This window comes from Molossus molossus, unplaced genomic scaffold, assembly GCF_014108415.1.
Source record: "Molossus molossus isolate mMolMol1 unplaced genomic scaffold, mMolMol1.p scaffold_m16_p_1, whole genome shotgun sequence".
NCBI classification, from domain to species: Eukaryota; Metazoa; Chordata; class Mammalia; order Chiroptera; family Molossidae; genus Molossus; species Molossus molossus.
This window is the reverse complement of record NW_023425344.1, coordinates 100936356-101069883: the sequence shown is the minus strand read 5'-3', so window position 1 is coordinate 101069883 and position 133528 is coordinate 100936356. Positions and strand designations below refer to the sequence as shown.

At 38.8% G+C, this 133528-nt stretch overlaps 1 protein-coding gene across 1 annotated transcript; it reads left to right on the top strand.

Moving 5' to 3' along the window:
- Nucleotides 1-52165: 52165 nt before the first annotated feature.
- On the top strand, nt 52166-116631 carry LOC118634031 (cyclin-Y-like protein 1). The gene is made up of 11 exons (XM_036268372.1): nt 52166-52343; nt 62600-62674; nt 68804-68907; nt 69254-69304; nt 77598-77695; nt 81349-81384; nt 87167-87218; nt 88032-88151; nt 92302-92468; nt 114954-115116; nt 116521-116631. The coding sequence occupies exons 1-11, from the start codon at nt 52166-52168 to the stop codon at nt 116629-116631; spliced, it is 1155 nt and encodes a 384-aa protein (XP_036124265.1).
- Nucleotides 116632-133528: the final 16897 nt, after the last annotated feature.

Below are 133528 nucleotides of genomic sequence, written 5' to 3'. Positions count from 1 at the left end.
CCCCACTGGGTTTCAGGCCCACAGCCTGGGCATGGGCTCTGACTGGGAATCAAACCAGCAACCTCTTGGTGCATGAGCTGATGCTCAATCATTGAGCCACACTAGCTGGACTAGAGGGAGGAGGGCATTTTAAAGGGAAGGAGCGCCCAGTGACTGAATAGGGCTGAGAAGAAAGGGGCTATTTTTTATTTACTTTCTATTTCATATGTCTAAGTTCAGAGGATCTTTTATAAGTTTTAAAATTCAGTTTGGATATGTGTAATTTTATAAATCAAAAATTGTTTTTGCTGCTTTACAGGATGGGCTCACACCACTTTCACTTGCTCAACGTGAAAACAAAAAGCAAATGGTGTCACTATTACTTAATAGTGGAGCAGCTCTACCTACAGTCAATGAGATGGAGAGGTACAGTTCACTTTTTGTAAGCTTTAGTGCTGTTGTAGAGTTGTAACAACCACTCAAGTCAGAAGGATGAAATTAATAAGAAGAGAATTAACTTAAAATTATATAGTAAAAAACATCAATGCATATTAAGTAGGAAAGTAATTATTCTGACAGGGCAACTGGAACAGTATCCTGCAGGATTCATATTCATTTATAATATTGACTGATGTCATTTGCAATATGATCTTTTCCATCACATGATTTTATACTATCTAGGAGGGTTTCATAGTAGTTTTATATTGTATGAACTCTGTTAGTTTATTTTATGATACAATAATGGACTTTCTTAGTTTTTTAAACCTTTACTTTGTATATAGATTTTCTTTAAATATGTATGTTAAGCACAAATAGAAATTGATTTTGTCTTTTGGATGCTTCTTTGCTTTAGATGGCTTTCTTTTATGATGACTGATGTTGTTAGGTCATTTATCAGTGACTATGAATAACTGCCACCAGATAGAGTGGGCTTGTCAGCTTTTTTTTTTTTTTTTAATTCTATTTTATCCTCAACCAAGGACATTTTACTATTTTTTGTTAAGATAGAATGGGAGGGAGAGAGAGAGAGAGAGAGAGAGAAACATTGATGTGAAAGAGACACATTGAGTGGCTGCCACCCCCACAACCAACCAGGGCCAGGGCCAAATTGTAACCAAGGTATGTGTTCTCAGCGGGAACTGAACCCAGGTCTCTCTGGACTGCAGGCTGACTCTCTAACCATTGAGCCAAACCAGCCAGAGCTATTTCTAGTATACTTTGATGTTTTTATTTCTTATTGGTATGGGTAGAAGGAAGAAAGGTAACTTTAATTGAATAAACATTTCCTTTAATGAAGACAAGTCACAGGTGAATCATAAAGAAAAAAGAGAGGGGCTTTTAATTCACACATGACTGGGTTTAATGCCTAGCTTTTCTGCTTGCCCAGTGTGTGACCTTAGGAACATTACTTATTATTTCCAAATATGTTTTCTGATATGAAAATAAAGATAATAATATATCCTTCAAGGGTCATTGTTTGTAAAATTATCTAGCATTTAATTTAGTGCCCAGCACATGCTTATCTGCATCAAAACACTATGACTCTTATTATTACAATTATTATTAATATTATTGTTTTAAGCTGGCCACATATCTTTTACTTACTTGACTTCTGACTTTGAAATATAATATTTCAGACTAAGAATGAAACAGAATTTATTTAATCTTTACCTCTTTTAGATTGGTGACTTTAGCATAGTTTCTTATTTGTTAGATGACTTTAAATTAGCAGCTACTATTATGCAATACCCAAGAGGGACAAGAGGCTTCCTTTTTGTCTCTTCATATAAACCTCGGAGTTAATTTACAAAGATGAACACTTCAGCCTGTATATTGTCAGTTCTACACAAACAGAGTATTAACTTGGTAAGGAGATCAAATTAACTTTATATAAGTAATGTAACTGAAGTTCCTGAGGGTGAAGTTCTGTCTGTGTCATATATACAGCCCTCATGCTTGCTGTAAATGATGAGTCCACAATACAGTCAGGCTGCTTCTTCAGCAAGGTACTGATGTCTTTTCTCAAGATAACTATGGGTGGACTGCAGAAGAATATGTTTTTGTTAGTGTTGTTGTTGTTTTCTTTTTAATCCTCACCTGAGGATACTTTTCCATTTATCTTTAGATGAAGTGAGAGGAAAGAGAAAGAGAGAAATTCCAGTGTGAGAGAGACAGATCTATTAATTTGCCCCCCACAGAACCCCAAACAGGGCCAAGGACTAAATGGCAACTATGGTACATGTTCTTGACCAGAATCAAATTGAGATTCTTAGGTCTGTGAGCTGACACTCTAACCACTGAGCAAAACCAGCCAGAGTTGTTAGTGGTTTTAAGAAAATGTTGGTTATCACTAAACAGGCTTAAAATAATTCACTTAAAATACTTTTCATGTAATGGGGATATTTTATATTTAGGTTCAGGCAGTTTGGGAATGGCAGTGAGTTAGTCTATGTCATCAGTCAAACCAAGAAAAGGCTAAACTAGTTAGAAGTAGCAATGCACCAGATTCTTTATCTTTAAACTTTTAAGATCTTTATTTATTGTTAGTGGTCATAACATTATGTATTTCATTCAACTAGAATCCCTATGCATGAGGTTATGAATAAAGTCACATCTCTGATTTTTCTAACTAGTTATTTAGGGCCATTCAGTGTTCACTTTAGCAGAAAAAAATCTGTATTTTCCAGGGGCTATCTCCTGTACTCTCTGCCCTGAATTTTTCAAGAACCTGAAGAATTTCCTAAGGCCAAGGGAGACAATCTTTTTTCATAAGTCAGATGGAGAGGATTAAAAAAACACATTTTAACCTTTCTGTTGTTTTCATTGATTCTGTTGCTCCAGAGTTGCTGTTGAAACTGGTCATGATTAATCTTTGCTCCCAGGTTGCCTGTGCTGATCCAGGTTCCTGAGTCTTTATGTTGATTCACATTTGGACTTGAAAGTTAAAGCTTTTTTTACTTTACATACCTATGCTTGGAAGCTCAGCCACTATTCCAATGACCAGCACCCTGTTCTGGCAGCGGGGCCTCCTAGCTTTAGCCACCCACAGCCTTCTCCCCTCACTGGCATCTGAGCCCAGACCTTCGAGGATGAGTTTCATTTGAGCATCTGTTCATTTCACTCTGCTAGCGGGTGTCAGTTGGAACCATTCTAAGCTGATGAAGGGGTTCAAATAATACTGTAGGAAAAGATCAGACTTTTCTTTTTTCTTACCATATCTGTACCCCAAGGTCACTTTATATCCTGTAGAGCATCTTGGTTTGGGTACAGAAAGGTCCCATATTGCCTTTCCCAGAGGAGAAGACACCAACTTGCCAGAGTTTCCATAATTAAGGTTGGCCCAAGTGATCTCTTTGCCAAAGTAATGAAACTTTCCCAAATGACTTGAATTTACCTCAGGTTTCAAAATATTTTAAACTATGGCTCACAAGGAGGTCAGTCAACAGAAAGTTTTGAATCAAAAGTAGGTTATTGGACATTAGACTTGCTAAGGCCCTTCCATGACTCATCAGTATCCATGTGTGACAAGTATATCTTTAAGCCTGTTAGGAGTGGACAGAGAGATGAAGCATCATCCTCATAAAGATCTGCAGGTTCACAGTTTGAGTAGGTAGAGAAGGGATAGCAGTAGTCCAGGCCAGGTCCTGACATGTTAGTTTTCTGCCATTGGTATGATTAGCTTCAAAAATCTGGGAGCATTTTGTTATCTAACTTCATGTGGTAATATATTTATAAATACATTTAGTTGCAAGTTATATAATAGCTAAGATACATTGAGTTACAAATCACAAAGAAAGAACAGCTTCTAACCAAAATCAGTAACATGTCCTGAAACCTGCAACATTTGAACATTAGGACCTGTGAGAAACCCACATTGGGGTTTATTTGGGGTTCCAAAATAGTTTCAACAAATAAAGTTTATGAACACAATTTTCTTTTGTCTTACTGTTTCTCTGAGTATCTCTTTTTGCTATATTACCTCATTTAATTGTCCTAAGAACCTTTTCAAATAAGGCAATAAGATTCTTATTTTGTATTTGTTGTTACTCTTCACCCAAGAGTATTTTTCAATTGATTTTTTAGATAGAGTGGAAGAGAGAGCGAGAGAAAAGGACTTGAGAGAAACATATTGATTGGTTGCCTAGGGCATGACCCTGACCTGGGCCAGGGATTGAATACCTAACCCTGGTACATTTTCTTGGCCAGTAATCTACCCCTGACCCTTTTGTCTGTAGCCAACACTCTAATTCTGAGCCTAACTGGCCACCAGCACAAGGTCTTATTTTGTAGAGGCAGACTTTGAACCAAAGACAAGTGACTTGTTAGAGAAGAAATAGCTGTTGGTTATAGAACTAGGATGTCTGAGTTTAAGACACTTGCCATTATGCCAACCTAACTCCAATTATTTCACTTAACTATACTGCCCCCAATTCATGACTGTTTCACTACTTGAGTTTATTTATTTATTTTTTTAATTCCTCCCCAGAGGATATTTTTAAATTTATCATTAGATGGAGTGGGAGGGAGGAAGAGAGAGAGAGAGACAAAAACATCAATGTAATAAAGCTACATGGACTGGTTGCCTCCTGCATGACCCAACCAGAGCCGAGGATAAATTGCAACCAAGGTACATGCCCTTGACTGAAATCAAACCCAAGACTTATTGGTTCATGGGCCAATGCTCTAACCACTGAGCTAAATCATCCAGGGCATGTTACTTGATTTTAAATTACATGCTTAATAAAAAGTCTGTAGAACTTATAAATTTGAAGTGTATGGTATAATTATAGTTTTAATATTAGCTCTAATAGTATCTGAAATATTTAATAATTTAATATATTAAAAATATTTTTATATTAATATTGATATAGTAATATTATGTATCAACATTTTTTATATACAGCAATCAACAACAAACTTCTGAAAATGAAGAAGAAAGAAGACCTAAAACATCTTCTGAAAGGAGAAATCTTGGTAAGAGTTCTGATAGTGAATTACTCTTGATGGCTCTACTGTAGATAAAGTCAGAGGTTTTGGTAATGAAAGAGCAATGAAAACAAACAAACAAACAAAATGTGTAAGTTGTATGTATAGTTTTCTTAATTTCTTTCTTGATAGAATAGTAGTCAGTCTTATTTAAATAGTTAATTGTAGTTCATTTAAAATCTGGGGCCATTGCTGGGATTTGAAGGCTTGGGCCTGGCACGTGCAGGCTGGGTGCCGTGGGCCACTGGGCCTCCATGTGAGCGCTCAGTGATTGCAGCAGCTTTGCTCCGTTACTGTGACTCTGGGCAGGGAGATTCTAAACCACCAACCGCCAACCTGCCAAACTGCCAACCTGCCAACTGCCAACTGCCAGCCTGCCAATTGTCAAACTGCCAAGTAATATGATAATAGAATATGGAACTGATTTTAGTTGCATCATCCATAATTAATTGCAGTGCTGGTTACCTTTGTGACTATTAGTGCCTATTTAACAGCTATTTGTACATAAATTACTAGAGCAACATTAGATAATTATTAAAAAAAGACGAAATAGAGTTTTAACCTTGAAGGTGCTTATAATATCAAGCTGTTCTTGGTTTATTTCTGTAGTTTTTGAAACAGAATTTTCAAAGAAAATTTCAAAATTCAGTTATTCATTTGTCTGCCTAATTGTTTGCTATTGAACTCTCAAGTGTCTTTTAGGGTCTAAGTGTTATTCTGATGTTGCAGATTTCAAACATTTTTTAAACACCATCCTTACCCTCTAAGACCTTGTTATTATCATTGTCGTTTTTATTATTTACTCTACTTTATGCAGTGCTTGCTAGGTGCCAGAGCACAATAGGCTTTATAATTATAATTATTTATTCTTTTTATTGATGTGTAGTATGTTGCAGACACTTTAGGTCCATGATGAGAATTAGAGTTTTAAAATTGTGGATGAGACCTTGGCTGGGCAGCTCAGTTGGTTGACCAGGTAGCTCAGTTATTAAAGCCTTGTTCCAGTATTGCCCAGGTAGTGGGTTTGATCCTGGTCAGGAAAGTTCAGTTTTGATGGTGCAAAATGTGTGCTGTGGGAATCAGGTGACTTCCCAGCTAAGGCAAGCTTATGAAAGTCTTTAGAACTACAGAAGAAATAGATCAGACAGAATGTTTTCAGCGGCAGATAATAAGTGACCTAATTAACAATGATCAAAACAATAAGAACCAGAATTGTTTTGGTGTTTCAGTGATGGCACCAGGATCCCATGTATTCCTTTTTTCAGTATGAAGTTGTCACATTTAGGTTTCCTTTTAGGGTCAGCTGATTATTGATGGCTCCAAAGCATTATGTTCTCACCTGACAATATGTAAAGGAAGAAAGGACTGTTTTTTCTTGTGGGTTTTTTTAAAAATTATTTTTTAAGTATAGTTGGCACACAATATATTACTTTCATGTGTACAAATAGTGATTTAATGTTTATATACCTTATGATGTGATCACCATGATAAGTGTAGTAACCGTTTGTCACTGTGCAAAATTATTATGATGTTGACACACTCCCTGTGCTGTACATTACATCCTTGTGGTTTATTTGTTTTATACCTGGACGTTGGCACTTCTTATTCACGTCCTATCTCATCCATCTCAACTCACTATTCTCTCGCAAACAAGTTTGTTCTCTGTAGATATGGGATCTGTTTCTGTTTTATTGTTGTTGTTGTTCAGTTATTTTAGATTCCATGTATAAGTGAGATCATATGTATTTGTCTCTGTCTCATTTCCCATAGCATAACAAACTCTTGGTACATCCATGTTGCTGTAAGTAGCAAGATTTCATTTTTGTTTGTCTGAGTAATATTTCATTCTGTATATACAGAGTGTCCCCAAAAATTGTGTACACACTTTACAGCTAATAGCTCAACTGACATTTCTTTACGTTCAGATTTAACTCATTGAGATTTATAATTATTCAAAGTGTGTATACATATGTTTGAAACCCCCTATAAAAACATGCCCTATCTCATTTATTCATTTATCAACTGAAGGACACCTACATTACTTTCATATCTTGGCTATTGCAAATAATGACACAATGAACAGAGAGGTACAGATATATTTTTGAATTCTGGTTTATGTTTTTGTTAGATAAATACCTAGAAGTAGAATGGCAGTTGTAGTTTTAATTTTTTGAGGACTCTCCTTGCTGTGTTACATAGAGACTGTACCCATTTGCCATCATATGAACAGTGCATGGGACTTCCTCTTTTCTCCACAACCTCACCAACGGTGGTTGTTTATTTATATTGATGATAGCCAGTCTGAGAGGAGTAGGTGGTACTTCATTATGGTTTCTATTTGCATTTCCCTGACTAGTGATGTTGAGCTTTGTGTTTCTTTCAAGTAGAAGGAAAACTGCGAGGCTTGTACTAGACTTCCCCTGACATTTCAGGGGCTTCAGCTACATCATATGCTCAATCCTAAATCAGTTAGGGGTAAACTACACTGTGATTAGCTTAGTATAATCATTTCTCTTTTTGAAGCTGGGGAGATACCACCTTCTTTGTGTATGAGACAGGAACTGTCCAAATACAGTTGTGGTTCTCCAGTAGGAATGAAGACTAAGGTGGGGAATCAGCAATATTTATTGCAGGGATTTGTTGGAGAATTTTGAGAAAAGTAACAAGCTTAGATTTAATGAGGTTTCACTGGTTGTGGTACGAAGCAGGGATCAGAAAGCGTTTTCTGTAAAGGGCCTGATTTTAGGCCATGTGGTCTGTCGTGTCTACCCGAGCCTGCCTTGTGGTATGAAAGCAGTCACAGATAATATGGAAGTGAACAGGCTCGACTTAGTGCCAATGAGACTAGATTTACACAACCAGATGGCAGGTTGGTTTGACCTGTGGGCCCTAGTTTGCTGCCCCCTCATGTAGAGGATAGATAGAAGGAAACCACATAAAAAGACTGGGAGACAAAGGAAGCTTTTCCTTCTTGGACTAGCATCAGTCCATTATGAAGTTTTCACCGAAAAGCTGAATTTATTCAATTTAAATGTTGGGTTTTTTCCTAGGCCTATGTCTCTCATTAGTTTTGCTTTAAAAATCTTATTAATTTAGCCCTGGCCAGTTTTCTCAATGGTTAGAGCATCAGCCTGTGGTCCAGAGAGACGTGGGTTCAGTTCCTGCTAAGGGCAACTGTTGCGTACCTCGGTTGCAGTTTGTCCCTGGCCCTAGTTGGGTAGTGCAGATGGCAACCACTTGATGTGTCCCTTTCACATTGATGTTTCTCTCTCTCTCTCTCTCTCTCTCTCTCTCTCTCTCTCCCCCTTCCACTCTATCTGAACAAAAAATAAAAAAATGTCCTAGGGTGAAGATAAAAAAAAAATCTTATTAATTTAAGAGAGAAAAGTAATAGTTGTTGGTATTTTTCCCCTTGTGAAAGACATCTGTTAAGAGCCATGTTTGATGAGGGCAGTTGACAATAGCAAAATAAAGCAGAGACAGAGCAGAGGTCTAGGTGATATGGTTTAGTGTGATGATTGGATGTAAAAAGTTAGCAGGGAGAGAGGAATCTAAGATGGCACATAGGTTTCCAGGTTGTGCACTGGCACTTAAACTGGTCAGGAAGAATAGGACTTCATCGGATGAACAGGGAAGAGCCACAGTTGACAGGGAAGACCAGTTTCCTTCCATACATGTTGAGTTTGGTGGAATATCCATGGATAACTCATCTACATTTTAGATACAATTTCTTCGACTCTTTGACTTGTCCTGTCAACAACTGACTTTAATAGGTGAGTCATGGTTTTAGCTTAATAAGAAATTAAGAAAAAAGATTAGGAACACATTAAAAAAACTCTGTAGTCACTAGGACACTTACTTTATATGGTAATCACCATTTTTTTGGTAGCTATCACAGTTACTTGATTGATTGTTGAATATTGTAAAAAGGCAATAAACCCTGCTTAGTTGCAGAAAATTGTCAGTGCGATGTCTTTATTTTCTTTAGAAAAACTTCCTTACACTAGTACATATTGTCAATCATTAGGATTCTGTATTTTTTACTCTGGGTAAATGGCATTGTTGCTTGTTTCACATTATATTCTGATATAATTTTTTCATTTATTTCTTGACCTTTGTTCAATTAGATAAAGATCTACAGGAATCTCCAAAAACAGCATCAGGAAAAGCAAATTCCAGAACAGGTATTCTATGAAATTACTTTCTGACTAATCATGTATAGCACAATAACCAAAATAATAAAAATTTCCCATGATGCAATTTTGTTAGAGGATCCTAAACCCACATCTAGGTTTCCTTGTTCACTAGAAGAATGTACAGGACTCAGCATATAGTTTTACTCACAGCTGTGATTTATTACAGTGAAAGGACCAAAGCACAATCAGCAGAGAAGAGGTGTGTGTGACAAAGTGTGGAGGAAACCAGGCTCAAGCTTCCAAGAGTCCTCTCCCTGTGGAGTTACCAGGATGTGCTTAATTATTAGTGTGAAATTCTGACAACACACCTGAAATGTCATCTACCAGTACCAGAGTCTCCTTATAGTCAGTGCCAAGGATTTTATGGGATGCTAGTCCCATAGGCACCTTCCCCATAATGTGTACCAAAACTCTAGACTCCCAGAAGGATGGAAGTGTTCATCATGAACCCCATTGGCTGTACAAACTGCTTAGGCACAGCGAGCCACTCTTATCAGCCAGGGCACCGTGGAAACCCTGCCCCGATTTAGGTTTTCAGACACCAACCAAGGGCTAGCCATTCAAAGCAGGCTTTTCTGAGGATAGCAGTTTTAGGCCTGTTGTATGAAATTTTCTACATGGTAATTAATGCCCTGAGTAAATTTTTGGCATTGGCATAAAAATTTATTTTAAAAGCAAGTAATATAATATAGAATATGGTATTGATTTTAGTTGCATCATTCATAATTAATTGCAATGCTGGTTACCTTTGTGACGATCAGTGACTATTTAACAGGTTTTTGGCCCTGAGACCTGGGTTTGGTTTTTGCTAAGGGCACGTACCTCGATTGCAGTTTGTCCCCGGCCCCAGTTGGGGGTCATGTGAGTGGCAACTGTGTTTCTCTTTCTCTTCCTCCCTCTCTCCCTCCTGCTTTATCTGAAGAGAAATGCAAAAATGTCCTTGGTGAGGATAAAAAAAAATTAACAGGCATTTGTACATAAATTGCTAGGGCAATATTAGGTAATTATAATCTTTCCTTTTTATCCAATGAATGTTTCAAGATAATTTTTAGATAAACATCAGAGCATGATGATTTCAAAATTAAAATAAAAATGTCCTTTTAATTGTATGGATTATTCAGTTTTGATTTACATTGCACTAATCCCTGTTTATAATTCTAAAGCAAGATGTTCAATTATATCTATCAGTTATTTTCTTGCCCTGGTATATAATAAAAATGATTTGCTTCATTGATGTTTTTTCCATGCTTCATTCAGTTGCAGAAATAATACCTACATTCTGATACTTGGATCTTTATCTTAATTTTCAAGGTGGCTGTGTCTTGAAAATAACATTAATATGTTAATATGAAGTAATAGCAGGTTCAGTGGATACCTTTTTTTTTTTCATGTTCCTTCAACTTTATTTTTTAAAATTTTTATTTAATTTTTAATTTTATTTTTGTTACAGATGTTTCTCCTTTTTTCCTTATTGACATCCTCCTCCCAGTCTCCCGCTCACCCCACCTTGTTCCTGGCTTTGTTGTCCATGTCCATACATGCATATAAGTTTTGTGGTTTATCTCTTTCCTCCCCCACCACCCCCTTTTCTGAGGATTGTCAGTCTGTACCCTACTTCCACGTCTCTGGGTTTATCCTATTTCTCAGACTGTTATGTTCATTATATCCCATAAATAAGTGAGATCATGTGGTATTTGTCTTTTTCTGCTTGGCTTGTTTCACTTAGGATAATACTTTCCAGGTCCCTCCATGTCGTCTCAAAGGATAAGAGATCTTTCTTTCTTACAGCTGCATAGTACTCCATTGTGTACATGTACCACTGCTTTTTTATCCATTTGTGTACTGATGGACACTTGGGCTGTTTCCAGATCTTAGCTATTGTAAATAGTGCTGCTACAAACGAGGGGGTAGATATATTATTTCTGATTGGTGTTGCAGGCTTCTTAGGGTATATTGCTAGAAGTGGGTTCACTGGGTCAAGTGAGGATTCAATTTTTAATTTTTTGAGGTACCACCGTATTGTTTTCCATAGTGGCTGCATCAGTATGCATTCTGACCAGCGGTGTACTAGAGTTCCCTTTTCTCCACATCCTCCTCAACACTTGTTGTTTAATGATTTGTTGATGGCGGCCATTCTGACAGGTGTGAGGTGATATGTCATTGTTATTTTAATTTGCATCTCTGATGATTAATGATGTTGATCATTTCTTCATATGTCTTTTGGCCATTTGTATGTCCTGTTGGGAGAGTGTCTATTTAGTTTCTCTGCCCATTTTTTAATTGGGTTCTTTGTCTTCCTTTTGTTGAGTTGTATGAGCACTCTATATATATTGGAAATTAACCCCGTATTTGATATATCATTGGGAATGATGCTCTCCCATACAGTGGGTTGCCTTTCCATTTGATGGTTGTATCTTTCGCTGTGCAGAAGCTTTTGAGTTTGATGTAGTCCCATATGTTCATTTTTTCCTTATGTTGCCTTAGGTGATGTATCAGTGGGATCACTGGGAGGAAACCTTTTTTAAAAAAATTAATAAGCCTCATTTTTTTATAGCAGTTTTACTTTTCAGGCAAAACTGAGTGGAATTACAGAGAATTCCCTTCAACTTCACATCACATACACACACCGCTTCCTTCATTTGTCTCATTATGCACCAGAGAGGTACATTTATTACAATGGATGGTCCTGCATTGTCTCATCATTATCACCTGGAGTCCACAGTTTACATTAAAGTTCACTCTTGATGTTGTACCTTCTATGGGTGTTGACAAATGTGTGATGACCCGTATCCATCATTACAGTACCATATAGAATCATTTCACTGCCCTAAAAATCCTCTGTGCTCTGCTCATTCATCCCTCCCTCTCCCTAACCCCTGGAAACCACTGATCTGTTTAATGTTTTCATAGTTTCACCTTTTCCTGAATGTTGTATAGTTGCAATCATGCAGTGGGTATCTTTTTGAATGTTGAAAAAAATTAAAATTCCAAGGTAATTGAATGTAGTTATCCAATAAGTTCTTTGTACTTTGTGGTTTGTTGTTGTCTGTCAGCAGCATAGATCTGATGTCATATGCTCTACAAGCTTACAAAGGATGATTTCTACAGGCATTTGCCACATGACGGGGAGGGATGAGGAAAATGACCTCACACACTGCTGCAGAGCACTAACTGCTTGGACCATCCTGCTCTATGCGGTGGGTCCAGAAAGGCTCCAGCAATGGAAGGAGACAGTCTCAAGGGTTACACTTGATACAACTGGAGTCACAAAGTCTTTCATACTTATCTTGCAGTTGGAAATAGGGCCAGAAAGAGTCTGTTTCCTAAGTTTTGCTGTGCCTATCAACCAACCTTCCTTGTGATAGAGCATCTCCTAACCTGGCTGTTCTTCACTGAAGAGCTGGAGAAGTTGTGTTGTGTTACAGCACAAGAAGTATACTGTTCTAACTGCTGTTAATGGAAGGAGTCCAAAACACTCATGCTATTTAAGTTTGGCATTGTTAGTTTACCATACTGCTTCTACTAATGATACCATTTTCTGTCTGTCTGATGGTGTTCGGTTAGGGTTATGATCATCGTAAATAGCAGTTTTATTGTAGGTATCAAATTTTGATAAATCCCATTCTTCTTTTGACTTGACATTTGATATATTTAAAATGAGAAAGTAGATGTCCGTAAGGCATTAATGGCCTACCAATAATATCATTAATATTCACTGTAGTATAGTCTTCAGGTGTGGTCCAAAGGAATACTTTCTAACAAAGCTTTAGTCTGGCACTTTTTAAGTTCTGTATAGTTCCATTGTTGATTTAAATGTATTTTACTTTTTTCTTTCATAGTGGTTAAGAGCTCTGAAGAAGACACTTTAAGGAGGTAGGATTTTATGGATGTTTAAAAATTATGTTAACTAAGAAAATGCAGAGAAAAGAAACTAGCATTTTTAGTGTTCTTCTGTGTGCTAGACCCTATATTATGTAGTTAACGTGTTCTGTAGTCATCACAATAGTTTTGCAAAGTAGCTGTGCTATTATAGCCTACATTTTATTAATTAGGCAACTGTGGTTCAGGAAGGTAGATTGAACCATGATTCCATCTGACCTTTAATTAGACTATCTACCTGCTTGGCTCCCATATCTATTCTGTTGCCCTCAACATACACAGATAAAGTTCCCATGTAGCACTGGCATTGAGATACAGATGCAAGTCAGACCAACTCAGAAAGTCAAATCTAAGAGTGTGTTAACTCAGTCTTAGAGTTTTCCTGAGAAGCCCAGTTAGTGTAAGCATATGTCTCTTATACTTGACAATTGCAGTGGTAAATAGTACCTTGTTTTTAGCTAGGGCCACAGAACCCAGTTTTTACCTAAGCAAAACCTAATCAAGCATGTGTTCTTAAGTAATGATATAAATTCTTCCTGAAATGAATTATGTATTTGTAAGTAAAGAATATCTATGTACAGACCCTGTTATTTTAAAGTCAGCATCTATTTAGAGGATATTTTAATCATTTTCTCTATTTACTGACTTTTCAGTCTGGTTTTCCCTTCAGGCAAGCACCTTTGCCTGGTTGTATCAGATTTTGTTTTTGTTCTTTTTTTTCTTCCATGACTTTTTATTGATTTTTTAAAATGTTTTTCTCTGCATTTTTTGGTGTTTCTTCCACTGTTTCATTTTATTTCACTTCTGCCAGCTACTTGTTCTCCATTTTTCTATAGACAGTATCAAAGGCACACAGCATTTTAGGAGTTTAAAGAATCCTAGCAATTAACCAATCAAAATACCCTTCAGTACTTCAAGCTGTGTTTCACATGCTGGCCAAGTGGTTGTTCTCCTGGAGAATCTGAAACTCAGAGAGATGAAAGTGACTCATTGGGATATAAGTGGTAGAGAGGAGATGTAAATTCAGATTTCTAAGTGTGATACTCTCCTTTCATTACCATCCTGTAGCTGAGTCTTTTCATAATAGAAATATGGGGAGTAGGTGTAATGAACACAGTGGAAAGAGGATAAGAGTGAAATTAGCAGGAGAATTCAAGTCTTAACAATGGGTTTGAGGCAGGAATTAGAGTTTTAGAACAGAGATATTATTGGGGCTTATGACAAGTTAAAGATAAGTTATAATAAAGAAGGCCACAGGATGTTGGGAGTTGTCTAGAAAGGCAGATTAAAATAAGGGCCTCGAGGGAGTCGTGAAGAGGTTGATCTTTTGATTGTTTAATTGGAAGAACTAGCAAAATTCAAGGTTTCCATAAAAAGATGTTAAAATAATTTGAGCCACTGGAAAGATTTATTTGTTCAATCTCAGAGAGGACTGTGGTATCATCTACTTGATCTCTGATTTACAGAGTGGGGTTTAGGTCCCCTTGAGTCCTAGGGGACAGGAAATTGCTGAACTACATAGATCTAGGGCACAAGACAGGTGTCTTCTCGCCTCTACCTCTTTTCCCCATTGGCTGATGTCCTTCCCATGTGCATGGAGGGTGTGCAGGGGCAGGACTGGATGTCAAATCAGTGATGGAGTTGGGTAGTTGGTAGCACCCCTAAGTTATGGGTGCATCACCAAGACTCCATTTAGTTTGTTTTTCAGGAGCAGGGAAATAGAGCCCATTTCTGTTTACAGGAGTCTGTGTCTTTATAGGCTGGAGATTTCAGGGTTGGTGCCTGTCATGGAGCCTGCAGAAGGGTGATCTCAGTTTGGGAAGACTAACAACATAAATTTGTTTTTCAACATTTGAACACTTAACTGTGAATCATTTCAGGGAACTTTCTGTACAGTTTTAGGGTAAAAGAAAGAATGGGTTCTCCTTAATAAGTGGTTTTCATGCTAAAAACCAAGACTGCCACTTTTTACCTAAATTAGTCTTTGAACCAGGAAAACACAATGGGGAAGTGACAGTGTATCTTTCTACCTTAATTGAGGTAATCAGATTTATTTAAGTTTAGGTAACAAAAGTTATACCAGCCATTAATTGTGGAAAACAAATTAATATCAGGCAGAGGGTGTTCTCATTAAATAGTTTATAATTTGGGAGAGGTGGTGGCAGAAATAGACACCTGAAAGTGTTTTTTAAACAGATGTCCAATATGAATTATAACAAGAATCTTCATTTCTTTTTTTTTCCCATTTATTTATTTATTTAAATTTTATTTTTGTTACAGATGTTTCTCCCTTTTTTACCCCATTGACACCCTCCTCCCCATCCCCCTCACCCCATCCCCGGTTTTGTTGTCCATGTCCATTGGTTATGCATACATGCATATAAGTTCTGTGGTTTATCTCTTCCCTTCCCCCACCAACCTCTCTTCTGAGGGTTTTCAGTCTGTACCCTACTTTCATGTTTCTGGGTTTACCCTATTCCTCAGACTGTTATGTTCATTATATTCCACAAATAAGTGAGATCATGTGGTATTTGTCTTTTTCTGCTTGGCTTGTTTCACTTAAGATAATACTTTCCAGGTCCCTCTATGTCGTCTCAAAGGATAAGAGATCTTTCTTTCTTACAGCTGCATAGTACTCCATTGTGTATATGTACCACTGCTTTTTTATCCATTTGTGTACTGATGGACACTTGGGCTGTTTCCAGATCTTAGCTATTGTAAATAGTGCTGCTACAAACATGGGGGTAGATATATTCTTTCTGATTGGTGTTTCAGGATTTTTAGGGTATATTCCTAGAAGTGGTATCACTGGGTCAAATGGAAGTTCAATTTTTAATTTTTTGAGGTACCACCATATTGTTTTTTATAGTGGCTGCACCAATATGCATTCTGACCAGCGGTGTACTAGAGTCCCCTTTTCTCCACATCCTCGTCAACACTTGTTGTTCGATGATTTGTTGATGGCAGCCATTCTGACAGGCGTGAGGTGATATGTCATTGTTGTTTTAATTTGCATCTCTCTGATGATTAATGATGTTGAGCATTTTTTCATATGTCTATTGGCCATTTGTATATTCTGTTTGGAGAGGTTTTTATTCAGCTCCTCTGCCCATTTTTTAATTGGGTTCTTTGTCTTTCTTTTGTTGAGTTGTATGAGTACTCTATATATATATATTGGAAATTAACTCCTTATCTGATATATCATTGGCAATGATGCTCTCCCATACAGTGGGTTGCCTTTACATTTTGATGGTTGTTTCTTTTGCTGTGCAGAAGCTTTTTAGTTTGATGTAGTCCCATGTGTTCATTTTCTCCTTTGTTTTTGTGGCCTTAGGTGATGTATGAGTTAAAATTCTGCTGTATGATGTCCAAAATTTTGTTGCTTATATTTTCTTCTAGAATTTTTATAAATTAATGGGTCACATTTAAGTCTTTTATCCATTTTGAGTTAATTTTTGTGTATGGTGTAAGTTGATGGTCTAGTTTCATTTTTTTTGCACGTAGCTGTTCAATTTTCCCAACACCATTTGTTAAAGAGGCAAGAGTAAACTCCACTGTATGCTCTTGTCAGCTTTGTCAAATATTAATCAAGCATATTGCCTTGGGCCCATTTCTGGGTTCTCTATTCTGTTCCACTGGTCTATATGCCTGTTCTTGTGCCAGTACCAGGCTGTTTTGATTACAGTCACTTAGTAATATAACCTGATATCTGGTATTGTGATTCCACCTACTTTGCTCTTCTTTTCCAAGGTTGCTGTGGCTATTCAAGGTCTTTTTTGGTTCCATATGAACTTTTGAAGTATTTGTTCTAGTTCTGTGAAATATGTCATTGGTATTTTGATGGGGATCATATTGAATCTATAAATTGCTTTGGGTAATATGGACATTTTTTTTTTTTTTTTATCCTCACCCGAGGACATTTTTCGATATTTTGTTCAGATAGAGGGAGAGGGAGAGAGAGAGAGAGAAACATCGACGTGAAAGATACACATCGAGTGGTTGCCACCCACATGACCCAACCAGGGCTGGGGAAAAACTGCAACCAAGGTACGTGCCCTTAGCGGGAACCGAACCCGGGTCTCTCTGGACCGCAGGCCGACGCTCTAATCGCTGAGCCAAACCGGCCAGGGCTAATATGGACATTTTAATGATGTTAATTCTTCTAATCCATAAACTAGGTATGTACTTCCACTTTTTTATATCTTCCTCTATTTCTTATTTCAATGTCTTGTCCTTCTTTGGTTAAGTTTATTCCTAGGTATCTTAATTTTTTTGCCACGATGGTAAATGGGATTGTTTTTTTCAGTTTCTTTTTCTGTGAGTTCATCATTGGTGTATAAGAATGCCATCAATTTCTTGATGTTAATTTTGTATCCTGGTACTTTGCGAAATTCATTTATTAAGTTCAGTAGATTTTTGATGAAGTCTTTAGAGTTTTCTACGTGTAGTATTGTGTCATCTGCAAATAATGACAGTTTCACTTCCTCTTTTCCACTTTGGCTTCCTTGTACTTTTTTTTTTTTCATGTCTGATTGCTGTGGCTAAGATTTCCAGTACTATGTTAAATAAGAGTGGAAAAAATGGGCATCCCTGTTTTGTTCCTGTTCTTAAGGAAAATGCTTTTAATTTCTGCCCATTGAGTATGATGTTAGCTGTAGGTCTTTCATATATGACCTTTATTATGTTGAGATATGATACCTCTATTCCCACATTGCTGAGTGTTTTTATCAGAAATGGATGCTAGATTTTGTCAAATGCTTATTCAGCAACTATTAATATGATCATGTGGTTTTTATTCTTCATTTTGTTTATGTGGGGTATCACATTTATTGATTGGTGAATATTGTACCAGTCTTGCATTTCTGGGATGAATCCCACTTGGTCATGGTGAATAATTTTTTTGATGTATTGCTGGGTCCGATTTGCTAGTATTTTGTTTAAGATTTTGGCAACTATGTTCATTAGGGATATTGGCCTGTAGTTTTCTTTCTTTGTAGTGTCTTTTTCTGGTTCTGGAATTAGAATTATGCTGGCCTCATAAAACAAGTTTGGAAGTCTTTCTTATTCTTGAATTTTATGCAATAATTTGAGGAGAATGGGTATTAGTTCTTTTTTGAATGTTCAGTAACCCCCCCCCCCCCCCCCCCCCCCCCCCCCGGGGAGCCATCCAGGCCTGGGCTTTTGTTTGCTGGGAGAGTCTTGATTACCTCTTTAATTTTCTTAGTTGTTATTGGTCTGTTCAAGTTTTCTATCTCTTCCTGGTCCTGTTATAAGAGACTGTGTGTTTCTAGAAATTTGTCCATTTCACTTAGATTGTCGAATTTGTTGCCATATATTTGTTCATAGTAGCTGTTATGAAGGTTTTTTGTATTTCTGTGGTGTTTGTTGTTACTTCACCTCTTTCATTTTTTATTTTGTGTATTTGGGTTCATTCTCTTTGTTTCTTGGTCAGTCTAGCTAAGGGTCCATCAATCTTGTTTATCTTTTTGAAAAACCAGCTCTTTGTTTCATTGATCCTTTGATTTGTTTTTTTGATCTCTATGTCATTTATTTCTGCTCTGATTTTTACTATTTTTCTTCTTTTACTTGCTCTGGGGTTTTCTTTTTGTTTGCTTTCTAATTCTTTAAGTTGTGAGGTTAGACAGTCAATTAGAAATATTTCTTGTTTCTTAAGGTAGGCTTGTAGTGCTATGAACTTCCCTCTCCGAACTGCTTTTGTTGTATCCCATAGATTTTGTGTTGTTTCGTGTTCATTTTCATTGGTTTCCAGAAAGTTTTTAATTTCTTTTTTGATCTTCTCGGTAACCCATTCATTGTTTAATAACATGCTATTTAGCCTCCATATGTTCAAATGTCTTTGCATGTTTTTGTTGCAATTGATTTCTAGTTTCATGCCATTGTGATCTGAGAAGATGCTTGATATGATTTCAATCTTCTTGAACTTGTAAAGACTTAGTTTGTGCCCTAACATGTGATCTATCTTTGAGAATGTCCCATGTGCACTTGAGAAGAATGTGAATTATATAGTTTTGGGGTTTAATTCTCTGTAGGCATCTATTAAATCCATTTGGTCTAGTGCTTCATTTAGAGTCTCTGTTTCCTTGCTAATTTTTTTTTTTTTAATCCTCATCCGAGGACATTTTTCCATTTTTTGTACAGACAGAGTGGGAGGGAGAGAGAGGAAGAGAGAGAGAGGGAAACATCGATGTGAAAGGGACACATCGAGTGGCTGCCACCCGCACGACCAACCAGGGCCGGGGACAAACTGCAACCGAGGTATATGCCCTTAGCGGGAACCGAACCCGGGTCTCTCCGGACCGCAGGCGGACGCTCTAACCACTGAGCCAAACCGGCCAGGGCTCCTTGCTAATTTTTTTTCTAGAGGATCTGTCCAGTGGTGTCAATGGGGTGTTGAAGTCCCCTGCTATGATTGTATTGCTATCGATTTCACCTTTGAAGTCTTCCAGAAGATTTTTAATATATTTTGGTGCTTTTATATTGGGTGCATATATGTTTATCAAGGTTATATCTTTCTGTTGGATAGATCCTTTCAATATTATGTAGTGGCCTTCTTTGTCTCTAGTTATGGCCTTCATTTTGAAATCTATTTTATCAGATCTGAGTATTGCTATCCCAGCTTTTTTTCCTTTCCGTTTGCTTGGAAGGTTATTTTCCATTCCTTCACTTTCAACCTATGTGAGTCTTTTGTTGGGAGGTGGGTCTCTTGTAAACAACATATAGATGAGTCATGTTTTCTTATCCAATCAGCTACTCTGTGTCTTTTTATTGGAGCATTTAGTCCATTTACATTTAAGGTGATTATTGCTATGTACTTATTGATTGCCATTTTTGTTTAGTTTGGTTATATTTTTCTTCTGATTTCCTCTACTAATTACCACAGTTCTTTTACCATTTCTTGCAGTGCTCATTTGGTGCTAATGTATTCCCTTAGCCTTTTTTTTTTTTCTGGGAAGCTTTTTATTTGACCTTCTATTTTGAATGATAGTTTTGCTGAATAGAGTAGTTTTGGATTCAGATCCTTGTTATTAATTACCTTGATTACTTCATGCCATTCCCTTCTGGCCTGTAGTGTTTTGTTTTTTTTTTTCTTGAGAAGTCAGCTTATAGCCTTATGGGGGTTCCTTTGTAGGTAACCTGTTTCTTATCTCTTGCTGCCTTTAGTATTCTCTCTTTGTGTTTAATTTTTGTCATTTTAATGACTATGTGTCTTGGTCTGGACCTGTTTGGATTCTTCTTACTTAAGGCTCTCTGTGCTTCTTGAACTTGAATGCCTTCTTTCTTCACCAAATTAGGAAAGTTTTATGTCACTATTTTTTAAAATATATTCTCTAATCCTTGCTCATTTTCTTCTTATTCGGGGACTCCTGTGATGCAAATATTATTACGTTTCCAGTTGTCCCACAGTTCTCTTAAACTATCTTTCTGTTTTTTAATTGTTTTTGTTTTGTTTTGTTTTCTGATTGTTGATTTTTTCTACCCTGTCTTCTCATTTGCTGATCTGGTCCTCAGCTTCCTCTACTCTGCTATTTAGACCTTTCAATGTGTTTTTTATTTCTGATATGTCATTCTTGATTTCTTCTTGGTGGTTTTTAATTTTCAACATCTTCATGTCCTTACTTATGCTGTTGAGCTTCCTCAAAATCATAGCTCTGAGTTCTAGCTCTGTTAACTTGCCTAACTGCTCCACATTAATCTCATCTTTGGTAGAGGTCTCTTGTTCTTCCTTTTGGCTTTTGTTTCTTTGTTTCACCATTCTGGCTATGACAGTGGGCTTTGGAGCCTGCCAAATTATCCCTGTGGGTGTTGGTGTTCTGCTGTTTGTAGCTCCCTCTCCTGGGTTTCGATGAGCCAGGGAGGAACCACGTTAAACACCACTGTCAGGACTTACTTTTCTGGTTAGAGTTGTTAGCCCAGGAATGGTATAGTTATCCTCTAGCTTTTAGCCTGGAGGCTATCATTAGCAGTTACTTGAAGAGTTTTGGGTTGTCAGTTGAATGAAAAACTCCCTCAGGTGCTTAGAGTAAGGGGATTTCTTGATGGTGGGGCAGATGCTGGTTGTTAATGAGTCTCAATTAGCATTTCAATGGCCCACCTGGGTGGCATTGAATCTCTGAGGTAGGGGCCACTGCCTCTTTCCAGAGCTCTGGGAAGGAGCAAGATGGCCACCATCCTGTGTGGCTGTACCTCAGCAAAAACTCTGAGCCCCCTACAAATCCCAAGTGTCTTCACACAGTTCCAGTCTAGTCCTTTATTCCTGTGCTGGAGCCCAAGTAGAGTGGCTGTTGCTATTTTAGCGTCTGTCCCAGCTCTACGCTGTGGAGCCACTTGGAAGTTTAACTTGAGGGTGCTGCTCACAGCTAAGGCTGCTGCTGATTGTGAGCTCCCAGCACTTCTCTCACACCTTTACAATTCTACCAGGATTGAGTTAGTGTCCCTGGTTACATGATTCCCCCAAGCTGCCTTTCTGTTGCTTTTTCCCATCAATTTTTCTGTGTTTTTGTTGTAATTCCAGTTTGGGAGATGGTCTGTGTAGTTTCCATTCACTCTGCCGCCATTTTGGAATCCTCCAAAAATCTTCTCTTGCATTGCTTCTGCATCTACACACTTTCTTTTTTATTTTTATTTATAGGGTGGGAAGGAGAGAAAGGAAAAGAGAGAGAAAGAAACATCTACATGAAAGAGACATGTCCAGTGGCTGCCTTCTGCATGACCCAACCAGAACCAGGGACAAACTTCAACCAATGTGCGTGCCCTAGCAGAAACCAAACCTGGGTCTCTATGGACCACAGGCCAATGCTCTAACTGCTGGGCCAAACTGACCAGGGCTCTTACACTTTCATCTTCATCTTGTAAAAGGGGACAGTATTCGACTTTTCTGGTGAGACCTATCAAGAATATTTTAGGTTTGCATCTTGCTTAACAATTCCCAGAAGTATTTGACATTCATTTTTTTGTACCCAGTAGTCTAGATTTACAACTTTGAAGCAATTAGACCTTCTTTCGCCAAAATGCTGAATAAATATTTTTAGCTATGATGTGTTGTAATAAAGCCAAGTGAAAAAACAAGGTTGAAGCCTCATTAAGCAGAGGCCTATGCTCTTTTTCTCTGCATTAAGAAGACCATAAAAGCACCATCAAAACCATCAACCAATGTGCACTGACTGTAATGGGTATTTCAGTGAGTGACATCAGCATCAGGGTGTAGTGAGACACCCCTTTGTATCTGCCCTGAAATCTACAACCTGTCAGACATCCAGAACCCAACAAAGGCTCCTCTGCTTGGCACACTAAGAGGTCCACACCCCGGTGCCCTGGAAGCTGGGCCTACTGGACTGTGCAGGAGAGGCAGGATGGGGGTAGCACAGGAACAGGCCCATCCCTGCAGCAAGGCTGGACCTACAGCTCCAGCAAACACTAGTGGTGGAGGAGCCAGGATGAAGGCTAACCTTGGCCACTGTTTGCCCCTTTATTGATTTTAGAGAGAGAGAAAGGGAGAAGGAGAGACAGATAGCAACATTGATGAGAGAAGAACATCAATTGGTTGCCTCCTACATGCCCTCCAATGGGGATTCGACCCACAATTTGGGCATGTGCCCTGACTGGGAATCAAACTAGCGACCGCTTGGTGCACACATTGAAACTCAACTACTGAGACACACTGGCCAGGCATTGGCCACTTGATTCCATTTAGTGGCATAGTTACTACGTATCTGCTTTGCTAATTTTTACCTTTAGTTTTCACATTCTAGTTTAATTTTGGGATGCTTATCCTATACAAAGAAGTAATTTCAGCACTGGCCAGTTTGGCATTGTGGTTAGAGCATCAGCCCATGGACCAATGACTCACATGTTCGATTCCAGTCAAGGGCATGTACCTCAGTTGTGGGTTGTCCCTGGACCTGTTTGGGGTCAAGTGGGAGGAAATCAGTTGATGTGTCTTTGTCACATTGATGTTTCTCTCTCTCCCACTCTGTCTCTCTCTCTCTCTCTCCCTCCCACTGTTTCTGAAGATAAATAGAAAAATATCCTCAGGTGAGGATTGAAAATAATAATAAAACATAAAAATAATAAAAAGTAATTTCACAGTTTTACTCATGTTATTTATGTGATATTATTATAAAATACAAAAGTTAAAATTAATTTGAACAGCTGTATCACTACTTAGATTTTTTTTTATTTGTTGTTAATTCTGAGGATATTTTTTTATTTTGGGGGGGGTATTGTGGAAGTGAGGGAGGGGGATGGAGAGGAAAAGAAACATCAATGTGAAAAAGACACATCAGTTGGTTTTTCCATGCACAATGCAGACCAAGGCCAGGAATCAAATCTGCAACCCAGGTACATGCCCTCTACCAGGAATCAAACCTGAGACACTTCATTCTGTGGGATGATAATCTAACTGCTGTGCCAAACTGGCCAGGGCATTTGTCTCTTTCTTTTTTAACCCTCACCTGAGGATGTGTTTTTTAAATAAATTTTTAGAGAGAGAAAATGGGAGAGAGAGAGAGGAACATTGATGTGGGAGAGAAACATTCTTTGGTTGTCTCTTAATTGGGGATGAAACCAGCACCTTCTTGGTACACAGAATGACACTCCAACCAACTGAGTCATATGGCCAGAGACTAGTTAGATTTTCTTGCACATAGAATTTTTTCCTAAGAACTGAAAACTTAAAAATTGATTCCAGATAATTTTATAACAGATGACATTTTTTTGGTTTCAAAATTTTTTATGTTTAAGTATTTTTTCAGTGTTTGTGTTTCTAACATAAACCATGGCATGATAGTTCCTCAATCATGGTTGCTTAAATTTGTGTTGGGGAGAAAGGCTCAATTTTATATTGATTGATTTTGGACTTTTGATCTAGTTCTGGCACTTGCAGAAAATATTAGAATTATAATAATTTATTTAAGAAAATCTTTTCTATATTTCTCAAAGGTGTATTCAGTTTAGCACCTCTTTGTATACAAACACATGAAAGCTAAAACTGTTGATGTTCCCATGACTTTAACCTTGCATGTGGCAGACCGAGCATATGTCTTAGCAGAATGTTGTCACATTGCTCCTGACTGAAAACAGGGTGTTTGCATCTCCAAGGCGGTGGTTCTACTCTGCATTTCACCTCTAATCAAACCATCACAGCAGTTATGCTAGTTTCTCATAAGGCAGAGGTGAGTTTAATAAATGTGTTTATTGTGTCAGTTATATGCTTTAATTGCTCATGTCCCTACTTCACTGTGCCCACTTAGACAGTTTTCCATAGTCATTTTATCTTTTGAAGTATATAGATAATTGCTCAACTTCTTCCTATTCTTTTTTTATCCATATTCTTTGTACTGAACATTTCAGCTCCTTGATCAACACATTTTTCCTCATGTCTTTGCAGCAAAATGCATGTTTCTAATATTTACAAACTGACCAGTGTATTTCCTTCACACATTAACCTCTTTACATCTGAATAATGAATTGCAGTGCTTTAAATGGGCAAATGTACTTGACTTTATTGCATTTTATATTTCATTTATTTATGTAACATTTAAAATCAGAACATCAAATTTTAACTGCAAAGTAGCAATAGTTACTGAAAATATATTAAATTTGAAAACATATGGGTGTGTGTGTGTGTGGTTTGTATGTATTTATGCAATGAGTATCAAAAAGAGAATGCAACATTATTTTTTATCCTGTAATTTCTAACATAATTTAATGGTAGCCTTTCAATCAGTAATGTTGAATGAATGAACATATACTTGTATTTGCTGTGCTTTGCTGTTGGTATTGACTTCACTATAATTCTCTTTAAAATGTAACTTTACCCCTCTTCAAAGTGGGTGTTGTTGTTTTGGACAATGTTCTTTAAGTATAAAGTCAAAGAAGAAGAAAACATTTGCATAAGTGTTGTGTGGTCATCTTTCTTGTTGGAGTTGTGGTGGGGTCGGAGTCAAATGACACCCTCCTCCTCTGCATTCTGAGACTGGAACACAGGTTCAGGCAGATGGAGATAAAGTTCCTAGCCTGGTTACTAACACATTATAAGGAACTGAGGATGAGGTTTAGATGCCCGGCCACATTGGCCTTTGGAAATACCACAAATTAGCACTTTTCCCCATAGTCATATGTGGAGGAAACACATGCTTGGCCCCTGTCCCTGGGCAGGCTGCTTCCTGCAGAGATGCAGGAGACCCAAACTCATGTCACTGTGGGCAGACTCATCTTTTCCAAGAAGAGGTCTGGAACCTTCTCAAATCCACCCATCAGGCAAATCTTCTCTCCTTTCATGAGGAAGGTCGAATCTAAGTCCACAGGTCAAGACTGGCAGACAGAGGAATAAAGGTCCTTCTGCAATTTCTGATGAGGTTTAAATTAAAATTAAATTCATGTCTTGTTTTCAAGTAATGATTAAAGAGGTTAGACAGAAGTATGCTAGATGGTTAAAAGAAATCTGTTTTGTGTTTTAACTTTTGCTATAGATAACTCATAACATGGACAATTTATTTTTTGATTGCTTTGTTAAATTAAGCTTTATTTGGGGGAAACAAATTGTTTTTTAAATTTTCTCAATTTTAGCTTGCTTGGCTTAACTAAAGATTTCTTCAATTTTCTTGTCCTGTGGATAAAAAATTGCACTTTATAAATTGAGTGTGTTGACTGCTACTAATAGGAGTTATGATATTAATATCTGTCCCTTGATATTTATTCATAACTTTAAAACACAATTTAGTTATAAAGTTACTATTTTCTATCTTATGCTAAACATAATTAAGCTGCATGACAAAGTTTTACATATTCATTTTCTCTGAGCAATGGTTAAGAATTTTGTGTATCTTTCCTGAATATGAGGAAGTAGCTGGCATAGAACCCTAGGCTCAGTGAGAAGGCCGAATGCCCATTTGTGGCCTCAGGACATCTATAATCTCCTTGAGCCTTTGTTGCCTCTTATGTAACATTAGGGACTTGAACAAAATCAGTGATTTTTGTTACAAAATTTTTTCAAAGACTAGAAGTTAAATTTTTTTTTGCATAAAATTGTATTATATAAAACAGAGACAAGTAGAGCCATCTAGCTGAAGGAGGGGTGGAGACTGAAGCTCTGCAACCCTACAGGTGTCCCCAGGGGAGACTGTGATTTCTATGGGACATAGTTTGAGAACTACCAGTTATAAGAAAAATCCTTCTAATTATAAATCCTTTGAATTTAATGTTGCTGATGTATTTTATGTGCATAATTTTCTCACCTTTCTATATTTTTGATAAATAGAAAAATAGAAATAAAATTGCAGATCTGTTCTCCTTATTAATGTTGGACTTCAAGCTCCATCCACCATCTGAACGTGATTCTCACCTAGAAATGAACACAAACAACACAGAAGTAAACATTTAAGAAAATAATTTTTTTTGGGGGGGAAAGATACTGTTACATTGGTAGTTTCTTAATTCAGATCATGTACAAATGTGCTTTACATTATATATATATATATTGTTTGTTAATTATAACATAAAATTGACTCATTCAATAAAAGCCTCTATCTTTATCTGGTATCATTATTGATTTTACAAGGCCCATGTAATAATCTTGTCACATTCTCCATTTCATAAGGCCTATCGTGGTATTGTTAAAGTGTGATGGAGAACCGCCTCTGAAAATACTGGGGAACATTCTAGCCAACAAATTGGTCTTCAGACCTAAAATTTGTAAAGGCATTGGGTATTATATTATCATTATCACTATAGTGTTTTATAAAGATCAGCATAGTGTTTTAAACCCTGTTTCTTTATAGTTTTTTTTAGAGAGAGAGAAGAGAGGGAGAGAGAGGTAGAAACATTGATTATAGAGAACATCTATTGGCCACCTCCTGCATGCCTCCAACTGGGGGATCAGGCCCACAACCTGAAACTGAACTAGCAAACTCTTGGTGCATGAGTCAGTGCTCAACCACTGAGCCACACCAGCTGGGCAAACCCTGTTTTAAGCATTTAGAAATAGGATACCTTTTAAGAGAAAGGTTTAAGTAAAAACACTAGATTGGGACACATAATACAATTTGAAATATTCCCACTCATTTCACAATGAAGACAAGAATTATAATTAAATGTTTTCAAATTTAGCCCTAACTTCTAGAAAGAAATGTTTCAGTCATAATACAGACAGCAAAATAGTTACACATTTTTTTTGCCAGCAAAATTTTTACAGCACCTTATGACAGTACCGTTTTCATCACTTTAAAATAAAAATTCAATAACATAGAACATCTCTTGATATTTTAACTTTCTAAAAGTATAAGAAAACTCATTTAAAAAAATTTATTTAAGTGAATGAAACCCTAAACTTTTATAAAGAACAGTTTTTCTAAATTGCAAAGTAATGCATTCAGTGTAAAATATGACCTGTTTGAGCTTTGAAACCAAAGGGATCAAACAGGAAACTTCTGAAGTTATGTTTATCCAATACACCAGTATTAATTATACCTTTCAACAGATTAAGCTAAATAGCATTACATACATGTTTTCTATTATCTAAAATTAAAATAGTAGAAATTGATTTATAATATTAATGTGATTATTTTTCTATTTACACAATCCCCAAGTTAGGTCTAGTCTCTAAAATATTATTTAAAGGATACATTTTATAAGCTATTTTTCATTCTCATAATAATTTTCTTGTGTAACTGAAACAGTATATATATAATTTGCCATTTCAGATGTGGTAGGAATTTGAAAAAAAAAAACAAAACTCTGGAGAACTAAAAAAAGATATGTAGCCAAAATGTGTTAATTAAATTTTGATGGCATTGATTTCTGAAATACACTGTAAACAGTAATTGGCACTTATTTCCATGTTTGGATAACAGACACTACATTATATATTTTCTTATACATAGCAAATGAAAAATGTAAAGGCTTAAACATAGGAAGAATATACTTATTCTTCATCTATTCCTCATGTTCCACAGCTTTGAAAAAACCTCGAAAGTCCATGTCTTTGACTTTTTTTGTTTTTAATTCTCACCCAAGTATATGTATTTACTGATTTAGAGAGAGGAAGGGGAAGAAAAAGAGGGAGAAAGAAATCAATTGGAAAGAGAAACTTCAATTGGTTGCTTTCTGTTTGTGTCCCCATCAGGGTTAGAACCAGATACTCAGGTATGTGCCTCCACCGGGAATCAAACTCAAAACCTTTAGTTGCCTGGAGGATGCTCCAACTGAGTCACCCAGCCAGGGCTCATGTAACTCTTATCTTCTGGCTATCCCCCTCCTTTCCTCTGCCACCCCCATGGGACTGTCAACCTGTACACTGAGAGTTGTGAAAACCTGGGCTTCAATCATGTCTCATGTTTTTGCTAATGATGTACTTGGTGAAGCAGTTACAGCTCATACAGCTATCACCCAGGGGTGACATTAAGATGTCCAGGCATTGACTTTATCACTGGTTTACCTTTTACCCTCAGGAAAAACTCCAGATTTCTTTACATGTAGTAAAAATACCCAAATTCATTTAGTTCTTGCCAAATAATTCAGCCTTATCTCTAGGTGCTACTTCCCCTGCTCTGCCCCTTTGCTGTGGCCTCTGGGCAAACTAGACTGCTTCTCACTGCACAAGAGTTCTTCCTCACCTCTAGCCCTGGCCTCTGCTGCATTTCTCTCTGGCACACATTTTCCTTGTCTATCAGGTGTCATCATGCTCATCACCTCCACCGACACCCAACAACATTGACACAAACCTGGGATGTCCCTTCCATGTGCTCCAGTAGTGCCCTGATTTATTTTTGTCATGGTCCCCAAGACTCTGAGTGGAAACTGCCCATTTATGTCTTTTCAGTGTATAGTGTATGGTTGTTGAGGGCTGGGTTGTGTCATCTTTATCTTGTAACTCCAGTGCTTGTCTTATCCCCTGAGCTCATGGTTGTTGAACAGATGAATGAACTTCCAGAAAACCAGAAGCTCTGATACTGAGCCACAGTAGCAATAATTCAGTGAGCCACCATGGGCTAATTGTACTTCACAGCAATCTTGTGTTGTGTGTTGTGGTCCTATATAGATGGTTTCATTCTTCTTCTTTAATTTATTTTTTGGTACGTGCCCCTAGTGGAATCGAACTCGGGAATTTCTAGTCCTCAGGCCAATGCTCCGAATGCTAAGCCAAACCAACCAGGGCTGTTTTTATTCTTCTTAATACTTATATTTAGTTATAGTTTAGATGAAGATTATAATTCTTTTTCTTTGCAGATGCTGCTGAATTTGAATCTGAATCCTAGAGAGCTTATCCTGTAGGATCAGTTGATTAGTAAAATTCATATCAAGGTCTACTTTTGAAAACATCACAAGAATATGCACATATTTTGAAGAATAAATATATGATCTCAGACATAAATAGTAAACATTTACTGGACTGTTGACAACATTTTAATAATTGTTTTCCATTTCACATATGACATGTGAGATCTTTATTAAAGAAAAATATTTTTGGATCATATGTGTGTGATGAAAATTTATATAGTATTTTAAACTATGTTTCGTGGCATCTAAGTTATAAGCAGATTTTATAAATGAAAGACAGCACTGTTGAGTTTTGCACGATCAAAGTGCCCAAATACCACTCATTGAAACCATCTCCAAACAGCCAAATTGTTATTCATACTTTAGTGGTGTTAATTAATATATTCCAATTTTATCAGAATATTTGGTCCTAAAGATTTAACATCATTTTGTATCTGCTGCTATGACTATCATCACTATTTGGGTATCTTAAAATTGGTATAGTGCCATAGACATCACATGTAATTTTAGACACTGATTAAAAAAATCTTTTTAAGTTTGCTTATAGCTTTTCCTCTTTCCTATTGTTTCATTCATTTTTTATAAATAGTCTTAAAATTAGAGAAAGTTCCAAGTCTTAGTACAAAGAACTCTTTCCCCTGAGCCATTTGAGAGTAAATTGCTGACATTGTGCCACCATCCTGACTCCACATTAGTGTGGATTCCCTCCCACTCAGTAGGTTCACTTGCCCACCACACCACCTTCACAATCAGAAATTAACACTAGTACATTTTGTTCCTTCATCCTTGTATTCTTTTTTCTTGTTTGCCCTTGCAACAAGTGTCTAGTGTCTGTTAGAGCAAAGAGATTCTGTTCAGATCCATGGATTACATTTAGTTCTCGTGTCTATTTGTCTCCTTCAGTCTGGAACAGGTCCTTAGTCATTTCTTGACTTTAATGACTTTAAGTCTTTTGAAGAGTAAGTTCCAGTAATGTAGCGTGTCCTTCAGTGTGGACTTTTCTGGTGTTTCCTTAGGATAAGGTTCAGTTCATACATTTTTAGCAAAAGCTTCACAGACGCAGTCCTGTGTTCCTCTAACTGCATCCTGTGGTGTGACCTACAGTTTATTTTATTTATTTATTTATTTTTAAATTTATTTTTATCACATATATTTCTCTTCCCCCCCCCATCAAACCCTTCTCCCCATTCCCCCACTCTATCCCCAGCTTTGTTGTTCATGTCCATCCGTTATGCATACCTGCACATAAGTTCTGTGGTTTATCTCTTTACTCCCCCATCCCTTCAATGAGGGTTGTCAGTCTGTACTTTACTTCCATGACTTTGGTTCTACTCTGTTCCTCAGATTTTATGTTCATTATATTCCAAAAATAAGTGACATCATGTGATATTTGTCTTTCTCATCTTGGCTTGTTTTGCTTAGAAATTACTCTCCAGGTCCCTCCATGTTGTCTCAAAGGATAAGAGATCTTTATTTTTTACAGCTGCATAGTACTCCACTGTGTATATGTACCGCTGCTTTTTTTTATCCATTTGTCTACTGATAGAAAGTTGGGCTGTTTCCATATCTTAGCTATTGTATATAGTGCAGCTACAAATATGGGGGTACATATATTCTTTCTGATTGGTGTTTCAGGTTTCTTAGGATATATTCCTAGAAGTGGGTTCACTGGGTCAAATGGCAATTCAATTTTTAATATTTTGAGGTAACACCATATTGTTTTCCATAGTGGCTGTACCAGTCTGCATTCCCACCAGTGGTGTACTAGAATCCTCTTTTCTCCACACCCTTGCCAGCACTCGAGTGATGATTTGTTGATGGTGACCAGGTGAGGTGAGACTCTAATTTAACATTTTATACATACAGCAGTTAAGATGGGCATGTACCTCTCATAATAGACTGGTATAGAATTATTTGTTTCCTGGCTGACTGACTTGCACATTTTTGTTTCTACGAGGTATGTACTATTTAGATGCACACACATATCTATGTTCTGTCATCTGGTTATTGAAACTTACTTGAGCCACATTTTATGAGGAACTATTTGAATATTTATGCTCAAAACTCCATCTAACCTCTGATTGCACTGTCTTTCCATCCTCTCCTTCCTGTGGTAGTGCTGCTTAACTTGACCATCAGCATAGTGAGCTAATTTTCCTGTTCTCTGTGTATTCTCTCTTTAGCACCTGAATTCACCCAGTTGTTTTGACATTCAGGTTGCAGTTCCAAGGCCAGATGCAAAAAAAGATAAAACAGAAATCTTGAAATGATATCTCAATAAAATAAAGTTTGATCAGTGTAAGTCTAATTTCATTATACAAACATTTTTATTTTCATAACATGGTAATATATCAATCTACTCTGATTGTGTCTTTTACTTGGGAAATTTCTTAAAAGATGAGTTCCTTTATATGTCCTCTTTTCTTCTATTTATATATCCTTTTTTAATAAGTCCATTTTATAATTAATGTACATGCAAGAGATTTTATCATTTTGAATTCTGATTCTTTTTTGTTTGTTTTTTTAATTAATTAATTTTTGTTACAGATGTTTCTCCTTTTTCTACCACTGATTCCCCCCTCCCCCTCCCTCCCTGCCCTGTCCCCAGCTGTGTTGTCTATGTCCATTGTTCATGCACACATGCATATAAGTTCTGTGGCTTATCTCTCCCCCACCACCCCCTTTTCTGGGAATTGTCAGTCTGTACCCCACTTTCATGTCTCTGGGACTACCCCATTCCTCAGACTGTTATGTTCATTATATTCCACAAATAAGTGAGATCATATGATACTTGTCTTTCTCTGTTTGGCTTGTTTCACTTAGGATAATACTTTCCAGGTCCCTCCATGTCATCTCGAAGGATAAGAGATCTTTCTTTCTTACAGCCACATAGTACTCCATTGTGTACATGTACCACTGCTTTTTTATCCATTCGTCTACTGATGGACACTTGGGCTGTTTCCAGATCTTAGCTATTGTAAATAGTGCTGCTACAAACATGAGGGTACATATATTCTTTCTGATTAGTGTTTTAGGCTTCTTAGGGTATATTTCTAGGAGTGGGATCACTGGGTCAAACGGAAGTTCAATTTTTAATTTTTTGAGGTACCACCATATTGTTTTCCATAGTGGCTGCACCAGTCTGCATTCCCACCAACAGTGTACTAGAGTCCCCTTTTCTCCACATCCTCGCCAACACTTGTTGTTTGATGATTTGTTGATGGTGGCCATTCTGACAGGTGTGAGATGATACATCATTGTTGTTTTAATTTGCATCTCTCTGATGATTAGTGATCTTGAGCATTTTTTCATATGTCTTTTGGACATTTGTATGTCCTGTTGGGAGAGTGTCTATTTAGTTCCTCTGCCCATTTTTTAATTGAGTTCTTTGTCTTCCTTTTGCTGAGTTGTATGAGCACTCTCTATATATTAAATATTAACCCCTTATCTGATATATCATTGGCAATGATATTCTCCCATACAGTGGATTTCCTTCCATTTTGATGGTTGTATCTTTTGCTGTGCAGAAGCTTTTGAGTTTGATGTAGTCCCATGTGTTCATTTTTTTCCTTTGTTTTTGTGGCCTTAGGTGATGTATCAGTGAAAATTCTGCTGTGTACGATGTTCAAAATTTTGCTGTGTACATTTTCTTCTAGAATTTTTATGGATTCGAAAGTCACATTTAAGTCTTTTATCCATTTTGAGTTTATTTTTGTGTATGGTGTAAGTTGATGGTCTAGTTTATTTTTTGCATGTAGCTGTCCAATTTTCCCAACACCATTTTATTAAAGAGGCTGTTCTTACTCCACTGTATGCTCTTGCCACCTTTGTCAAATATTAATTGAGCATATTGCCTTGGGTCCATTTCTGGGTTCTCTGTTCTGTTTCACTGGTCTATATGCCTGTTCTTGTGCCAGTACCAGTCTGTTTTGATTACAGTGGCTTTGTAGTATAACCTGATATCTGGTAATGTGATCCCTCCTACTTTGTCCTTCTTTTTCAAGATTGCTGTGGCTATTCAAGGTCTTTTTTGGTTCCATATGAACTTTTGAAGTATTTATTCTAATTCTGTGAAGTATGCCATTGGTATTTTGATGGGGATTGCATTGAATCTATAGATTGCTTTGGGTAGTATGGACATTTTAATGATTTTAATTCTTCTAATCCATGAACTAGGTATGTGCTTCCACTTTTTCATATCTTCCTCTATTTCTTTTCAATGACCTGCAGTTTTCTGTATATAGGTTTTTTATTTTTTTGGTTAAGTTTATTCCTAGGTATCTTAATTTTTTTGTCATGATGGTAAATGGGATTGTTTTTTTAGTTTCTCTTTCTATGAGTTCATCATTGGTGTATAAGAATGCCATCAATTTCTTGACATTAATTTTGTATCCTGCTACTTTGCCAAATTTATTTATTAAGTCTAGTAAATTTTTGATAGAGTCTTTGGGGTTTTCTATGTATTGTATCGTGTCATCTGCAAATAAAGACAGTTTTACTTTGTCCTTTCCAACTTGGATCCCTTTCATTTTTTCTTCCTGTCTGATTGTTGTGGCTAAGACTTCCAGTACTGTATTAAATAACAGTGGCAAAAGTGGGCATCCTTGTCTTTCTCCTGTTCTTAAGGGAAATGCTTTTAGTTTTTGTCTATTGAGTGTGATGTTGGCTATAGGTATTTCATATATAACCTTTATTATGTCGAGATATGATCCCTCTATTACCAGATTATTGAACGTTTTTTTTATCAGAAATGGGTGCTGGATTTTGTCAAATGCTTTTTCAGCATCTATTGATATGATCATATAATATTTATCTTTCATTTTGTTTATGTGGTGTATCGCATTTATTGATTTGCGAATATTGTACCAGCCTTGCATCCCTGGGATGAATCCCACTTAGTCATGGTGAATAATTTTTTTTGATGTATTGCTGGATTTGATTTGCTAGTATTTTGTTCAGTATTTTGGCATCTATGTTCATCAGGGATATTGGCCTGTAGTTTTCTTTGTTTGTAGTGTCTATTTCTGGTTTTGGAATTAGAATTATGCTGGCCTCATAAAACAAGTTTGAAAGTCTTCCTTCTTCTTGAATTTTTTGAAATAGTTCGAAGAGAATGGGTATTAATTCTTCTTTGAATGTTTGGTAAAATGCCCTCATGAAGACGTCCGGGCCTGGGCTTTGGTTTGTTGAGGAAGTTTTGATTACATCTTCAATTTCTTTTGTTGTTACTGGTCAGTTTAAGTTTTCTATCTCTTCCCAGTTCAGTTTTGGGAGACTATGTGTTTCTAGAAATTTGTCCATTTCACTTAGATTGTCAAATCTGTTGCCATATAATTGTTCATAATATTTGTTAACAATTTTTTGTATTTCTCTGGTGTCAGTTATTATTTCTCCTCTTTCATTTTTGATTTGGTGTATTTGGATTCTCTCTCTGTGTTTTTTGGTGAGTCTAACTAAGGGTCCATCAATTTTGTTTTCTTTTCAAAGAACCAGTTCTTTGTCTCATTGATTTTTTGAATTGTTATTTTGTTCTCCATGTCTTTTATTTCTGCTCTGATCTTTACTATTTTTTTTTTTTCTACTTGCTCTGGGGTTTTCTTTTTGTTTGCTTTCTAGTTCTTTAAGTTGTGAGGTTAGATAGCCTATTAGAAATTTTTCTTGCTTCTTGAGGTAGGCTTATAGTACTATGAATCCTCTCAGAACTGCTTTTGCTGCATCCCATAGATTTTGTGTTGTTGTATGTTCATTTTCATTGGTTTTCAGAAAGTTTTTAATTTCGTTTTTGATCTCCATGGTAACCCATTTATTGTTCAATAACATGCTATTTAGCCTTTATGTTTATAAATGTCATTGCATGTTCTTGTTGAAATTGATTTCTAGTTTCATGCCATTATGATCTGAGAAGATGCTTGATATGATTTCAATCTTCTTGAACTTGTAGAGACTTAGTTTGTGCCCTAACATATGGTCTATCTTTGAGAATGTTTCATGTGCACTTGAGAAGAATGTGAATTCTGCAGTTTTGTGGTGTAATACTTTGTAGATATCTATTAAATCTATTTGATCTAGCACTTCATTTAGAGTCTGTGTTTCCTTGTTAATTTTTTTGTTTAGAGGATCTATCCAGTGATGTCAGTGGGGTATTGAAGTCCTCTGCTATGATTGTATTGCTGTTGATTTCTCCTTTGAAGCCCTCCAGAAGATTTTTAATATATGTTGGTGCTCCTATATTGGGTGCATATATGTTTACCAAGGTTATATATTCCTGTTGGATAGATCCTTTCAATATTATGTAGTGGCCTTTTTTTTTGTCTCTAGTTATGGCCTTCATTTTGAAATCTACTTTATCAGATATAAGTATTGCTACCCCAGCTTTTTTTTTTTTTTTGCTTTCCATTTGCTTGAAAGATTTTTTTCTGTCCCTTCACTTTCAACTTATGTGAGTCTTTTGTTGTGACGTGGGTCTCTTGTAAACAACATATATGTGAGTCATGCTTTCTTATCCAGTCAGCTACTTTGTCTCTTTTTATTGGAGCATTCAAACCATTCACATTTAAGGTGATAATTGATATGTATTTATTTATTGCCATTTTTGTTTAGTGTGGTTAAATTTTTCTTCCTATTTCTTCTACGAATTACAGCAGTCTTTTTAGCATATTTTGCAGTGCTGGTTTGGTGTTAATATATTTCCTTAGCCTATTTTTGTCTGGGAAGCTCTTCATTTGACCTTCTATTTTGAATGATAGTTTTGCTGGTAGAGTAGTTTTGGATTCAGATCCTTGTTTTTCATGACCTTGATTACTTCATGCCATTCTCTTCTGGCCTGTAGTGTTTCTGTTGAGAAGTCAGCTGATAGCCTTATGGAATTTTCTTTGTAGGTAACCTGTTGCTTATCTCTTGCTGTTTTTAGGATTCTTTCTATGTCTTTAATTTTTGACATTTTAATTACTATGTGGCTTGGTGTGGGCCTGTTTGGGTTCTTCTTCCTTGGGGCCCTCTGTGCTTCTTATACTTGAATGCCTTCTTCCTTCACCAAGTTAGAAAAGTTTCTGTCACTATTTCTTCAAATATATTCTCTAACCCTTGCCCATTTTTTTTTTTTTTTTTAATCTTTGGAGACTCCTATTATGTTTCCAGTTGTCCCACAGTTCTTTTAAACTGTCTTCCTGTTTTTTAATTGTTTTTTTTTTTTTTTTTCTTTTGGTTTTCTGATTGGTTGATTTTTTCTACCTTGTATCCAATTCTCTGATCTGGTTCTCAGCTTCCTCTACTCTGCTGGTTAGTCCTTCCAATGTGTTCTTAATTTCTGCTATGTCATTCTTCATTTTCACTTGGTTGGTTTTCAATGTTTCTTTATCTTTACTCATGATGCTAATATCCTTACTCATGCTGTTGAGCTTCCTCAAGATAATGGCTCTGAACTCTACCTCTGATAATTTGTTTACCTTTATTTCATTTATCTCTTCTTTGATAGAGTTCTGTTCTTTCATTTGCGATTTGTTTCTTTGTTTCACCATTTTGGCTATCTCAGCAGGTTTTGGAGCCTGCCAAATTTTCCCTGTGGGTGTTGATGTTCTGCTGTTTGTGGCTCCCTCTACTGGGTTTGGATGAGCCTGGGTGGGCCCACATTAAACACCACTGTCAAGTCTTACTTTCAGTTATCCTGTAGCTTTTTCCTGGTGACTAGTAGTCTCAGTTACTTAGTGCCTTGGAATGTAGCCCTAGTGTTCTGCATAAGAGGATTTCCAGAGGGTGGGATAGCTGCTGGTTGTTAATAAGCCTCAATTTGCATTTCTCCAAGGGGGTGGGGCTGCTGCTTTTCCTCACAGCTCGAGGAAGGAGCACATTGGCCACTGTCCTTTCTGGCTGCAACTCAGCAAACACTCTGAGTGCCCTCCAAGTCCAGGGTTTCCCCACGGAGTTCCAACCCAGTCTGCCCTCCCTCTGCTGTAGCCCCCAGGTGAGTGGTTGTGGTTATTTTAGTGCTCTGTCCTGGCTTTCTGGACTGTGGAGTGGGCTTTGTCTTTATTCCCCAAAAGCACTGCTCACAGCTAAAACTGTTGCTGTCCTTGGGCTCCCAGCCTGCCACCCTCTCATGCCTCTGCAGATCCTACCAGTGTCCCTGGTTATATGGTTCTGTTCTGCTGCTTTGCTGTTGCTTTTTTCTGAGGATTTGTCTTTTTCTTAGTTGTAATTCCCATTTTTCCTGGGAGATCCGCTGCATAGCTTCTATTCACTCTACCTCCATATTCACCTCCTCTAAGCCTATCTTGTGCACAGCTGGGTCACACAGACCTTTCCGGTGCCCCCACACCCTGCAGGTCCTGTGGGTAACGGCATAGCACAGTCACTTTGGGGACCTGGCTTTATGCCTATGTTATGGGTTGCTGGGTTGCACAGGCCTTTCTGGTGCTTCAGCACCCCTCAGATCCCATGGGTAAGTGAATGGCACAGTCCCTGCTGGGTCACGCAGGCCTCTCTAGTGCTTCAGCACCCCATAGGCCCTGTGGGTAACTAGATCATGTAGTCCCTGCTGGGTCACACAGTCCTCTCTGGTGTCCCTGTACCCTGCAGTTCCCATGAGTGGGAAGCTGGATTGCACCAGTCTCTCTCGGGCTCTGGCTTCTCACTGCTCATGTGAGCTGCTGGATTGTACAGGCCTCTGTGAAGCCCCAGATCCAGCTGCTGGTGGCTGGGGAGTGCTGCTGCCCCATGGGGCTCAACTCCTACTCAGCTTTTGCTGTAGTTTTTGGGGATGGGTCTCAGTTGCTGGTCTGTGTTTCTGTTGTCTGAAATGAATGTTTGCTCCCCAGACTCTTGAATAAGGTTTTTAAAATGTATCTTGTGAAGCCTCTTCATTGTTTTGCTAATTTGGATTTTATGGTGATTTAGAGAATGGCCTCTAAAGTATTTCCTTAGGTCAGCTGAAAACAAGATTTGTTACACAAATTAGTAGTGCAAACCAGCAGTTCTCAGATAGGACTTTTTGTGACCTAAGCAGAAATGTTTTGATATCAAAAATAAAATATTTGGGGACTTTCCCTAATTTGTACTACAAAATATCATAGTTTAAAATTTTCCCTTCAATAAACTTGTCTAGTCCATACATGCTACTTGTCTCTATTAGGATTTTTTATAAGATGAATTCTGTCTTTCCCCCAGCCTGTAAACTTATTTTAAGCTTGACACACCCAGACCTCAGTACAATATCACCAGCACTTGTAGGTGTTCTGCCACCTGAAAAATTTGCAACCTACTGGCATAAGCAAAATTGCACATTGAAAAGCATTGGACTTTTAAAAAAATATTTATTTATTTATTCATTTATTAATTTATTTATGTTAATCTTTGCTAGAGGATATAGTGTCCATTGATTTTTAGAGTGTAAAGGGGGAAGGGAGGGCAGAGGGAAGGAGAGATACAGAGAGAGACAGACAGATAGACATCAATGTGAGAGAGACACATTGATTGGCTGCCTCCTGAATGCACCCTGACTGGGGCCTGGGATCAAACCTGCAACCCAGATATGTGCCCTTGACTGGAAATCAAACCCGTGACCCTTTGTTGTGCAGAGCTAATGCTCTAATTAAAAAGCACACTGACTAGGGCAGACTTTATTTTTGAGGGACTTTATTTAATCTGAAAATATTGGTATGGCTATGAATTCGACTTCACCCTACTTCTCATCTTACAGCCTTTCATTGTTATTCTAGCCCCATTCTCAACTGCCACCACCTCTGAATGGCATCTTCTGTGGGCTCACTTAGCACTTGGTACAAACCTCCATTATGTTACCTCCATGTTTAACAGGTACATGTTCCTTGCTGCTCAGTTTTTACTGTCCAGATATACTCATTGCCAAGACTATGGAAATGTTTATTTTAAGTTCACTGTCCAGACTGAGAGCCTATGTATTGCATACACCACCAAGTACACAGTCTGTGTGAGAGGCTGCCAAGTCGGCTGCCAGTCCTAGCCATTCCTGATGGGATATTGACTCAGGGTGTTTGCGCCAGTCACCTGGGTGATTTGCTGGTTGCTTGCATGTAGGGGTGAGGATGAGGCCAAGGATGGGCACTAACATGGGCATCAGGCCTTTGGCATGGTAGGCTTAGTATTTGCAGTTCAGTTGCTCAGACTGAGCCCAAATTTCTGCTACTAATAGTACTTTATAATGTTATTGCGGCAGCAAGTTCAGTATTGTGGGCCATGTGCTTGGTGTGCGAGGGAAATCTTCATAGTTACAAGGGAGGCCAGTGACTCTCCTGTGGCCCCGTCAGCATCCTCTGTCCTCTGTGGCCTTTGCATGTGCACAAGCAGCAACACAATTCCTTCCTGCCTCTTCCTAAAAATTAGCTCTGCGAATCCAGAGGTGGTACTGATACCAATGAATGAGTGCGTGAGTGCATGGAGAGGAGGAGACAAATCTCCTACACAGAAGAGTTCCAAATAACTGATGTCAACACTATGCCTTATTTATTTATTTATTTATTTATTTATTTATTTATTGTTTATCCTCACCTGAAGACATTTTTGCATTTATCTTCAGATAGAGTGGGAAGGAGAGAGGGAGGGAGAGAGAGAGAAACATCGACATGAGAGAGACACATCGAGTGGTTGCCACCCACATGACCCCAACCGAGGCCAGGGACAGACTGCAACCAAGGTATGTGCTCTTAGCAGGAACCAAACCTGGGTCTCTCTGGTCCACAGGCCGACGCTCTAACCACTGAGCCAAACTGGCCAGGGCAACACTCTGCCCTCTCGGAGGGGTAACAGAGTCCCCCACCCCTGAAGTGTGTGCCTTGCGTAGGGAACTTCTTTTCAAAGAGGACAGTGTGGGAAGTGGGCAAAGTAACTACAGCAGAGAAACTTGACAAACAGGTAGGTGCCCAAGGTCAACACCAGCAGTAAAAGCCATGCTGAAAGTGTGTACCCTTGTTATGACGTGATGAGAATGGCACTCTCCATTTGAGGTCTTCCTCCCCAAACCCATGACCTAGTCTAACCATGAGGAAAATATCAGAAAATACCTGACCAGTACTCTTCAAATCTGTTGAAGTCACCAAGAAGGGAAGTCTGAGAAACCCTCCCAGCCAAGAGGAGACTGTGGAAACATGGCAGTGAAATGTGATATGGTGCCCTGGAGGGGATTCTTGGACAGGAAAAGGACATCAGGGAAAAACTAAGGAAATCTGAATAAATATGGGCTTTAGTTAATAGTAATGCATTAATATTGGTTTATTAATTGAAATAAATGTACAGTTCTATAAGATATTAATAATAGGAAAACTGGGTGAGAGGTATATGGGAACTCCTGATACTACCTTTAGTTTTTCAGTAAATCTGCCTAGACTGGACAGAGTTCTCCCAGAACGGGGTTCTGGAACTGTAAAGAGAGCAGCAGAGGACTGCTGGAGAAGATTCATTTCTTTATTTTTAGTTTCCATTTTATTTATTTATTTATTTATTTATTTATTTATTTATTTATTTATTTTTAAAAAACATATTTATTGTTGAATGTATTACAGATACCTCCCATTTTTACCCCCATTACCCCCTCCTACCTGCTTCCACCCTGCTCCTTCTCTCCCCACACCATTGTCTGTGTCCATCGGTTATGCATATATGCATATAAGTTCTTTGGTTTATTTCTTCCTGCCCCCTTCCCCCCTTCCCTTTGAGGTTCATCAGTCTAACAACCAATTTGCACTTCCTTTTTTAAAAAACATTTTTAAAGATCCCCAACCAAAGATATTGTTCCATTTATCTTCAGATAGAGTGCTAGTGAGGGAGTGAGAGAGAGAGAAAAACGTTGACACAAGAGAGACACATCAGTTGGTTGCCCCCCAACTGGCCCTGGCAACGGAGGTACGTGCCCTTGACCAGAACTAAACCTGAGACTCTTTGGCCCAAGGGCTGACACAATAACCACTGCTCAGGAAACTGGCCAGGGTCAATTTGTACTTCTTATCTTTTCACCTTTTTCAGCCATGCCCCCAACCCCACCTCCCATTTGGCAACCCACAAAAAGTTCTCTGTATCATTCATCTGTTTCTGTTCTGCTTATTCATTTTGTTTGTAGATTTAATTGGTGATAGATGTGTATTTATTGCCATTTTATTGTTCATATTTTAGCGTTTCATGTAATACTGAACTCCTTTAGGTTTTTCTTATCTGGGAAACTCTTGATATGTTCCTCTATTCTAAATGATAGCTTTACAGGATAGAGTAATATTGGTTGTAGGCCGTTGCTTTTCATCACCTTGAATATCTCTTGCCACTCCTTTCTGGCCTGCAAAGTTTCTTTTGAGAAATCAGCTGACAGCCTTATGGGAGCTCCATTATAGGTAACTAACTGCTTTTCTCTTGCTGTTTTTGATTCTCTCTTTGCCCGGCTGGTGTGGCTCAGTGGTTGAGCATCAACCCATGCACCAGGAGGTTGCTGGTTCAATACCCGGTCAGGGCACATGCCCAGATTGTGGGCCAAATCCCCAGTGGAGGGCATGCAGGAGATGGCCGATCAATGTTCTCTCTTATCGATGTTTCTATCTCTCCCTCTCCACTCCTCTCTCCAAAAATCCATAAAGAGAAGAAAAAATTTTTTTTAAAAAGATTCTCTCTTTGTTTTTAATCTTTGGTATTTTGATGATGTTTCTTGGTGTGGACCTCTTTGGGTTTATCTTGTTTGGGACTCTCTGCTTCCTGGACTTGTATGTCTGTTTTCTTCATCAAGTTAGGGAAATTTTCTGTCATTATTTTTTCAAATAAGTTTTCAATTTTTCGCTCTCTCTCTTTTCCTCCTGGAACCCATATGATGCAAATGTTGGCATGCTTGAAGTTGTCCCAGAAGCTCCTTACACTATCCTCATTTTTTAAATTCTTTCTTCTTTTTGCTGTTCTGATTGGGTGTTTTCTGCTTCCTTATATTCCAAATTGATGGTTTGCTTCTTAGCGTTACCTGCCCTAATATTGATTCACTGTAAATTATTCTTTATTTCAGTTAGTGCATCCTTCATTTCTGACCAGTCCTGTTTTATATTGTTGATGTTCTCACTAAGTTCCTTGGAAGTCTCCTTAAGTTCCTTGAAGGTCTCACTAAGTTCCTTGAGTGTATCACCAAGTTTCTTGAGCAACCTTATAATCTGTGTTTTGAACTCTGCATCTGACTGATTGCTTATCTCCATTTTGTTTAGTTCTTTTCCTTGAGTTTTGTTCTTTTTTTTCATTTGGGACATGTTTCTTTGTCTCCTCATTCTGGCTCTTGCTACATTTGTCAAATATTAATTAAATATAATGTCTTGGGTCAATATCTGGGTTCTTTGTTCTGTTCCATTGGTCAATATGCCTGTTCCTGTGCCAATACCAGGCTGTTTTGATTATAGTGGCTTTGTAGTATAACCTGATATCTGGTATTGTGATCCCTCTTACTTTGTTCCAGTCATGGAAAAGGGAAGAAAGACAGAGTAAAAGAGGGAGTAGAAGAGATGAAAGTACAACTATTGGAAATTAAAAGGGGCCAATTGATTTAGAGGCTGAACAATGCAGCATACATCAGACCTCCTCCTTCTCTCACGGGCTTGGATGGATGCTACCACTGCTAGCAGTCATGTCATTTAAGAACAGATTTGTATCATGAAACATAAAGAAAAGAACCTCACTGAGTGCAACTTCTGTGGATGTCTTATTTTCTGATTCATTATTACTCTTTCTGCTATGGTTCTGTTTTATATCTTTTTCATAGACTTCTGAGTGTTCTCATTCTTTGGCTTTGAGATCCACAAAAAACTAGAAGTATGAGTTCTCTATTAAATGTTAAGGGCTTAAATTCTCTCAGAGTAGACTATTAAACTATTTAGCTGCATTAGTATATTTTTATAGATTACATGAATCACAACTGAGTTACATGGTAAATACTCAGTGACTGCTGGGTCTGTAAATACAAAGAGTGCACCAGCCATCTCCTACCCTTCACTAATCAATACTCTATCAGCATTCTTTGTCATAGAACCTTAGAAACCTCAGCACTAGTACTAACATCAAGCAGAGCTGACTCACAGATGCAGACCTACTATCAACCCTGGGCTTCTTTTATACTACTAGTCTGGGGCATGCAGGAACCATAGTGATCTAATTTTAGAGGCAGCTTTTAATTTTAATATATTTAGAAATAATTAGGATGGAAAAGATAGAGTGTACCCACTCTTTCAAGAAAAAAATGTTAACTGGAAAAATAAAATTGCATTTCCAAGTATTTGGTATTTTGTTTATGCAAACTTGTAAATGGAATACGTTTTCTAATTTCTAGGCTCCAGTGTCCTGGTGTCTGGGCAGTTCCTAGAGAGCTAAGTGATGTCTGAAGCTCTTTTTAGGACAGGAAGTTGAACATATCCAAACGTATTGACTTTTAGGTATTTTATTCCTGTGACCTAATGGAAAAATTGTGACGCTCTGGAAAATGGACTCATAGGCCTGTTCTGATCACCTTTAATCAAAAAATGGCAGGCAGGGTTGGATGGACACTATACATAAGATGGTCAGAATGTAAAAATAATTGTTTTTAGATAACCAGAGAAAGTTCAATGCTGGCTATGTGAGATGCTATAAAGAGGTAGTTATATGTATTGGGTGTGATAATGTCATTTTAGGTATGTTTTTAAAAAGTCTTTATCTGTTGTAAACTGAAATATTTATGGAGAAATGATGTGACTAAATAGAATATCTAGGGTTTTCTTCAAAATGGTCTAGCAAAACAAAAAAAGTGGGAGGGGGCAGGAGGGAGGATGATGGAGTAGGGAGGGGAATGGATAAACAGAAATGGCGGAGAGTTGGTATTTGGAACCTGTTTATTGGTGCAGGGGGTTTTCTCATTCTATTCTCCCTGCTTTTAGCTGGGTTCTAACATTTCCATCATAGTTTAAGACATGAGCTAGTGGTCAGTGTGGGCCTCGCTCAGGAGGTGACATTCAAGCAGCGACTGAGGGAGGTGAGGGAGCAGCATAGACGGTGTCTGGGGGTGGGGTGGGGACAGTGTGCCAAGCAAGGACATAGTCCTTTTAATGCCCTGGAAGGGAAGGACTAGGCATTGAGGGCAGGGGGGTGTTTATTGTGGGGTAGAGATCATCTAGAGCTTTTAAAGTCACTTCAAGGACTTCAAATGAAGGTCAGATTATTGAGGGCTCGGAGTCATGCTCAGACCCTTGGGAGTTCTTTGAACTGTTCCGATCCTTGGGGTTTCTTTACTCAGAGTCTGAGCTAAGACTCTGTAACCCATGATCATGCTGTGCAGGAGAACTTCCTGCGATGATGGAATCTTGGTCTGTTCTGTACAGTCTGGAGCCACTGCCACATGTGGCCGCTGAGCACGTGAAATGTGTGCGTGTGGCTGAGGAGCTCCACTTCTACTGTAATTACTGTAATTAATTTAAATGTAACTTTACATGCCCACATGTGGCCTCTGTTTTTCATATGGACAGTGCAATATTAGGAGACAATTATTGTCACTCCGGCACTTATGCATTTGACTCATTTTTATTGATACCTGCTGGCTCTAGGTACCAGGTGAGGCCTTAAAGGTTATAAAAATTAAATTTAAAAAATGAGAACCTGTACTCCTGAGGGACCCACAGAGCACACCAGCTACTTTGAGGCAGTGTGTGTGTGTGGTGTGGACCCCCCTCTGCAGGCATGAGGGCCTCCACACTGAGCTCCTCCTCCCTGGCTTCTTGCCAGGTCATTCTGACTCAGCATTGGCAGCTCTACCGGTGCCTGTGTGTGGCTGGTCCTGTGTGTCCTCAGGCCTGAGCTTCAGTGACAGCTCCTCAGAGGGCCTTCCCTGACCACCCCATTGAATGCCCCTCCATTGTGCTGTCCTGTGGCATTCTGTTTTCCTTTGAGAGCCTGCTCTCATTTTGTAATTACACTTGGTGTTCATTTAATATCTACAGCTGAAAGTTCCCAGGGCCAGGGTCTGATCCCCACTGTCTGCCCACAGGGTTGGCCTCAGTGAGTGTGACTGAGATGGGGACAGGGAAGGAGCAGTGTCCATGTAGGCAGTCAGGGGCTGGAGGGGTCTCAAAGCTAGTTGGGGAGGGTTAGGTGAGTCCAGAGCAGTTTCTCAAATATACCTTAAGTAGGACTTTTAAAGGATGAAGAGGAATTAGCAACATGAGAGTGAAGCTGTAGAAAGGCATTTCCTGCAGATGGAACATGGGAGGGAGGGAAGGAAAGTGTGGGACAGTGACTGGGGCCTGTGGGCAGTATGTGGGGATCAGGTGGGGCCTGCCTGGGGTATCTTGAAATGTATCCCATAGGTCAGGGGTTGGCAGATATTTTCTTTAAGGGGATGACAGTAAATAGTTCAGGCTTTGCCGGCTATGTGGTCTATATCAAAACTTCTGAGTACACCACTACAATGTGAAAACAGCCTCACAGTGTGCAAATGACTAGGGGTGGGTGTGTTTCAATAAAACTTTATTTATAGACACTTGAATATGAATTTCAAAGAATTCTTATTTAAATATAAAAAACATTCTTACCTCATGGACCTTATAAAAATAGACAGCGGCCACATCTGGCCCTTGGCCATATTTGGTGGGGCACTAAAGGTTTAAAGTAGGTCAGGAAGTGGTCAGATCAGTATTTCAGATAGATCCCTCTGGCTTCAGTAGGATTTCAAGGGTCAGGTCTGTGAAGAGGCTGAGTGACAGTCTGGGTGACTGATGGCATAGACCTGAAATAAGGCATTGTTAACAAGGATGGGAGAGAGAGGCCTGCTCCGAGACATATATTTTGGAATTAAAATCAGCAGAACTTGGTGATGAATGTGCAGGGCAAGGAGTAAAGAATGATGTTCCAGCCCAGCTGGTGTGGCTCAGTGGATTGAATGTCGTCCCGTAGACTGAGAGGTCCTGGTTTGATTCCGGTCAGGGCAGGTGCCTTAGTTGTGGGCTTGATCCCCAGTAGGGGCCTTCCAGAAGACAGCTGATGGATGTTTCTCTCTCACATCAATGTTTCTCTCTCTCTCTCTCCCCCTCTCTCTAAAAATATCAATAAAAACATATATAAAATAAATGATATTCCAGCTTCAATTATGTAAGCAGGTGCCCCAGCTCAGTAGGTTCCCTAAGCTCTCACTGGCCAACAGAGGGACATAGGACATCTTCATGCATACTTAGGCCTGGGGCCACTCATAGGGTCTCCCTTTCATCTGAAAAATGAGAGTAGTTTCAGTAAATAGTGACTCACTCACCTAGTCATGAGATTATTCCTGTGGTACAAATAATTTTGCTTGTTTTTGAATGGATAATTTAATTCTAAGTGTTACTCTAGAAAAATGATACCCCAATGGAACATTAATTAATTTAATTTTATTAATTAATTTAATTTTATTTTTTATCCTCACCGGAGGACATTTTTTCATTTATCTTTAGATAGAGCAGGAGGGAGAGAGGGAGAAAGAGAAGAAGAGAGAATCATCGATATGAGAGAGACACATCGAGTGGATTGCCACCCACATAACCCCAACTGGGGCTGGGGACAAACTGCAACCAAGGTATGTGCTTTATGCGGGAACCAAAACTGGGCCTCCAATGCTCTAACCGATGAGCCAAACCGGCCAGGGCCCCAATGGGACATTTCTATAACTTCTGCTCAGTATTGCTGTGAACTTAAAACTTCTCTGGAAAAATAAAATCTATTTTAAAAAAATGAACTAGATCCAGCAGTATTGACCTAGAGAACTGTTCATGATATATTATCATAGGAATAAAGCAAATGGAAAAAATGAAAAAATCATACCCCAGTCACTAATTCCTAGTTATATTGACAAATTTTATCTGCTGTCACACCAAAGGAAGTAGCTAAATCATCTCTTTCTTTTGGTGGTGGTGAAGGTTTTAGACCGCTGGAGTCAGACCAGACCTCAGTATTTGAGTTCTGGCTAAGAAAGCATACAGAGTCTAGACTCAAACTATAAGTCAAAGTTTATGAAGTCACAGAGGTAGAAGAAGTGAGCTGTAGAAGAAATAGGTTCAGGAAATGAGTTACAAGGCAAAAGAAGGACACTTGGAGCTTAGGAAAAAGAAAGCAGGGAGAATGAGCCTGGGGGAAGGACAGAGGGAAGGGCCCAGGCATGCTCAAGAGACAGAGAGAGCTCATTGGATTATCCACTTGACATTTGATGTTATGTGAATTATACCTCAGGAAAGCTGTTAAAAGAACCTTCTGACAACTTATATATCACAAAAACTTTTTTGAGTGGAGAGCAACCCAAGTATGTGCCCTTGTCAGGTAATTGAACCTGTGACCCTTTGGTGTGTGGGCAGATGTTCCAGCCACTGAGCCACACTGGCCAGGGCAGAGAGCATTTTTTTTTCAAATAAAATTTATTATTGTTTTAAGTTTTTGTTGATTTTGTTATAGAAGTTATTCATATTTTCATCTGACTTAATAGTTTTTCTTTGCCTGAAATTCCAGTTTAACATTCTATACTTAACAGCAGTTAAGGTGGGCATGTAGCTCTCATAACAGACTGGTATAAAATTATTTGTTCACTGACTGACTTGCACATAATTGTTTCTGAAAGATGTGCACTATCTATATGCACACATATATCTGTGTATACCTTTGCTCTGTCTTCTGGTTGTTGAAACTCCAGTTTCTGTTGTAGGCTTAGGAAATACAGCCAAACCATGACAAATAGTCAACTTTGCAGTCCATGTTGACCTGAGGCAGATTATTTCTTTTTGAAAGGATATATGAAAGCCAGCTAGCTTGATCCCATTAAATATGTGATGCACATACAGCTCACTGAACTCACCAGAGAGAAAGGGCATTTTTCCTACTGAGCTTAATTAATAAGCTTACTGAATTCCTAAAAAGAAAAGAAAGGAAAGGAAAAAAACCCACTATTCTCAACACTGCAGGCCCTTCTTAGAACTTGTCTCATAAAATGCCCCAGGTTTGGGACTGTAATCACAGTGGACCTTTGGGGACCAAACTGACCTGTCCAGTAAGTATTAACTTCCCTGATGGTATGGCAAACTAACACCTTATAATTATTCTCAGAGCATCATATCAAATCATTTAGCCTTTTTATCTCAACTGATTCACTTGGCAGAAAGAAACCTACATGATGTGAGAAGAGAGAAGATGGGAGAAATGTTCAGAAGGTGTGGAAAGAGACTGGTGGAAGAGGCACCGGACAGTTTACATAAATGTGAATATCGGCACCATGGAATGCCCATCTTTCTACAATAATTCTAGCTTGTAATTTTCTGAAATTGGGAATGAGAATTGTTCTACATTAAATCAAGTATAGTAATTCTTAGCAATTTTGCTTATGTGCATCTTAGAGAATATGATGATAATAATAAACTCAGCCCAGGGAAAATGTACATGTTACTTACACACAAACTCCTGTTCTGGAAGAACCACTGGTCATAATACTCAAGCTGGAACCTGTTAGTCACAATACGCATGTGCTCTGTGATCCCGATCACTGACCGCCAGCAAGTCTTTCTTGCTTCTAATCTGGTTTCATCCTAGAGGTTAAGCCTCGCTCCACTGTTTCTGTCCTGTTTGTTTAAGAAAAGATTATTACAGACCCGCTTGTATAAATTTTTCATATATGCTTGCCAAGGAATATATGAAATTTTATCATGATTATTCCTGACGTTGAAACTTTTCTTATAGATTGTGGCATAGAGTGCTAGTTACTTTTCAATATCCAGTTCTCCCTTCTGTGTTAGTTACTCAGCTACATGATGACATTTTTTGAGTGTCTCTTGCAGCTATGTGTGGCCATATGACTAAGCTTTAAGCCAGTAATATGTAAGCACTGAAAAAGTCTCCCTTATCTTATTTCACCCTTCTGTTTAGAAAAAAGATAAAACAGCTAGAGATCAATAGCCATTCTGAGTGTAGGCTTGAGTTTCAGGTGTGAAGGGCAACATTGTGTGTTGACCCTTCTACTAGAAATAAATTTCATGAGAATAGGCACTTTGTTTATCTTGGTCAAAGCAACATCCCCAGCACCTAAAAACATGTGTGGCATGTGGTAAAGGCTTGGGAGTTGAATGAATATTGAATGAATGAATGAACAAATGAACAAACAAATGAATGAATGAGTTTACACCAGACCATGTAAAACACTGACCTTAAAGTCTTCCCAGGGGATATTCACCCATCAGTTGCAAAGGCAAGGTGTCCGTTTTTATCATAAAATCAAACTCTTCCATACTTCAAATCGTATTTCTCCCAATAGCTGCCCTTTTCACTCCTAGACTTGCTACTCTTTTAGAAGGAGAGGGGTTTTCTTACTGTTTTCTGGGGTTCTCTTCAAACAAAATATTTTATAATTTTTTTTCTTAATAATTCTTTGTGTTATTTATTTTGCTTAGCAAGTTTTAAATTATTTAATAATCAGGGTCATACATTTTTCTTTATCGTTGACTGTATCACAGATGTCTTCCATTTGCTCCCTTTGGGAGCTCCAGTGTCGCAATTGGTAAGCACACAGTACTTATATGACTGCCATTTTCTTCCTTGGTGCTGATTTAGCTCAGTGGTTAGAGTGTCGGCCTGAGGACCAGAGGATTTCAGGTTTGATTCCTGGTCAAGGGCACGTACTTGGGTTGCAGGTTTGATCCCTGGCCCTGGTGGTGGTTATGGAAGCAGCCAATTGATGTGTCTTTCTGACATCAGTGTTTTTGTCTCTCTTTCCTCCTCCTCCCAAGCCCCCTCCTCCTCTCCTTAAAATTCAATGGGAAAATATCCCCTGGTGAGGATTAACAAGAAAATAATAAAAAGGGTTATGCATTTTTGTTTGTGTGTGTTATCTGTTGTTAAATGCAGGCAGTGTTTTGTAACATAATCTTAGGTGTTGTCTCAGGTCTATCAAATGTATCTAGTGGCATTCCTAGGACTTCAGACAATAATTTATTACCATGGAATGCAGTCACTTGTACATAAGGATTCAACAAGATGCTGTTTACTGAAACGGAACTTCATCAAATCCTTTCCCATTCCACTCTGGTCTCCCACATTTCAATATATTGCTCATTCTTGTCACCAACCCTTACTTATATCTTTTAATCTATTAAATTAACTATTAATCATCCCTGCTTCTTTAATTTTTGAGGTGACCTCTCTCTCCTGCTATCCTTTAAATAAAGGGGAACACTCCCTCTGGTCCTTTATTTATTTGGGGGGCTCCTTATATAATTAAAAGTTTTATAAATGTTCACACCTTTCTCTACTGCTTGTCATTTTCTTCATAATTTTTTTTCTTATTCCTCTCCAGAAGTTGTTGCTATATCTTCTAACTTCTTGTGAGAAATAATTAGCCTCCTTTTCTACTTTGGTGACATACCTGTTTATTGTAGAGCTTCTTGGATTATTCTCAAAATTCTTTTCAGTATACCCACCTTTGAGGAAAGTTATTTGGTTTTTGTTAGGTATTTTGAACTTTTCTAAAGTGTGTACTTCTCTATATATTATTCTCTCTTTCCTTGAGTAGCTTTCCAAATAAAAGCCTATTAAAATAAAAAATTGCCTGGCTGGTGTGGCTGAGTGGTTGAGTGTTGAACCATGCACCAAGAAACCATCAGTTCAATTCCTGGTCAGGGCTCGGGCATGAGGTTGAGGTCTCGATCACCTAAGGGGGTGTGCAAGAGGCAGCCAGTTGATGTTGATGTTTCTCTCTGAAAGATATTTCTATCTTTCCCTTCCTCTCTCTCTAAATTCAATTTTAAAAATACATAAAGGAAAGAATAACAAAGGTCATCAGATGAGCTCTTCCTAAATCTCTCCTTTACCAGAAATGTCTCTATGACCACACAGTCCTTCTCCCTCCTTGCTCTTCTATGGTCCAGGCTAACCTGTCCCTGCTCTGGAGTGCGTCCACTTCGGCCTCTGTGAGCCCTGCTCCGTTCATTCCCCTTCTCCTCTAACTTCATTTTTCCCCCCTCCATTGGCTCCTACCCTTTGACATATAAATATACTCACATTTTTTCATCTTAAAATAAAAACTCCTAGCAGTGTATTTCTTCCTCACTGCTACCACATCTCTCTTCTCAGCCAAATGTTTGGGAGGAGAAGCCCTCAGTTGCTTTCCTCACTTTCTCACATCCTGTTCACTTCCTCACCCAGTTACCATAGTCAATGGCATCTGTAGCTTTTTTGCCCTCCCAACAACACGTGACAGTGTTTAGGAAATTGTGTATGGAACCCAGGACTGGGCCGTGTGTGTGTGTGTGTGTGTGTGTGTGTGTGTGTGCGCTTGGAAAGGACAGCAGTGGTGTGGCTGCCAGGGTGGGGGGAGGGGTTTCTGAACCATATGCCTTCTCTGTAAGTTGGGCTCATGAATGGAACTCTGAGCATAATGGTCCCTTGTAACCAGGTGACCACAGAATGTGTTCTGATTGGCTGGTGTCAGCCAGGAGAACTGTTTTCAGTTGAGAGGCAGCTGTGGAGGGAGGAGGGGCTTTGGCTGTGCTCTCTTCTTGCAGTGGTTGTTCTCAGTGCTTGTCTGATTACCTTTTTGATAAGTCAGGCTTCTCACTGTCCTCACAGACTTGTCAACTTGGGAGGAGGTAGCAGCTGGACAGCAGCTCAGGGCAGCAGTAGGGGCGTGGCCAGGCCCTGAGCCCTGCCCAGGGCCTGGCAGCCCAGTGTCCCCTGGGCAATGGCTGCATGGTGCTTTGCCATTGTTTGGGGTTAGGGGCTGACTGCTGAGTGAAGACAGTGACAACAGTAAGGAGTGGAGTCACCTCATGGGAAACATCCAATCATGTTGCCAGACGCCCAATGACAGCCCCAAGCCAGGCATGCACTCTGGGCTGGTGAGTCAGGGGGTCAGTAAGTCAGATGTCTATGACCCAGGCACCAGGAAATCAGTGGCAGTACCACCAGCCACAGCTGTCCAGAAAGTTGCAAAGTTAGATGACCTAGACTTCGAGGAGGGACAACCTGTGCTGCGCATGAGTGACCTGAAAATGCCAGCAGGTAAGGAGGTGGCAGGTGTTCTCTGCTCTCAGGTGGACCTCTGGCCTCCGCTGCCCCCAGGATCCCCTAGAAGGGAGCTACCACCTCAGGCTCCCTCTTGCCTGGAGATGACTTTCCAAGAGCTGGCTCTTCCTGGGGTCCCCACACCTTATTCTTTTTCCCATCATGTCTGGCCAGTTTCTTTCCCTGTTCACTACCCAAATGCCCAGTTCTTTCTTCTGTTCCCATTTTATATTCCAGCCTGAGACATTCCTGTTTATGGCTCTGCTTAATGTCTTATGGGACTCGATGAAGACATTGGGGTATATTTTCTCTTTTTTCTCAGTGAAAATTTAATACCCCAAGTTCAGACTGTCCATCCCATCTTCCTATCCTTACCTATCCATATGTACTTAAGTGAAGGAACCAGGTAGGGCCTGGTTATACCCTTGCTCCCACCTGTTAAGATAGTAGGTACTCAGGACAGTTCAGCTACAAAGATTTTAAAGTTTCTTATTTAAATTCAAAATAGATAACTATATAGAATCTATATGGTTTTCTTTAAAAAAATTTTTTTCTTTATTGATTTTAGAGAGAGAGGAAGGGAGAGAGAGAAAGAAATAGACACATCAATTGGCTGCCTCTCGCATGCCCCCCACTGGGGATCAAACCCACAACCCAGGCATGTGCCATGACCAGCAATTGAACTAGTGACCTCTTGGTGCATGAGTTGATACTTAACCACTGAGCCACACCAGCCAGGCTATATGATGTTCTTAAGTAGGTTGTTTTCAGTTGCCTGGATAGAAGCTGCTTTAATTCTCCCAACTATAATTTCAACACAGAAGGACATGGTGGGAGAGGGAACCTAAAATTAGTGAATGATGTGAAATGTTACTGCCAGAGCTACAGAAAATAGTTTTTTTTTGGTTGGTAGTTTTTTACACAAAGGAGAAACCCAGAGAGTTCTGACCACTTTCATGTATCCACTCTGACACAGTATGTCTCAGTCTTCCTTCAGTGACTTACAGACTTTACTTGCATATTTTCTGTTTTAAAGTCTGTGTGTGTGTGTGTGTGTGTGACAAGGCTGTTGGTCAAAAGTGGCCAAAGGGAAGAGCACACAAATGTAGACTTTAATTTGTAACATAAAGCCTTGGGAGTTAAGGTGCCAGATTGTTCATGAGAATGTTTGTCTCCATGGCTCCCTCTCCATCCTCTCCCCTCCTGCCAGGGATTCCTGTTTAACTGGGAGAATGTTGAGGTAAAAGTTCTGAAGACCAGATGGCTGAAGGGGAGGGGAGTGGAGAAGAGGAGGAGAAGGGAGAAGAGAGAAAACATTTGGTTGAAAATAATTCTGGGTCACAAGGTAGCTAATGAAGACTGTGTTTTAAAGTAGAAAACATACTTTCACAGAGATGTTAAAACCCCATTGGTTCATTTATTTCATTTAAGTATCAGAGATTATTTCATTATTTTATAGATGAAATGTATTATAGCTCTTATTTTATTTAAACTTTAGTTGAGCTTTTAATTTCTTCTTTTTTTTTTAATTCTCACCTGAGGATACTTATACATTTATCTTTAAATAGAATGGGAGGGAGAGAAGGAGGAAGAGAGAGAGAGAAACATTGATGTGAGAGAGACACATCAACTGGTCTTTGCCACCAACACAACTCCAACCGGGATCGGGGACAAACTGCAACCGAGGTACGTGCCCTTAGCAAAAATGGAACCCAGGACTCCCTGAATAGTGGGCTGACGCTCTAACCACTGAGCAAGATGGGCCAGGGAAAGCTTTTAATTTCTTTAAAAGTTGGAATAATTAAATCTGTGGATTCACTGAGATGGTGGACATGGCTTTGTAACTGAGAAGTTTTCCCTTTTTAGAATATTCAAATATTGTGGGGAAAAATGAACAAATTATGTGAATTAATTGTAATTGTATCTTTATTTTATTATTATTATTATTTTTTATCCTCACCTGAGGACATTTTTTTCATTTTTTGTTCAGATAGAGTGGGAGGGAGAGCGAGGAAGAGATAGAGAGAGAAACATCGATGTGAAAAGGACACATCGAGTAGTTGCTATTCACACGACCCAACCAGGGCCGGGGACAAACTGCAACCGAGGTACGTGTTCTTAGTGAGAACCGAACCTGGGTCTCTGGACCACAGGCCGACGCTCTAACCTCTGAGCCAAACTGGCCAGGGCTATAATTGTACCTTTAAACACAAATCAAGTGAGTAGCGGTAAAAACTTCTGCTCTGCGTGGTGTTGTAAGGTAAGCCTCTGTCTTAGTGATTTCATAAACCAGTTAGTAATGGGTAGTGTTGGGCCTCTACATAATTCTTTAAGATTACAGCTCACTCCCATGTACATCTCCTCTGGGCTTCTACCTGCAAACAAGGCCCCTGTGTATTCTCTCTCTGCTGCTGAGGAAACAGAGACTGAGAGGTGTGACCTGACTGGAACACGGCTACTGAGCAGAAGGGCTGACGTGGAGCTGACAGATGTGCCAGATTCCATCTCTGTGGGACTGAAAGCTCTTTAGAACACAACTTGTATTTGATAATTTCTCCATGACGTGAGCCTATTTACACTTACTCCAGTGTTGATTATTTCCTTTTGAAATTATTGTATACAAGTCAGATGCCACCATTACCACTCTATCCTATGTCTCTAAATTCATTACAGTGGATAAGAATAAAAGCAGAAGTCATAAAATAGCATGAATTTACCAGGTTAATGAGTTGATACATTTTAAAGTGTGTTCTGGTGACCTGACATTGATGCCAGAGTGCTCTGGACACAGAGGGACTTTAGGAGAAGCTGGTACGAGGGCCGATGAAGTAACAAGGATTAAGCATATTTGACTACTGAACATTTTCAGTCAGAAAGGTTAAAAAATAAAGTTCATAAGTGTAGACTTTACCTCTTTATTTTTTATACAATAGTTAAAATTTTATCTCAATTTGTTTTTAATTTTTGAGGGACATTCAATAAAGTGATATGAGAAACCTCTATTTCAACATTTAGCTATCCTTAAGTTTCCATAAAAACAAGGTCAAAATGCCAGATATAAAGTACAAGGACATTGAAAGTTTGCTTTTGATATCTTTATTTCAGTCAATTTTATCTCAGTCCAGGGAAACTAAGAAATACCTACTTAGATGTAAAATGGTCCAGCTTTTCTACAATGAATAATTGAGTTATTTGACTACTACACAAAATCATTCATGAATGATGCTCTGCCTTATTCTTCTGAAACAGAACATGATTTCTTTAAGCCATTTCAAAGAGATATTCTTAAAAGTGTACTATAGATTTCAGACAGAAATAAAAGAAGTTTTCTGCCTTGCCTTTATCTGACAGTATATCTAGTATAATCGAGGGTGGTGCCAGTGACATATGAAGGTCCTTTATCCAATTTCATTATTGCTCATTAACTGTCTGCACAGCCTTTATGTTCTGACCTTAGGAGCTTTGCTAATTTTCTTCCTAAAGGTCTTCTCTCAAGTGACTCCTTCCTCCCCTGGCCCTGAGGAGTGAGTAGGGAAGGAATTGCCAATATTATGTGGAAAAACCTCTGTGCAACAGAACTTGACTCTTTCCAGTAGTAATTTGACCTTCTTTTTTGTGTGTGACAATATTAATAAGCATTTAATGTAAAAGATTTACAAAATATAGAAGTCATTCCCTTATGCTGAGAATAGCCACAACTTTTATTAATATTTTGGTGTTTATTTCTTCTGAACCTTTCCTATGCATATAAACTTGACATGTTGTTTTGTTTACAAGTGCGGTCCCCGTGTGCTCTGCATAACCCTGTGTTGTAAAGAGAAGTGGTGACAGAAGCTCCCGGGACTGTGCTGACCCTGAGAGCCCTGCAGGGTGTGTGTCCCTGCAGCTGGGAGGAGCTCCCCTCAGCCTTTTAAGAGCTGTGCTGTGCCTTCCAGTGGCCGGAGCATCAATCAGGGGCCCACTCGTTACAATGGGCCACCTTCCAGATGACACTGTACACAGCCCATTACAGTGCTTTATTCTGGGACACGGATAATAACAGCTGCAATGTACTTATCTGTAGAATTCAGATGGTACACCTTATAACTTAATTAGGATGTCATTTTGTGGTTAAGATATTTTAACATTAACTGTTCTCATCTCAAATTAAAGTCACATTTGGTTTTTCACTGGACATTAAACTTCTTTAGATTTTTTTTTGTTTTTTGTTTTTTTGTCTAATTCTGAGTAACTACTACTCTAAGATCTTATATAAGTGCTGATCTTAACTGACAAATCAAAAGATTGCATTAGATAAAACCTTAGAAGATATAAGAAAACTGGGAGAAGCTTGATTGGTTTGGGACACTGAAGTAGATGTTTACTGGGCACCATTCCAGATGCAGGACAAACAGTGATATTCAAGCACAGCCCCAGCCTAACTTAGGCGTTGACGTTCTAGAAGAGCCTAGGACCAGACGCACATGAACAATCAAGAAAGCCAGGGTGGTTAAGGACAGCTGCTCTCCATAAGTGACATTGAGCAGTTCTAGAAATGGGAGGGAGCCCTGTGAACCCGTGGGGGGAGAGGCTTCCATGCAGGTTCCTCAGATGGGAACACAGCGTGCAGCCCACTCACAGCAAACACGGGGCAGCTGCAGACTGGAGGGACACCAGGAGCAGGAATATGGTCCATTAAACTGTGCCTAGTGGGCCTCAGCAAAAATGTGAATTTTAGTCTTGCTGTGATGGGAAACCACTGGAGGATTATATGTAGGGAAATGATGCTAATTCTATAAAGAGGGAGAGGCGCAGAGAGAGAAAAAGGAGCATGGAAGAAGGATGGAAGCATGGTGTTTTGAGTTCAGTAATATAGGAATTATATTTGTTTTACATGTGAGAAGACAGGCTCTGAGTGACATTAGCTGAGTTGTCCAAGGTTTGAAAAGTCAGGCTGGATAGAGCAGGAATGTCAGTTCTAGATGCCTGGCACATAGGAAGAGCATTTATAGAATGTTGTGTGATCAGCTTTGGGGATACTACCTTTCCACACACCCCTTGTTTTAGTGCATTAAAGTAGTTAAACTTTAGGGTGAAAACAATAATGTTACATAATGTGAGATTAAATTGAGGTAAATTGCTACTCAGAAATATTCTTAAAAATCTAAGACACTGAGCAAAGTACTTTTCAAAAACACATAAAGGAAGAAAGGCTTACTTCATTCTATGGACTGTCACAGCTCACTGAGTCATTCAAAGGGGTTGAGGATTAAATCACGGCCATACTGAGATCCAAGGTGAGGCAGCTACAGAAGTGGTTGGAAGCCAGAGTGAGGATTATCAGAGGCCAGGAAACTGGAAGCCAGGCTCCAGGAGCAGGAGACTGGGGGACACAGGAGTGTGCTGACGGGTGGAAAGTGTGGACTTGGAGAGATAAAATCATTGGTGTACATGGTAATTGTTAGACTCTAAACTTTGTGTTATGGGCCACAAAACTAATACTATAGATAGTAAATACAATGTATATTATGGAGATAGAGCAGTTCAGGAAATCTTAAGTAAACGGGTGCCCAGCAGTTGGCCCAGAAAAAGCTGACATTTCTATTTAATTGAAATCATGTTGAAATGAATGTTTTTTTGAAAAAAAAAAAAAAAAACTGCTTAAAACCATTCTATAAAATAGTGATGCAGTATTTGCAATGAGCAAAAGGTGCAAGTTATATGTAAAATTGTTGTAGACAAGCTCAGGTGCATTCAGGGTGATATAGCCATTTTTTAAAAAGATTTTTTATTAATTTTCAGAGAGAAAAACCTTGATGTGAGAGCAACACATCATTGGCTGCCTTCTGTATCCCCCCTTCTGGGGATTGTGCCTGCAACCTGGGCATGTGCCCTGATTGGGAGCAGAACAGACAACCCCTGGGTGCCTGGGAAGATGCCCAACCAACTGAGCCACACCGGCCATGGCTATAAACAGAAAATATTTTATGAAATCCTAATGCAAATTGACAACATTAGGGCCCTAGTGGGTACAGAACATACAGTACATGCAAATAATAAGCAATTCGCCAAAGTGCAGATAACAGTTAACTGGTCCCACTATGTAATAGAAGAAATGCAAATTAGAGACACTGTAATTCCTCATTCACATGACTAGGATTTTTTTAAAGTATTCAAAGCTGGGGTAGTAGCTAAAATTGCTATGCTTGGTAGCATTATACACTAATATGCCCTCATCTGTTTTATAAAACAACTTAGTTTTATATATTGAGCCATAGAAACAATCTAACCCTTTGGTCTAGCCATTTTATTTTAAAGAGTGTCCTAAGGAGATTTTAAAAATTGTTTAAAAAACACTATATATGTGAAGAATTTTGACAATATTAGAAGAATAGAACTTTGTAACTACTTAAAACCCAATAGGAAGCTAGCCAAGTAAAGTATAGTAATAACACTTGAGAGGCTATTATGTATTTATTAAACAGCAAATATGCTAATGGTTAAAAGAAATCAATCTCAAAATAGCTTAAAATCTTTTAAGAAAAAGTGTTGACTTGCATAACCAGAGTTCACAGAGTAAAAGTCTAAGTCGCCCTGGATTCAGGAGTCCAGTGATGGTCTCAGAACCTGTCTCAGTTCTGCTCTCCTGGGAAGGCTTCTCCTCCTGCTGCAAAGGGAGAGTCCACAGCTGCAGACTCTCCAAGGATCCTAGAGTCAGCTCTGCCTATCCCTTCTGGGGTTTTTAAAAATTTTTTTCTTTATTGATTTTTTTTTTTTTTTGAAAAGAGAGGAAGGGAAAGGGAGAGAGAGACAAAAACATCTATGAGAGAGAACATCCATTGGCCAGCTTTTGCACACCACACACTAGGGATTGGGCTTATAACCTGGGCATGTGCCCTGACTAGGAATTGAACTGGGGACCTCTTAGCACATGGGTGGATGCTCAACCACTGAGCCACACCAGCTGGGCATTCCCTTCTGGTTCTTGAGAAGTCCTAGGCCAGCTGTGATTGATGGGTCAGCCCTGAGGTACGTGTCTGCCCTAGAACCTAGGTGTAGGGTAGGGAAACTTTTGTTTGTTACTTGAGCTAATTTTGCTTTTTTACTGCAAAGTTGTCTTTTCTCTTATTTCAGCCTTCTTGATTTTTGTATTTAGAAGCCTAGTAGCACATCTTGGTTTGGAGCATGTGTGTGTGTGTGTGTGTGTGTGTGTGTGTGTGTAAGCCTGCTTCTTTGATTCAAGTGCACAGTTTTCTTGGGCTTCCCACTGAAAATTGTAATCCAACTTTATTATGCCCTAGGCACTAATACATAATATGGCTACTTCTGCAAACTTTTATTCTTTTTTATTATTATTATTATTCAGATGCAATATATTTGCTTTATTTTTTTTGTAGGAAATAGTCTATAATTCTTTCAGAAACCTGAAGTTTGAGGCTGCTGGGATAGTTTCTCTCTCACTTTGTTCACAACTGAATTATTGATTTTTCAAAATAACTAACATTTTTCTCATTTTCAGATATGCAAAAAAAAAAAATTTAATTGCATGGGTTTTTTTTTTTTACATTAAATGTTGAATAGAATAGTTTCTCCAAAAGCAATTTAATAAACTTGAAATTTAGTGAAGGTGTTTTCTTAAAAGAACAAGATAATTGGTTTAGTGATTAAATTTCTAGTGTTGGCAATACTATCAAAACGGATGGCTCAGGTGTCTGTTAAACCAGAAAGTCCCATATTATGTTTGTGCAAGATTCCAACTATTATTTGGAAAGAAAAAAAGATTCTAGGCAAATTGGTAAAATGATTTGTTAGACATTATTCATTGTTAGATTTGTTATTGGTAGAAGCGGGGTATCCCTTTTCTCATTGAGTGCTTGGGGTAGTGTTCTTAAAATATCTGTGAAACATAATTTTCTGAGACTGGCATAGGAGAATGAGTAATTTTAATTTTCATGTAATTACATCCCTGGGTTTCCAAAGTCCCATTTTCCTTAATCCAGTCTTGGAAGAAGTGTGCTTAGGGTTTCAGTAGATCTACAAACAAAGCCAGTGTCCACAGTTTCCATTCCATATTGCAGCTGGGTCTGGTTCAGCCTCAGGCTAGTTCCAGTCCATTAATCCATTGTGTGGGGTCTGCGTGGGCCATGTGCACAAACACAGGAGGTAGGAGCCAGACAGCCCCACCAGTCAGGAGTCAACCATAATATGCTAACAACCAAGAGCCCTAGAGTCCAAGAGCACAGCCCAGAGAGGAAATTAAGTATCTCAGATCTTCCTGCACTGGCAGTGGCCCCGCCTACTCTGGCCAATGACTTGTTCCCAGGTGTGACTGACAGGAAGCATGTTTACTCCTCCCCTCCAACTTTATTGGGCATGAGTCTGTTCACACCCCCCACACCCTGACGTCCCCCCATCTTGAAGGAATGGACCAGTGGCTCCCTGGGTAGTTAAGAGCTGGAGCTTCCTGGTGAAGCTGTCCAAATGCCATGCCTTTCCTTCACTTCTCTCCTGTTATTCATAACTAGGTGAAGTACAGCGGTGTCAGACTGATGTGCTTTTAACATATCATTGAGCATGTGGATTCTCTAAGAATCAGCGATGTAGTTTATTTAGATTTGAAGTTTAAATGCTCTTTTACAATATAGCATCATTATTATGTGATTTTGGAAATATTGCCTTAACTATTTCACTGTCAGGATGTTGGTCCACTTTCTTACAAGACAGGTTAAGTACTTTAGTACTTTGAGATGGACATCACTAAAAAATATCATAGGGTGTGTTTATTTCAAATGAAAACTTCATTATTGCTCATAGTGGCAAACATTGTAGTATTAAAATTTAAATACCTGTTTTGTCTTCTTGACTAAATAGAAGATTCTCTCACCTTGGTGCAAGGTGGACCTCAGGCAGACCTTCCTTCACATAGTTGTATGCATTCAGGCCTGTGATCAGCACCAGAAGGTATTCTTATCAAAGCTCCAAGCTAATAATGTGGCGTGGAAGAATAAAGTGAGATTTTAGCTTTGGAAACAGAGGCAGAATTTAAAAATCACTTTGATGGAAGTGTTAAAAATAATTATTGCCCAGCCAGTGTGGCTCAGTGGATTGAGTGTAGTCCCATGGACTGAGAGGTTCCATTTTGATTCCCAGCCAGAGCACATGCCTGGGTTGCATGCTCAATCCCCGGTGGGTGGTGTGCAGAAAGCAGCCTATCAGTGTTTCTCTCTCACATCCTGTCTCTCAAAAAAATCAATAAAAACATATTTTTTAAAGTCATTATTGTGGAAGTGTTCCTGTAGATTAGAGCATTGAGTTTTATGCTATCCTTTTTAATCTGCAGGGATGAATAGACCCAAGTAACCACAGCTAACTAAGTTAGTTCATTTTTAGAATAGAGTTAAAATTAGCCTAAATGTGTAAAGAACATTTGCCAAAAAACAGCTCCCTTTGATTTGGGCATATTTGATATATTAGCTGGTATCTCACACTCACTGGCATTGTTGTGACATGTCAGCAAGATAACCAGAAATGCACAGCCAAGTTGTAAAAGAAGGAGCACTTTATTCACCAGTGGGCTGCAGGGGTATAGCTTCCCAAATCACAGCCCTGAGCCTTCTTTGTTGTCTGCTTATAAAGGCTCAAACTACATACTCTTGGTGCTGCTTTTGGTGCTATTAAGGGAAAAACAAAACTGATATGAGAGGAGCTGTTACAGAGGTCAGGGTAAGGGCAATTATTAATCTCTTTCTTTTTTATGGTCCCTCTGAGTTTCCCAAGACCATCATTAACCCCTTTATCTTCAAGTTTCCTCTGGGTGTCAGTCCCAGGTTTTTTTTAGAAAACTGCTTGGGTATGTACTTACAGGAACAACTGATTAGAATGAAGTTTATTTAAGTCAAGTAGCCTAGCTCAGCATCAGCATAACTTGCTTCTTGAGACTGTTTCTGGAATGCACTAGTAATATTCGTATGAAAGAGAATGACTGTATGTATAATTGATAGGTAGAAGGGGGAAAGTACATATATGATTCATAGGTTTATTTAGGTGCAAGTTTTTTAAAAGGCCTAAGATGTGTCCTGATTTTATTCGACATGTATAAAGATTCTACAATTTTGAACTTTCCCAGTAATTTTTATATTGTTGCCTTTACTGAAATTGGCTTGTTACCTTTCCCAAAAACGCTTCCCAGCACTGTTATGTGATTGAAATTGATGAGTGTATATATATATATATTCAACTAAATTAGTATGCGTTTGTCTCTTCTTCCCACACAGAGATGGATTTAGAACTAATCCCTTCTGACTATCCAAAAGCTGACACCATTTTCCGAAAGAAATTTCAAATGGATGGTAAGTCAAGATAGGATTTTGGTCACAGTTAGGTTTTTATTTGAACAAATCAAAATAATCAGTTGTTTATATGTGGGTATTGAATTTGTGACTTTGGCTTTATTTTACATTGTGCTCAACCAATCTCACATCCAATCTCACATCCAGACCTTTTAAGCTATTGAAGACTCTCTTATTCTAACATAATGCTTCCAGGGTGCATGAGAGCCACCAGAGCCTGCGGGGTTCCCAGAAGCTTTGCATCAGCACATGACACTGGTATCCACTTCCTGTGTCCTGTTTGTTTTAGGACAAGAATCAGAACTGTAGGTTTTTACACTCTGTTTGTCTACTTAGTTTCTTTCATGTTATGATAAATAGAGTTTACTTGTTTAACAAGGCACACGTGATCAAATTTTCAGTTGCTATGACAGCAGAAGTACCAAAGGTAAGGATTCCATTATCTTTGAAGTAATGCAGCACAATAAAAAATGGAGAATGTAACAGCAGTCAAGGCTCAGGGAGGCTCAAGAGTGAAGACACACCCCCAACAGCACTAGCGTCAGCTTGGGAGCCTGGCACCTTCCCCCAGTGACTGGGTGGGAGTGGAGCCCTACCCCCAACAGGCAGTAGCAGCTCAGATCAGCAGCTAAGACCCATCCCCAGTGGCATCAGCAAAGGCTGATCAGGAGCTGTGCCCCAGCCCAAGTAGCAGGGTTTGGGCAGTCGAGACCTGCCCCTGACAACTGCAGCAGTGGATTTGGAGTGAAACTTCTCCCCCTGGCAGCAGCAAAGTCCCAGGAGCAAAGCATACTCAGCCTTAACAGCAACAAAAAATTAGGACCTGAGAGCACCCCCTGGCAACAGCAGCCAGAGTAGCAGTACTAATCGGGAGCTGACATTCACCCCCAACAGCAACTGATCAGAAGCTGAGCCCCACAAGACAGCAGGGTACTCTAGCAGGACACCAGTGAGACCCATGCACCCCAGCAGAATACCAGCAGGACCCACAAACTCCAGAAGCACACCAGTGGAACCCACATACCCCAGAAGGATACCAGTGGGACCACACCCCCCCCAGAAGCACACCAGTAAGACCCACAAACCCCAACAGTGTGCAGTGGAGCCCACACACCTCATCAGTGTACCAGTGGGACCCTACACACCCCGGAAAAATACCATCTGGACCCATGCACCCCAGGCAGCTGCAGCACAGATCAGCAGCTGAGACCCATTCCCAGCAGCATCAGCAGAGACTGATCAGGAGCAGTATGCCAGCTCAAGCAGCAGTAAGACTTGGGAAGCTGAGACCTGCATGACAGACCAATATCAGCCACCAACTGTCAATCCTCCTGGACCCACAGCTGGCAAGAGGCACCATACACCAAAACAGTCTGGGAGGCACAGCAGCTTTATTTGATACGCATTGACCTGCTACACACTCCAACATCCCTCACTGGACCTAGAACCACTAGATTGCTAAAATGATGAGACAAAGAAACAACACCCAAATGAAAGAAAAAGAGGAATCACCAGAAAAGGAACTACAGGAAATGGAAAAAAGCAACTTGTCAGATAAAAAATTCAAAGGAATGATTTTAAGGGTGCTCAAACAATTTGGTGAGAACTACAATCAATAAGAATTATGAAGAGCTCACTGGGAATTACTTCAGCTTAAAAAAAATGGTAGAAGCTCTGCATAAAAATCAAGAGGAAATAAAGAATGACATAGCTGTTATAAAAAATACCCTAGAGAAGGGTTCAATAGCAGATTAGAAGAGGCTGAAGACCAAATCAGCAACTTAGAAGACAAGGTAGAAAATAATACCCAAATAGAGCAGCAAATGGGAAAAATAAAAATCAAAAGGAGAGTTTAAGGGAGCTGTGGGACAATACAAAATGTAACAACATTTAAATTTTAGGGGTACTGGAAAAAGGAAAATCAGAGAAAGGAATAGAGAACCTGTTTGAAGAAATAGACAGAAAACTTCCCTAAACTGGTGAAAGAAAAAGTCACACCAGTCCAGGAAACACAGAGAGTTCCAAACAAGATGAACCCCAAAAGACCCACAGCTAAACACATTATAATAAAAATGGCAAACATTAAAGACAAAAAAAGAATTTTAAAGGAAGCAAGAGAGAGACAGAAAGTTACCTACAAGGTAACTCCCATTAGACTGACAGCTGACTTCTCAGTAGAAACACTACAGGCCAGAAGGGAGTGGCATAAAATGTACAAAATAATGCAAGGCAAAGGTCTGAATCCAAAACGACTCTATCCAGCAATGCTCTCATTCAAAATTAAAAATGAATAAATAAATAAATAATAAAAAACTTCACAGATAAAAAAAAAACAACTAAAGGAATTTACCACCAAGTCAGCACTGCAAGAAATGCTGAAGGGACTGTTGTAAGAAGAAAAAGAAACGAGAGAGGGAGAGAGAGAGAGAGAGAGAGAGAGAGAGAGAGAGAGAGAGAGAGAAAGAAACACAGGCATAAAATAAAAAATGGCAACTAATAACTACCTATCAATAATAACCTTAAATGTAAATGGCTTACATGCTCCAATCAAAACACACAGGGTAGCTGATTGGGTAAGAAAACATGACCCATATATATGCTGTCTACAAGAGACCCATCTCATAACAAAAGACTCACACAGGATGAAAGCGAAGAGATGGAAAAAAATTTTCCAAGCAAATGAAAATGAAAAAAAAGCTGGTGTAGCAATACTCATATATGACAAGATAGACTTCAAAACAAGGGCCATAATAAGAGACAAAGAAGGTCACTACAGAACATTAAAAAGATCAATCCAACAAGAGAATATAACCCTGGTAAACATATATGCACCAAATATGGGATCATAAAAATATATTTAAGAACTTCTGGAGGACTTCAAGGGAGAGATCAATAGCATTATGATTATAGTGAGTGACTTTAACACCCCACTGACACCATTGGATAGATCTAGATAAAAAATTAACAAGGGCATAGAGTCCCTAAATGAGGAACTAGATCAGTTGAACTTAATTGATATTTATAGAACATTTCACCCCAAAGCTGAAGAATATACATTCTTCTCAAGTGCACATGGGACATTCTCAAAGATAGACCACATGTTAGGACACAACTAAGTCTCTACAAATTCAAGGAGATTGAAATTATATCAAGCATCTTCTTAGATCACAATGGCATGAAACTAGAACTCAGTTACAAAAGAAACATTCAAACATTTTGAGGCTAAATAACATATTATTAAACAATGATAGCAACAAGATCAAGGAAGAAGTTAAAAACTTTCTGGAAACCAATGAAAACGAACACATAACACAAAATCTATGGAATGCAGTGAAAGCAATCCTGAGAGGGAAGTTCATAGCAGGCCTATCTCAAGAAACAAGAAAAATTTTTAATTGACTTCCTAATCCTACAACTTAAAGAACTAGAAAGTAAACAAAAAGAAAAACCCAGACCAAGTAGAAAGAAATAAATATTAAAGGTCAGAGCAGAAATAAATGACATAGAGACTAAAAAATAAGTCAAAAGATCAATGAAACAAAAAGCTGACTCTTCAAAAAGATAAACAAGATGGATGGACCATTAGCCAAACTCATCAAGAAACAAAGAGAAGACCCAAATAAACAAAATCAGAAATGAAAGAGGAGAAGTAACAACTAACACCACAGAAATACAAAGGACCATCGAAACATCCTACAAACAATTATACACCAACGAACTGGACAATCTAGGAGAAATGGAAACATTTCTAGAAACACACAATCTCCTGAAACTGAACCGAGAAGAAATACAAAACTTGAACACACCAATAACAACAAAGGAAATTGAAGATGTAATTAAGAAACTCCCAGCAAACAAAAGCCAGGCCCAGATGGCTTCACTGGGGAGTTTTACTGAACATTCAAAGATCTGCTACACATTTTTTTCAAACTATTCCAAAAAATCCAAAAAAGATGGAAAACTTCCAAACTTATTTTATGAGGACAGCATAGTCCTAATTCCAAAATTGGATAAAGATACTACAAAGAAAAAAAAAAACTACAGGCTAATATCCCTGATGAACACAGATGCCAAAATTCTTAACAAAATATTAGCAAATCGGATCCAGCAGTACATCAAAAAAATTATCATGAGCAAGTGGGATTCATCCCAGGGATGCAAGAATGATACCATATTCACAAACCAATAAATGTAATACATCACGTAAGTAAAATTAAAGATAAAAACCTTATGATCTTATCAATAGATACTGAAAAAGCATTCAACAAAATCCAGCACCCATTCCTCATCATATCTTGACATAATAAAGTCCATATATGAAAGACCTACAGCCAACATCATATTCAATGGGCAAAAACTAAAAGCATTTCCCTTACGAACAGGAATAAGACAGGGATGCTAACTTTTGCCACTCTTATTTAACATAGTACTGGAAGTCTTATCCACAGCAATGAGACATGAAGAAAAAATAAAAGGAATCCAAATTGGAAAGGAGAAAATGAAACTCATTATTTGCAGATGACATAATATTGTACATAGAAAACCCTAAAGACCCCATAAAAACTCTACTAGGCTCAATAATTAAATTTGGCAAAGTAGCAGGATACTAAATTAACATCAAGAAATCAAAAGCATTCTTATACACCAACAATGAACTCACAGAAAGAGAAACTGAAAAAAACAATCCCATTTATCACTACGGCAAAAATTAAGATCCATAGGAATAAACTTAACCAAAGAAGTAAAGGACCTATTTGCAGAAAACTACAGGTCATTGAAAAAAGAAATAGAGGAAGATATAAAAAAGTGGAAGCATATACCATGTTCATGGATAGGAAGAATTAACATCATTAAAATGTTCATACTACCCAAAGCAATCTATAGATCCAATGCAATCCCCATCGAAATGCCAACGATATACTTCACAGAACTAGAACAAATGCTTCAAAAGTTTATATGGAATGAAAAAAGGCCCTGAATAGCCACAACAATCTTGAAAAAGAAGAACAAAGTAGGAGAGATCACTATACCAGATATCAGCCACTGTAATCAAAACAGCCTAGTAGTGGCACAAGAACAGGCAGATAGATCAATGGACCAGAACAGAGAACCCAGAAATGGACCCAAGACATTATGCTCAATTAATATTGGACAAGGGTGGCAAGAGCATACAGTAGAGTCAAGACAGCCTATTCAGTAAATAGTGCTGGGAAAATTGGATAGCTACATGCAAAAAAAAAAAAAAAAAAAAAAATTAAACTAGACCACCAACTTACACCATACACAAGAATAAACTCAAAATGGATAAAAGGCTTAAGTGTGACTTGTGAATTCATAAAATTCCTAGAAGAAAATATAGGCAGCAAAAATTGAGACATCATATGCAGCAGAATTTTTACTGGTACATCACCTAAGGCAACAGAAACAAAGGAAAAAATGAATACATGGGACTACATCAAACTAAAAAGCTTCTGCACAGCAAAGTAAACAATCATCAAAATGGGAAGGGAGACCATAATTGCTAATGATACATCAGATAAGAGGCTAATTTTCAAAATATTTAGAGTACTCATACAGCTGAACAAACGGAAGACAAAGAACCCAATTGAAAAATGGGCAGAGGACCTAAAGAGACACCTCTCCAAAAAGGACATACATATGGCCAAGAGATATATGAAAAAATGCTCAACATCCCTAATCATTAGAGATTAAAACAAGAATGAGGTATCACCACACCTGTCAGAATGGCCACCATCAACAAATCATCAAACAACAAGTGCTGGTGGGGGGGTGTGTGTCAAGAAAAGGGGATTCTAGTACACTGCTGGTGGGAATGCAGATTGATGCAGCCACTATGGAAAACACAGGAGATGCTCTCCCATGCCCTCTCTTCAGTCCTGAAGAGTGTGTGCCCATGATGCTCATTTTTCATTAAAGGAGGCTGTGTGAAAAACAGGACAGCCCAAGACCCTCTTTGGAGTTTTTATTTTTCTTCTGTATATTGTTAGAACAAAACGATTTTGTGTTGTACATATGTTTAGTTAGATTAGCCATACTCCATTTAAATTTAAATTAGATAGGAGACTTTGCAACTGAGTAATGACACATTTTTTTTTTTTTTTTTTTCAGTAAGATATTCTAGTTGGTTACCAGTAAGGGGTTCAGGATATTTCCAGATGCCTGGCCAGAAACTGGCTCTTAGAGCTGTCAACTGTTTGATCCTGGTGATTCAGGTGAAGTGGGTGTAAATGTAGAATCAGAAACTACCACTGAGGTAGTGGTTCAGATACGCAACAGGTAAACTTTGTATTAGCTGTGTTTCTCACCTGGCCTGGTTTGCTTTGCCCTTTTCTTCTGTGTGTGGAAAGACTTTCATTTGTACCTGATATAGAGTATCTGTTAGATCAAAAAAGTAAGATGTTACTTTACGGAGCTCAACTGGCCAGGAGATTTAAGTTATACATTTTGTTGGAAATTATAAAAGAAATGGAATTAAATTTTGTCTTATTTTGGTACTCTTTCAGGTAATCAGTAACATTTGTTTTTTTCTATCATTTGTATCAGAATTGATATGTTAATTTTTTTAAATTCTCAGTGGAAGAAAAGAGTAAGAAGAGCCATTCATTTCATGTAAGTAAACAGTTGAAAAGTTAAGTAAGAAATTAATAATTTGAATAATTGTCTGCCATGATTTAAAAAAATATATAATGGACCCAATATCATTAGCATGGATCTTTTTGGGTAGATTTTTTTAAATCTCCTGTTATCTTAATTATCAAATTTAAATATTCAGGAAAGGTTTTGGCTTACAAATGCCCAGTTTTTAAAGGGTTCTGACCTTTAAGTTAAATTTCAATAACATTGTCCTGGTATAAAGATCTGCCTTAATTTTTATTTTTAAAAATTTTTTTTATCCTCACCCGAGGACATTTTTCCATTTTTTGTTCAGATAGAGTGGGAGGGAGAGAGAGGAAGAGAGAGAGAGAGAAACATCGATGTGAAAGGGACACATCAAGTGGCTGCCACCCGCACGACCAACCAGGGCTGGGGACAAACTGCAAACGAGGTACATGCCCTTAGCGGGAACTGAACCCGGGTCTCTCGGGACTGCAGGCTGACACTCTAACCACTGAGCCAAACTGTCCAGGGCTTATTCTTATTTTTTAATGAAGTGAACAACAATGTAATAGCTGTCAGTTGTTAGCACTGTCTGTGGACTTACTGTCCTAGCAGCTGAGAGCTCAGCGTTCTCTCCACGTGGCCTTATTTCCACTCTCTCCCTCAATGTGTATCATGGTTTTTACTAAATCAGAATCCCTGTTCACATGGTTGTGGCTGTGTAAGTAGATCTACTGCTGAGCCGTAGTGTTCTCTGGCTGAGCCTCTCTCCTGTCCACCCTTCATTCTCCTTCTCTAACATGACTGAAATCTGAGCACTTCTCCTCTTCCCCAGGACCCTCCACACCCTTCTCCCTGGTCAACACGACCTCAGAGCCCAGTGCAGAGAGTAGGCTGGTCTCCCTGCTTCAAAATAACTTTTTTTGTACCTAACTATCTAGTAATTTGGCAGAGAAAGAAGACTATTAGACAGAAATACTGCATTTATGCTACATTAACATAATACCTAGTAAGTCTACATTTTTGTTGTGTGTGGAATACATTTTTGGACTAGATTCACTTCCTGTTTTCTAACACCTATTTTTTTTTAGAAATGAGGTAGCATTAGTCACAGACTTGTCAAAAATATTTTTCATTTACTAAACATATTTGTTCCATTCTCCATTGGAAGCAATCTTACCCTATTATAGCACAGACTGGTTCCCCTAGGCCTGCTATGCTCCTGTTTTTTGGGCATATTTCTTTAAAGTCATCTGGGTCTCACATAACTGTTCTCTCGTGTTGGATCTCCTATGTCTTAGATGAGTGATTTTCAATCTTTTTCATCCCACGGCACACATAAACTAGTAACTAAAATTTTGCGGCACACTGAAATATGTATATGTTGCCAATCTGACATGCAATAAAATAGGTGTAATTTTGATTCATCCACGCTGGACATCTATTGTGTTGGCTGTTCATTTTTTAAATTTGACACTCTAAGGGTAAAACGGTCAGTGCCCTTGTCTAAACTGTCAGGTTCGGCAGGTTTTGATAATTCTCCAGTGTGCCGCACGGGACTCTGGTGGAAAGGCTCTGTCCCAGGCTGTATGTTTCCTCTGTCTTGTCATGTGCCCCTGTGTTCCTGGAGCTCTTTGTCCTGGCCAAGGACCCCTGGGCAGACATTTTTTAGCGACCTAGCCTCTGAAATGCCCCCTGTTTAGTAAAGTATAGAATTCTAGGTTGAAATTAATTTTTGCAGTTCTAAAGACATTTCTGCTGTGTCCCCATTCCAGTGTTGCTCTTAAATCTGTTGACAGTGTATGATACATTGTACATTACCAATTCCAGTTATTCCCCCATCCCCTTCTTCTCTGGAAACTTGAAGAACCTTCTCTATTCCCTGGATTCTGAAATTTTATACTATAATATAACATGTACCTTTTTAGTTTATTGTGGCCATTAAGACTGCTGATCTTATCTACTTTCAGGGAATTTTATTGTTTGTTTCTTTTATATATATTTTTTCTCCTTTTTTCTAGTATTCCCATTTCTCAGTATTTGGAACTCTGAGATCAGTATTCCTGCACAGATCTGTAACATTTCCTGTCTTATTTTCCTTTTTGTGTTTTTCTACTTCCTGGAGATTTTCTTGACTTTATGCTCTAGCATTTTTATAATTCTTTGTTTTGCTATCTTGTTTTTAACTTATACTGCTCTCTTATATCTTATCATTCTTTTTTTATATGGTATTATGTTCTTTTATCAATGCAAATTTTTGCCTCTATGAGGTTAAGAATTATTTTTTTAAAGTGTTATCTTAGCTCCTGAATTTTATCACTCCCATTAATTTTTTTTTTAATGCAATAGTTTTCGTTTACATAGGACAACTCATTTGCTGATACTGTAGATTCTAAGTTGCTCTATTAAAGTAATCATTTAAAAATGTGATATTCTTAGCATGTAGATTTTAGAAAATGTTTTCAACTTTTCTTTATGAGTTCTGATTTTTTTAAATTAATTTTATTGGGATGACATTAGTTAATAAGATTATATAATTTTTCGAGTAAATATTTTTAAGATACACGATCAGTATATTGCACTGTGTGCCAACCACTCAAAGTCAAATCATCTTCTCTCACCGTATATTAGACCCTCTTCACCCTTTACTACCCCCAGCACTCATTTCTTCTGGTAACACCATACTGTTGTCTGTGTCTATGAGTTTTAGTTTTATGTCCCCAATATGAGTGAAATCATATGGTTCTTAGCTTTTTTTTTTTTGTAATCCTCACCCAAGGATACCTTTCCACTTATCTTCAGGTAGAGTGGGAGAGAAGGAGGGAGGGAGGGAGAGGGAGAGAGTGGGAGAGAGAGAGAGAGATGGGAGAGAGACAGATCAATTGGTTGCCTCCCGCAGGACCCCAACCAGGATGGGGGACCAAACTGCAACTGAGGTACGTGCCCTTGACAGGAATCAAACCCATGATTCTTTGGTCCATGGGCTGATATTCTAACAGCTGAGCCTAACTGACCAGGGCTGGTTCTTAGCTTTTAATGACTGATTTATTTTGCTTAGCATAATACCCATGTTGTCGCAAATGGCAGTACTTCATCTTTTCTTATGGCTTAGTAGTATTCCATTGTATATATGTATTATGTCTTCTTTATCCAATCATTTATTGAAGGACACTTTGATTGTTTCCATGTCTTGGCCACTGTGAATAACTCTGCAGTGGAAGTAGGGGTGCATGTAGCTTTGCAAATAAGTGTTTTCAAAATTTGGGGGTAGGTACTCAGAAAAGGGGTTGCTGGGTCTTATGGTAACTCTACTCTTAATCTGTTGTGGAAACTCCATATTGTTTTCTATAGTGGCTGTAGCAGTTTATATTTCCACCAGCAGTGAATGAAGGTTTCTCTTTCTCCACAGGCTCTCCAACACTTGTTATTACCTGTCTTGGAGTAGTTAATTCTGTTTGGATCTTATTTTATGGCTTCCCTTAGAGGTGTGGTGGTACCTGACTTTTGATATCTAATCTGAAGAACTAGGAGTGAGCAGAACTTTTGTTAACTGACAGAGCTTCTCTGCAGAAATGCGGCACTGAATTCTGAGCCTGCCTTGGTTCTGTAAGACAGACTGGTTTCTTATTCCTGACCCAGACCCTCTCTTCAGGCACCAAGGTAGTGCTTCCTCTCCTCTGTTCTGCCATGTCAGTGACCACTCCTTCATGTAGTGCTCAGCTCTCAAACATTAAAAATCATCTGCTGTTATTTTATATTGTGTAGAGCTTTTTTAATGCCTTTGATTCCAATGACATTGCTCTGAAAGGAAGGGGACTGGAAATCTTAAGCTTATAGGTTCTAACTCAAACCCAGAACATCTACTTAAAGTATAAATCAAAGCTTAAAGTTTTAATTTTAAAAAATCATATTAATTTAGAGAATATTGTTGCCTATGCCTGTAGTTAGCATAGTACACTAAACCTGGATTAAGAATTCTATTCAAACCATGCAGTTTGCCATATTGTCCTATTTGTGTGCAACATCGATGGAGCAGTGTTCATTAATGCCTAAAAGTGTGAGAAATTTTTAAGTTAATTAAAAATCATTAATTCTTAATGTCCAAAACTTGTCTTGTGAAAAAGTAGAGAAAACAGTAAATGTCAGCTCCATGTTTTAATGGGTTAACACAAGACAGTAGACACAATGGTGGGGGCAGGATTTCAACAGGTACTTCACTTGATAGTAAGATTTTGGTTGTTACCTGTTAGACTTCTAGGTATGGTTATTTTTCCAGTGGTTGCTATTGAACTTTAAGTCTACTAAGTAACCCCTTCCCTTCTTTGCAAAGATTGTATAAGTCCATCTACTCTGTCATTTGTGCTGAATGAATGAAGATGTGGTAGGATTTTTGTCCCTGTCTATTCTAGTGACCAACCAAAATATTTATGAACACTAAATTGTCAACAGTATTTTGGCTCTTTGATTTTTTTTAATTTACATTTTTATCATTGTGTTTGTCAGTGTAGTTTATTGAAGTTGTAAATCAGCGATAGAAAGGTCTTAAGCATAAAGAACAATTGTTTTAAATTTTCATGCAAGATGAAGGCAAAGTAACATCTGGCAGCCAATATATTCAGGCTTTGCTAGGAGGCTTAGTTCTGTCGCCCTCTAGTGGATCCAGACACTTGAAACTGAAAAGTTGGAATAGTTGGGAGTGGGCCTGGGGTGATGGGGAAATGTTCCCCATTTCTTTGGTTGAATGTAGCCAGTAGACTGTAAGTTGTTGATTTACTGGCTGAGCCCCCATAGAGCTGTGAGCCAGTGACTCATTAACAATTTTAAATGTTTTAGCATTAATATTTTCAAATACAAACCACTATACATTCATAATAGAAAAAAAATTAAGTAAAAGAAAATTGGAGCAAATATCACCCAAAGCTTTACCAAGTAGTCTATATTTTGGTGTATTTTTTTCTTATTTTTTTTTTTTTTTTACTCTCCTATATATATAGGTTTGGGTCATAGTTGACTTTATTGTGGTGTATTATATGCCATATTACACCTTAATAGTAGTGAACTTAAAAGATTACTTTCCATTCAGAATAAAAGTATTTAAATGGATTTTATATTTTATACTGTATTTATCTTTTTGAGATTCTAAATGTAAATTAAATGTTAACTGCATAGCTTAAGGAACATATCAGAGTTTTAACTATAGTTAAACATTTCAAGCTTGAAGGAGAATTTATTCCTCCCAGTAGTGTTTTTTTTTTTTTTTAAAAAATATGCCATCTGGGACTTTTGCTTCATGAGAAATAAGTGGTTTTAAAGTAAAACATCTGAAACAGGCAAAATGGTGTTTTATATAATATAAAGATATTTCTGATTATTGGCTACTGGTAGTTTTTAAATGCTCTGTATTTTAAAAGACATCAACTAGATTTCCCCCCTGTCCTATCTTTGGTGTATTTGTGGGGGATACTGATGGGAACGTATGACAGGTGATGAAAGCTGTTTTATATTAATGTAAGGAAGGAAGGCTCATTTGAATTAGTTTATAAAAATACAACAAAACTGATATAGTAGGCAGTAAGCTAGACATGAACACAGTAGGAACAATGGGCTGAGTGTGTTATCAGGGAGGAAAGCTTTGGGTGCCTAGCAATGGGCAAATTGGGAAACCAAGGTGGACCTTGCCCCAGGGTGACCTTTCCTCCCCTAGCATATCTCTGGACATCGAGGTTCTGACCCACATCAAATAATCTTATGAACAAAGCCTCTGTTCCATTGATCACAGAGACAGAGTTTTGGCCAAACTATAGATAACATCTAAGTCCAGAAAAGCAGCAAGTCTAGGCAGGGCAATGCCATGACTGAGGTCAGGACCAGCTGCAACAACTAATGACCCTCTGTCCTGGCACCAAACAACCAGTGGTAACCAAACCCTGAGAGGACACACCTGGAAAAGTCATGCATATTCTCCAGATCCTCCGCTCAGACCTGCTCTAAAGTTTCTGCATTTAAATAAAAACTCTTAAGATAAAGAGCCCAATGAACATGTTCTCTCTCTCTCTCTCTCTCTCTCTCTCTCGTCTCTCTCTCTCGTCTCTCTCTCTCGTCTCTCTCTCTCTCTCTCTCTCTCTCTCTCTCTCTCTCTCTCGTCTCTCTCTCTCTCTCTCTCTCTCTCTCTCTCTCTCTCTCTCTCTCCCTCCCTCCCTCCTTCCCTCCCTCCCTCTTTCTCTCTCTCTCTCAACCATGCCTTTGCATTTTCTCACTCTATTCTCAGGTGTGCTCACCCTGGAACTCACCTGTACCCTTCCCCCTCTTCTTTTCCCAGGCATGTATATCCTTGCATTTTTTTCTTCTAACTTCCAAGGGCCCTTCTTTTGCCTTTGCAATTTGTTTCCTGAGCCCATGCAGCCCAGCTGGCTTACTTCCTCTACCTCCATGACTTTCTAAATACACTTTCCCTTATAATTTGAGTTCTCAGCTGAACACAAGGACCAATATCTAACATCTGGTGCTGTTTCGCTGCTAGCACAACCAAGCATATTAAAATTGTTGGTATTCTGTGGCATTAAAGAATGCTACGATTACTTTCAATTATTTACACTGACCAGGATTTGTTTTTGGTTTTATTTGAAAAGGCTCATCCTAACATAGTTTAAGCTATTTCCATATTTTATTATTGCTTTATTGTTGGACTCTCTACAAATCAGTAAATACTGCCCTGGCCGGTTTGGCTCAGCGGTTAGAGCGTCGGCCTGCGGTCCAGAGAGACCCGGGTTCGGTTCCCGCTAAGGGCACGTACCTCGGTTGCAGTTTGTCCCCGGCCCTGGTTGGTCGTGTGGGTGGCAGCCACTCGATGTGTCCCTTCACATCGATGTTTCTCTCTCTCTCTCTTCCTCTCTCTCCCTTCCACTCTATCTGAACAAAAAATGGAAAAATGTCCTCGGGTGAGGATAAAAAAAAAACAAATCAGTAAATACTTTAAAATAAACAAATACTTCTAAAGTGTTTTAAAGGTAGTTTTTCTTTCTAGAGGGTCTCAAAATTTACTGTCACCTCTTTGATACCACTGCAAATCAATTTTAATTTGAATCTGTAGTAAGATTTAAATAATTTGTTGAACACTTTTAAATTTCTAATTTGTCCCGATTCTGTGCTCAGCACTGGAGGTAGAAGAGGAGTAAGAGTCCTCCCTTCCTGGAGAAGCTCTTTGTAGGAAGGGACGTCCTGTAAGCAATTGATACCATGTAACAAGTGGTAACTGGGATGTGCCAGTGCAGAGACAGGGAGACGTTTTTCTGTGTGGCTGTTGGCAGAGGCATCCTGGAGGCCGATGGGAAGGGGGGTTAAACTTGCTGGAAAAGGAGGAAGAAAAGGCCTTGTAGCCAGAGAGAGCAGCATGAGTGAGGCAGGGCCCTGATGAGTGTCACGCAACTTAGAGGACAGAAGTAATAACATAATGGAAAGTGTTCTCTGAGGTTCCCATTGGAGTAATGTAATGATAGTCTTAGTCAAACATGAGGGAGAGTTACATTCTCGGAGTTGTTTTATCTTTTTTTATTTTTGGATGTGACAGAATCTTAAAACAATACTGTTTTATCCTCCAGATAAGGAAACTGAGGCCCAGAGAGATCTCTGACCCCCTAGCTTGTAAGCCTTGGGCCAGCCCCAGCACACACACACCTCTGACTCAAGTACCTTTGTTTTGTTGCACTGTCTCCTGAACTAATATGTATTATTGGTTTCATTTACTTCATCAAAATGCTCGTTTCAATATTATATAAGGAATTATGTTTTAATGTAGAAAATAAATACTAGAAATAGAAATCTCAGCTGCCTTTCATTTCTTAAGGAAAAAAAGACACACTGAAATTTTATTCTAAATGTTTTATATTATTACAAAGGAAAGTTATCGTAGGTATTTACCAGGCTTGATTATTGGTACTAGATCAAGAGTAGCATTTTATAACCCCTTCCTCAAATCTCTGTGGTTGTCTCATGGGTTTTCAGTAGAGTGCACATGATATCGCACTACAGCAGTTCATAGAGTTAAAAAAAAGTTAATGATTGGTTGCCTCCTGAACAACCCTCACCAGGGCCCAGAATCAAACTTGAAACCCAGGTACCTGCCCTTCACTGGGAATCGAACTCATGAACCTTTGGTCCTCGGGCCAATGCTCTGACCACTGAGCCAAACCGGCCAGGGCAAAAAAAGTTTAATGTTTAATCATTTAACATTTTAACCAAGAAAAAAGACATTTTTATAGGTTTAACTTTTACTATGATATTTTCTTCTGTTTTCCTTCCCCTTCAGGTGTCTTCAGGTCTCCATGAAAAGCACAGCTCATGCTCAACTATATTTTTAGATGGGAGTACAATTTGCCAGCCTAATCCTAAAATCACCATGCAATGGTGAGTACAAATAGGTTGCCCAGGGCTCAGTGACAGACTTCCTTATGCCACAGGCTTCCTGCCCTGTGTAATTTCACTCATTTGATTGTCCTTTTCAATGATCAGGATAAGAAACTGGTGTCAAATATATATATTTTTATCCTCACCCAAGGACTTTTTGTTCAGATAGAGTGGAAGGGAGAGAAACACATGAAAGGGACACATCAAGTGGCTGCCTCCTGCATGACCCAACCAGGGCCGGGGACAAACTGCAACCTAGGTACGCGCCATTAGCGGGAACCAAATCTGGGTTCCTCTAGACCACAGGCTGACACTCTAACTGCTGAGCTAAACCGACCAGGGCTCAAGTATATATTAATTTCAGGTTCCATTAGAGTGGATAAAAGAAAGGAAAGCCAGCAAATAAAACATCCTCCCAAAAGTATTTATTGTTACTTGATGCATTACTGTTGTTGAGACATTGTTGAACAATGAAAGGAGAGGTGCTTTTTACTGAATGTTTCTTGAAAGAAAGAATTTTTATTTTTATTTTTAATTTTTATTTTATTTATTTATTAATTTGTTTTTGTTACAGATGTTTCTCATTTTTTCCCCATTGACCCCCTCCTCCCCTTCCCTCTCCACTCCATCCCCAGCTTTGTTGTCTATGTCCATTGGTCATGTACACATGCATGTAAGTTCTGTGGTTTATCTCCTCACCCCCCAGGCCCCCCTCCTCTGAGGCTTGTCAGTCTCTACCCCACCTCTATGTCTTTGGGTTAATTTTGCTCATCAGTTTGTTATGTTCATTATATTCCACAAATAAGGAGATCATGAGATATTTGTCTTTCTCTGCTTGGCTTGTTTCGCTTAGCATAATAGTCTCCAGGTCCTTCCATGTCATCTCAAAGGATAAGAGATTGAAAGAAAGTATTTCTTTATGGGACCCGAGCCTCTAACATGCTCTCCTCTGGTAGCTGCTCCTGGAAGGAGAAACAGCTTGTCCCCTTCCGGCACCAGAGTGCACCTGCCTTTGGGTTCATTGGCTTTTGTCAGGCTTCCTCTATCATACATGGTTTTCTTCTGCACTATTTTTATATAAAAATTTACTTCTTTTTTTTTTAGGAAAAATGCATCAAACCAGTCTTAAGGAACAAATTTTCAAGTTAATTTCTTTGTGGATAAAATTTGTTCAACTGAGGTTTTAATTTTATAGATGTAATACATTTAGTTATCTATGTATAAATATAGATACATAAACACATGTCCAAGACACTATATCAATTTTTGTAAGAAAATCACAGCAGAGAAACCTAAGAGCTGTGAGGCTGTGGAAACACAGGCACAGGCACTTTACACTGCAGCAAACACAACAGGGTCGTGATGAGGAAAACTGCTCCTTAAGTTCTGCGAGCACCACATAGTCCACAGTTGGAGATGCTTTTTAAAAATACCTAAGATAAAATTTTCAGGCTTATCTAATAGCAAAACAAAACCAAAGTAGGATGTAGATCTTCCTGATCCCACTGGGTTGTCCAAGGAACATTCAGCATCTCCCTGGGATGTGAGTGTTGATATCCCAGAGCACTGTTTGGGAAATGTTCCCTGAAAATATGAAATATTCTTATTGCTAATTTTATTTTTCAGTCCTAAAAACATAATTTGTTTATAAACTTAATTTTGTTTCTATTGTACCAGTCTTTTTTGCTAACTAAATGATCAGTAACTTCTACTTTAATTAAAAACAGCAAGTTCACAATCATAATAATGTAACTTTTCTTACTTATAATAATAGTTGAGATCAAATTGTGTTTGAGCAAAAACTGAGTCCTGCCCCTCTCTAAGTCCTGAGCATTGGCACCTATCACATAATCACTGGAGGTTTTTATTTAGCTGGGACACTAAATCCATGAGTGAAAAACCACTCGAATCTGGCTCCATGGCTTCTTTTGAATGCAAAAGATTTTGATGTTACAGTATATAATTCAAAAGTAGTATCAGAGATTAACTTTGCTCAGTTTTAAGTAAGTGTTAAGCTTTTTTTCTCCAAATTAGTCTAATTTTTGGAAGTACAGTAAAGTTTTAATTTGCTCTCATTATGTTTTGAAAATGATCATTCAGTACATTTACTGTTGGTAAAATAAAGGTGTAGTGAGAAAGTTAACACAGCTAATTAGCTTTCAGAAATGGTTTAGAAAAAATGTTTATTGTGGGGTAGTAGTGTCATAATAGAATGTTTATTATGAATTGTGTCATTGGGAACAAACATACAAGTTATTTTCCTTGAGTGACAGGATCACTTTTTAGTTTGAGAGATGACAGTTGTACTATCACATAGAGATGTTCTTCTTTTTTTTAATCCTTACCTGAGGACATTTTTTCATCTTTTGTTCAGATAGAGTGGGAGGGAGAGAGGAAGAGAGAGAGACAGAGAGAAACATCGACGTGAAAGAGACACATCCAGTGGCTGTCTCCCACACAACCCCAACCAGGGCCAGGGATGAATTGAATCAAACTTGTGACTCATTGGTCCGTGGGCCAATGCTCTAACTGCTGAGCCAAACTGGCCAGGGCTAGAGATGTTATTCTTTATATAGTGTTCTGAATGGGCTGAATGAGACTTACTAGAATCACTGATGCAACTTTTAAAAAAATCTGTTTTTCTAAGCACATGCATTTCATTTTTCCTTCCCCAACACATTATCTTACTCTCATAAGCTTTTTGAAAATCTAAGGAAGGATGAGAGGCATAATTATATGGAGAAAAGCATCCAGGGTGACGCTGATTTTAACTGTAATTCATGTGTTCTCAAACTTGGTCACATATTACAATCACCTGAGAAGCTTTATTTTTCATTTTTTAAATTGGTTTTTAATGTTATAGGACTTTTTATAAGTGCTAATATTCTTAGACCTAGTTATAAATTCACATTTGCTTTCCCTCAAGCATTTTGAGCTTTACTTTAGTCACTGGGGGCAAAGAGGAAAAGCATATCACTTAACCTACATCATTCCTCTCTTTCCTATTGCACAGCATCTGTGAATACCTTAGGGATACACTAACTTACACAGTATCTGAGGACTTACATCTGCTCATTAAAATTTATTTAAGCTAACTTTGAAATAAATGTTATTAAGATAATATTGTGCCCTATTATGCTGCATTGTTAGCACTGCCTATTTTGGGAGAGTTAGACCTATTGTTTTTCTGGGTTCTTATATCTGTCATTACATTTTCTAATAATTATGTAAAAGTGATGTTACATGATTTTACTTGGTATAGAGCATCTTATTTACCTTCAGGGAAATGATGGAAAATGGGTGGGTAGGTGGGAAAGCTACTGTGTGACTTAAATTTAAGCGTGTGTACAGATAGATGTAACTTGTACAGGTGAAAGGTTCTGTGGGTAGAAGTGCAAATTATAAAAAATGTGTAATAACTTATAATAACCAACGGAAACATGTCTTCTAACAGCATATTGCATAGCATTTGGGTTTTTCTATTTTGCTAAAAGCAAAGAACTACAGGGTGCAAAGTGCCCATGTGCTGTTCTGAGTGAGGATTCCATGGCCACTGGGCAGCTGGGCAGGTCTTCCTCCACCACAACCCCTTTTGAGACATGTCTTCAGACCTCACATTAAATCAATTGTTACAATTTCTTCTTCCTCCACAGCCTGGGATTAGCAATATATTACCACATTAAGAACAGGTGAGTTTAAAACCTGTCTTGTTATTCTAGCTAATAGACTTATAAAATACAAAGTTTAATGTTAGCTAATAACTATAGACATTATTGGAGTAAATCATAGAGTGCTTTTACTACATTATTTAAGTGAATCATTTGTTTTTAGAGGTTATTGAGGGTCCCAAAGGGTATTTGTTTATGTGGGCTGTATTGATATTTACTGCACTAGAAATTAAAATTGAGAATTAAAAAATTAGTCCCTGGTATGTTAAAACCTTTTTTCTTATAGCTCTGTTGAAATTTTGAGCTAGATAATTCTTCATTGTCTCAGATGGCCTTGTTGTTATAGGATGTTTAGCAGCTTCCCTGGCTTCTAATCACTAGATGCCAATAACACCCTCTTCCCACATCACATTGTAACAACAAAAAAATGTCCACAACCATAGCCAAATGTTTCCCAGGGGACAAAATCACCCCTTATTGGGAACCATACTGTTTACAGAATATTTTATAAAAAATAATTTTTTTCGCCCTGGCCGGTTTGGCTCAGCGGTTAGAGCGTCGGCCTGCAGTCCTGAGAGACCCGGGTTCGGTTCCCGCTAAGGGTTTGGTACCTCGGTTGCAGTTTGTCCCCGGCCTTGGTCGGTTGTGCGGGTGGCAGCCACTCGATGTGTTCCTTTCACATCGATGTTTCTCTCTCTCTCTCCCTCCCACTCTACCTGAACAAAAAACGGAAAAATGTCCTCGGGTGAGGATAAAAATATATATATATATATATATATATATATATATATATATATATATATATATTTTTTTTTTTTTTCCACAACAAAAATTTTGAGTGGAAATTGTGTCATTTATTTACATTTTTACCAATCTCTTTGTTTCTGGTTTAATAGAAGACATCTAATTCTCATGTATACCCTGTCTTTAATTATTTGTAATTACTTCAATCATCTCAATAATTTGTTGGTTTTTTTTTTAAAAAAAACAGTATGAAGAAGACCCAGCCAGCCTCATTTATCTTTATTGCTAGAAAGGGGTATATTTTATTTTATTATCCTCACCTAAGGACATTTTTTATTTTTTGTTCAGATAGAGTGGGAGGGAGAGCGAGAAACATCGACGTGAAAGGGACACATCAAGAGGTTGCCACCCTTATGACCCAACCAAGGCCAGGGAAAAACTGCAACTGAGGTACAAGCCCTTAGCGGGAACCGAACCCGGGTCTCTCTGGACCACAGGCCGACACTCTAACCACTGAGCCAAACCAGCCAGGGCAGAAAGGGGTATATCTATATCTATATCTATATCTATATCTATATCTATATCTATATCTATATCTATATCTATATCTATCTATCTATCTATCTATCTATCTATCTATCTATCTTTAAGCCTTTTATTTATTTATTTATTTTTAAATCTTTAATGTTGAATGTAAAATGTATTACAGATGTCCACATTTTTCCCCATTGACCCCCTCCTCCCCACTCCCCCCCCCTCCCGCCTTTTCCCACACTATTGTCTGTGTCCATTGGTTATGCATATAAGTTCTTTGGTTTATTTCTTCCCACACCCCAACCCCTTTCCCTTTGAGGTTTGTCAGTCTAGCAATGAATTTATACTTCTTAATCTCTTCACCTTTTTCACCCATTCCCCCAACACCCCTCCCAACTGGCAACCAACAAAATGTTCTCTGTATCTATGAGAATGTTTCTGTTCTTCCTGTTCATTTTGTTTGTAGATTCCATTGTTGATAGATATGTATTCATTGCCATTTTGTTTGTTCATATATTTTATCTTTTTCTTCAAAAAGACCCTTCATTATTTCATATAATAACAGTTTGGTGGTGATGAACTCCTTTAACTTCTTGTCTGGAAAAGTCTTTATATGTCCATTGATTCTAAATGACAGCTTTGCAGGATACAGTAATCTTGGTTGTAGGTTCTTGCTTTTCATCACTCTAAATGTTTCTTGCCACTCCCTTCTGGCCTGCAAAGTTTCTTTTGAGAAATCAGCTGACAGCCTTATGGGAACTCCCCTGTAGGTAACTAGCTGCCTTTCTCTTGCTGCTTTTAAGATTCTCTCTTTGTCTTGAACCTTTTGCATTTTGATGATGATGTGTCTTGGTGTGGGCCTCTTGGGGTTCATCTTGTTTGGGACTCTCTGTGCTCCCTGGACTTGTATGTCTGTTTCCTTCACCAAGTTAGGAAAGTTTTCTGCCATTATTGTTTCAAACAGGTTTTTGATTTCTTGGTCTCGCTCTTCTTCCGGCACCCCCAAGATGCGAATGTTGGCACGCTTGAAGTTTCCCAGAGGCTCCTTACACTATCCTCATTTTGTTGGATTCTTTTTTCTTTTTGCTGTTCTGATTGGGCATTTTTTGCTTCCTTATATTCCAAATCGATGGTTTGCTCCTTGGATTTATGTACTCTATTATTGAAGCTGTGTAAATTATTCTTTATTTCAGTTAATGCCTCCTTCAATTCTAACTGTGCATTTATGATTTCTGAATGATCCTGTTTTATGCTCTTGAGGCCCTCACTAAGTTCACTGAGGTTCTCACTAAGTTCATTGAGCATCCTTATAAGCAGTATTTTGAACTCAGCATCTGTTAGGTTGCTTATCTCCCTTTCGCTTAGTTCTTTTATTGGGGTTTTGTTCTGTTCTTTCATTTGGGCCCTGTTTCTTTGTCTCCTCATTTTGGCTGCCTCCCTGTGTTTGTTTTAGTGTATTACTTAACGAGAGGTATGGGGCTAGCTGAGACCAGATGCTGCTCGTTTGAAAGAATTTAGGAAAAACCTGAAGCAGGATCCAAGAAAGGCCAATCCTATGGTTAAGCAAGTGCCAACAGCTTGGGTGGGCCAGAAAGTTGGGTGGGGCGGGGCGGGGCCTCAGGGAGTCACCAGGGCGGGGCTACCAGTGTGAGCCAGGTTGCTGGAGTCCCAGATATGGCAACTGTCTGCCGCCCCCAGGAAGGGCTCACCAAAGGAACAAAGGCCTCTGACAGCACGTTTGTCCCCGAGGAAGCCCCCTCTCCAGCCCTCGCTCCAGTGCCAAACAGCTCAGTTCTTCCCTGTATGTCTCTGGTGCCCCTCGAGCTGCCTCCCCTCCAAGCTTAGAGGGAGAGAGTCCGATAAGTCCGTGCGCGGGCCCTTTAAGGAGCTGCTGGGGCTCCAGCCGCGTCAGCTTCCCTGAGCCTCAGTTCCCGCTGGTTTTTCCAGCCAGAAGTTATGGGGATTCTCTTCCTGGCACTGGAACCCTGAGTCGGGCATCTGGTGTGGGACGGGGACCCCTCAGTCCTCAGGAAGGACCTTCCCAGCCGAGGTGTCCTCCTGTTTTTTATCCGCCACGCTTGGGTGTGGGACCAGCCCGTCGTGCCTCCGCCCCTCCTACCTGTCTGGATGTGGCTGCTGCTTTAATTCCGTAGTTGTAGGACTTCCATTCAGCTTGACTTCAGGTGGTTTTGAATGACGGTTGTTCTGTAGTTTAGTTGTAACTTTGATGTGGTTGTGGGAGGACGCAATACCGCGTTTACCTACGCCGACATCTTGACCGGAAGTCTCCGAAAGGGGTATATTTTTAAAGCCTTCAGATAATTGTGCATATTCTTTGATACTGTAGCAAAAGTCCACAAGTGCTAGTTTCTTAAATTAGTTACAATGGAATTTTTAATCATATCCATGAGCATGTAGTAAGGTCTGTGTCAAAGTAATACCCATGCGTATTTCTTGTATGCTGAATGAACCTTTTCCTTGTAAATAATTTTATAATAATATTATGTATTGGTCAATTGGAAAGTACTGCTTCACATTTCTTTATACAGTGTTCACACTCACTTTTATTATATCATATCACCACCAGTCTTACCAGAAAAGCCTTTAAGGATTGAGAAGCAGTCAAGGTCACAAAATGGTACACGTTTTCTCCAATCTTGATTTCTAGCACGTTAGCTTAAATTTTGTCATTGGCAACAAACATACAAGTGTTTTTCCTTGGAGTGACAGGCTCACTTTTCAGTTTTGAGGGAATGACAGTTGGACTCTCACACAGAGATGTTATTCTATGAAAAACGTGGTTTGTTCAGCTCACAGCTAAGTCACAGTGCTTTTCCTCAACACAGCCAAGTTTCAGTATGCAGAAGCACTTAATGCATGCTTTCCACTTATTCAGAATATAAAAAGGAGAATCAAGGGTAATACATTATATATTTTTATTGCTTTATCAAAGATGTTCTTAAATAGAGCAGAACGTTTTTTCAACAACACATGTCAGTGAAGAATAGAATGGCTGCGCGTACAGTGTGGTACCCCATTTGAGTCCTGCTCAGAGATCGTTTTATTGACTTTTGCTTTTATACAGTTATTGTCAATGTCAGTGTAAAAGCAGGCAACGCATTAATATTTCTTTCTATTTTTTATCCTCACCTGAGGACATTTTTCCACTTTTGTTCAGATAGAGTGGAAGGGAGAGAGAAAAAGAGAGAGAAAGAGAGAGAAACATTAATGTAAAAGGGACACATTGAGTGGCTGCCTCCTGCACAACCCCAACCAGGGCCGGGGATGAATTGCAACTGAGGTACATGCCCTTGACTGGAATCAAACCCGCGACTCATTGGTTCGTGGGCTGACCCTCTAACAGCTGAGCCAAACTGGCCAGGGCACTATTTCTATAAAAACAGTTTGGGCATCATGGTTCTTTCAAAAATGGTCTAGGGGAACCCCAGAGGCCTGTAAAACACACTTGGAGAATCACTGTTTAAACAGAGTGTGTTTGTATTAATGTGGTAAACTTTAAAAAGAAAAAAAAAAAAAAGGGCTGGTTGCCCTGACCAGTGTGGCTCAGTTGGTTGGAACATCATCCAGTACAACAAATGTGGTGGGTTCAGTTCCTGGTCAGGCACATACCTCAGTAGCAGGTCGATCCCTAATCTCTCTCTCTCTCTCTCTCTTTCTTCTTCTTCTTCTTCTTCTTCTTCTTCTTCTTCTTCTTCTTCTTCTTCTTCTTCTTCTTCTTCTTCTTCTTCTTCTTTCTAAAATAAATAAAAATTATTTTAAATAGACTGTACACATTTAAAAATAAAAAGACAAGTTTTTAACTCAAACTTCTTTTTTTTTTATCCTCACCCGAGGACATTTTTTCTATTTTTTGTTCAGATAGAGTGTGGGAGGGAGGGAGAGAGAGAGAGAGAAAAACATCGACGTGAAAGGGACACGTCGAGTGGTTGCCACCCACACGACCCAACCAGGGCCGGGGACAAACTGCAACCGAGGTACCCGCCCTTAGCGGAAACCGAACCCGGGTCTCTCAGGACCGCAGGCCAACGCTCTAACCACTGAGCCAAACTGGCCAGGGCAACTCAAACTTCTTAAAAGAAACAAGAAGAAATACATAATAAGAATATAATATAGGAAACAAATAAGAAAAGAAAAACCATAAATCTCATTTTCACATGAATGATTGCCCACCACTGCTGCTTCATGAATGTTTTTGTGTATTCCAGTGTGAGCGTAGGGGAGTGGAAACAGATTTGGTTGACCCTCATTGCCTTTTAGGGAGGGTCAGTGCTTACTTACAAAGCTAACTAACTATGGCTGATCAGTGTGGAAAAGATTTCACAGAATTTCATGTGCTGAGTAAAAAGAGGTTAGAAAATTCTTACACAATCTAAGAATTTATAGAAGTGCTGTGTTTAAGGTTAAGATTCTCCCTCTACCCCTCTGTCTATTCCCAGCAGATGTGTTACTAAGTTAGTTAACAAGTCCTGGATTCAATTTTTGAATACATGTTTTTATTTTACAGAGATACAAACAGATCCAAAGATATTTTTGAGGAGCCATTGCATCCGTTAACAGTAAGCTTCCATTGTATTGAGGTTGTATTTTTCTCTCATATAGTTGTGTCTATTCCATGCTGATCTGCTTTGAAATTAATTACTGAAAGAAAAGACTCCTTCCAGCTTGAAGTCAAAATTTTCTTCCTTTCAGTTTTTTTTCTCCACCCCGGGTTGTATCTAATTATTTTACAAAAGGAATGTTGTATAAGAAATATATCAGTAATAACTGAGTTACAGCTTTGTATAATTAGTGAGCTAAGGTGAGTAAACACACCCAACGAACAAAAAAAATGTCTTTTTTAAAATAATTTTTTGTAGCATCAAACTATATAAATATTTGTAAATAAGCCTAACAGGTATGTTAAGACCTCTATGAAGAAACTTAAATAACTCTTTAAATTCTGAAAGAACTAGAATGACCAGACTGTTCTGCTCCCCGCTCCAGAGTCTCTGCAGCAACGTGTGGAGCTGTGCAGCAGGGCCCGGCCCTAGCGCCTGCCGGTTACAGGAACTGAGAGTGTACATTCAGAGCTGAGCCCAGAGCAGTAGGGCAGAGCAATCGACAAGACTTTTGAGCCTAAAGCTAGTTTATATTTAGGTAGAATTCTGTAGGGGAAGGTGGAAAGGAGCATATAAGTTTTCTACGGTTGTGCCTGTATTTGTCTTTAATGAGTGGTGGTTTTGAATCACTAGTGTTTTTTCAAGTCTCACTGTTTATATTTAAAAGACTAAAACACCCTTCAGGGGCACCTGGGCACAAGTAGAGTAGACTGCCATCATAAAAAGTGTTTTTCTCAAGTGGATACTTACATTGCATTTTTGTTTTTTCAGGAAGAAAGTGTTCCAGAGGAATATTTTTACCATAATCCTGATCCTGAATCTATTTACAGATTCATTTATCCTATTTTCACTGCCTTTAAGCTAACTGGTGAATTTGCAATAACAACTTTGGTAAGATAGTTCTTCTTTCAGAAAGTATCTTTCCTGTCTTATCCACAGGGTATGATCTAGTTTATCAAACAAAAGTAGGTTCCTATAAAAACCATCCAAACTTTATTGGAGACACCTGTCCAAGGACGTGAAATACACATATTTGAGGTCAATAATCATTATGATTTCAAATGTCTTTGCTTTTCTCATCACAAAACCCCTGCTGTTCGAGGCAGCAGGAGAGAGTTCTGGTTTCTGCCTCCACCCCTCAGGAGACACGTGCACATGCAGTGCACACACATGCACACGTACAAGGTGTGCTGATGGGCAGGAAGGGCAATAACCTCTGGTTCCCAGGCAGTGACTGCTTCAGTGTAGGTCTGAGCTGCATCCCAGGCTGTATCCCCAGGCAGTTCTGACAGTGTCCTGATTGAGAACCGGAGCCCCGAATTCTCCATTCCTTGGATGATGGGTGTAAATCCATCCCTGCTGTTCTGTGCCTGCTCGTGACCTTGCCCAGGATTATAGAGCCAGTAGTTCCTCAACAGGCGGTGTAAAAACAGGCCTGCACAGTTACACTGTGTGAGGACCTTTGTGTCATTCATACAGAATTCCTATGGAAGAGTTTCTCCTTTGGAGTAAGTAGTCCTATTCTAGTGAGAAGTGGTTGGGATTTTATTACTCCTCCCTCCAGCAGTCCTAAAGGGGAAAGTGTACTGCATGGTCGGGAGGGAATGGATCCTTAGGTCAGTGCCTCCTTCAGCATTCAGGTAAAATTTTGGAGAGGCCACTGTGCTTCTGACTAGAGAACCCTCATAGTCACTGGATCAGACACAGGCCTTTTCATGGAGGTGCCAGCCACCAGGAGGAGGGCTTAGCAGGTGGCAGAGAAAGGCAGGAGGATGCTTCCACGTGGAGAGCTCAGCAGGACAGAAAGAGAGCATCTGGGCTGGAAGAGGGGAGCCCTTTGTAGCTGAGTTAAGCTTGATGCACCTGGGAGACAGCAGAGTGGCATCTCTAGGAGTCATCTGAATGTGTGGAACAGCCTGAATCTGAGCTGAAGATAGGGAATTATGATCCACTATTTAAATGCATAGAAAGTATGTGAGTAAAAAGTGTATAGACGATAGAACAGTGACAAAGAGTTAGGTATTCAGTGGATATTCATGGAATGAGCAACTTCTTGGCAGCATTTAGCATTTTGACTACACTCCTTTTCTTGCATCTCACTTATCTTGACTTTTTGTTATTTTCTTCTGGTTTTTCCATCACTCTTAGCCACTCCTGGGAAGTTCCCCCTTCCGTGCTCATGGTCCTTACAGACCTATGAGCTTAGGATAGAGGCATGGTTGAATAAAGATTTTGCTATTTTGGAGCTTATATTCTAGTGAGGAAGACATAAATATATTTTAATGAGTAATTTTAAAAAGATGAATATTTCAAGTAGTGGTAAATACCAAGAAGATGAACCAGGGTAAAGAGATAAAGTGATCACAGGGGCTGGTTATTGTAGACAGAACGATCAGGAAGAGCTTCTTTATTTTATTTTTTTAATTGACTTTTTAGAGAGAGAAGAAGGGGGAGAGAGAGAGAGAGAAACATCAAAGTGAGAGAGATACATCAATCAGCTGCCTCCTGCACACCCCATATTGAGGATCTAGCCCACAACCCAGGCATGTTCCCTGACCAGGAATCAAACCATGACTTCTCAGTCCTTGGGATGATGCTCAACCCACTGAGCCACACCAGCCAGGAAGGAAAGAGCCTCTTTAAAGAGAAAACATTTGAACTGTGACCTGACTGAACTGAGGAGGGTGAAGGGCTCCGGCATCGTAGGCAGACGAGACAAGTACACGATTCTGAAGCGGGACCATGTTTGGTGTGTTCAAGCAACTGTGAGGTATGGAATGAGGGAAAGAATGTAGGACATGAGGACATAGAAGGGCAGTGTCCTATCTTGTAGGGCCCTGTAGCTGGCAGGCCATGGGAAGATGTTACATGTTTTTGTTTGTTTGATGGGAAACCTTTGGCAGATATTGAGCAGGGTCGTGAAGTTCTCCTGATTGCAGGGGCTGTCCTGGCTGTCTGGGGAGAATAGACTGTGGCTGGGAGTCTGAGTGGAGGCTGAGAAGTCAGGGGGCAATAACAGTGATCCAGGTGAGAAGTGACAAGTAAAATAGAAAGTGGTCTGATGACCAATAATAGGTAGAGATAGCAAGAATCATTAATAGATTGGAGGCTTTGGTCCCCGCAACTAGGCAAATGGCAGTGCCCTTTATGACATTAGAGAATGCTTGGGGAGGGGGAGGAGGGATGAAGAGCCCTGGTGTGTATGTGCAAAGGCACCGATAATCTTAGCAGTAGTAGTTCAGTAGAGTGATAGCGGCAGGGGGCAGACAGTGGGTTAAGGAGACAATGGAAGATGAAGAGCAGCATCAGGGCATTTGTTGTGAGCAAAATGAGGGGAAGCATTCTAGGGGTTGGGGGTGGCAGGGAACAGTGTCAACACATTGGGGAAAATCTCTGGCACACAGGGAGGATTCTTCAAAATGAGGGAATTGTGGGAGGCTTTTTCAGAAGTGGGATGGGATCGACTTACCTGATAGAAGACTTCGCTTCAGTGCGAAGAGAAATCTCAGGCCCTCTGACACGGGAGGGCAAGTGGCATGAATGAGTGAGGATGGCACATACCACGTCTGCCAGTAAAGGTGTCAGGAAGGTGAGAGGTTGCCAGTGTTGTAAAACTGCCTCTAAGTATTCCCATAAAGTACAAAGTTGAACCGTGCAAGGAAGTTCATTCTGAGAATATCTGAGAGCTCTGAGTATTGGGGATTGGTGCAAACTTTTACTAAGAACATATAATGTTCACCAGCCTGCTTGGCTCAGTGGATTGAGCATTGTCCCATTGACTGAGAGGTCCAGATCTGATTCCCAGTCAGGGCACATGCTGGGGTTGTGAGCTCCATCCCCAGTCTGCAACTTCATCCTGGGATTGCAGAATCGATGTTTCTCTTTCACATTGATATTTCTCTCTCTTCTCTAAAAAAAATCAATAAAAACATATTTAAAAAAACATATAATGTTCAATAACCAATGTTTCAAGAACATTGGCAAATCTGAACTGTTGATTGATAACCTCAGACAGTAAACATACTCTTTAAAATTGGACTTCTTTTTTTTCATCAAATGGCATACATACTCTTTTGCAAAGCACCCTTTGAGGGAACAACAGATCACAGCTTGCCTCTATAATGTTTACTTAGCTGTTAAGGTTGCCCAGGTCTTTGTAGAACAGACATTTAATACACGTAAAAGAAGTCATGAACCCTCACAAGCTCCTGGCAGGGGTAGAGGACCAGGGATGCAGAGATGGCAGCTCTGTTACCACCTGAAACCACCAGCACTGACTAAGCCTCAGACTGTGTAAGACAGAGATGAATTTCCTAAAATGGTCCTGAGGATGTGCAGACTAGGGATAGAAAACAGACCCTCCTTTGTGTGCATGTGTGTCTCTGACAAAGGCACTAAGTCCAGGAATACTCGGCAGCTGTCAAGACCTGCCTCAAGCACAGCCCTTTGCACTGCCTGTCCCGCTGCACCGCACAGCAGCCACGGGGGGCTCTCTTGACAACCCGTTGAATCTACTGCTTGTGCTACAAAAGGACTAGTCCTGTGTAAAGAAGTATTCATAAACTCAGTATTATCAGGGGTTAACGTATTCAAGTGTTATGTATATGACTACCAATCAGGTATGAAATGGTGCACGTGGTAGGCACTCAAGTATCCACACTGGGCCTGTCCGTGCTGCCCTTTACAAGTAGAAAGGTAATAGCATTTCCTCTGAGAGTCTTTTGCTAAGATGTCCATTCATTCCTGTGACCAAAACTTTGGATAGAAATTCACATGGGCAATGTTGGCAACAGAAGTACCTGGTTTGCAACTGTGACTTGGCCTCTGACTTTGGCTGGCCAAGCAGTCTGTGTAAATATTCTCTTTATCTATGAGTCTGCTTATGTTTTATTTGTTCATTTATATTGTTCTTTAGATTCCACATGTAAGTGAAATCATATGGTATTTGTATTACTCTAACTGACTGACTGTCCTTCCTAACAGTTCTTATCACAGCACATAAACTGAACTAAAATTAAAGACCCGTGTTTCACTTTCGCAGGTTTACATAGAAAGACTTGTGATTTATGCCGAAATAGACATTAGTCCCACAAACTGGAAACGAGTTGTTTTGGGGGCCATTCTTCTCTCCTCCAAGTATTTGGATGATCTGGCTATATGGAATGTGCACTTCTGCAGAATCATCAAGGGCCTTACCCTTAAAGACCTGTGAGTTTGCAAGGTTTTGGTGAACTTTCTAACATTTTCCTATACTTGGTTTGCCCCCATAAAGCTTACATATTAAGAAATATTTTTAAAGGTTACATTGTGCAGAGAACTGAAGTAGGCATAAAATTACATACATTTTCCTATCCACATTTGCTATAACAATTCATATTCCTCCTCATTAATTAGTAGGTCTTCATGTGTTATTGTTGTAATAACCAGTGTGAGAATTTGAAATGCATTTCTCTGGTAGTTATTGGCAAACATTGTACATGCTCACTTCCAAGAACCACAGTACTGCAAATATCTTCATGACTTTCTTAAAGCTGTCTACCAGTTCCTGTCCTCCCCCCACCATCTTTTTTGTTATTTATTTAGTTTTTTAATAAGACTTTACATTTATTATTTTATATTAGTCTCAGATGTGCAGCATAACAGTTAGAAAAGAATATACTTTACAAAGTGTTTTCTGTACCAACCTGGCACCATACATAGTTATTACAGTATTGTTGATCCTACTTTCTATGGTTTACTGTATACAGTATCTCCATGACTGTTTTGTAACTGCTAATCTGTACTCTCAATCCCATTACCTTTTCACTCAGCCCCCCAACCCCCTTTCCCTCTGGCCACCATCAAAATATTCTCTTTATCTATGAGTCTGCTTATGTTGTGTTTGTTCATTTATATTGTTTTTTAGATTCCACATGTCAGTGAAATCATATGGTATTTGTATTTCTCTGACTGACTTATTTCCCTTAGCATAATACCCTGTAGGTCCATCCATGCTGTCACAAATAGTAAGGTGTCATTCTTCTTTATAGCTGAGTAATATTCCATCTCTTTTTTATCCACTAGACTATTAATGGGAACTTGAGTTTCTTTCATAGTTTGGGTATTGTATATAATATTGCAATGAACATAGGGGTGCATGTATTCTTTTGAATAAGTGTTTTGAGTTTCTTGGGATATATACCCAGAAGTAGAATCACTGAGTCATAAAGCAGTTCCATTTTTAATTTCTAGAAGAAAATCCATACTGTTTTCCACAGTGGCTGCACCATTCTACATTCCCACCAAAAGTACATGAGGGTTCTGTTTTCTCCACATCCTTGCCTACACTTGTTGTTTGTTGATTTATTGATGATAGCCATTCTCACTGACACGTGTGAGGGGATGTCTCATTGTGGTTTTAATGTGCATCTGTCTGATGTAAAGATTAAACATCTTTTTTTTTTTTTTTAATCTTTATTTATTTATTTATTTTTTTATGAATTTATTTATTTATCTTTTTGTTACAGATATTTTACCTTTTTACCCCATTGGCACCCCCCACCCCACCCCACCTCCACCCCGTCCTCGGCTTAGTTGTCCATGTCCATTGGTCATGCATACATGCATATAAGTTCTGTGGTTTATCTCTTCCCACCCCCCCACCCCCCACTCCCTCTTCTGAGGGATGTCAGTCTGTGCCCTACTTCCATGTTTCTGGGTCTACTGTATTCCTCAGAAGGTTATGTTCATTATATTCCGTATATAAGTGAGATCATGTGGTATTTGTCTTTTTCTGCTTGGCTTCTTTCACTTAGGATAATACTTTCCAGGTCCCTCCATGTCATCTCAAAGGATGAGAGATCTTTCTTTCTTACCGCTGCATAGTATTCCATTGTGTATATGTACCACGGCTTTTTAATCCATTCGTCTACTGGTGGACACTTGGGCTGTTTCCAGATCTTAGCTATTGTAAATAGTGCTGCTATGAACATGGGGGTACATATATTCTTCCTGATTGGTGTTTCAGGCTTCTTAGGGTATATTCCCAGCAGTGGGATCACTGGGTCAAATGGAAGTTCAATTTTTAATTTTTTGAGGTAGCACCATATTGTTTTCCATAGCGGCTGCACCATCTGCATTCCCACCAGCAGTGTATTAGAGTCCCCTTTTCTCCACACCCTCGCCAACACTTGTTGTTTGATGATTTGTTGATGGCGGCCATTCTGACAGGTGTGAGGTGATACCTCATTATTGTTTTAATTTGCATCTCTCTGATGATTAGTGATGTTGAGCATTTCTTCATATGTCTTTTGGCCATTTCTATGTCCTGTTTGGAGAGGTGTCTATTCAGCTCCTCTGCCCATTTTTTCATTGGGTTCTTTGTCTTCCTTTTGTTGAGTTGTATGAGCACTCTATATATATATTGGAAATTAACCCCTTATCTGATACATCATTGGCAATGATGTTCTCCCAATCAGTGGGCTGCCTTTCCATTTTGATGATTGTTTCTTTTGCTGTGCAGAAGCTTTTTAGTTTAATGTAGTCCCATGTGTTCATTTTCTCCTTTATTTCTGTTGCCTTAGGTGATGTATCAGTGAAAATTCTGCTCCGTATGATGTCCGAAATTTTGTTGCCTACATTTTCTTCTAGAATTTTTCTGGTATCACGGGTCACATTTAAGTCTTTTATCCATTTTGAGTTTATTTTTGTGTATGGTGTAAGTTGATGGTCTAGTTTCATTTTTTTGCATGTAGCTGTCCAATTTTCCCAACACCATTTATTAAAGAGGCTGTCCTTACTCCACTGTATGCTCTTGCCACCTTTGTCAAATATTAATTGAGCGTATTGCCTTGGGTCCATTTCTGGGTTTTCAGTTCTGTTCCACTGGTCTATATGCCTGTTCTTGTGCCAGTACCAGGCTGTTTTGGTTACAGTCGCTTTGTAGTATAGCGTGATATCTGGTATTGTGATCCCACCTACTGTGTTCTTTTTTTTCAAGATTGCTGTGACTATTCGGGGTCTTTTTTGGTTCCATATGAACTTTTGAAGTATTTGTTCTAGTTCTATGAAATATGTTGTTGGTACTTTGAGGGGGATTGCATTGAATCTATAGATTGCTTTGGGTAGTATGGACATTTTAATGATGTTAATTCTTCCAATCCATGAACAGGGTATGTGCTTCCACTTTTATATATCTTCCTCTATTTCTTTTTTAAATGACCTGTAGTTTTCTGCAAATAGGTCCTTTACTTCTTTGGTTAAGTTTATTCCTAGGTATCGTAATTTTTTTGGCGCGATGGTAAATGGGATTGCTTTTTCAGTTTCTCTTTCTGTGAGTTCATCATTGGTGTACAAGAATGCCGTCGATTTCTTGATGTTAATTTTGTATCCTGCTACTTTGCCAAATTCATTTATTAAGTCTAGTAGATTTTTGATGGAGTCTTTAGGGTTTTCTATGTATAATATCATGTCATCTGCAAATAATGACAGTTTCACTTCCTCCTTTCCAATTTGGATCCCTTTTATTTTTTCTTCATGTCTGAGTGCTGTGGCTAAGACTTCCAGTACAATATTAAATAAGAGTGGCGAAAGTGGACATCCCTGTCTTGTTCCTGTTCTTAATGGAAATGTTTTTAGTTTCTGTCCATTGAGTATTATGTTGGCTGTAGGTCTTTCATATATGGCCTTTATTATGTCGAGATATGATCCCTGTATTCCTACATTGCTGAGCATTTTTATCAGAAATGGATGCTGGATTTTGTCGAATGCTTTTTCAGCATCTATTGATATGATCATGTGGTTTTTATTCTTCATTTTGTTTATGTGGTGTATCACGTTTATTGATTTGCGAATATTGTACCAGCCTTGCATCCCTGGAATGAATCCCACTTGGTCATGGTGAATAATTTTTTTTATGTATTTCTGGATCCGATTTGCTAATATTTTGTTCAGGATTTTGGTGTCTATGTTCATCGGGGATATTAGCTTGTAGTTTTCTTTCTTCGTAGTGTCTTTTTCTGGTTTTGGAATTAGAATTATGCTGGCCTCATAGAACGTGTTTGGAAGTCTTCCTTCTTCTTGAATTTTTTGAAATAGTTTGAGGAGAATGGGTGTTAGTTCTTTTTTGAATGTTCGGTAAAACTCCCCCGTGAAGCCATCTGGGCCTGGGCTTTTGTTTGCTGGGAGAGTCTTCAATTTCTACCTCTTCAATTTCCTTAGTTGTTATTGGTCTGTTCAAGTTTTCTATCTCTTCCGGGAATAGTTTTGGGAGACTGTGTGTTTCTAAAAATTTGTCCATTTCGCTTAGATTGTTGAATTTGTTGCCATATCTTTTGTGTTTCCGTGGTGTCGGTTGTTACTTCTCCTCTTTCATTTCTGATTTTGTGTATTTGGGTTCTCTCTCTTTGTTTCTTGGTGAGTCTAGCTAAGGGTCCATCAATCTTGTTTATCTTTTCTTAAAACCAGCTCTTTGTTTCATTGATCCTTTGAATTGTTTTTTTGGTCTCTATGTCATTTATTTCTGCTCTGATCTTTACTATTTCCTTCCTTCTACGTGCTCTGGGGTTTTCTTTTTGTTTGCTTTCTAATTCTTTAAGTTGTGAGGTTAGACAGTCAATTAGAAATTTTTCTTGTTTTTTGAGGTAGGCCTGTAGTGCTATGAACTTCCCTCTCAGAACTGCTTTCGCTGCATCCCATAGATTTTGTGTTGTTGTGTGTTAATTTTCATTGGTTTCCAGGAAGTTTTTAATTTCTTCCTTGATCTCCTCGGTGACCCATTCATTGTTTAATAACATGCTATTTAGCCTCCATGTGTTGAAGTGTCTTTGCATGTTCTTGTTGCAATTGATTTCTAGTTTCATGCCACTGTGATCTGAGAAGATGCTTGATATGATTTCAATCTTCTTGAACTTGTAGAGATTTAGTTTGTGTCCTATCATGTGGTCTATCTTTGAGAATGTCCCATGTGCACTTGAGAAGAATGTGTATTCTGTAGTTTTGGGGTGTAATTCTCTGTAGATATCTATTAAATCCATTTGGTCTAGTGCTTCATTTAGAGTCTCTGTTTCCTTGCTAATTTTTTGCCTAGAGGATCTATCCAGTGCTGTAAACGGGGTGTTGAAGTCCCCTGCTATGATTGTATTGTTGTCGATTTCTCCTTGGAAGTCCTCCAGAAGATTTTTAATATATTTTGGTGCTCCTATATTGGGTGCATATATGTTTATCAAGGTTATATCTTCCTGTTGGATAGATCCTTTCAATATTATGTAGTGGCCGTCTTTGTCTCTAGTTATGGTCTTCATTTTGAAATCTATTTTATCAGATATGAGAATTGCTACCCCAGCTTTTTTTGCTTTCCATTTGCTTGGAACATTTTTTTCCATCCCTTCACTTTCAACCTATGTGAGTGTTTCGTTGAGAGGTGGGTCTCTTGTAAACAACATATAGATGAGTCATGATTTCTTATCCAATCAGCTACTCTGTGTCTTTTTATGGGAGCATTCAATCCATTTACGTTTAAGGTGATTATTGATATGTACTTATTGATTGCCATTTTTGTTTAGTGTGGTTCTATTTTTCTTCCCATTTCTACTGCTAATTACAGCAGTCCATTTAACATTTCTTGCAGTGCTGGTTTGGTGCTAATGTATTCCCTTAGCCTTGTTTTGTCTGGGAAGCTCTTTATTTGATCTTCTATTTTGAATGATAGCCTTGCTGGGTAGAGTAGTCTTGGATTCAGATTTTTGTTTTTCATGACTTTGATTACTTCATGCCATTGCCTTCTGGCCTGTAGTGTTTCTTGTGAGAAGTCAGCTGAGAGCCTTATGGGGTTCCCTTTGTAGGTAACCTGTTGCTTATCTCTCGCTGCTTTTAGGATTCTCTCTTTGTCTTTATTTTGTGGCATTTTAATTACTATGTGTCTTGGTGTGGGCCTCTTTGGGTTCTTCTTACTTGGGACTCTCTGTGCTTCTTGAACTTGAATGCCTTCTTCCTTCACCAAATTAGGAAAATTTTCTCTCACTATTTTTTTTGAATATATTCTCTATCCCTTGCTCATTTTCTTCTTCTTCAGGGACTCCTATGATGCGAATATTATTACGTTTCCAGTTGTCCCACAGTTCTCTTAAGCTGTCTTCCTGTTTTTTTAATCGTTTTTTCCTTTTGTTTTTCTGATTGGTTGATTTTTTCTACCCTTTCTTCTAATTCACTGATCCGGTCCTCAGCTTCCTCTACTCTGCTTTTTAAACCTTCCAATGTGTTTTTCATTTCTGATATATCATTTTTTATCTCTTCTTGTTGGTTTTTAATTTCCAATTGGCTTATTTTCAATGTCTCTATGTCCTTACTCATGCTGTTCAGCTTCCTCAAGATCATGGCTCTGAATTCTAGCTCTGTTAACATGCCTAATTGCTCCACATTGATCTCATCTTCGGTGGAGGTCTCTTGCTCTTTCATTTGGCTTCTGTTTCTGTGTTTCGCCATTTTGGCTATCACAGTGGCCTTTGGAGCCTGGCAAGTTTTCCCTGTGGGTGTTGGTGTTCTGCTGTTTGTGGCTCCCTCTCCTGTGTTTAGATGAGCGAGGGAGGACCCACGTTAAACACCACTGTCAAGTCTTACTTTCCTGGTTAAAGTTGCCAGCCCAGGAAAGGTACTGTTATCCTCTAGCTTTTTGCCTGGAGGCTAGCAGTCTAGGTTACTTGATGAGTTTTGGGTTGTCAGTTGATTGAAAAGCTCCCTCAGGTGCTTAGCACAAGGGGATTTCCTGAGGATGGGGCAGATGCTGGTCGTTAGTGAGCCTCAATTAGCACTTCAATGGCCCACAGGGTGGGGTTGGATCTCCGAGGGAGGGGCTGCTGCCTCTCCTCAGAGCCCTGGGAAGGAGCAATGTGGCCACAGTCCTGAGTGGCTACGCTCAGCCAAAGCTCTGAGCACCCTCCAGATCTCGAGTGTCCCGACACAGCTCCAGTCCAGTCTGCCCTCCCTCTGTCGGAGCCCAAGGTGAGTGGCTGTGGCTGTTTCAGCCACTGTCCCGGCTCTGCGCTGTGGAGCCGCCTGGGAGTGTAACCCGAGGGCGCTGCTCCCAGCTAAGGCCGCTGCGGAGCTGCCGACCCTGGGCTCCCAGCCCCGTCTCGCGCCTTCGCAAGCCTACCGGGATGGAGTCAGTGTCCCTCGTTATATGGTCCTCGCAAGCTGCTTTTGTGTTGCTTTTTCCCGTCGATTTGTCTGTGTTATAGTTGTAATTCCAGTTTGGTTCTGGGAGACGGTCTGTGTAGCTTCCGTTCACTCCTCCGCCATTTTTCCTCCCCGATTAAACATCTTTACATATGTTTTTCAGCCATCTGCATGTTCTCTTTGGAGAAGTGCCTATTCAGGTCCTCTATTTCTTGATTGGATTGTTTGTGTTTTGGTGTTGAGTTATATCAGTTTTTTATAAATTTTGAATATTAAACCCCTTACCAGATATATCATTTTCAAATATATTGTGTTGACGTTTTCCTTTGCTGTGCTAAAACTTCTTAGTTTGATGTAGTCCTGTTTTTCTTTTCTTTCACTTGCTCAAGGTGACCTATCAGAAAAAAAATATTACTAAGAGAAATGTTCCAGATTTTACTGCCTTTGTTTTATTCTAGAAGTTTTATGGTCAAATCTTACATTTAAGATCATTAAGTTACATTAAGTTGATAATCCATTTTGAGTTTATTCTAATATGGTTTAAGAAGGTGGTCTAGTTTCATTTTTTGTAAGAATCTGTGCAATTTACCCTACACTATATATTATTTATTTTTCTTTTTCTAATTTTTATTAATTTATTTTTGTTACAGATGTTTCTCCTCCCCCCCAATACCCCCCCCCCCCAGCATTGTTGCCTATGTCCATTGGTTATACATACATGCATATAAGTTCTTTGGTTCATCTCATCAATCCCCCCCGCCCTCCTCCTCTGAGATTTGTCAGTCTGAATCATACTCCTTTCTATGTCTCTGGGTTTATTTTGTTCATCAGCCCACCTTGTTCCTTATATTCCACAGATAAGTGAGATCATGTGGTATTTGTCTTTTTCTGATGGCTTATTTCACTTAGCATAATACTCTCAAGGTCCCTCCATGTCATCTCAAAAGATAAAAGATCTTTCTTTCTTACAGCAGCATATTTCATTGTGTATATGTACCACATCTTTTTTATCCACATTGATGGACACTTGGGCTATTTCCAGATCTTAGCAATTGTAAGTAGTGCTGCTATAAACAACGGGGTACATATATTCTTTCTGACTGGTGTTTCAGGCTTCTTAAGATATATTCCTAGAAGTGGGATGTCTGGGTCAAATAGCAGATCAATTTTTAATTTTTTGAGGTGACACCATAGTGTTTTCCATAGCGGCTGCACCAGTCTGCATTCCCACCAGCAGTGTACTGGAGTCCCCCTTTCTCCACACGCTCACCAGTACTTGTTGTTTGATGATTTGTTGATGGCAGCCATTCTGGCAGGTGTAGGGTGATATCTCATAGTTTTAATTTGCATCTCTCTGACGATTAGTGACTTTGAGCATTTCTTCATATGTCTCTTGGCCATTTGTATGTCCTGGTTAGAAAGATGTCTATTTAGGTCCTCTGCCCATTTTTTAATTGGGTCCTTTGTCTTCCTTTTGTTGAGTTGTATGAGCACTCTATATACTGTATTTAGAAATTAACCTCTTATCTGATGTATCATTGGCAATTATGCTCTCCCATATAGTGAGTTCCCTTTCCATTTTGATGCTTGTTTCTTTGCTGTGCAGAAGGTTTTTAGTTTGATTTAGGCCCATGTGTTCATTTTTCCTTTGTTTCTCCTGCCTTAGGTAATGTATCAGTAAAAATTCTGCAGCATATGATGTCTGAAATGTTGTTGCCTACAGTTTCTTAGGATTTTTATAGATTCACAAGTCACATTTAAGTCTTTTATCCATTTTGAGTTTATTCTTGCGTATGGTGTAAGTTCATGGTCTAGTTTTATTTTCTTGCATGTAGCTGTCCAGTTTTCCCAACACCATTTATTTATTTTTTTATAAATTTTTTATTTATTTTTTTGTTACAGATATTTTACCTTTTTTACCCCATTGGCACCCCCCACTCCACCCCACCTCCGCCCCGTCCCCGGCTTAGTTGTCCATGTCCATTGGTCATGCATACATGCATATAAGTTCTGTGGTTTATCTCTTCCCACCCCCCCCACCCCCTCTTCTGAGGGATGTCAGTCTGTGCCCTACTTCCATGTTTCTGGGTCTACTGTATTCCTCAGACTGTTATGTTCATTATATTACATATATAACCCAACACCATTTATTAAAGAGGCTGTCCTTACTCCACTGTATGCTCTTGCCCCCTTTGTCAAATATTAATTGAGCATATTACCTTGGGTACATTACTGGGTTCTCTATTCTGTTCCATTAATCTGTCTGCCTGTTCTTGTGCCAGTACCAGGTGTTTTAATTACAGTGGCTTTGTTGTATAACCTGAAATCTGGCAATGTGATTCCTCCAACTTTGTTCTTCTTTTTCAAGATTGCTGTGGCTATTTGAGATCTTTTTTGGTTCCATATGAATTTTGTATAATTTTTTTTTTTTTTTTTTTATCCTCACCCGAGGACATTTTTCCATTTTTTGTTCAGGTAGAGTGGGAGGGAGAGAGAGGAACAGAGAGAGAGAGAAACATCGATGTGAAGGGACACATCGAGTGGCTGCCACCCACACGACCGACCAGGGCCGGGGACAAACTGCAACCGAGGTACGCGCCCTTAGCGGGAACCGAACCCGGGTCTCTCAGGACCACAGGCCGACGCTATAACCGCTGAGCCAAACCGGCCAGGGCGGTTCCATATGAATTTTGAAGTATTTGTTTTAGTTCTGTGAAATATGTCGTTGGTATTTTGATGGGAATTGTATTGAATCTGTAGATTGCTTTGGGTAGTATGGACATTTTAATGATGTTAATTCTTCCAATCCATGCACAAGGTATGTGATTTCACTTTTTTATATCTTCCTCTATTTGTTTGTTCAGTGACCTGTAGTTTTCTGCTAATAGGTCCTTTATTTCTTTGGTTAAGTTTATTCCTAGGTATCTTAGTTTATTTGCTGCGATGGTAAATGGGATTGTTTTTATTTTAGTTTCTCCTCTGTGAGTTCATCATTGGTTTATAAGAATGCCATCGATTTCTTTCCATTAATTTTGTATCCTGCTACTTGGCCAAATTCATTTATTAAGTCTAGTAAATTTTTGATGGTGTCTTTGGGGTTTTCTACATATAGTATCATGTCATCTGCGAATAATGACAATTTTACTTTTTCCTTTTCAATTTGGATCCCTTTTATTTTTTCTTCCTGTCTGATTACCGTGACTAAGACTTCTAGTACTATGTTAAATAAGAGTGGCGAAAGTGAGCATCCTTGCCTTGTTCCTATTCTTAAGGGAAATTCTTTTAGTTTTTGCCCATTGACTATGATGTTGGCTGTAGGTCTTTCATATATGGCCTTTATTATGTCGAGATATGATCCCTCTATTCCCACATTGCTGAGCGTTTTTATCAGTAATGGGTGCTGGATTTTGTCCAATGCTTTTTCATCATCTATTGAGATGATCATAAAATTTTTATCTTTCATTTTGTTTATGTGGTGTATCACATTTATTGATTTGTGTATATTATAGCAGCCTTGCATCCCTGGGATTAATCCCACTTGGTCATGGTAAATAATTATTTTGATATATTGCTGGATTCAATTTGCTAGTATTTTGTTTAGGATTTTGGCATCTATATTCATCAGGGATATTGGTTTGTAGTTTTCTTTTTTTGTAATGTCTTTTTCTGGTTTTGGAGTTAGAATTGTGTTGGCCTCATAAAACGAGTTTGGAAGTCTTCCTTCTTCTTGAATTTTTTGAAATAGTTTGAGGAGAATGGGTATTAGTTCGTTTTTGAATATTCAGTAAAATTCCCCCGTGAAGTCGTCCGGGCCTGGGCTATTGTTTGCTGGGAGAATCTTGATTACATCTTCAATTTCTTTTGTTGTTATTGATCTGTTCAAGTTTTCTATCTCTTTCCAGTTCAGTTTTGGGAGACTATGTGTTTCTGGGAATTTGTCCATTTTGCTTAGATTATCGAATTTGTTGCTGTATAATTGTTCATAATATTTGTTAACAATGCTTTGTATTTCTGTGGTGTCAGTTATTATTTCTCTTCTTTCATTTCTAATTTTGTGTATTTGGGTTCTCTCTCTTTGTTTTTTGGTGAGTCTAGCTAAAGGTAAGAACCAGCTTTTTGTTTCATTGATCCTTTGAATTGTTTTTTTTTTTTTTGGTCTCCATGTCATTTTTTTTATTTTTACTATATCTTTCCTTCTACTTGCTCTGGGGTTTTCTTTTTGTTTGCTGTCTAGTTCTTTAAGTTGTGAGGTTAGACAGTCTATTAGAAATTTTTCTTGTTTCTTGAGGTAGGCCTGTAGTACTATGAACTTCCCTCTCATAACTGCTTTTGCTGCATCCCATAGATTTTGTGTTGTGTGTTCATTTTCATTGGTTTCCAGGAGTTTTTGAATTTTTTCCTTGATCTCCATGGTAACCCATTCATTGTTCAATAACATGCTATTTAGCCTCCATGTGTTCAAATGTCTCTGCATGTTCTTGTTGCAATTGATTTCTAGTTGCATGCCATTGTGATCTGAGAAATTACTTGATATTATTTCAGTTCTTGAGCTTGTAGAGACTTGGTTTGTGCCCTAATATGTGGTCTATCGTTGAGAATGTCCCATGTGCACTTGAGAAGAATGTGAATTCTGCAGTTTGGGGATGTAATTCTCTGTAGATATCTATTAAATCCATTTGATCAAGTGCTTCATTTAGAGTCTGTGTTTCCTTGTAAATTTTTTGTCTAGAAGATCTATCCAGTGATGTCAGCAAGGTGTTGAAGTCCCCTGCTATGATTGTATTGCTGTTGATTTCTTCTTTGAAGTCCTCCAGAAGATTTTTAATATATGTTGGTGCTCCTATATTGGGTGCATATATGTTTACCAAGGTTATATCTTCCTATTGGATAGATTTTTTCAATATTATGTAGTGGCCTTCTTTGTCTCTAGTTATGGCCTTCATTTTGAAATCTATTTTATCAGAAATGAGTATTGCTACCCCAGCTTTTTTTTTTTCTTTACGTTTGCTTGAAAGGTTTTTTTTCATCCCTTCACTTTTAACCTATGTGAGTCTTTTGTGTGATGTGGGTCTCTTGTAAACAACATATATGTGAGTCATGCTTTCTTATCCAGTCAGCTACCCTGTGTCTTTTTATTGGAGCATTCAAACCATTCACATTTAAGGTGATAATTGATATGTACTTATTTATTGCCATTTTTGTTTAGTGTGGTTAAATTTTTCTTCCTATTTCTTCTACAAATTATAGCAGTCCTTTTAGCATATCTTGCAATGCTCGTTAGTTGTTAATATATTCCCTTAGCCTTTTATTGTCTGGGAAGCTCCTTATTCGACCTTCTATTTTGAATGATAGCCTTGCTGGATAGAGTAGTCTTGGATTCAGATCCTTGTTTTGTTTTTCATGACCTTGATTACTTCATGACACTCTCTTCTGGCCTGCAGTGTTTCTGTTGAGAATTCAGCTGAGAGCCTTATGGGTTTTTTTTTTTTTTTTTGTAGTTAACCCATTGCTTATCTCTTTCTACTTTTAGGATTCTCTCTGTCTTTAATTTTTGACATTTTAATTACTTTTTGTCTGGTGTGGGCTTGTTTGGGTTCTTACTTGTGGCTCTCCGTGCCTCTTGAAATTGAATGCCTTCTTCCTTTAACAAGTTAGTGAAATTTTCTGTCACTATTTCTTCAAATATATTTTCTAACCCTTGCTTATTTTTCTTCCTTTTTGGGGACTCCTATGATGAGAATATTATTACATTTTCAGTTGTTCCACAGTTCTCTTAACCTGTCTTCTTGTTTTTAATTTTTTTTTCCTTTTGGTTTTCAGATTTGTTGATTTTTTTCTACCCTGTCTTCTAATTCACTGATCAGGTCCCCACCCTCTTCTACTCTGCTGTTAGTCCTTCCAATGTGTTCTTAATTTCTGCTATGTCATTCTTCATTTCACTTGGTTGGTTTTCAATGTTTCTATATCTTTACTCATGGTGCTGGTGTCCTTACTCATGCTGTTGAGCTTCCTCAAGATCATGTCTCTGAACTCTACCTCTGATAATTTGTTTAACTGCATTTTATTTATCTCATCTTCCATAGAGTTCTTTTGTTCTTTCATTTGGGATTTGTTTCTTTGTTGCACTATTTTGGCTATCTCAGTGAGTTTTGGAGCCTGCCTAATTTTCCCTGTGTGTGTTGGTGTTCTGCTGTTTGTGGCTTCCTCTACTGGGTTTGGATGAGTGTGGAAGAGCCCACGTTAAACACTGCTGTCAAGTCTTACTTTCCTGGGTAGATTTGCAAGCCCAGGAAAGGTTCAGTTATCCTCCAGCTTTTTCCTGGAGGCTAGTGGTCTGAGTTACTCAGTACCTTGGAATGTAGCCCTGGTGTTTTGCATAAGAGGATTTCCAGAGCTTGGGATAAATGTTGGTTGTTAATGAGCCTCAATTTGCATTTCTTTGCCTCACCTGGGAAAGACTAAATCTTCGAGGGGTGGGGGGCTGCTGCTTTTCCCCACTGCTCTGGGAAGGAGCACACTGGCCATCGTTTTTTGTGGCCGCAACTCAGCAAAAACTCTGAGTATCCTCCAAATCCCGGGTGTCCCCCACCAAGTTTCACCCCAGTTCGCCCTCCCTCTACCATAGCCCCTAGGTGAGTGGCTGTGGCTATTTTAGTGCTCTGTCTGGACTCTCTGCTCTGTGGAGTGGGCTTGGTCTTTATTTCCCAAGGTCGCTGCCCAAGGCTAAGACTGTTGCTGTCCATTGGCTCCCAGCCCACCACCCTCTTGTGCCTCCACAAATCCTAACAGTGTCCCTGGTTATATGGTCATGTCCTGCTGCTTTACTCTTGCTTTTATCTGAGAATTTGTCTTTATTTTAGTTGTAATTCCCATTTGGTCCTGGGAAGTCATCTGTGTAGCTTCCATTCACTCTGCCTCCATTTTCACAATCTCTATGCCTATCTTGTGTGCAGCTGGGTAGCACAGGCCTCTCTGGTGCCCCCACACCCTGCAGGTCCTGTGGTAACTGGATTTCACAGTCTCTTTGGGAACCCGGCTCTATGCCTATGTTATGGGCTGCTGGGTTGCACAGGCCTCTCTGGTGCTTCAGCACCCCTCAAGTCCCGTGGGTAACTGGATCACACAGTTCCTGCTGGGTCACATAGGCCTCTGTGGTGCCCCAGCACCCCACAGGTCCCACGGGTGGACAGCTGGATTGTACCAGTCTTTCTCGGGCTCAGTCTTTTCACCGCTCTTGTGGGCCACTGGGTCACACAGGCTTCCTGATGCCCCAGCACCCTGCAGGACCCATGGGCAGCTGGATTGCACCAGTCCCTCTAGGGCTCTGGCTTTTCACTGCTCTTGTGAGCTGCTGGACCATACAGGCCTCTATGGAGCCCCAGGTCCCACCTCTGGTAGCTGGGGAGTGCTGCTGCCCTGTGGGGCTCAACTCCTGCTCAGCTTTTGCTGTAGTTTTTGGGGATGGGTCTCAGTTGCTGGTATGTGCTTCTGTTGCCTGGGGATGGATGTCTGCTCCCCAGCCTTTGTTGCTGGGGGTATATCTCGACTCTGATCATTTTAATATATTGCTCAAACCTGTTTGCTAATGTTTTGTTTTGGATTTCTGCATCTGTGTTCATCAGGGATATTTTACTATAATTTTCTTTCTCTGTGGTGTCTTTATTTGGTTTTAGAATTAATACAATGCTGAACTCTTAATATAAACTTGGGAGTCTTCCATCCTCTTAAATTTTTTGGAATAGTTTGAAACAGATTGGTGTCAGTTCATCGCTGAATATTTGGTAAAATTTACCAAATTTTCAGGACTTTTGTTTGTTAGAAGTTTTTAATAATAGCTTCAATTTCATTAACTATAATCCATTTTTCAGATTTTCTGTTTCTTTTTTATTTAGTTTTGGAAGATGATATGTATCTAGAAATTTATCCCTTTCTTCCAGATTGTCTATGTGTTGAAATATAGTTGTTCATAATATTTTCTTATAATTTTTTGTATTTCTATGGTATCAGTTGTTTCTGCTTCTCTTTCATTTCTGCTTTTAATTTATTTGAGTCTCTTTTTCTTGATGAGTCTTCTTTAAGGTTTATCAATCTTGTTTATTTTTTCAAAAAACCAGATCTTGGTTTATTGATGTTTTGTAATATTATATTTTATTTATTTCTAATTTGGTCTTTATTACTTTCTTTCTTCTACTTACTTTGGACATTGTTTGTTGTTCTTTTTCTTATTCCTTTAGGCATAAGGTTAGATTGCTTATCTTGTTTCTTGAGGTAAGCTTGTAATGCTGAGAATTTCCCTCTTAGGTTTACTTTTGGTGTGTTTCATTGATTTCGTGTTGTTGTTTCCATTTTCATTTGTCTCAAGCTGGGTCTCATGAAAACAACATATATATGGGCCTTGTATTCTTATTCAGTCAGCTAATCTATGACATTTGATTGGAGCATTCAAGACATTTACATTTAAGTGATTATTGATAGGTATGTATTAAATGTGATTTTATTCTTTGAATATTTCTTCTCCTTTCATCTTCTTAAAAAAGACCCTTTATATTTCTTGCAATTGTGCTTTGGTATTAATGAACTCCTTTAGCATTTACTTGCTAGGAAGTTTTTGTTTTTCTATTTTAAATGATACTCTTGCTGAATAGAGTAGTCTTGGTTGTAGTAGATCCCTGCTTTTCATCATTTTGAATATTGTTTTTACCTATCCCTTCTGGCATGAAATGCTCCTGTTGAGAAATCAGTTGACAGTCTTTTTGGGAGCTCTCTTGTAGGTAACTAACTGTTATTCTCTTGCTGCTTTTAAGATTCTCTCTTTTTCTTTAGCTTTTGCCACTTTAATTATGGTGTCTCTTGGTATGGGCCTTTTTGGATTCATCTTGTTTAGGAATCTCTACACTTCCTGGACTTCTTTGTCTTTTTCCTTCACCAGGTTAGGGAAATTTTCAGTCATTATTTCTTCACATAAGTTTTTAGTCACTTGCTCTATTTTTTTTTTTCCTAGTACTTGTATCATGCTGATATTGTTACACTTCATAATGTCCCACATGCCTCTTAGAGTGACCTCATTTTTTATAACTTTGTTTTCTTTTTGTAGCTCTGGTTTTTTCAGCTGCCTTGTTTCCAAATCACTGATTTGATTCTCTGTTGCATCTAACCTACTGTTTATACTTTCAAGTATATTCTTCATTTTAGATATTGTATTCTTCCTCTCTGACAGGTTCTTTTTTATGATTTCTAGATCCTTTTTCATGCTGTTGACATTCTCACCAAGTTACTTGAGCATCCTTATAACCATTTCTTTGAACCCTGTATCTGGTAGATTACTTGCCTTCATTTTACTTGATTCTTTTTCTGGAGATATCTTCTGTTTTTCCATTTGAGGCATGTTTCTTTGTCTCCTCATTTTGGCTCCCTCTCTGTGTTTGTTTTTGTGTTAGGTCAATCAGCTGTGTTTGCAGTCTTGATAGGGTGTCCTTATTTATTAGGTGTCCTGTGGGACCCAGTGGCACAGTTTCTAATTGTGTCAACTCATGCTCCAGGAATGTTTCTTGCATAGGTTATGTAAGCCCTCCTATTTTAGTTTAGTCTTGATTGCTGTTGGCCCATCTGTGCATGGGATTGACTTTGAAGATTAACTTTGACCACAATGTGTGTACTCTTCTGCAGGAGCTCACCACACAAAGCAGAATTTACTTCAGCTGGGTCTGGTGCTTCTTGTGATCCCCCTTTGGATGTGCCACTTATAGAGCTAAGTGGATCCTGCTCTTATATTGTCTAAATCTAGCCACTGGGTGTGTTGGTTTTGAGGTCTTTTGGGAGAGACTTGGTGCAGGTCACTGTTAGATGCTGACTGTGACTGGCCCTGGGCAGTTGGCTTGGAACCAGATTAAGCCTCACTGTATGACTGTCCATGATGCTTTGATTGATGTGCATGAGAAGGGTGAAGCTGCTCACCAAGGCCACCTTCCACCAGCCTTGACCTTTGGTATAGGTCAGCAAAAGGCACAAGGCACTCAGATCTGTCTTCACCTGTCTCCTTCTGTAGGCTGCCTATTAGGCTCAGTGACTGAACCTATTGGGCTCTGGTGGTACCGAGTTGCATGAAGTAGATTCTCAGTGAGTCATCAGATAGGGGCAAGTTGTGTTCCCCAGACTCATACTTATTCAAACTTGGTGCCAGTGCTGAGTCCTAGGACACTCAGAAAAAATTGCGAGTACATTAAAGCCAGCTGCCAAATGCTAGGTACCCACAAACATTTTTGGTGGTGTGGCATCTTAGGGAGTCATCTGGGGTCAACCAGCAGAGATTACCAAGCCCAAACAGACCAAAATTTGGTGATGTGAAGGGATAGTTTTGCACCAGGTGAGTATGTGAGGGAAAATTGCCCACTGACTTGAAGCCACACATTTCAGTCTGTCCTTGATTTAGCCAAGACCTAGTGGAGACCCCGAGCTCAGCAGGGCTCGGCTGCCGGGATTTTGAAGGGTGGGGCTAGTGGGTCTCCTATGGAGGTGGGGGTGGCACTGGTTAGATATGACCCCTGCCCCAGAGCCACACAAGTCAGTCTCTGGCACACCCAGAATCTTCCCAGACTTCTAACCCCTAGACCCAGGTAGCTGAATTTGCCACAGGGTCTGAGCACTGCAGGGTGGGATGACAGGGAGTTGGGAGGGTGGGGCTTGTGCATTCCCTCCAGGTGATGTCATAGGACAAGGGTGCTCAACCAACAAAGATGGTGTCTATGGGCAGTGTGGGAGAGGTACTCAGCACAGAGATTATGACATCTATCCTTTTAGATCTCTCCCCAGAGCCACAAAAACCCAGTTTCTTTTCACTGGTCTGCTCCAAGCTACCCTCCTTTTCTTTGAGCTTAGGGTAAGTAGCCATTAACAAGATTTTGTGTGCCGGCTCTTTAAGAAGGCACCTGGGTTTCTAGCAGATACCCGTCTCTCCCTGGAAGACAGATTTCTGCTTATTTCAAAGCCAGATGTTATGTGGACTCATCTTCCTGGCTCTGGTGCTCTGGGCTGGGGAGCGAGGCATGGGGCTGAGACCCCTCACTTTTAAGAGGGGATCTTTGTAGCTGAGATATCCCTCTGGATTCTTGGCATGACACATGGGTGCCAGGGCAATCCCTTTTCAAATCTCCACCCTTCCTGCCAGTCTCATTTTTTTTTTTTTTTTTTATCCTCACCCGAGGACATTTATTGTTCAGGTAGAGTTGGAGGGAAAGAGAGGAAGAGAGAGAGAGAGAAACATCAATGTGAAAGGGACACATCGAGTGGCTGCCACCCGCATGACCGACCAGGGCCGGGGACAAACTGCAACCAAGGTACATGCCCTTAGCGGGAACCGAACCCGGGTCTCTCGGGACCGCAGGCCGACGCTCTAACGGCTGAGCCAAACCGGCCAGGGCCTGCCAGTCTCATTTTAGCTTCTTCATAAATCCTTGGTTATAAGACTTGATTCATCGTCTTCAGTTGGTTATTCAGGTTGATGCTTCTATATTTTAGTTGTAATTCCAGTTTGGTGCTGGAAGGAGTGCGAGTAACTTTTACCTACTCTGTCATTTTGGATCCCACCCAAGGTTTTTCTGTTGTCTCCATTCCATTATTAAGGGGCATACATCTGACCTTTGAAATAAATTTTTGGCCACTGGAATGATCTTACTGCCTCTAGACTATTGAGGGGATTATAGATTAAACCTGACTTACTCGTTGTATATTTGCTTTTACTGTTTTTTTTCCTTTTTATTTAAACTTCCGTTGTTAAAGAAATGGTGGGAAATTAACCACATATACAGGTTTTAGATTGCTGTGGTTTGTCCTGCTTTTTAAAGAGCACTGCACATGTTTAATAATAGGTCTGATGGTTTAGAAAGCTCCTACCTCTCAGGCAATTGGAGAAGCACCACTAGGCATCTCCCAGTGCCCATCCCATTTGAGAATTGTCAGAGGCACTCAGCATCCACAGCAGTGCTTTGTGGAGGGCACAGGTTGCTGTGAGGGTGCTCCTTGTAGCTGGCACGCAAACATGGGAGTGCAGTACCCAACTTAACGAGGACTTTTAATCAGACCCCATTAACTGCTGTAAAGGTGCTGAGGGTGGTTAGCAGAATGAGCCCCAAAGGAATTTCCAGCATACTCTCAAAGTGCCTATTTGACTGTGAAAATGTCTTTGTGTAAAGGGGTCAAATATATTGTGATGAAAAAAAAGATTTAACTCTGGGTGGTATATACGCAATGCATCATACAGATGATGTACCAATGAGCTGTACGCTTGAAACCTATCTAATTTTATTAACCAGTGTCACCCCAATGAATTTAATGAAAAAATTTTTTAAATGCCTTTGAGATGGCATCTAAGAAAATGTGAGCCCTGGCCAGTTTGGCTCACCAGTTAGAGAGTCGGCCTGTGGACCAAGGAGTTACGGGTTTGATTCTGATCAAGGGCATGTACTTTAGTTACAGTTAGTCCCTGGCCCTGGTCAGGGTCCTACAGGAGGTGACAATCGATGTTTCTCTCTCCCTCCCTCCCACTCTATCTGAAGATAAATGGAAAAATATCCTTGGGTGAGGATAAAGAAAAAAAGAAAGAAAATGTGAGAGAACACCTCTTGATTAGTGTGTTGGACCTCATGGGATAATTGAGGTTATGGCAGGAAGTAGCCAGAGTTTGTTTATGTTACTTTTGCTTATCCCTCTAGATAAGACTCTTTCAGAATCACCAAAATGCGTATTTGCAACTGAAATGAGGATACTTGTGACTAAGGGAAGGGACCAGGGATTATCAGCAGGTGTCTAAGTGGCTTTTGGTAAAAGTGCCCACTTAGATAATGATGTAAACTGAGCAGTTGTGATAATCTTCTGGTAGCCATCTGAGCAGACGATGTGACAGCAAACTATACACTTGAAACAAATGGAAGTACTTCTGAAAGTTGCAGAAGCTGAAGTGACTTTGACACCACTGTCATCAATCTTCAAACTGGTCCCTTGAAAGAAGGATCATGTGTCCTCATGAGCACCAGCCCTGCCCTGATGGCAGCTGACATTTTCTCCAAACCAGCAACTCAGCTGGCTGGGGCTCTGGTTCTAGCAGTAACACCAGAGAACATGCAGGGAGATGTGTGCATGTCCATAGATGTGAGCTGCAGGGGAAATGGTGGCCGTGTCTAGCTCCAGACAGTACAGAATGCTTTTTGTGTATGAACAGAAAAATACAAGGACCTATGTTTATAATAGCTGCTTTTGTTTATGCTCTGTGAAAACTGGAAGGCATCATTGTCACAGTGTGTAGTATACAGTTGTACCATCCCCCCACAGTTGACTATTTGTAATGGTCTCCTTTTGAGTCTCAATTGAAAAATTGTTGTCCATCATCTTTTTCTTAAAACTTTCCAATATCTGTGTGTCCTTTTGGAATATTATTTTCCTTCTAAAGAATAAGTTAAACTGAGCAGGTACTATTCAGAAAATTTGCTGTTCCTGTAAGTGGTATGCCATTCAGACATCTAGACATTGAAAATCTAAAAGAAAAAAGAAAACCACTAAATGATGCTCAATCTATAGGCATAATGCTTTTCTTCCATGATTAATCCTCTCTAATAGACATGTTCATCCTGTGAAGGTACTATATTTCTTCACAATTAATATGTATTAGTGAAGAAAATATAAAAGACACAGTAAGGTGCATTTATTCCTGTTATGAATCGAGTCCTGATTAGCTGATTATGAAAATACCATCTGTTCTCCAGGTCCATCCATGCTGTCACAAAGGGTAAAATTTTCTTCCTTTTTACAGAAGAGTAGTTTTCCATTGTGTAAATATACCACAGCATTTTTATCCACTCATCCAGTAATGGGCCTCGGGCTGCTTCCAAATCCTGGCAATCATTATGCTAACTGAGATAAGCCAGTCAGAGAAAAACAAGTGCCATATGATTGCACTCATGTGTAGAACTGAATGAACAAACTGAACGACCAAACAAAATAGAGAGACTCATAGACAGAGAGCAGGCAGACAGCTCTGGTGGGGGTGGGGTGGGGTTGTGGGGGTTGTTTGAACAAAAATGAAAGAAAGGGAGAACTCACAGACAAGGACAACAGTGCGGTGATTGAGGGGTTGGGAGTGTAAAGGTGGAAGAGGTCATAGGGGAGATAAATGGTGATGGAAAAAGTTAAATTAAATTTTAAATAATCAGATGACAGGATGGTGTATCGCACTGCTAAAAACCACAATATGTTAAACAAATACATGAAATCATTTAAAAAAATTATTGTCTGATTTACATTTCTATAGACTTATGGCCATAGGAACAGGAAATTAATTTTGGAAGTAGGTTCAGTTTGGTTTAAAGTTTAACAAGTGAGAAAACCCCATCTCTGCTCATATTCTGACTGCTTTCCATAAAGGAGACCAGCAAGCTGTGGTTGACCTGTCCAATGGATGAAACATTAAAGCTTTAAAACTGGGAAAACAAATATGCTGGAAAATAAGCCTCTCTCATGTGTTTGAGGCATTTTGTATTTTATTAATTACCTCTATCAAGGGATGACTGGAAGTAGTACAATTTACTCTCATTTTATATTTCTTTAAGAATTTGGCGAGTGAGAGCAGTATGGTCACGTAGCAAAGGACTGCTCCCCAATTTCCTCTCCCACTTTATTGAACTCACCCCTTGTGAAATGTTCCCTTCTGTTCTGCCAAGGGGTGCAGAGAGTCGCAGGGCTGCAGTCCCAGCGGGGAGAGTACTGTCTGAGGTTGTCCAGTGCTCTGTCAGAGGTCACACCGTAAAGTGGTTTAGTCCACCGAGACAGGGATCTGTAACCTTTGTGCCTCGCACAGTTTGAACGTGCATCCAGCTCTGTCATGGTGACAGTTTCTCACCCCAGTAAGATTGAGGTGAACAGAATCGTGCGCTGTGCTCTTTGACGTTAGTCCCATGACCTGGGGGAGGAGGAGGGGAAGGGGTTCCCTTTCCCATCAATTGTGGTGTTTTTATTTATTTATTAGAAATGAATCCTTGTTACTTCAGGAGTTTTCCCCCTGAGATAACAGTGGTGGCTCTCAGTGGATCCACTTGTTGCCGTGGTGATGTGCCCACTCCTTTTGTTGGCACATCTCTACTTGAATAAGCCTTTTCCTGTTATGGTGAAAATGTCTGCGGGTTCTTCAGAGCTGAGAAGCAGCACATCACTCCTTTCATCTGAGCCTTGCAGTGGGGCCTTGTGGGTGAGCGGGGAGCATGACTCTGCAGCTGCACCGGTGGGACTCTGACGAATGAGCCCCAGTCAGCAGCAGGAGTGCACAGAAGACATGACCTCCTCCCCGTGGCCCCCAACGCAAAGGCTGGGATGCAGAAAGGACCACATTAGCTGTGCCCTGTTTGCTTATTTGAACATTAGAGTTTTAGTACAGCTGGGTAGCCTTTATTTGTTTAAACAAAACTTAGAGCCATCCTAGGAGCTGAGAATGATAATGTGAAGATTGCCAAGTTGACTGACATTGTCCTGTGCTGGTTTTCTCTTTTCCCTCTTCCCCAGGAATGAGTTGGAAAGGCAGTATATCTATCTACTGCAGTTTAATCTTTGTGTCTCTACCAGTGTCTATGCCAAATACTATTTTGACCTTCGGTCCTTAGCAAGTTACCACGGACTGCCTGTTGTACTTGCTCCTCTTCGAAGAGAAAGAGCCCAGAAGCTGGAGGTGAGGCTGTGGGATCACAAAGTGGGCTTTTCTGCCAGACACTGAAACCACATCCGTGGCTCAGTCATGTTATGTAGTGATTAGGAAATGAAAAGCTCTCTTAAACATATTGAAGAAGGCTTATTAACTCTCACATCATATTTCTGGTATCTTTTATGATTTATAGAAGAACCCCACATGTTGTGATCATGATTCAAAATATTTTAATTCAAATTTAATCTTTGACTGGTTTTCTTTAAATTCTGTTCTTTTTTCTAAACCATATATGAATAGTTTCTTACAATTGTATTACTAATCTTATCTGCAAACAATTTACTTACCACTCTTATCTCAGTTTGCAAATTCATATCTTTTCTGTATATCACAGTTCAGTCCCATGAGTTTGTTCAAGAAGTCTAAGCTGAGAGACATATACTTATATTGTATATGTTTCACATACTCAGTATAGAAAGTACATGGGTTTTTAATGAAAATGTTAAGTACATGGAACAAAGTAATATTTATGGCTATGACTTTTGGTGAGTATACAACAATGTTATTCACAATTAAAATGGACACTTTAAAAATGACACTTTCTGTGGTACTGTGATGGTACTTTAGAGTAAGATGTGTTTCTACCTTAATTAATGAGCAAGTGAAATACTACATCATGGTGGGTGCTTCCATCATTAGACTCTTCCTATCTTTTTTTTTTATCCTCACCTGAGGACATTTTTGCATTCATCTTCAGACAGATTGGGAGGGAGAGAGGGAGGAAAAGAGAGAGAAACATTGATGTGAGAGAGACACACTGACTGGTTGCCACCCACATGACCCCAACTGGGGCCAGAGACAAACTGCAACCAAGGTACTTGCCCTTAGCAAGAACCGAACCCATGACTCTCTGGTCTGCGGGTCAACGTTCTAACTGCTGAGCCAAACCAGCCTGGGTGACTGTTCTTTTCTTTAAGTAAAGTGCAACACATGCCTGCCTCATTAAAATTTGCTTAGGATATATAATAACTAACAAAGATTGGATAGAATTTCATTAGCTGAGTAAACACTGATTTTTCCTAAGTGTATGTTTATTATATTTAAGGAACCAAGGGCACAGGCGACAGAGGATGATGATGTTAGTAGCCTGTCACGCCTTTGACACCATTGAGAAAACCTAAACTTCAAAAAATTCTAAGTTCTCCTTTGCTCTGGCAATCCAATTATAGTCCCTAAAAGAGTTACCTTAGTGAATTAGCATAAAGTAGAATCCCAAGGACCTAGCAGTGTAGCCCACAGCTCTCCAAAGGGGCAATGACTATCATCTATATACAGAGGTGGGGAAGGGGCTTCTCAGTGATGCTCTCTGTGTTAAGGCTGGAACTCTTTTATTTTTAACATAACCGTGCTCTATTTGATGTCTTCTCCTAGGCCATTTCCAGATATTGTGAAAACCCTAGCATGTTCAATGTGGATGTAAAAAAATCTAGCAGCTGTGATAATTTTACTGATATGCATCATGCCAATGCCATCTTATCTTAAAAGAGAAATGAGGGGTCATGCCATGAGGAGACTCGTCTACAACAGGAGGAATATCACCGCTCCTGCTCAAAACCCAGCTAAGTTGTTTCTTTTCCAGGGAGAAATGAGGGGTATTAACATGATTAGCTTGTCATCTACAAAAGCAAGGACTGTTCAAATATAATTTTTCCCTTTCTAGAAAGTTTAGTATTTCCTTTTTTAAAATAATTGAAAGTTTTTAAACATCACGAGGAACTTTTTAACCTAAGCTTAAATCATAAGCCTTAGTATTTTTCAATTTCCTTTTGATTATTTTAATTATTAGAAGATATTACATGCTTTTACTTCTGGAGAAAAAGAAAATATATCTCTTGAACTTTTTAAAAAGTTCTAATTAACCTTCTACCTGACATTATCTTTTGAACTTTGGCACTTTCATTTACAAAGTTTAAGTTACCTATTTCTATATTCTATAGTTTCAAATATTTTAATGTTTACTTTGATATTGGGAAGAAAAGGGATTTTTTGCCATTAAGAAATTTCTTAAATAACTTTTTGTTGCTTCCTAGAACAAAATGGGCACTTTTTTTTTCATTATGCATTTTCTTTCCTCCTGAACATTTTGGACATTGTTACTGTATATGAATTATTTTAAAGTAATTTTAATTATGAGTTTTAATTTAAGTTTTTCAGACATTGAAGATTTCTTTTTTTAAAATTGATGTTAGATACAGGAAAGGAGATGGAGAGAGAGAGAAAGACATCTATCGGTTGCCTCCCATCTTCCGTATGGGCCCCAAGACCGTGGATCAAACCTGCAACCTGGGTATGTGCCCTGACTGGGAACCAAACCCATGACTCTTCTGTGCATGGGAAGATGCTCCAACCAGCTGAGCTGCCTAGCCAGGGCAAAGATTTCTCTTGAAAATAAATTAAATAATGACTGTGTTCATTATAAAAATCATATGTTCTCTGAAAAGCTTTTAAAATTCTAATATAATTGGCCTAAACACTTCCAGAGTGAACTAGTAAAATGGAGATTTCTGGTGGTACAGAAGGTGGATAAAAAGAGTTGCTGTTCTGTTTTTCTTTCCAGGAACTATCTTGCTAGCAGGTGGCTTTTGGTATTTGGTAGATCCAAGTTCTTATATTGAATAAGTGACTCATTCTACCTATAATGCAGTCCATTAACAATCATCTGTGAAAATTGTTTTTAAAGAAATAAGACAACTGATTTCTGGAAGTAAATTTGGATTGATTGTGATATAGATCTTGCTGTCCTATAGGACTGTCTATGACACACTGTTTCCTCCTCGAGCTAAAGCGTGTCTGTGATGTCAGCAAAATGCTACTTCTGCTGCCTCTGCAGTTACAGTGGCACATCCTGATGGCACTTTCCCAAGGGAGAAAATTCAAACAGTACAGTGGCATTTACTTTTCAGTTTTGTCAACCATAACCTTTCAAAAAATTTACATTTTTAGAGTTGATAATACAGTGTAACACTAGTACTCTCCTCTTCCCCAAGTGCCCATCTCCTATCTTTAACAGCCTGTTAGTCTCAGTTATTCCACTAGATTCATGATGCTAAAGTCAAACATTTCATTTGACAAACGTTTATTGACTATATTAGGCCCTGGACTAATAATGTGGGATATACTTGTGTTTAATGGCTCCTCTTGAGTGTTGTAAAAAACAATTGACACATTAATGGTTACTTCCATTATGGCAGCATATTTGGTATATGTTTGTTTGTTGCATGCACAAAGCAGAAGGGAAAACAGTAAAGGTTTGCCTAGGTCCATTTGGTGAAATCAGAGGGGGACTTTATATAGTACAGATCATTCGATGGATGACGGAAAGTCTCCAAGACAGAAAAGCTACGGGAAGATTTCTAAGCAGTGGGAATAGCAAGTATAAAGATATAATTAAATGAGGGTATAACATGTGTCTGGGGAAACAAAAGATGTTCTGTATTTCTGCAGCATAATACACCAGAAAGGCAATTGTAGAAGATGAGACTGGGCAGTTCATAAATAAGGTTTAAAATATGAAGGTCCTTACATGTATGGAAAAATACTTCACATTTTATGTGACCAAAATTAGAATAAACAAGAATTTTCAGCAAGGGAGTAGCAAGATCTTTGTGTTGATTAAGTTTCCTTAAGTTGGGATAACAGTTGTGCTGGAGAGAGTTGGTGTGTGGAGTATAAGTTTAGAGTCAGGAAAACTAGAAAAGAGGTTATTGAAATAAGTGAAGCTAAGCTAGGGCAGTGACCATGGAAATGGAAAAGAAAAGCATGTTTTAAATGTAAAGACATTGAGGAGGATATTTAAATGAAAGGATCAAAAGTACTTGGTGGTTGGTGAGAAGTGGTGGATAGCAGTGGTGGAGGTATCTAAGAGGACTGGTTTCTTATGACTTCATCTTAACTGTTCATTATTCTGCCAGTTTTCTATGCTCAAGACTTTGGATACCTCCTGTGTCTCTTGTCCTTTACAGCCATAAACCTTTATGTCCAGTAGTTCTTCTTGAGCCTGTCTTTGGAATGATGTCCTTTCCCTCCCCAGTGATTATGTCACTTGTTCCTATTAATTCTTGGAGAAACTACTTTTTACCTTTATCATCACAAATGCACCTCTAATTCAAATCTGGTTAATTCCTTGAGAGAAAAGTTACTTAAATAATTGTTTTATTAATTTATAGCATAAACTGGTCAATTTTTAAACTAGATGAGTTTTATTCATTTTGACTGAGAAATAGTATATACTTACCTATTTATAAATGTTTTCCTGTTTCGGTGAAAACATTTTCTTCTTATTTTGCTCTATGAAACTACCTTCCCTCTCAAAATTTTTAATAGCTATTTCTATTAAAATTAATAAAACAGAAATTTTTAGCCCACTCTAAAAAATAAGTACTTCTCTGCTCAGCTGGTGTGGCTCAGTGGTTGAGCATGGACTCATGCACCAAAAGGTCCCTGGTTTGATTCCTGGTCAGGGCACAAACCTGGGTTTCTAGCTCGATCCCCAACAGGGGATGTGGAGGAGGCAGCTAATCAATGTTTCTATCTTATTGATATTTCTAGTTCTCTCCCCTCCATTTTTTTCTCTCTCTCTAATTAATAAAAACATGTTTAAAAATAAATAAATAAAAAATAAGTGTTTTACTTTATAACTTTCTACCTCAGAGGTTAAATTCACATATTTTCCATAGAGCACAAAATAATAACATTTATATATATATATATGTTCTTAAAGATTACTATAAATATGTCAATTTAGAAATGCTTCTTCTCATTTCAGAAACCATTTTACTCAAATTCTTCACTTACGTTTTGACACAAGTGTCTTCGTCTTTGGAAGATTCAGCTTTTGAGACATCTGACAATTTTCCAAATTTAAGTCTTTTGAAATAAAACAATGTTTAAGTTCTTTGAGATAAAATTACCTTTAAATTGGCATATGATGCAATAATTGGCACTTTTATCTACAAACAAGATAATAGCCGATTGAGAAACAGCAAGACAGTTGTTTTTCATTGTCTTGTAAGACATATTTCTTATTTCCACAAAATAAAAGACTTACGGAATTGCTTTGCAAAAAGTGATCTTCAGCCCGGCTGTTGTGGCTCAGTGGTCGAGCATGGACCCATGCACCAAGAGGTCACCGGTTCAATTTCCAGTCAGGGCACATGCCCAGGTTGTGGGCCCAGTTTCTGGTGGGGGGGCACATAGGAGGGGGCAAATCATCGATGTTTCTATCTCTCTCTCTCTCCCCCTTCCTCTCTCTCTCTAGAAATCAATAAAAAAAATTTTTTTTAAAGTGATCTTCATAGTCTTGTTTACATTTATCCACATTCCAACACTAAAAGTGGGATGGTCCTAACTGGAAGAATAATGACCAAAGCCATACTAAAAGTCTTTGTCTCCTCTCCTACTGGTTTCATTAGAAGCCTTATCAAATTCCCAGTATAGCATTGATTGAGACCTGTCAGGTTAATGTGTCTTTATAACTAGTTTTTTTTCCCTTTTTATTGAATTTATTTGGTGACACTGGTTAACAAAATTATGCAGGTTTTAGGTGCACAATTCCACAACACTTTATCTATACTTTGTATTATGTGTTCACCACCTCAAATCAACTCTCCTTCCATCACCATTTATCTGGTAAATACTGATTGAATGTCATGCTCTCTTTCAATCAGACATGTATTTCTGAAAGGTAAGATATCTCACTTCTCTTGTGTATCCTCTTTTTTTTTTTTATTTAATTTCATAAATGTTTTCCTATATTGAAAGTATTACAGATGTCCCCTTTTTGCCCCCATTTATCCCCTCCTCCCCGCTCCCATGCTCCTCCTGCTTTCCCCAACCTAATGTCCTGTCAATTGGTTGTGCACATATGCATAAAAGTTCTTTGGTTTATCTCTTCCCACCCTCCTAACCCCCTTCCCTATGAGGTTTGTCAGTGTGTTCCCTACATCCATGATTCCGGATCTCTTTTGGTTGACAGCTTATATTGTTCATTATGTTCCACAAACAAGTAAGATCTTGTAATACTTTTCTCCGACTGGCTTATTTTGTTTAGCATAATACTCTCCACATCCCTTCATATTGTCTCAAAGGGTAACAGATCTCTCTTTCTTACAGCTGCATAGTATTCCATTGTGTAAGTGTACCACAACTTTTTCATCCACTCATCTACTAATGGGCACTTGGGCTGTTTCCAGATATTAGCTATTAAAAATAGTGTTGCTATGAACATAGGGATGCATATATTCTTCCTGATTGATGTTTCAGGCTTCTTAGGATATATTGCAAGAAATGGGATCGCTGAGTCAAATAGCAGTTCCATTTTTAATTTTTTGAGGAAACTCCATATTGTTTTCCATAGTGGCTACACCAGTCTGCATTCCCACCAGTGGTGTACTAGGATCCCCTTTTCTCCACATCCTCGCCAAAACTTGTTGCATGATGATTTGTTGATGGCTGCCATTCTGGCAGATGTGATGTTATACCTCACAGTCATTTTAATTATTATTTGACTGATGATTAGAGATGTTGAGAAAATTTTTTATATGTCTTCTGGCCATTTGTATGTCCTGTTTGGAGAAGTGTCTATTCAGGTCCTCTGCCCATTTTTAATTGGATTGTTTGCCTTCCTTTTGTTGAGTTGTATGAGTACTCTATATATTTTGGATATTAACCCTTATCTGATGTATTGTTGGCAAATATTTTCTCTCAGAGAGTGGGTTCCCTTTTCATTTTGATGCTGGTTTCTTTTGCCATGCAGAAGCTTTTAAGTTTGATACAGTCCCATTTATTACCTTTTTTTCTATGTTTCTCTTGCCCTAGACGATATGCCAGTGAACATTCACTACATATGATATCTGAGATTTTTCTGCCTACATTTTCTTCTAGGATTTTTATAGTTTCACAGGTTACATATAAGTTTTTTGTCCATTTTGAGTACATTATTATTTATGGTGTAAGTTGGTGGTCTAGTTTCATTTTTTTTGCATATAGCTGTCCATTTTCCCAGCACCATTTATTGGAGACTATCTTTTCTCCATTGTATGCTCTTGACTCTTTTTTTTTTTTTTTTTTATCCTCACCCAAGGATATTTTTACATTTTTTTGTACAGATAGAGTGGGAGGGAGAGAGAGGAAGAGAGAGAGAGAGAGAGAAACATTGACATGAAGGGATACATCGAGTGGCTGCCACCTGCACGACCAACCAGGGCCGGGGACAAACTGCAACCGAAGTACGTGCCCTTAGCGGGAACCGAACCCGGGTCTCTCCGGACCGCAGGCCGACGCTCTAACCACTGAGCCAAACTGGCCAGGGCTGCTCTTGACTCTTTTGTTGAATATTAATGGTGCACACTGTCTTGGGTCAATAACTGGGTTCTCTGTTCTGTTTTATTGATCTATATGTCTGTTTTTGGGACAGTACCAGGCTGTTTTGATTACGATGGCTTTGTGGTATAACTTGATATCTGGTATTGTGATTCCTCCCACTTTGTTCTTCTTTTTCAAAATTGCTATGGCTATTCAGGGTCTTTTGAGGTTCTATATAAACTTTTGGAGTATTTGTTCTAGATCTGTGTAATATGCTGTTGGTACTTTAATAGGTAGTGCATTGAATCTGGAGATTGCTTTGAATTTGTAGAATTTAATGATGTTGATTTTTCTGATCCATGAACATGGTATATGTTTCCACTTTTTTATATCTTCTTCTATTTCTTTTTTCAATGTCCTGTAGTTTTCTGAGAACAAGTTTTTTACCTCCTAGGTTAAGTTTATTCCTAGGTATTTTATTGTTGTTGTTGTTGTTACAATGGTAAATGGGAGTTTTGTTCGTTTGTTTCCCTTTCTGACTTTTCATTATTGGTGTATAAGAATGACATCGATTTCTGAATGTTAATTTTGTATCCTACTACTTTGCCAAATTAATTTATTAAATCTAGTAAATTTTTGATGGATTCTTTAGGGTATTCTGTGTACAATATCATGTCGTTGGTGAATGACAGTTAAACTTCCTCCTTTTCTATTTGGATCCCTTTCATTTTTTCTTCATGTCTGATTGCTGTGGATACAACTTCCAGTACTAGGTTAAATAAGAGTGGCGAAAGTGGGCATCCCTGTCTCGTTCTTGTTCTTAAGGGAAATGCTTGTATATTTTGCCAATTGAGTATAATGTTGGCTGTAGGTTTTTTATAAATGGCCTTTATTATGTTGAGATATAATCCCTCTGTTCCCACACTGCTGAGCATTTTTATCAGAAATGGGTGCTTAATTTTGTCAAATGCATTTTCAGCATCTATTGATATAATCATATGGTTGCTTGTCTTTCATTTTGTTTATGTGGTGTATCACATTTATTGATTTGTGAATATTGTGCCATCCTTGAAACCTTGGGATGAATCCTACTTGGCCATGGTGAATAATTTTTTTAATGTGTTGCTGGATTCAATTTGCTAATATTTTGTTAAGAAATTTGGCATCTATGTTCATCAGAGATGTTGGCCTGTAGTTTTCTTTCTTTCTAGTGCCTTCATCTGGTTTTGGAATTAGGATTATGCTGGCCTCATAAAAAGAATTTGGAAGTCATTCTTCTTGAATTTTTTGGAATAGTTTGAGGAGAATGGGTTATGATAGTTTCTTGAATGTTTGGTAAAACTCCCCTGTGAAGACAGCCGGGCCTGGTTTTTGTTTGCTAGGAGTTTGTTGATTATATCTGTAATTACCTTAGTTGTTATTGGTCTATTTAAGTTTTCTATCTCTTCCCAGTTCAGTTTTGGAAGATTGTAAGATTTTAGAAATTTGTCCATTTCACTTAGATTGTCCAATTTGTTGGCGTATAATTGTTTGCAGTATTTTTTTTAACAATCCTTTCTTTTTTTGTGGTATCAGGTGTTATTTCTCTTCATTTGTTTCTGATTTTGTTTATTTGGGTCCTCTGTCTTTGTTTCTTTGTGAGTCTGGCTAAGAGTTTATCAATCTTGTTTATCTTTTCAAAGAACTAGCTCTTTGTTTCATTGATCTTTTAATTTTTTTTTTTAAGTCTCTGTGTTGTTTTTTTCTGCTCTGACGATTACTAATTTTTTCCTTCTACTTGTTCTGGGTTTTTTGTTTGTTTACTATCTAGTTCTTTAAGTTGTATGGTTCAATAATCAATTAGAAATTTTTCTTGTTTCTGACGTAGGCCTATAGTGCTATGACCTTCCCCTCTCAGGACTGTTTTCACTGCATCCCATAGATTTTGTGTTGTTGTGTTCATTTTCATTGGTTTTCAGGAATTTTTTTATTTCTTTCTTGAGCTCCTTGGTAAGACATTCATTGTTTAATAACATGGTATTCCGTTGGCCTGCAGTCCAGAGAGACCCGGGTTCGGTTCCTGCTAAGTGCACGTGCCTCGGTTGCAGTTTGTCCCCAGCCCTAGTTGGTCGTGTGGGTGGCGGCCACTCAGTGTATCCCTTTCACATCGATGTTTCTCTCTCTCTCTTCCTCTCTCTCACTCCAACTCTGTCTGAACAAAAAATGGAAAAGTATCCTCGGGTAAGGAAAAAGAAAAATAACATGCTTTTTAGCCTCCATGTGTTCTAATGAGTTTGCATGTTTTTGTTGTAATTGATTTCTAGTTTTATGCCATTGTGATCTGAGAAGATGCTTGATATGATTTCAGGCTTCTTGAACTTGTAGAGATGTAGTTTGTGTCCTAACATGTAATCTGACTTTGAAAATGTCTCATGTGCACTTGAGAAGAATGTAAATTCTGCAATTTTGGAGTGTACTTATCTGTAAATATCTATTAAATTTATTTTTCTAGTGCATCATTGAGAGTCTTTGTTTCCTTGTTAATATTTTGTCTGGAGGATCTATCCAATGATGACAGTGGGGTGTTGAAGTCCCCTGCTTTGTTTGTATTGCTGTCAATTTCTTTTTTGAAGTCCTCCAGAAGTTTTTAAATATATTTTGGTGCTCCTATATTTGGTTCATATATGTTTACCAAGGTTATATCCTCCCATTGGATAAATCCTTTCAATATTATGTAGTGGTCTTCTTTGTCTCTAGTTATGGTCTTCATTTGGAAATCTGTTTTATCAGATACAAATATTGCTACCCCCAGCTTTTTTTTTTTTTTCCTTTCATTTGCTTGCAAAAAACTTTTCCATGCCTTTACTTTCAACCTATGTGAGAGTTTTGTAGTGAGGTGTGTCTCTTGTAAACAACATATATATGAGTCATGCCTTCTTATCCATTCAGCTACTCTGTGTCTTTTGATTGGAGCATTTAATCCATTTACATTTAAAGTTATTATTGATATGTACTTTTTTATTTTTATTTATTATGGTTTTGTTTCTCTCCCTATTTCTTTTGCTAATTAACACAGTCCTTTTAACATTTCTTGCAGTGTTGGTTTGCTGCTAATATATTTCCTTAGCTTTATTTATTTTTGGGGAGAGGGGTCTGGGAAGCTCTTTATTCACCTTCTATTTTGAATGATAGCCTTACTGGATAGAGTAGTCTTGGGTTTAGGTCCTTGTTTTTCATGACCTTGAATATTTAATGCCATTCCCTTCTGGCCTGTAGTGTTTCTGATGAGAAGTCAGCTGATAGCCTTATGGAGGTTTCTATGTAGGTAATCTGTTGCTTATCTCTTGCTGCCTTTATGATTCTCTCTTTGTCTTTAATTTTTGGTATTCTAATTATTATGTGTCCTGGTGTGGGCCTGTTTGGGTTCTTCTTACTTGGGGTTCTCTATTCTTCTTGAACTTGTATGCCTTTTCCTTTCACCAAGTTAAGGAAATTTTCTGTCACTATTTCTTCACATATATTTTCTAACTTTTGCTCATTTTCTTCTTCTTCTGGAACTCCTATGGTGCAGATATTGTTATGTTTCATATTGTCCCACAGTTCTCTTAAGCTGTCTTCCTGTTTTTTAATTCTTTTTTCTTTTTGGTTCTCTGATTGGGTGATTTTTTCTACTCTGTCTTTTTATTCACCGATCCAGTCTCAGCTTCTTCAGTCTTCTGGGTATTCCTTCCATTGTGTTCTTTATTTCTGCTATGTCATTCTTCATTTCTGCCTAATAGTTTTTCATTTCCAATTAATTGATTTTTATTGTTTCTATATCTTTACTCATGCTACTGAGCTCTTTACTCATGCTGTTCAGCTTCCTCATAATCATTATTCTGAACTCTACCTCTGATAATTTGCTTAGCTGCATTTCATTTAGCTCTTCTTCTGTAGAATTCTACTGTTCTTTTATTTGGGATTTGTTTCTTTGTTTCACCATATTGGCTGTCTCAGTGGGTTTTGGAGGCTGTCAAATTTTTCCGTGGGTGTTGGTGTTCCACTGATAGTGGCTTCTTCTACTGGGTTTGGATGAGTGTGGAAGGGTCCATGTTAAACACCAATGTCTAGTCTTAGTTTCCTGGGTAGATTCACAAGCCAAGCAAAGATTCTATAGTTATCTATAGTTATCCTATAGATTTTTCCTGCAGGCTATTAGTCTCAGTTACATAATGAGTTGAGGTCTCTTCTCATGGCTGTAGATGGCCACCTTCTCACTATGTGTTCACATGGCCTATTCTTACTTATTTATTTATTCATTCTGAACAATTATAATTTATTTTTATTTTGACATTATTACCAATGCCCCCGGTATCCCCACCTGTGCCCCACTCCACCCATATTTAGTCCTCCCCTCCCTCTGGCCCTTACCATATTATTGTTTGTGTCCAAGGGCTATGCATAAATGTTCTTTGGCTAATCTATTTGCCTTTTTTTTTTTTTTATCCCACCACTGCTCCTACCTTCCCTCTAACATCTGTCAGTCTGTTCCATGTATCTATGTCCCTGGTTCTGTTTTGTACGTCAGTTTATTTTGTTCTTTTGATTCCACATTAAAGTGAGATAATATGATATTTGTCTTTCTCTGACTGGCTCATTTTGCTTATTGTTATAGTTTCTGGGTCCAACCTTGCTGTTGCAAAAGGTAAACGTTTCTTTCTAGAGCTGCATAGCATTTCATTGTGTAAATGTACCACAGCTTTTCTGTCCATTCATCTGCTGATGGGCATTTGGGCTGTTTCCAGATCTTGGCTATTGTAAACAACACTGCTATTATCATAGGGGTGCATATATACTTTCTGATTGGTATTTTGGGATTCTTAGGATATGTTCCCAGAAGTGGGATCATAGAACAGTTTCATTTTTAATATTGTGAGGTAACTCCATGCTGTTTTTCACAGTGGCTTCACCAGTCTGCATTCCCACCAACCTTACACTAGGGTTTCTTTTTCTCCACGTCCTCTCCAACCCTTGTTTGTTGATTTATTGATGATAGCCTTTTTGGCAGGAGTGAGGTAATACCTCAATGTATTTTAATTTGCATCTGTCTGATGACTAGTGATGTTGAGCATTCTTTATGTGTCTCTTGGTCATTTGTATGTCCTCTGTGGAGAAGTATCTATTCAGGACCATTGTCAATTTTTTTAAAATTAATTAATTTATTTTTGTTACAGATGCTTCTCCTTTCTCCCCCAGTTACTCCCTTCTCCCCCTCCCTCCCCACCCTGTCCCCAGCTTTGTTGTCCATGTCCATTGTTCATGCATACATGCATATAAGTTCTGTGGTTTATCTTACCCCCACTATGCCCTCTTCTGAGGACTGTCAGTCTGTACCCCACTTCCATGTCTCTGGGACTACCCCATTCCTCAGACTGTTATGTTCACTATATTCCACAAATGAGTGAGATCATATGATACTTGTCTTTCTCTGTTTAGCTTGTTTTACTTAGGATAATACTTTCCAGGTCCCTACATGTCATCTCAAATGACAAGAGATCTTTCTTTCTTACAGCTATATAGTACTTCATTGTGTATATGTACCACAGCTTTTTTATCCATTCGTCTACTGATGGACACTTGGGCTGTTTGTAGATTCTAGATATTGTAAATAGTGCTGCTACAAACATGGGGGTACATATATTCTTTCTGATTGGTGTTTCAGGCTTCTTAGGGTATATTCCTAGAAGTGGGATCACTGGGTCAAATGGAAGTTCAATTTTTAATTTTTTGAGGTAACACCATATTGTTTGCCATAGTGGCTGCACAAGTCTGCATTCCCACCAGCAGTGTACTAGAGTCCCCCTTTCTCCACACCCTTGCCAACACTTGTTGTTTGATGATTTGATGATGGCGGCCATTCCCATTGTCAATTTTTTAATTGGATTGTTTGTCTTCCTGGTGTTGAGTTATATAAGTTATATGTTATAGTTTGGAAATTAACCCTGTATCAGATATATAATTGGTGAATATTTCTACCATATAGTGGGTTCCCTTTTCATTTTGATGATGGTTTCTTTTGCTGTGCTTTTTAGTTTGACATAGTCCCACTTGTTTATTTTTTTTCCCTTTGTTTCCCTTGCCCTAAGATACACCAGCCAAAATATTGATAAAAATGTCTGAGATTTTACTGCCTATGTTTTTATGGTTTCATGACTTACATTTAGGTCTTTTATACATTTTTACATACATTCTTGTGTATTGTGTAAATTGGTGGTCTATATTCTTTTTTTTTTTTTTTTTTTGCATGTACCTGTCCAACATTCCCAGCACCATTTATTGAAGAACTATCTTTACTACATTGTATAATCTTGCCTCCTTTGTCAAACGTTAATTGACCATAAAGGCATGGGTTGATTTCTAAGCTCTCTGTTCTGTTCCAATGATCTATCCCTGTCTGATCTTCTACCAGTTCCAGGCTGTTTTGATTGCAGTGAGCTTGTAGTATAGTTTGATATTTGGTATTGTGATCCCTCCAACTTTGTTTTTTTTCTCAAGATTGCTGAGGCTATTCTGGGTCTTTGGTTCCATATACATTTTTGGAATATTTTTTTCTAGAACTGTGAAATATGCCATTGGTATTTTAACTGGAATTGCTTTGAATCTATAGATTGCTTTGGGTAGCATGTACATTTTAAGGATATTAATTCTTCTAATCCATAAACACAGTATATGTTTCTACTTATTTGTATCTTCTTCAGTTTCTTTCTTCAATGTCCTATAGTTTTCTGAGTGCATATCTTTTACCTCCTTGGTTAAATTTATTCTTAGGTACCTTATATTTTTGTTGTTGCAATAGTGAATATAATTGTTTTCTTAATTTTTCTTTCTGATAGTTCATTATTGATGTATAAAAATGGCATTGATTTCTGGATATTAATTTTGTATGCTGCTACTTTGTCAGTGTTGTTTTATTAGATCTAGTGGTTTTTGGTGAAGTATTTAGGGTGTTCTTTATACAATATAATATCATCTGCAAATAATGGCAGTTTTACTTTCTCCTATATAATTTGGTTGCCTTCTATTTCTTCTTATTTTCTGATTGCTGTGACTAGGACTTCTAGTACTATGTTGAATAAGAGTGGTGAAAGTGGACATCCCTGCTTGTTCTGATCTTAAGGGAAACACTTCCTTCAGTTGTTTATTCAAGTTTATTGCTCTAAATTTCAGCTGTAAATTGGGTTTGACACCAGGAGGAGATGTGTGTTGCTTTGACCTACACTGTAGACATCTTGAAATTGGGAAGTGTGTTTTGAATATCAGAGACTGAGCCCTGGTTTTGGTGTTCATGGACTCTAGTCTCTACGGGAGAAAAAGAGAACAATTTCCTGAGATTCCTTTGTAACAGAGGAGTTGAGGTCATTATATATTGCCACATAGTGGGGACTTTGCATTATCCCCTGTGTAATGGTCAGAACTAAATCCATGTCTCTGTGTACTGGGCCAACAGGGCCATCCTGAAGTTCATATGTGGTCCTAGCATTGTCTGCCATATTGATGGATACTTACAGTGTGAACTCAGATAAGCTGAATGGATTATACACAAAGTGGTGGCATGGTAAGTTTTGTATCAGTAATTTTCCATGTTCTACCTTCCTTTCCTTTTAGAGTCTTCATGGAAATTAAAATCTGTTTATGTGGGTTTCATAATAGTATTTGGTTGAACCATATGAATTGCCCCTGCTGGGCTGGAATTCTAGAAAAATAAGAATTTATCTGTAACATGGTAATATAATAGGAATTTTCTTGATTATCTTTGTATCTTAAAATTCCTTTCTACTTTTTAAAAAAACACCCTGGCTATTGGCACATGTTTGTCAGAGGAAATCTCTATGTGGGTGCTGTCTTCAGTCCCACCTCCCAGTGGGAATCAAAAATTAAAACAAAGAACATGCTTGCCTTTAGGGATAAGGCCTGCCCTCCCGCACCCCTTTACCTGGAAAAAACGAGAAGCACCTGGATTCCCAGGGCAACACAGCTTTTTCATTCTCCGCTGCTCACTTTTTTCTTAGTCCAATTATTGCAGATTTCCCAACCTCTACCCTTGGCCCCTAGACGCACCAGCCTCTCCCTGCAGGTGGGAGGGACAACTTAGGAGAACTGACTTCTATACTCCATGGACTCCTAGCAGCAAACATTTGAACCCCATTGACAACTGCTCCTCTTGCACCAGTCACTGCAGCTAACAGCACTGCTACCTGGCACAGATGAACACCAAGTACTCCATGCAGGCAGAGGACTCATCCAAGGAATGCGTGTGGTGTGCATGCAACAGCAGCACTGATGAGGTTGTGAGATGGGGTGTGTATGCTTGATGCCAGAAATTGGGCAGCATGCCTATCCTGGTAGTGTGTGGCAGAGGCAGAGGCAGAGGCATGCCTGATGTCTACCTGCATAGCCAGAGCAGCACAGCTCACGGTACCACATGAAGGGATACTCACTGTAAGTCCAGGACTGAGCCATACCCTAGGTCATGTGCATTATAGAGAGAGACTAGGAAGGCCACTACAGCATCAATGCACAGTTAAAATCCTGTACATCCTGTGTCCAGCATTTTGCAGTTTAGAATCAGAATTCTGCCATCAATTCAAAGATGCAATGTTTAAAAAAAATTACCACTAAGAAAAATAAACATATCAATTTAGAGTGGTATGATGCCATCAATTAAAAGTTGTATTCCTGTTTCACAGAAGTTAAATGTAAAATGATAAAATATAGCATATAAATGTGTTTTGATCAACTGTTCTAACATTTGTATGCTATTCATAATCAGCTTTCCTAATGGTCATTGCTATTGCCTACTTGTAATGTCTTGTACCTACTTTTGGGTGCTGTGAACTATAGTAGCTGCTGTCACAAAATAGGCCCTCCTCTAAAACTGGTGGAGTGTATATTTTGGGTGTGATGGTTAGCACAGGAGAAGAGGGTGCTAATGGATGGATGCTGTCAGAGGAGTATGGAACAGACCAGATGATAGAAAGTTTAGGAAGGGTCTGCAAGTGTCTTTTTTACCACTCCTTGATATAGAAATATTTCTGTTCCCCCAGATGTTCCTTTCTGCTCCTTCTTAGTCTGTTCTCAGCCTAAGCCCCAGTTACCAACCACTATTAATAGGCTTTCTATCACTTTAGTTTTGTTTTATTTATTTATTTATCCTCACCCGAGGACACTTTTTCATTTTTTTATTCAGATATAATGGGAGGGAGAGAGAGGAAGAGAGAGAGAGAGAGAGAAACATCCATGTGAAAGGGACACATTGCTTGATTGCCACCCGTACAACCAAACCAGGGCCGGGGACAAACTGCAACAGAGGTTTGTGCCCTTAGCCTGGACTGCAGGCTGACGCTCTAACCGTTGAGCAAAACTGGCCAGGGCTATAGATTTATTTTTAATTCTCACTTGAGGGATGTGAAAATGAAGGTGGAGTGAATGGATGCTACTGAGATGATCTCCCAAAATCAAACGGGACATACAACTAAAATAAAGATGAATCCTTGGAAATAAGCAACAGTAAAGCAGCAGGACAAGACCATATCACCACAGACACTGGTAGGATCTGCAGAGGTGCAATAGGGTAGCGGGCTAGGAGTCTAAAGACAGCAGCAGTCTTAGCTGTGAGTAGCGCCCTTGAGGAATAAAGACCAAGCCCACTCCACAGCACAGAGAGCTGGGACAAAGTGCTAAAATAGCCACAGCCACTCACCTGGGGGATATGGTAGAGGGAGGGAAGACTGGGATGGAACTGTGTGGGGACACCTGGGATTTGGAAGGCACTCAGAGTTTTTGCTGAGTTGTGGCCACAAAGGTTGGTGGCCAGTGTGCTACCTCCCAGATCAGTGGGGAAAAGCAGCAGTCCCCCACCCCCTCAAAGATTTAGTCTTTCCCAGGTGAGGCAAAGAAATGCACATTGAAGTTCATTAACAACCAACATCTATTCCACACTTTGGAAATCCTCTTATGCAGAACACCAGGGCTACATTCCAAGGCACTGAGTAACTGAGAGTACTAGCCAGCAGGGAAAAAGCTAGCGGATAACAACCTTTCCTGGGCTTGCAAATCTACCCAGGAAAGTAAGACCTCACAGTGGTGTTTAAAGTGGGCCCACCCAGGCTCATTCAAACCTAGTAGAGGGAACCACAAACAGAACACTAACACCCACAGGGAAAATTTGGCAGGCTCCAAAACTCACTGAGATAGCCAAAATGGTGAAACAAAGAAAAAAAATCCCAAATGAAAGAACAAGAGAATTCTATTGAAGATGAGATCAGTGAAATGCAGCTAAGCAAATTATCAGAGATAGAGTTTAGAGCTATGATCCTGAAGAGGCTCAACAGCATGAGTAAGGATATCAGCACCATGAGTAAAGATATAGTAATATTGAAAACCAACCAAGTGGAAATGAAGAATGGCATAGCAGAAATTAAGAACACATTGGAAGGACTAATCAGCAGAGTAGAGGAAGCTGAGGACCAGATCAGTGAATTATAAGACAGGGTAGAAAAAATCAACCAATCAGAAAACCAAAAGGAAAACACAATTAAAAAACAGGAAGACAGCTTAAGAGAACTGTGGGACAACTGGAAACATAATAACATTCACATCATAGGAGTCAAGAGGAAGAAAATGGGCAATGGTTAGAGAATATATTTGAAGAAATAGTGGCAGAAAACTTTTTTAACTTGGTGGAGGAAGAAGGCATTTTCAAGAAGCACAGAGAGCCCCAAGTAAGAAGAACCCAAACAGACCCACAACAAGCCACATAGTAATTAAAATGCCAAAAATTAAAGACAGAATCCTAAAAGCAGAAAGAGATAAGCAACAGGTTACCTACAAAGGAAACTCTATAAAGCTCTCAGCTGACTTCTCAAAAGAAACACTACAAACCAAAAGGGCGTGGCATTAAGTAATCAAGGTCATAAAAAACAAGGATCTGAATCCAAAACTACTCTATCCAACAAGGCTATCATTCAAAATAGAAGATCAAATAAAGAGCTTCCCAGACAAAAAAAAAAAAAAAAAAAAAAAAAAAAAAAAAAAAGGCTAAGGGAATACATTAACATCA

Excerpts from the sequence above, each read along its gene's own strand:
- LOC118634031 (XM_036268372.1), top strand. The coding sequence starts at position 52,166 with ATGCACTCTGGGCTGGTGAGTCAGGGGGTCAGTAAGTCAGATGTCTAT. Across the intron at positions 77,696-81,348 it reads CCTAAAATCACCATGCAATG|CCTGGGATTAGCAATATATT; the intron begins GTGAGTACAAAT and ends CTTCCTCCACAG. Across the intron at positions 92,469-114,953 it reads GGCCTTACCCTTAAAGACCT|GAATGAGTTGGAAAGGCAGT; the intron begins GTGAGTTTGCAA and ends CCTCTTCCCCAG.